Source organism: Ochotona curzoniae, unplaced genomic scaffold (assembly GCF_017591425.1).
Source record: "Ochotona curzoniae isolate NIBS_2020 unplaced genomic scaffold, NIBS_Ocur_1.0 scaffold_3890, whole genome shotgun sequence".
NCBI classification, from domain to species: Eukaryota; Metazoa; Chordata; class Mammalia; order Lagomorpha; family Ochotonidae; genus Ochotona; species Ochotona curzoniae.
In genome coordinates this window covers 36,396,920-36,541,098 of record NW_024467115.1, presented here as the reverse complement: position 1 = coordinate 36,541,098, position 144,179 = coordinate 36,396,920, and the positions used below count along the sequence as shown (strand labels likewise).

The 144,179-nt window shown below is 47.5% G+C and overlaps 1 protein-coding gene across 1 annotated transcript; it reads right to left on the bottom strand.

The window, feature by feature from the left end:
- Positions 1–42,304: 42,304 nt before the first annotated feature.
- FNDC1 (fibronectin type III domain containing 1) lies at positions 42,305–125,887 on the bottom strand. The gene is made up of 25 exons (XM_040965676.1): positions 125,779–125,887; positions 104,556–104,750; positions 102,440–102,526; positions 101,967–102,035; positions 90,860–91,066; positions 88,782–88,880; positions 86,953–87,064; positions 80,900–81,087; positions 80,114–80,221; positions 77,012–77,200; positions 75,990–76,014; positions 73,250–75,090; positions 71,600–71,700; positions 69,533–69,644; positions 68,313–68,640; positions 68,053–68,207; positions 62,509–62,577; positions 61,324–61,467; positions 59,244–59,474; positions 54,025–54,133; positions 48,603–48,682; positions 47,155–47,184; positions 45,764–45,925; positions 44,370–44,492; positions 42,305–43,062 (listed from the first exon to the last, which is right to left on the bottom strand). Exons 1-25 carry the CDS (start codon positions 125,885–125,887, stop codon positions 42,947–42,949), a joined length of 4,989 nt encoding a protein of 1,662 aa, XP_040821610.1. The 3' UTR covers positions 42,305–42,946.
- Positions 125,888–144,179: the final 18,292 nt, after the last annotated feature.

Below are 144,179 nucleotides of genomic sequence, written 5' to 3'. Positions count from 1 at the left end.
ATTTGGGCCAATTCTGGTTGGTTCCTTTCTGTGTGACTAGCAATTCCACCCAGTTCACCCAGAGCAGCTGTCCTACCTCATACCTGAAGTGGGGGCAGGACTGCATTCAGTGGGGTTTACCTAGACCTTAGACCCTCCCCCTGTAGGAAGAGCAAGCCCTGGTTTCATGCATCTTCTCTCTCTCTCTCTCCTGGTGGGAATACAACTGTTTTTTGACTTCCTAAGCAATGGGCCCTACACAGGCTAGGGAGGTGTCAGGTGTCAGACACTGGGGTCATCTCTGCAGAGATGCTAGGAAAGCAATTCCAGCCAGGGGAAGTAACCGCCAGGGAAGATGAGACATGCATAGGAGTTCCTGTGGATGGCTGTAGGGGGCAGGAGCACCATTACCAGGCGTCCCGGGTTGGGGTGCAAAGTTCTTTCAGTTCCAGTTGGTAGATTGCAAATTAGGTCCAACGGATGGCAAGGGTGACCAAGCGAGAGCCCTGTCAAAGGTGGTTTCAGTGTTGAAAAGCAAAAGCAATCACAGGGGAAGGGGAACTATTCTGAGGGCTCGTGTGTGCTTCTGTGTCACATGTGGACTTTCCCCCAGATTAACAATAAGGACGTGGAGATCCAGCAGGTCTGAGAGACCATGCTGTGGCCATGCTTCTCTTTCTCTTAGAATCAGCTCAGGAATGCCTCCATGGCTGACAGGAACAGAGGGACCCCAACCTGTGCTTCCGCCAAGGGTGGGAGTGGAATCAGGGGAGGGGTGAGGGTTTGGATAGGGCATCATTTAAGACTCAAAGAAACTGGGATGCCCACAAGGAGCCCTAAGTTCAGCTGCAGAGCCACAGGGCCACCATCTACAAAATTCACCCCTGTTCTTAACGTGCCACCCCAAGATGAAGAGCTGATGGGGTGGCAGGAGGCAGGGCCAAGGGACAGGGCAGAGACACCCCTATCCTAGCCACATGATCAACGTATGCCTTCACCAGTGCTGATGGGTTAATGAAAACACAATTCCTTGATCCGACAAGTTCAACTGTGTAGACAGTAGTCACACACAACAAAATGATGGATGTTGCAAATGGACAAAACATTAAGATCATTTACAGACTCTCACGATAAATTAGTTTTGGATGAGAGATTCCTTTCCAGGACTTGGAGGCCTATAAGATGAATCCAGAAAATTTATTGTGGTGGAAAAGGAAGATAGCTTACACTAAAATAGAGGTAGGGAGTGGGGAAGAGCTGACATCTTTCCTTTCTGGCTAATTGCTGGGAAAGTCCTTCAGGCAGCTGAGGGAGCTCCATAATTCTTTGGACATCATCAGGTGTGGGGTTTTGGACTATCACCATGAGGTGTATGAGTTCTGCCGCTCGGCTAGCGTTGATACGGCTATTGGGTCCCTCAGTCCGTATAACTATTCACTCCATTGGTGTTTATCCCTGTTGCACATCGTGCAAAGGGAGCCCTTCAGGGTGCTGAAGTACACATCTTACTCTAAGGTGGTATGTTTGGGGTTCACAGATTGTGCTTTAGATTTTCCCTAAATTGTGCTTTCCCATTGTTCATTACCACCCCATTCATCATGTGTCATGTCTCCATTCCCTTCCAGACCCAGCTTGCTGTCCAAGTGCCTATTCCTTTCTGTTCTTCTTTGAGCTTTTCCCAGAGCCGGAAATTGGAAGGGACTTTTACTCCCAAGCATATGGTGGCTGCCATCTTGTGTCGCTGGAGTTGCAGCAACGTCTTTCAAATTTGCTTGCATCTTCTTTTCAGCACCATCTACCCACATCTGGAAAATGGGATATGCAGGGTTTGCGGCCCAGGTGGTTTTATGGGCCCATTGCTGGCTAATGTTGGGGAGGCCCTGGTCCCAGGGACTGAGGAAGTTTCATCTTTATGGCACAGCTATGGCTTTGGAGATCAGTTAGCTGACTGGATAGAGTGCAAGAGAAAATGGCTCCTAGAAGCAAAGGGATTTATTTTTTCAGATTATTTTGACTGGTATTAATCTGATACAGAAGATAAAAGAGAAAGGGGAAAAAAAGAAAAGAAAAGAAATCCTAACGTACCACAGATAACAAAGAACTGTGTATTTTTCAGATTCTTACTAACTAGCTATGTTTCCAGACCATTACTGTTAGATAATGTCCACCGACCGACCGCCCGCTTGGTGAAATAATATCGGCAAGTTGTTCAGAGTTGAGATGGAAGCTTTATTGGAAAATCCGCTCCTGGGCCCTCTTCGCGCAGAGGGGAAGGAAGAGGGAAGCGAAAAGGGCCCAGGAGTGGATTTTCCAATAAAGCTTCCATCTCAACTCTGAACAACTTGCCGATATTATTTCACCAAGCGGGCGGTCGGTCGGTGGACATTATCTAACATTTGGTGCCCGAAACCCGGGAAGGGATGCGTGGGCTCCCTAAACTGGTTGAGCTCCCCCCTTCCTCTCTCCACCTCTAAGCCGCCAGCCCCAAGGCCTTTGCTGGCTGCGAAGCGACAGACGTGAGGTAAGCCCCTCCGCCCTGCTCCTCCTGTCCTGAAAAGTACTCCCCCAACCTCCTGCAGACCCCCCAAACCGTGTACACGTGGTCTGCCTGTCCTGAGCCCTCAGCGAGACGGGGGACGCCCTGGTCGTTGACCGGCTCCCACCTATCCAGGGCCCTCAGTGGGGTGGGAGACGTCCCCCCTACTGACTGGCCCTCCTTAACGGGGAACCAGGTTCCCCTCTAGTCTGAATTTCAAAGCGGGGACGCCTTCTTTGTGTTTAGATTAGCCGCGAGATACTTTATCGGGACAGGACGGGCAACAAAATGTCCTGAGCCCATGGCCCCCATACCCCCTTAAGCTGTTTATTGGCCAATTTCAAAACCATGGGTCTGGGCCTGGACTTACGCAGAAAATGCCTTGTCCATTTTTCAACCGTGGCCTGGCCACAGTACGTGTTGGAGAAGGCACCAAATGGCCAGCGGAAGGCACGTTTGATTTTCAGATCCTCACGGAATTGGGTAATTTCTGTCGTCGCGAGGGTAAATGGTCTTAAGTTCGTAATGTGGAAGCTTTTTGGAAACTCCGTTCCTGCCCTTCCCTATGTTCCTCCTGTTCCACGACTCAGATTCTCCTGGCCAAGGCTAAGCCCTCCCACTCTCCCAAGGATCTCTTAGACTTTTCACCTAACCATACCTTTTCTGAGCCGCCAGAACTTTTAGGACTCCACCCAGCCCCCACTTCTTCCCCACCTCCTTCTCTGCCAGCCTCTTTACCTGCACTTTCGCCTCTCTCGGAGCCTTTGGCCCATCCACCTTGTACGTTACTCCTCCAGTCCCTGTGCCATGTTCCCCAAGGTCACCTCCTCTTTGGTCACCTCTTCTACGCTCCCAGTCCTTCTGTCATGTTGCCAGACTCCTTCACTTACTGAATAGCCACTGGATTCCAGTGTCACTTTTGCTTCACCTTCTGTTTCTTTGCTATGTTCCCACCCCTCCCTTATTCTATCTACTCCCATATCTTGCCCCACCTAATTCCACCTAACCCCATCATTCTCTTTGTTCCTCCTTTTTCCCTCTGTGTGGACATCCTTGCTGCACAGAGGGTCCCTATCCTTGCCCAAGGACCTCTCTGACCTCTACCTCACATTTTCCCCAACTCGCCTTTCCCCAGTTCGTTCTCCCCCACTCAGAACCTTCTTCCTTCGGATCCTTCACTTCCTGCGCAGGTACCATGTTCCCAAGCCCCCCTCCACTTCCTGCTCTGACGCCATCTTCCCAGCTCCCCTCCCCCTCCTCCATGTGGCAGGATCCCATCCACCATCTTGCCTTTCTCCTCCACCTGATGGGACCCTGTCCACCATCTTGCCTTCCTTCATGTGGCAGGTCCCTATCTGCCATCTTGCCTTTCTCCATTCTCACCCTCAACCTAACCTGCTCTCCCTCTTTGATTCTTCTGACTTAACCCCAATAATGCCTGTTTGCCTGCTGCTGCTGCTGCAGCAACTGCTTTTAACTCTTTTTTTTCCTTTCGTCATCCCCACCCCCACCCCTTATCTAAGATGGGTGGGATAAAAGATAAGCTAATTAACATCTATCAAAAGAACAAAACTGTAATTTGCTAAGTTGTTCTGTAACTTAATTTAACATTTGTATATCAAAATAATCCAGTATAGAGTTGCTCTAATCCACTGCTAAGTTATTCCAAGCCATGAGGTAAACTCATGTGCTCTTACCAATTGTTTTATAGAGTATTTCCAGGTTAAAGCATGTCGTAGAAGGAATGGGAAGTCATGAAAGTTTTGAGAGGAATACATCTTGTATGGTTTATGTGCAATGTAATTTATCATTGTCCTTTAAATTGCCTATAGCATTTTTCTAAATATTTATCACGGATATTATTGCTTTTTCTAATGTGCAATTTAAGCTAATTGTAAAGCTGTGCTTGTTTCAAATTTGTAGCCGACATCAGACCTTTGGCAAATGCTTTCTAGAACTTCTATTTGAGAGTTTTTACTTGATGGTAATTAATCTGATGCTTCCAACTACTTTCTTCATCTCTCTCTCTCTCACTGAGGGACTCAGGCTGCACAGTTGGATTTCCAGACCCTTTAAAGGGATGGCTAACTTGTCAGACCAAGCAGCCTAATTATCTTCTCATAGGCATTACCCTAAAACTATCAGGACTATGCCTGTAACTACAGATTCCTAGATCAGCCCATTAAGGCATTCAGGGATAGAATTGAGCATCCCTTTGGCTGACATCCCGTGGTTGCCTCTGTGGCCCACTTTAACCAGGGCCCAGAGGAAGAGTAGTGAGCTAGGCATCAGGAGGCTCATTAATGTGGCTTTATACAGTAACCTGTTCTCTAGGAGACCCAGTAAGGCTAGTCTACCCTCAAGTAGCACCTGCTTGTGATATGGGAAGCCAGAATATTGGGCAGCCACCTGCAATGATAGAAGTGGCTTTCAAAGAGTCTTGTTAGCTCTGCCAAGAGCCAGGCCACTAGAAATGGGACTGCCCTGGGGGTCAAAGTATTCCTGGGTCAGAACCATGGTGGACCACAAGCTAGAAAGCCCTTCACTCTGCCCAGCTCCCAAAGCATCCGTCGCTATGGAGGGATGGCCTGGGGTCAGCAACATCACAGGTAAAGCTGTATATTCTGTCCAGAGACAACATCTGTTCTATACTAGCCTCTCTTTCAGGCCGGCTCACCTCTCTGTCCAGCCAGGTAATGGGAGTCAATGGGATGTCTCCACAGTTTCACACTTCCTTTATGATGTCTCTTCCAGTACTCTATGTGAAGAGAGGGGTGGTCCTGACCTTACCTGAAACTCCAGAGTTCGTGTATGTAAGACCTTAGAAACGGTTTTTACTAGCTAGCACTGTAACCTTGAAGGCCACTATCTACTGGAGCCCTGGCCTTACCATAGGCCCTGACTTAGCTCCTGCTAGCAGCCAGAGTCTCCATGAGCAGAGGGAGGGAAAGAATACAGGACTAGAAGCAGGCCAGACTATACATCCTGTCTTGTTTCTCAAGGTCTCACTAGATAATCTTAACCAGCTGTCATGCATGTTCCTGCCTAAGCTTCCCCACTAATTCCACACAACATAAAGCCGCGATATCGGGGCTGAGTAAAAGTGTTCCCAGTTCTCTGCCTAAGTCAAATGGACTCTCCATCCAAGAATGGCCAGAATGTGGAATCTGCACAGAAGGTCAACACCTGCCGTGATGATCCATGCATCACCATAGAGGCACCCCAAAGAAGCTCCTCAAGACCAACCCTCAGAGACTACATATTCCGGTGAGCTTCAGGAGGAAATCAAGCCATCATTTTGATAAGTAACCCCTCCCTCCATTCCTGTGTCATCCACTCAAATGTATAAATTTCTTCTAACCAAATCATTAACCAGTTCGTTTGCAGGGCGAGGAGCCTGCCATTCCTCCCCAATATGTAACAGAAAGGAAAAATGTGAGTGATTCCAACATCCCATCCTGGACCCTGGCACCGCTTCCTGCTTCCCCTTTCCCACAGCTTGCAGAATTTGTGCTGTTCCGGTTATGCACCAATGAGATGTAACTACGAGTCTTTCCTGAGAACCTCTCCCACCGTCCTCTCCCCTTAACACTTTCCTCAACTTCCAATCTCTCACTCTTGCCAGCCAGTCCTCGATTCTCACTTCTTACCTAGGGAAGGCTTGCTGTACCAGCCTCTACAGTCTCCTGACCTCACTCTTTAGTGGCTGGTAGCTCGGTTTCCAACCTGCATGGTTGCACCATGCAGCCTATGTGGTACTCATTCCTGAGTCCATCCTAGAGGCCAATTGCCTCCCCATTCTGCCATCTGGCAGGAGAGGGAATCCCTTACCACCAAAGGGATGCCCATCACCAATGCCTCACTCACTAACTCCTCCTGCCTAATGTTTTCCACTGTTTTTCCTCAAGGAGCCCTTAAGCTCAGGTTGCCTACTCACCAGCTGCAAGGACATTAACCAGATGAGAATTGGCAGATCGATTTCACCCATGTGTTCACCCACAAAAGCTTCTCTGAGACCACGCTGACTGCTATCTTCTAGACCCGGCTGCTACCACACCATCAGACCCCAATGCCTCTCTTCTCTAGCCTGGTGACCTGGTCCTCCTCAAGACCCTCTCCACCCACGCTCACTCCAACCTCAGTGTACCAGACCTCACTTCGTGACCCTGACCATGCCTGTGGCTGCCAAACTCCTTGATCACATTTCCTGGTATCATATTTCTCACCTCAAACATTTTAGTGCTTGTACCAAGGATAAATTGTCTGCCACTTCTTTGACCCACCAACTCTCCTGACTACCTCACTCCTCTCTTACTCTTCTGGACAACAGCTAACCCCTTCCTCTTCATTTCAGCTGGATTTGCCTCATTAGTGTATTGCAACCCATGCCACTGTCAAGGGCACATGTCTAGCCCACCTCTTAACAAATGTTATTATTCCAAACAGCTGTGTCGCACTGGGAAACCTCATATTTTGCAAGGTGTCTGGGATCTCCATTCTGCTGGCCAGCCCCTGCCCCATGTCTAAACATGGCTCAATGTAATTGTCTTGCTTCCAGCACCAATTCTTTCAATTCATTTTCTTCTATTTCAGTCAACTGTGATTTATTTTCTAACAGGTGCACCAACTAACACTGCTTTCTTGGTCAGAAGCTAAACAGGAAACTTCAAACCCCCACAGTCTTGAAAGAACCAAACGGGCAGTCTTCATTCCCGCTCTGGTAGGAATGTCGATTGCTACCTCCCTGCTGGCGGTAGGCCTCAGTGCAGGAGCCCTAGGTCACTCCATCGTCGAGGTCAACAAGCTCCAAGCAGACCTCAACCAGGCTATAGAAGACTCAGCCCGGTCCCTGGCATCCTTGCAGCGACAAATCACCTCGCTAGCTGAAGTGGCACTCCAGAATCGACGAGCCCTGGACCTGCTGACTGCAAGCAAAGGGGGAACCTGTGTCTTCCTACAGGAACAGTGTTGCTATTATATTAACGAATCTGGTATAGTAGAAACTGGGATAAAAAATCTCCAGTCAATAAGGGATCGACTCAATAGTTGGCCAAATCTGGGCAAGGATTCGGGCTTTAACATCTGGGAATCCCCCCTACTAACTTGGCTCATGCCTATACTAACCCCATTAATAGTTATAGGCCTTTTATTAACCATTGCTCCTTGTTTTCTAAGGTTTGCCAAAGAAAAAATCCAAGAAGCCTCATGGGTCACTCTCAACCAACTGCTGCTCCACCCCTACATCCCAGTGCCCACGGAGCCCTCTCCGGACCACAATTAGGGACTACGCCCCCCCCTTCAGCAGGAAGTAGCCAGAACGACTTCGTCGCCCCCTTTCCTATTACCAAGAGTCCGGAATGATGGCTCCCCAGGGCACTGGAGGCTAGGGGCGGGTCTGCCCCGCCCCCACAGGAGGAGGGGCCACAGGAGCCGGTTACGTCACCTACCTGGCGGGATTCCAGTTGACCAATGGCACACCTGAATGGACATTCCTTGCATAGTTGGGACACGAACAGCCCCTTTGCCCTCCCACGTGTGTAGATGGGTATAAAACTCCCAGACACGTATCTCAGATGCCCTTTTCGCTTCCCTCTTCCTTCCCCTCTGCGCGAATGGAGCCCAGGAGCGGATTTTCCAATAAAGCTTCCATCTCAACTCTGAACAACTTGCCGATATTATTTCACCAAGCAGGCGGTCGGTCGGTGGACATTATCTAACAATTACGTTTTTAGAAGTTTACATGTTCCGAATGTAGACAATGTCAGGTCCTGCCACGGGCACTGCCAGGTCAATGTTTTCATGTGTAGATTACTGGTATGAAATGGGCTGCCACTTATCTTAATGTTTTTTCAAATTCCAAACAGAGGTCTTAATTTCTCTGACTTCAGTCTGTCATTTTTCTGTATGAAAATGCATGTTGCAAAAAAAAAAAAAAAAACCCATTATCCAGAAGCCTAAGCATATGGATTTAAGAAGTTGCAGCACACTTTGGGGACCGTTTTACGATTCTTCCTTGATTGAAAACAAAAGGCCAGTATTTTCCATAGATTTCCCCAGGGTACTGTGGACAAAATCTTGCTAGCAGAAAACCATCCCAAACCAGAATGGCAGCGGGACCACCTGTCTGCCTTCAACTGTGTAGCGAGCCACCGGTTTGCCAACCACCTTGAAAGAGGCCTCAATCACGGCCTTAGTCAACCACTTTATTGGCACAGGGTCCTGACTGGACTCAAGCAGCTGGTGTCCATGGATTTCAAAGGTTCAGGATCAGACACATGGGGCAGTGGGGAGTACCATGGGGAAGGAGTCCTGGGGTAGAACTGTGTGCTTGGTGAACTTTTCTTATGCACTGTGTGACATGAGAGAGAAGACACTGCAGACGGCAGATGATGAAAACAGAAAGATCTGGAAGGAAAGGAGCTGAGAACACCATCCAAGGCCTGGTAGAGGGAGGAAGGGTGGTGAGCAGAAGACATGATGCCCATTTGTGATTGAGGCTGACCTCACTTGAGGCCTCCCTGTGGCAGAAGATGCGTGTGAGCCTTTTGGGTAGAGTTGGAAGGAACAGGAAATTGCTGAGTCCTGCCAGAGTGGGTACTGAGGGAAAAGGTGGTGTCCAACCACAGTCCAGGGCCCTGGACATTCCTTGGCCTGAGACAAGCTCCCCCCGGCTGCACAGAACTAGGACACTCCAGCTGTATAGGGCACTCTGCCCATGCTGCACCTACCAGGCCGGAGCTGCTGCACTCCCACAGACTGTGCCAGGAAGTGGGCATGTTGGCACATTAGAGTCTCCAGGACTCACAGACTGAGCACCCAAACCCAATCAGATCATCTTTGTGAGCTGTTTGGAAACCAGGAACCCACGGGACCAGGAGAGAGTGATAAGTCAGAGAGTGACTGTGGCAGAGACTTAGGGATCTAAGCAATGATGGCAGGGAAAGCAAAGCATGCTTCCTCCACCCACACTCAACACACACAGGTACTCTTTGGGGATGAGGGAAGGGCTCTTTAGGAGGTGGGACTATATGGACCAGGGAGCAAAAGGGTGGCCCCTGACCAGGGCTCAAGGCTTGGCCAAACTGGGCTGGACCTAGTGGGCAACCCTTACCTCTGGACACAAGTGGGCTCAGGGCTCTTTTCCTTGTCCCATTCCAGAGAGGGAGCCATGAGGCAGCCAGAGGCTGTGGAAGCTGGGCTGTGGAGGAGAGGGCGGCCAAAGCCGAATTTCCTCTTCTCACCACAGTTTTACTGCAAAGTTGTACATCAGCACTTGGGCACACCAGGCTGTACCCTGTAAAGGCCGAGGTGTGTCTAGTTTGAAGCTTTTCAGTTGCTGTTAGTGGTCTGATGGATGGCTGAGCCCAGTCCACCCCTGCAGCTCTCTCCCAGGCCAACAGAAGTGCTTGGGGTTTTGGCAGGGTTGCTGGCCACTTTGGCTATGATTTTGCATGGCTCTTAATTTGTTTTCTCTTGTGTCCTCAGATGCAGAACCTTTTGTTTGATCCTGGCATCTCATTACTGTTTTTTTTTTAAATGGTCTATTGGGTTACACTTCAATTCTGGCCATAGAAGCCCATGTCACTGTCCTTGCTAGCAAGCAAGTCCGTGCAAGGGGGGCAGATGAGCTGTGCACATTAAGACTGAGGTGAGAGAGTGTTGCTAGCAACCTGAAGCCCCAAGTACATGGGCAGAGGGTTCCAATGAATTCCAAGAGGTCCTTACAGGCTCTTATCCCATTCGGAATTTCTGTCTGGGTCCTTCGCTTCCCGTCATTCTCATGTGAACCCAGAGCTCTCAAGGGGGCAGATTGTCCACTCTGGCTTGACCCCAACCCATCCAAAATCAATGACACTCAATGTCTAGAACACACTTCAGAATCAACCCTGGGGTTCCCAAGGCTTCTAGAATGTTCTCATAGGAACCCAAAGAAAAAAACTCACCAGGCTCATTTTGATTTAGAGGTGTGGCTGACTTTAAGCAATTTGAGCTCTTTGAGGGCAAAATTGATGTGGAATTTCCTTTTTCAACTTCCCTGAAATGTGGCTTTTGTAACCAAACAAATCCTCAGCCCAAGGGCCCGAGAATCTTGAGGCTGCAGCACCCCATGGCCTGGCTGTGGCTCACACAGCTAACCCTGACTGTAGGATGCTGTCTAGCCCACAGTCCTCGGCGAGTACAACACCTCAGTTTCCAAGACTCCTTTTCAAAGAAGTCTTCTGAGGCTCTGGCATTCCCTGTACCCCTAACCCCAGGCTCAGCATGGTAGTCTCCACTGTCCTGCCCGTCAAAATCCCACTGCATCCCACAGGTTTTGATGTTACCACGCAAAAAACATGTTGTAACACTTAGGGATTTTTGTGAGGACTCCGTCTGGGACCAGAGTTCCTCATTCTACACAGTATTGGCACTAGGAGCCCAAATTGTCTTTGTAGTGGCAGCTGCCTTGTGTGTTGTAACAGGTTTCACAGCACCCCAACCTCCACCTGCTGGTTGCCTCTAGCAACCCCTTCCCTACAATGACCACCTGAACAGTGCTGCACATCCCTAGGTAGGCACACCTGCCTCCCTCCCCCGCACTGAGAGCCACTGTGCATGCTCTAAGGCCACAGAGAGGATGACAGTGTCACCTCTGTGAGTGCCTGACACACACATGATCCCCTGTAGTGCTGCAGTGGGCATTCAGCAAGTGCCTGTGGAACTATGAGAATCAAGGGAATGACTTTGTGTTAGTGCAGTATTAATACTCAGTCAATGTTAACTATCCTGTCACCATATACTGGCAACGTGGCTCCATATACAGATGGCAATGCCAGTACTGACTTCTGGACTGTTGTGAGCATTGAGTGTGCTGTGGGAGCCTCCCAGCTCTGAGCTGCAGAATGTGGTGACATATGTCAGGGATGGGTCATGGCCTTTGACACCCTGGTTGAAGCTCCTGATCCAATTCTGGTGGCTTGTCTGGCAGCCCTGGATTCTGGTCTCTTCTTAGTTACTGACTTTGGTTACTAGAACCTGCTTCTGACTTCCAGCTGCTGGCCTGGCTACTCACCTGCCCCAGCTTCCACAAGGACGAACCCCTTGTCTATCTTATCTCTCAGCTACCTCCTGTCCTCTCATCTGCTGAGGTAGTCTGTGGCCAAGAGCAGTATGTTTGGCTGGATTTTAGGGAAAGGAATTGAAATTAGATTATGTACAAGCTGCATAAAACTAGCAAAATTCATAGGTTCACTCTGCATGTTGGTATCACCTGAAGAGATGCATCTGAATGAATCTAGGTTTGTTTAATCAGCAAATTTGGGGCTCTGTTCCATAGAAAATCATCACCTGACTCATGATTTTATTGGCCACCTGTTTTGGTGTTGTGTGAACATGGAATTTAGAAAGCAATAAAATCCAATGTGGTCATTCCATGAGTCATTCACCCTCTTGTTAAAACTATAGTCAGTCCAGGATCTCCTCTGTAGCTGTGGTCCCCTCTGAGACACGGGGCACTGTGGGACACAGGGAATCTAGCTCTCAGCTTGGGCAGTGTCAGTCTTCTCATGACAGTGACAGCCCTTGCTGAGCTGGCCATGTGATCCATGAGCTCAGAGCAGCAGTAAGGGTCCCGCAGCAGCCAATGAGGAGAGCAGAATGATCACCCACAAGCTTATCTTGGACATTCTCCAAGCTCGGTGCTACTTTGCTCTTTTCCCAGGCCATTTACTCATCCGTCCACCTGTCTGCTCACACATTTATTTGCTAAGTCAGCAGACACCTGCTCAGTGCTGGGATGTGCTAGGTTCTGTGCCCAGTGGACCTGGCTCCTTACAGGGTTTTGGTCAAATGAGGAAAATAAAAGGTGACCAAAGAACTGTGTAAACAAGCACAGCATCGTCATAGCACCCTGTGATCCTGGGGAGTGGAGCTGAAGCCGAGCTTTGCAGGACACCCAGGAGTCCACCAGATAGGATGTCAGACTGGTCAAGGCAGCCTGGGACCCTGCTCACTCATAAGACCCCACTGCAGGCGTTCATCATCGGTAGGTTGGAAGGGGTCTGGGAACGCATGCTCCCAGCGCACTCCCTAAGGACTGCCTTCAGGTGCACAGGCCTTAAGGAGGCCAGGCCTGTGACCACCAGAGGTCTCAGTCCAGCACGGAGTGGGAGCAAGGTGCTGGAGATAATACCCAATTCACTGCAGAGACCAGCAATCAAACAGGGACACCAGGATCCTCTGGCTTCAAATCTTCTCTTCCCAAGCTAAGAGCCCAACATCTGCTGGTTCCCTTTCATGTTTCCTGTTTCAGTGGCAATACTTATATTTAAAAAGAGAGAGAGAAAGAAAGGAAGGAAGAAAGAAAGAAAGAAAGAAAGAAAGAAAGAAAGCAAGAAAGATAGATAGATAGATAGATAGATAGAAGAGAAAAGAAACAGAGAAAATGAAAAAGAAAATGAAAAAATATAGGGTCCACAGGTATGCCATAGCAAGCTATGACTGCAGGGCCAGAATCCCATGTCAGCACTGGCTTGAGTCCTGGCTGCTCCACTTCTGACCCAGCTTCCTGCTTATGGACTGGGAAAGCAGTGGAAGACAGATCAAGTCCTTGGACTCCTGCACCCATGTGGAAGGCCCAGAAGCTCACTCCAGCTGTGGAGCCATCTGGGGAGTGAACCAGTGGACGGAAAATCTTTCTCTCTCTCTCTCTGCCCTGCTTTCTCTCTGTAAATCTGCCTTTCCAATAAAAAAAAAACTTTTTAAAAAAGAAATTATAGAAATTCAAATGTGCAACAGCCCCAGCTCAGGGTGAAGTTGATGACACTGGTTTCCGGTGCTGTGGGAAGTTGGTCAGAGGTGGTCACTTTCACGGGCTTCCTGCTGCTGACCAGCTTCTGGTTGAGGTTCCGTTTTCCTCAGATCCTCCAGCTTACAAACCCATCGTGAAGGTTTACCACTGAAGGGATCCCGGAGTTCCAGGTAATGGATTCAGACAGGAGCCATCACCCAGCATAGCAGGAGCACGATATGCCCATTGGTGACCCTTTTCCCTAAATCCATACATGGCCCAGGTTTGAGAAAGCCTCTGGGCATGTCCCCACATGCCAAAGCCACACAGCTTCAGCTGCAGAGGGCCACAACAACGAAGTCAGCACAGGCCTGCTTGGCTGTGATGGGAGCTCAGGGATGTTACCTCTCATTTGTAAAACTTGTTTTACTCTCACTTAGATTGGATTTTAGCAGGTGTTCCAGCCAGATAAGGTACAAGCGTCTGAACTTGGTGGCCCAGTGAGTGGCCAGAGCGACCAAGTCCTTCTGATGGCACTGAAACCCTTGTTCCTTGGAAGGACTCATGGAGAGTGGTGACAGGAATAAAATGTCAAAATGCTAAAACAGACTCCAATTACAGCTCTGGCCTCCACACGCACTGGAAATGTACTCATTCCTCTCATTTACACATGTGGAGGTGATCTCATGCCATCACGTAGCAGGGAGAACAAAGCAAAATAAAGAAAACAGGCAGGCAGGCAGAGAGGCAGGCAGGCAGGCAGACAGGCAGACAGGCAAACAGGCATACAGGCAGGCTCACAGGCAGAGAGGCAGAGAGGCAGACAGGCAGACAGGCAGACAGGCAGGCAGGCAGGCAGGCAGGCAGACAGGCAGGCAGCAGACAGGCAGGCAAAGAGACAGGCAGACAGACAGGCAGACAGGCAGGCAGGCAGGCAGACAGGCAGGCAGGCAGGCAGACAGGCAAACAGGCAGGCAGGCACACAGGCAGGCAGGCAGACAGGCAGGCGGGGAGGCAGACAGGCAGACAGGCAGATAGGCAGACAAGCAAACAGGCAGGCACACAGGTAGACAGGCAGACAAGCAGGCAGGCAGGCAGACAGGCAGGCAAACAGGCAGGCACACAGGCAGACAGGCAGACAGGCAGGCAGGCACACAGGCAGACAGGCAGACAGGCAGGCAGGCGGGGAGGCATACAGGCAGGTAGGCAGGCACAGACAGGCAGACAGACATGCAGGCAGGCAGGCAGGCAGGCAGTCAGGCAGGCAGGCACACAGGCAGACAGGCAGGCAGACAGGCAGACAGCCAGACAAGCAGACAGGCAGACAGGCAGGCAGACAGGCAGACAGACATGCAGGCAGGCAGGCAGGCACACAGGCAGACAGGCAGGCAGGCAGGCAGGCAGGCAGACAAGCAGACAGGCAGACAGGCAGACAGACATGCAGGCAGGCAGACAGACAGGCAGACAAGCAGGCAGACAGGCACACAGGCACACAGGCAGACAGGCAGGCAGACAGCAGACAGGCAGACAGGCAGGCAGGCAGGCACACAGGTAGACAGGCAGACAAGCAGGTAGACAGGCAGACAAGCAGACAAGCAGACAAGCAGACAGGCAGACAGGCAGACAGGCAGACAGGCAGGCAGGCAGGCAGGCAGGCAGACAAACACACAGGCAGGCAGGCAGACAGGCAGGCAGCAGACAGCAGACAGGCAGACAGGCACACAGGCAGACAGGCAGGCAGGCAGGTTGGCAGACAGGCAGGCAGGCAGGCAGGCAGACATGCAGGCAGACAGGCACACAGGCACACAGGCAGACAGGCAGGTAGGCAGGTAGACAGGCAGGAAGGCAGACAGGCAGGCAGGCGGGGAGGCAGACAGGCAAACAGGCAGGCAGGCAGGCAGGCAGACAGGCAGACAGGCAGACAGGCAGGCAGGCAGGCACACAGGCAGACAGGCAGACAGGCAGGCAGGCAGGCACACAGGCAAACAGGCAGACAGGCAGACAGGCAGGCTGCATAGAGGCACCCAGCACGGGACCCAGTGTGCGAGCCAGTGATGGCTGGCCACACAGGGATAAAGGGCAGGAGCTTCTTCCTCTGCTGCAACTCCAGCTCCATGCCTTCCAGATTTTTTTTGCTTTTAATGCCCAGCAAGTCTGCGCTGAGTCAGTGGTGGCTGCTGTATGTTCGCTTACACCTGCTGAACTCCAAAACTGTTTTGTAGATTCCTTTCTCAAATTGCTAATGATCCTTGCAGACTCTCCGGGGATTCCATGAGACTGAGGTAGAAGCTGAAGAAGGGCTAATGAGTGTCAAGGCCAGGCTCTCAGCAGAGCCCACGCTTCACACACATGCCTTGAACGGTTCTTTTCCCCTGTTATTTATATTGGCATGCTGAGTCTAAATCATTCCGGAAAGGATACTTTAGAAGTGCTCCTCACTCTCCTCTCTCCTACCATGAAGTTCAACTTGAGAATGGGAAAGCATCATGGGCTTTCTTTCTCAAGGAACGGATTTCAAAGCTCTCTGGTGAATTTCCCAAATGTTTTTTTCCAATAGTGTGTAAGTTCATGAGTCAACTGAAAAAAATCCAGACAAGATTCATGCTGTTTGAATTTGTTCTTGACTAACAAACCCTGATAATTACCAAGCTACTTTATTTTCTCAAGGCCTGCAGGCAGAGACCCAAACAGAACTGTCCACGTTGGAATACCCCTGAGCATCTCTTAATTTACTTCCAGTGTGTGCAGCAGGTTCATTCATGTGCTGATACTGATGGGTTTGTGGTGAGTGGTGGAGGCAGACCCTTAGAAAAGATTAGCAACGTCTGCTCTGAACCCGGCCATGGGGAAAAGTGGTACAAAAGTGGTACGGCTGATTCACCTGTCAGCTCTGTCCTCTTCTAAGCACCGAGCCTTGGCTTACTAATTACCTAGAAATTGTCTTTTTTTTTTTTTCAGTTAGACTATTAGTTCTTGAATTTTGTGGGCCTGTCTGAAATGCCTAACCCATTGATCTTGATCAATATTGGTGTCAAAAAGTTTCACTGGATCAAATCAGTTGAAATAAAATTGAGTTCATTTAACCCCCACAGGAGCATCTAAAGAGAGTACTCATCTACTCAGAGGCCAAAAAGGTTTTTAAAACCCTATTCTAGATTTCATTTGAGACTTTCCTCCAACAAGTTAATTTACATGGGCATAGGCTTTCCATGAACATGCTTTGGCTATGGGGTATCAACTCATCCAGTCTAGGAACAAAATGAAATCCAACCATTTAAAAAAATATTTTGTTATTGTGCTGTTTTTGGATGCTGAGTTTCCAATAATCATGAAAAATGGGTATGTGAAGAACAGGGAAGGTGATTCTTTATTTCTAGAAGAATCATCAGAATTAGCAGAGAATTATGGAAAGGAACCAAACCCAGGGGATTTGCAGGCACACAGGGTTGGATGCTCTCCTGTCCAACGTTGTTTTTAGTCAATGAGCCTTGCCACAGAGCTCTACCCCAGACCCAAGGCCAGCATACTTTGCAGTGGGTGAGTCCTGGTGCTTGGACCCCTCATTTTGTTCATTCAACAAACTTGGGTTGATCACTGAGTGTGCCAGGCACTGGGTTGGGAATGGGGTCATGGCTCAGGCTTAAATTAGCTAAGCTACACAGTGAGCTGAGGGCAGGAATACAGCAGCCAGGGGCCTGCTGGGTGTAGCCTTCAGAGTGGACAGTGGCATCTGAAGCTTCCAGCCCCAGGATCTCTACCTGATGGGGGCTGTCTTGGGGAGCTGGGGGTACCATGAATGATGTGAAGAGATGCCTGCCCTGAGTTTTGCTCACATGACAAAGGTGTATTTTACCAGTTTTCCTGTTCAATGTTTTTCCTAAAAATCTCACAAGATGAAAATCTGTTGTACTTGGCATATTTTCTCGGATGGGAATGCAGATTTCTCAGAAGCACCTTTGGCTATTAAATTCTTCCCTTGCTCTAATAACAGTCTTGTTGGTGACACTGAAATGGGATAGGTATGGAGCTAGATTGAGGTCATGAGCTCGAAGCTGGAATTTCCTCACCCTGGACAATCCTGTCTGCCTACCTGTCAATCAAATGACCCCTTCCCCAGGATATCCCTCCTCTCACCTGGCGCCCAGGGCAGGGAGGGTGGGCATCATGTGACCACTCCCTTTTCCAGGCTCACAGGGAGCCTGATAATGGGGAGGGAGGATCTCTATCTCTTCCTGTGGACACTGCGGAAGAATGTAGAAACCTCCCTGTCTCTCTCCTATCTTGCCCGTCTCTGCCTGCTCTGTCCCTGAACTTGGCCCATGCATGTCAAAATGCTTTTTAAGTAAGACACAAGATCCTAGAAAGAAATACCAGGGTCCACCTAGCCCACAACAGCATCTTAAGGTCATCTGTAGCTTCTTGTTCATCCTGAAACAGACATGCCTGCTATCTGGCAGCTGTCTCCTCGCTCCCTGCCTGTCTCCAGCCTGGCTGTCATCCTTGGCCATCTTTTCTGCAGAGGTGGAATGAGTGATGCAGGTGTTCTTACATCTTCCTTTGGACATTTGAATTCTTCTCAGGTCTCCTGGGAGGCACAGGTGAAGAATTAGACCGGTGCTTTAGAAGGGATTTCCCAAGTCGTCATTGTTATCTGGTTCTATCCCTTTTCAACTTTGGACAATGAGCAGCCCCTCATCTTACCATTACAAATAATCAGACAGCAAGGATTTGAGATTGTCACCGTCTCAATTCCAGGGAACGCCTGAAACTCCTCCCATGGTCATCAACCCCACGCTGCCTCCAAGAACTGGCACCTCCTTGGCATGACCTATCATCTACTATAATACCATTAGAATAAAGTTGACATGGCTCGTGCTCCTCCCCATACCATGCACCTGACACCATGACACTCCTCAGACTTCCAGAAGATACACAGTCGTCTTGCCACCCTTTCCTGGGAAATTCCACCTATGGCTCCAACTCCTGTGGTTCCAGGTTGATGACAGGGATGACCCTGAACCTCAAAAGTTGCAACACACTCTCCCTGTCTCTGCCCTCCTCTTGACTGTGGACTTTGATTTTGCTAAAAAAAAAAAAAATTATTACTCTGCCAACCCAGCACCATTGCCATATTTCAAATAACATTTTTCTAGTTGGATCAACTGTTTGCTCCAACATAACCTCCTAAATGCTGGTGGTCCGTGTTCAGAACCTCAAAATCACATGACACACAAAAGTAGTCACAACTATACTGGCTTGGTGAACTGGCAAGTAACTTTTTACAAAAATGACTGTGTGCATAAATCATCATAATTCTATAAGGGAGTTCAAAACTTGGCTTCCAGAAATTTTTCCAAATTAATCAAGGTAACGAAAACAAGGGCCCTTTCTCCAGTACCGATTTCATTATGAAATGTAGCACTTAATGCTTGCTAAGAGGAGTTTCTGGATAGAACTAACTTATTTTCTTAATTTATTTAATTTAATCTTGGACATTTCTTTCTTAACAGTCCTCTATCATTTTTCTAAAAATATTAATACTGGACAGAAATGAAATTACTGCAAATGTTGGAGATTTTTCCAGCCAAAGCAAAAAATATAACCAGAGGAATTAAAATTGAGGGAACCCTGGGCGCATTAAGCATAAAGTTTGTGCTGAGACTCATAAGATGCAGCAGAAGCTGACGCCAAGCAGTGTCAGCTTCAGGGAGCTCAGCTGAAAATCTGTATATAGTTAGGCGCTGCCCTGAGGATGCTGAAGATCCAAACACAGTCTCAGGGTCCAGAAACGTTTTCTAAGAACTTCTCCCTATGTCTTTGCCCACTCACTCCTCAGCAGCTCTAATGAGATGTTCTTTCAGTCCCCAAAAGTGCTCCTAACCTTGCAGCTCCCCTCACCCTGCTATATTCCACGCGCCTCAGCATGTAACCTGCTCATCACCTCTCTGTCCCAGAGTTGTCTTGGGGTCTAAGTCTCTGAGGTCTCCCATCATTTATGTTCTTCCTAAGTATATTGTAATTCCTTCAGGTTCAGACTTTCGAAACAACTAGCCTATATACCCAGAAAAGTGATTGTATTATTTAACTGGGGCATTATAGATTATACCACTTTGGACATAAACGGATAGAAGAACTCAAGTCATGGGTCAGGAAATCCATTTAGTCTTTAGCTAGGGGATATATGGGATCACAGTAGCCAGGGTTGAGCCAGGGTTGAGCCAGGCCAAACTAGGAACCAGGAACTTCTCTTCTGGGTCTCCTACATAAGTACAAGGGCCCAATGACCTGGGCCATCTTCCACTGCTTTCCCAGGTGCATCAGCAGAGAGCTGGGCCAGAAGTGGAACAGCCAAGAGTTGAACAGGTTCCCATATGGGATGCTTGCATTGCAGGCAGAAGTTTAACCCCATTATACTACAAGGTCAGCCCCCCAAATTCTCATTTTAAAAACTCTTGAACTAGTCCTTCCACATTCTTGCTTGATGCACCGCCTATGCAGTGTCCCATGCACAATTCTAGCAGCTCAGTCTGTGTGTGTTTCAGTTTTGCACAAACACTCTTAAATAGGCATTATTGAGTAAACATAATTGCTTATCCAAGTGTTCAGGCTTAGTGATATGCTGTATTCACAGAGCTACACAAAGTCAGGCAGTGGCAGTCTCTCAGAAACGGTTCCTCCGCAAGATACTGTCCACTACCTTGATTTTTCCATAGAAGTAGACACATGTAAGTTTTCATAATTTCCTTGTATAAATAGGTATTTTTAAAAATATATATTTTTATTATTGGGAATATAGATTTACAGAGAAAAGGGGAAACAAAAGGTTCTTCTATGCACTGATTCACTCCCCAAATGGCTGCAACAGTCAGAGCTGAGCCAATCTGAAGCCAGGAGCTTCTTCTAAGTCTCCCACATGGGTGCAGGGTCCCAAGGCTTTCAGCCATCCTCTATTGCATTACCAGGTCATAAGCAAGGAGTTGGATGGGAAGTAGAGCAGCAGGGACACGAATCAGTGCAGTGAGATTGGCCAATTGAGCCATGACCCTGGACCTTTAATACGTAGATCTTATTTCCATAAGCAAATTGGAAGTACAGAAAATTATTTTAATGTAATCATAAAGCCTAGGGGTTTTTCTTGAAGGAGGTTCAATCAGTGATATTTGATAGGCATTTGGAAGCATCTTGGGGACCCTGGTGACTTCAGGGTGGGGCTCTGGATCTAGACCTGTGCCTTTGTGCTTTGCTTCTCGTGGCAGAAGCCAGGAGGAATGAACTTCAGCAGTGAGTCACAAGCCGAGGGCTCTTCCTATTGGTCTAAATCCACTGAACGCCAGAAAGGCCAGACTTCCCGACTGAATTAAGGTTTTTGTGGTTTTCCAAGTTGCAAAAACATGATTTTTTGCTTTTTTTTTTCCCCAAGGAAAAGATAGACTTCTGGGATTCAAATGGATTGAATTTTAGAGTGGGCATTAACATTAAGATGTGGCCAGAATTCAGCGTAGGGAAAGGGGTTGCCCAAATGCATTCTGGGTTTTAGCCAAACCCCAAGCACAAGAGCAATAGTTTCCTTTGATTAGCAATATCAGCCTCTCAGCCGCCAGAAGGTGGCAAAGGCACTGGAGACAGACAAGTGTTTGCCAATGTGTAACTGGCCTCTGGAGCTGAGAGCCAAGGGCTAGATTGAGCGTAGAGCCCAGTTGTGCAAACTTGCTGACTGCTCAACACTTGCCAGGCCCACTCCTGGGCACATGAACAGACTCTGTGTCTGCCCCGACCCTCCCTAATGGCTGTGTGAGTGATTACTGAGAGTTTATCACCTCCTACCACGTAACTTTGTCACTTGACATTTTTTAAAAAGGCAGGGTGACGGAGAAAGGGATAGAGATCTTCCATGTTTTGGTTCACTGTCACAGTGGTTGCAATGGCTGAGGTTGAGCCAGGCCGCTGTCTCCCATGACAATGACAAGGATTCAAGTGCTTGGGTTGCTGCTTTCCTAGGCTCATTGGCAGGTGGATGGCTGGCAAGCAGAATAGTGTGTGGGATGGGGGTGCTCCAAGCAGCCACTGAGCCCAGTGCACCACAGCACTGAACTGCTGCCTTTACAGCACCATTCTGGAGAAGTTCAGGGAAAGGGCCTAGGGTGGGGTCCGGAGCTCCTTCATGCCCCTGAGTGCTGGATGCTGCAGACCTGGGAATCCCAGCTTCCTGCTGCCCCAGACTTCCCAATCCCATGGGCCCGGCTGCAGGAGAAGTAACAACCAACAGAGCAAGTCTACCATGCTGTGGTTCACCAAACAGTCAGTGCCACAGGACACAGATGTGAGCAAGGCCCAGGGTGCCCAGAGTGCTGGTGCAGGGAGGGTGGGATGGGCCTCACTGAGAAGGGACATTGGGACAAGAACTGTGACATTTACCATTGGTCATCAACGAGAGTGGGCTAAGGGATAACTAGACACGTGGAGAAGCATTATTTGTGAGGGTTTTCAATGCGAACAGCTGAGGGATCTGGAGAGCATATATACAGAAGGTGGACTGGTCTCCGAGAGCTGGGATGTCTGAGAGCTGCTCTGGGTGTCTGAGCATCCAGGCATTCCGGCCTCTGACCTCCAGCCCCTGCACCAGCACCCCACCCCCCGCCCCCTGCCAGTGCTCAGGCTTCCAGCACCCAGCCGAGACTACACTATCTGCTTCCTTGATCCTGGATTTTCACACATACATTCATACACACACATGTTCAGAGAACGCAGGGAGTCATGGAAGTCTGGCACTTACAACCCTGAACATCTGCTCTATAATTGGGAATATGGCCCTTAAAAGATGACGTCAGGAGAAGGGGACCAGTGTGTGGGCTCCACCCACCTCGCCACAGAACCCACCTGCCACCAGACCCTGTAGATGCTGAGGTCAGGCCTCTAGATTTACCCCTTCCTCTCCTCTTCACCACTCAGCATCCTGCAGTCACTGATAGCTGCAGCTTCTAGAACCAAGGTGGGTGGGAACAAGGGAGAGAAGCCACGCATACTGCAGGAGTGCAACAGGTAGTGTCGGAGATCACAGCCACAAAGCAAGTGCCCCGAGCACACCCACTGTTACCAAAATTGACCCCACACTATAGTGTTCTTCATTTTAACGCATCGTGCATTAATGTGTGCCATGCATTCCTGTATTACAATCAAGAGGCACTGGTGTGGGCACCTGCCTTGCATGGGCATGGGATGGTTCATGAGGGCTGAGGGCATGGACTTGCAGGGGCTCTGGGGTATGGTGCTGGCTGGGGCAGGTGGGGATCTGGGGACTCATGCCCAGGCAGGCACAACGAGTCTAGGGATTTCCCCATGTGCTTGGTCCTGGGAAGGGTGAGGGGAACGGAAGGGAGGGGGAGAACCCTAGGTTAGCATGCTGGTGTTGTGTGATGGTGACCATGCTTGGGGAACTTTGAATAGGTCATGATCTTGGGTGGGTGGAGGGGATAGGGTCCCAGACCAGCACATGTGCCAGGAGCATGAGACCCTAGTGGGCAGGTAGAGCTCCAGGCCAGGTTTCAGGGGTTCTGACCAGAAGGGCCTTGAAAACACCAAGGGGATGAGGTGATGATGTTCTTTAGCAAGAACCACCAGAGACAGTCTGGTTGAGCATGTCTATTTATTATAAAGCAGGCACAAATTTAAGTAGCCCAAGAAAAGGGGAAGGCAGAAGGGCGTCTCCTGACAATCCTCCCACCCACCAGTGGCATTGTAATTGGCTAGAAGGCAGCTCTATTTCTCTGGGCCTTCCAATGCTGCTGCAGGTCTCATACTCCATGTATGGCTGGCAGGTAGTGTGGGACCACATTGCCTTCTCAGAGTTGCTTATCAAGGAAATTCCAGCATAGCTCATTCAAGGACAGAGAAGGAAAACTGCGGCACCGCCCACTGCTCTCACCTTATGAACAGTGATCAGGTCAGGTTGAGGTCTTGGTGTGCCAAGACCATTGCCAGGGGTCCCCTCAAGGACACGGTGTGCTGTGTCCTTATGACCTCCCACACAGACCAAGTAGACAGAGAACCAGGAGTGATCTCCCACAGCCAGCATGCCATCCTACCGGAAGATTGGACTTCAGAAAAGTGGTTTGGGGAATCCATGTGCTTCTGGGCCCAGAAACTGTGGATTGCTTAGGGAAAGGGTATGGGGACATGTGGGAGAAAAGACCACTAAGGGAGTATGTTTAAGTGAGGAATGACTTCTGAGGGACTTCCATTGACAAGGCCACTGCACTTGTGGATGAGCAAAGAGGATTGAGACTGAGCAGTTTTGAAGAGGGAGACTGGAGGACCTTTTTGGGTCATTCCAATGCACCTGTCCACATGAGATACCTGAGCTGGGCTAGTTAGCACTGACCACTGTCAACCACCACCCACTGGCACACACTAAAGTTAGGGCTGGGAGCCTACCTGGTAGGGCTAGTTCATAGTACCTGCAGTGAATGTCAGGACAGGGGTTTGGGAAATGCTGGCTGGGCCATGATACTAACCAGCATGTGAAACAACCTGTCTGGGGCAGATACTGTGAGGGATATGTGGGCTCACCCCTGTGCAACTGCAAACCTGCTGGTTTGCTCAAGAGTTGGGATTAGTGACAAGTTGAGCTAGACATGACTGTGGAATCTTCCAACACTTATAGTACTGGGGTTGGGAACAGGCTGGGCTGGTCCAGGCTGCAGAATCCACAGGCACACCCTAGATAGGATGTGGGGCAGGCTGGGCCACAAAATCCACGTGCTCATATAAAGGCTGAGACAGAAGGGGCAGACTGTGCCGGGTAAGGGCCTAGTACCCATTGGCACATGTGAGTTCTGGGTCTGGGAGTGGTCATGGTAGGAGAACTTGGGAAATTCCCCTGGTGAACTGTAGCTCCCTCTGGTGAGCATATGATTCAGGCCTGGATATTGGTTAGGCTGGACAAGGCAGCTCCACCTGTTGGTTCTGGAGGAATGTGTGTGGAGAGGCACATCAGGCAGGGCCAGGCTAAACCTTAGCACGCTGGCATTTGCAGGAGGAGGATGCAGTGTAGATAATGCTGAACTAAGCTATGACACCTACCTCTTTGCATGACAGCCAGGAATAGGGGCAGACTGGGCAGGGCTAGGCTATAGCACCCACCAGTGAGAGTTGGGACTGGGGGCAGGTGGGCCAGGTCAGACTGCAGCATCTAATAGTAAAGGCCAAGATTGGGGATGGGCTATGCTGGGCTGGGTTAGAGCAACCACTGGCATTCACAAGATCTGTGGCTGGGAACAGACCTGGTTGGGGAGCTAAGAGGCCACCTCGCCTGGGTTGTGGTTCCCACTGGCAAGTGCAAGAGTCAGAAAGCAGGTGGTAATTTGGGCTGTGCATGATTGTGGTGTCCCTTGGCATGGGTGTGCACTGGGTCTGGGGTGTGCCAGATTGGGCTAGGCTCAAGTACCCACTGATGCTCACAAGACCCAGGGCAGGTGTAGGACAGGCTGGGCTAGGTCTCAGCACCTACTGAACAACATGAACACTGGATCTGGGGTGGACCAGGGATGGCTGGGCTGAAGCACCCAACAGCAAAAACCAGAATGGGTGTGTAGATCAGTTTGGCAAGACCACCATTCCTGCCAGAACAGGAGGTGGACCAAGAATCTACAGGTTTGGACCAAGAATCCCTGGGTGGGTGTGAAATCTGCCACTGGGAGGTGACCTGATAGAGGAGCTTGTGAAACCCCTCCGTCAAGATGCAGTCCCTGCAGGTGAGTGCAAGAACCAAGGCTTGGAGCAGCCCAGAGCAGGCCAGGTTACAGTAGTTGCTGGCATATATTCAGCTCAGCTCTGGGGGTGGGCTAGGCTGGGCCAGTTCATACTCACTGGCAAATGTGAGAACCAGGAAAGGTATAGGACAGGCCAGGTTGGGCGATAACACCAGCCAGTTCACATTGGGGCCTGGGACTACAGGGTTGTTGATGGCATCTTTGGCTGTAGCACCCACCAGCATGAGCTGGAACTGAGGGCAGACAGGGCCAAGCCAGGCTACGGTACCTGCTGGCAGGTGCCGTGGTGAGGCAGGCCATGCCAGGGCTGGGAATGGACCTGGCTAGACAGGTAATAGGACCCATCAGCATATAAGTGCAGGCTGGATAGCGGGATCAGTTGGGCTGAGCTAGACTACAGCACCCACTGGTGTGTACAAAAGCCAAATGGGATGTGGGACAGATGGAACCAGTCTGCTATACATACTACCATGCAAATGAACCAGGGCTGGGGGTGAGCCTCGTGGGAATTATTGGGGGCTTCTCTGATTGGGTTAAAGTTCTCTCTGGTACATGAGGGATAAGTGTGCGGTTAGGGAACTGGAGACAGAACTGATGCAGCAACTGCAACTACCAGTGGGTATAGGTTGGTGTGGGTGACAGACTAGCTAAGTCTGTGGTCACCTCAGACAAGATTTCACCTTCTCCCCTCCCCTCAACTGAATCGATGGACTCAGAACTTCAAACATGGGAAAAAATGGCAAGATCTGTAGTCTGACTGGGGAGTGCATGTGTCTGAACTGAGCCTTCTTGGTTGCTAAGATGGAGCCATGGACAGCATGCCCAGATGCACAGGGAAGATATGACAGTCTACTGGAGCCTACAGAGGACATCTAATACCATAGCAGAGGATGGAGGGCAAAACAAATCGGGCAACTCTCCCAGCCAAGCCTTGACAGCAAATATCTGGGCAAATGGAGACTCTAAGGTGGACTATGTCAGTCAGTGGGCCTTGAAAGGATTTCCTTATCCTTGATTCATAGGATTGACAGCAGTTCAGAACTATCCAGCTTGGTGTGGTCCAGTCTGGTCTGGCCATTGTGGCTATTGACAGAATGAATCAGCATGTAGAAGTGCTCTCTCTCTCACACTCTATCTCTCTCTATATATACATGTACATATATATGTATATATTTAATAATAAACACTGCAGAAGAACACGTCATTCCTCTTCCTCAATTGTTCCAGTTCTAGAGCTTTGCAAAGGGGAAAATAAAGACGAGAAAGAACACAGAATATATTCACTGTGTTTTTGATAATAGTAACAGATTAGAACCAAACTGAAGTTCTATGACAGAAGAGTAAGTGAATAACATTGCATTTGTATATTATAGGACTATTGAGCATATGAGAAGACATTCAAAATGCACTGTTAAGGGCAGGAAGCTAAGTACTATCTCATTGCATTTTTTAAGGAAATTAGAGAGCTGTTACAGAGAACAAGTCTGAATTTTTATGGTAGACTCAGAAGCAATTTCTTTATTTTTCTGTTTTCTTTTGACATTTATTTGCTCAACCTGCTTTTCTCTCTTTGTTCCTTGATTAAAAGTAGTTTCAAACTTCATGACATCTCTGAGCCTGGAACTTGTGAAAGTTTAGATAGAAAAAGGAATCCTCAAGTTCTGTCTTCTACTTGATTTCTTCCACATTCTGTAGTTGTAAGGTGCATACAATGCACTGTAAATCCACTTTTAAAGAATATTTGGAGTTTGAACCAATTGCTTTTAAATAAACCACAATTCAAGCAGAAAATCAAAAGAAAAATGTTAAATGTTATAAAATAAAATGAAATACAACATGTCAAAATCTGGATGGTGCAGTTAAAATAGTATTGTTAAGAGGTAAACTTATAGTATTAAAATGTCTTAACTGGGACTGGCATTGTGGCATAGCAAGCTAAACTGATACTGCAATGCCAGTATCCTTTATAGGTACCTTGGCTGCAGCACTTTAATCTAGCTCCTGCTAATAAACCAGAGAAATCAGCAGAAGGTGGCCTCTGCCATTCATGCGGAAGACCTAGACGAAGCTGCTGACTCAGCCCTGGTAATAGCAACCGTTTGGGGAGTATGCTGGTGGATGGAACATTCTCTTTCTCTCTCTCTTGCTCTCTTTCTATTAAAGGGCCTGGTGCATTGGCCTAGTGCCTAAAAATCCTTGCCTTGCATTCTCTGGGATCCCATATGGGCACTGGTTCATGTCCTGGCTGCTCCACTTCCCATCCAGCTCCCTGCTTGTGGCCTGGAAAAGCAGTAGAGGATGGCCCAAGGCCTTTGTACCCTGCCCCCATATGCAGAACCTGGAAGAAGCTCCTGGCTCCTGGCTTCAGATTGGCTTCAGGATACCAGGGAAGTGAACCAGCAGATAGAGGATCTTTCTCTATCTCCTTATCTCTGTATATCTGCCTTTCCAATAAAAATAAATAAATCTTTAGGAAAACATTTATATTAAAAAGGAAATTTCTTAAGTCCATTATTTAAAGTTTTACCTTAAGATATCAGATAATAAAAATGAGACCCAAAGAAAGAAGCAAATAATTAAGACCAAAATTTATGGTGTTGAAAATATTAAAAAAAAAACACAGTATGCAGAATAAAAACAAAATATGTTACTTTGAAAGGGTCAGTTGAATTAGCAAACATCTGGGTGAACTGACCAAGGGGAGAGAGGGAGAGCGAGAGCAAAAATTTCTCCACTAGAAGTGAAAGAGGGAGGCATCACTACAGATCATGCAGTTATTAAAACATTAACAAGGGAATAATACGGAAACTTTTATGTTCACACTTAACAAATGAAATTGATAATACTTTTCAAAAAGCAAAAATGCAAAAAGTTTTGTATAAAGAACTAGGAAAACCTGGATACCCCTATATAAATTAAAGAAATTGAATATGTGGTTGACACCTTTTCACAAAGGAAACTTGAGGTCCAAATTGCTCCCTGGGAAATTTTATGAAACTCAGAAGGGACAAAGAGCACTTGTGAAAACATTCTCCAGGAGAATCTAACAGGGGGTGACACTTACCAACTCATAAGGCAGAGTTACTTTAACATCAGAAGAAAATTAGAGTGCATTGTCTCCAGTGACTATAGACACATAAGTGTTCAATAAAAATCTTAGCAGATTAAAATAATATGCTAAAATGACAGCAATGATATATCAGAGCCTAATAGGGTTTATCTCAGGTGTAGAAGAATGGTTTTGTGTGCTGAAAGAGAACAATACAATTCACCTGCCATCTTAACTATTTGGCTATCTCAGTAGATGCAGGAAAACTTTTGACAAAATTCAATATCCACTAGAGACAAAGATTCAAAATACTAGGACTAGAAAGGGACATCCCAAACCTAATGAAGGGAAGCTCTTCCACAAAGGTTGCAGCTAGCTTCCTGCTTAGCGCTCTGAGACTAGACACTTTGCACAGAAGCAAAAATGGCTTCCCATTTGACCTGGCATGGGAGGTGTTAGCCAGAGTGAAGGACAAGAAGAAATAAGATGCATACAGATGGACGAGAAAGTAATAAAGTTGTTTCTATTCACAGAAGAATGCTAGTTGAAACTCTCAAGCCATCAACAACATAAAAAAATGTTCCTAATAAGTGAAGTTAGAAGATGAGAAATGCCATTTTATATTCTAGAAACAAACCAAAATTTTGAGGCACCGTTTACAGTCATACCATAAAAAGGAAATATTTAGGCCCAAGTCCAACAGAATATGTCCAGAATTTATATAATGGAAACTAAAACATTGTTTAAAAATTCAAATAATATTTAGATAAATTAAAAGAGCAATATTGTACTTATAGATTGGGAGACTCTACTGTTAAAATATGAAATCTTTTTTTTAAAAATTTATTTGGTTTTATTATAAAGGTAGATTTACAGAGAGAAGGAGAAACAAAGAGAAAGATCTTCCATCCACTGGCTCACTGCCCAAATGACCGCAATGGCTGGAGCTGAGACAATCCAGAGCCAGGAGCTTCTTCCAGGTCTCTCGTAAAGAGCTAGTTGGGAAGTGGAGCAATGGGAATATGAACTGGGACCCATATGGATCCTGGCACTTGCAAAGGGAAGATTTGCCAATTGAGTCATCACGCCAGACCCAAAAACCTTTTTTTAAGATTTTATTTTTATTTGAAATGCAGAGTTACAAAGAGAGGGAAAGACATAAAGAGAGGTCTTCCTTCCTTCCACTGATTGACTCCCCAAATGGCCAGAATGGGCAGAGCTGAGCTGATCCAAAGCCAAGAGCCAGCAGTTTTTCCTGGGTCTTTCACAGGAGTGCAAGACTCCAAGTTCTTGGGCAATCCTCCACTGCTTTTCCACACCATAATCAGGAAGCTGGATGGGAAGTGGAGCAGCTGGGATGCTGCACCACAGGTGGAGGCTTACCCTATGTTGCCATGGCACCTGCCCAAACTACAAAATATTTACAAACTCATCTTTAGAGTCAATGCAGTGCCAATCAAAATTACATAAAAAAATGAATGGAGTTGTTCATTCGTTTGTTTGTTTCTTTGTAGAATTTGATAAGCAGGAACTTAGCGTGATGGTCTAGTGGCTAAATCTTTGCCTTGCACATGTCGGGATCCCATACAGGTGCCTTATCATGTCATGGCTGCTCTACTTCCCATATACCTCCATGTTTGTGGTCTGGGAAAGTAGCAGAGGACAGCCCAAAGCCTTGGAATTCATTTGGGAGAGCAGAAGGTCTTGGCTTCTTCAGATCAACTCAGCTCTAGCCATTGTGGCTACTTGGGGAATGACCCATTGGGTGGAAGATCTTTCTCATTGTCTCTTTCTCTGTGTAAATCTGCCTTTCTAAGATAATAAAATAGAGAATCAAGATGGCAGAATAGGCTAAGCACATGTTTAAACAGATGGAGAAATATTAGTCAGTGTGATGCAGAGAGGGCATATTCCAGGAAATAGGAGAGGACAGAACAACAGCAGAGGGGCATCTGGAGACTGAAAAACACAGGAAAGCAGCTGACATAATGGCGTGGTGTTGCAGTGACTGATATCCCAGTGGCCTTCAATAAACGGAGATCTGAACTCCACTGGTAGCCAGAATTACAGCAGCAACAAGGTGGGAAGAGATGTTCACCGGAAGCTCAGTAAGTGAACCCAGACAAAGAACTGCTCATTCTCTGGTCTGTTTCATTTGATTAGGAGCAGAGACAGAGCAGTAGGTCCCAGAAAAGCAGTGCAGGAACAGGATGGATTTCACAACCCAGTCTGCCTCCTAGAGCTGTATTGGGTGCCATTTTGTTTAAGGAGACAAGGGCTATGGGCAGGACTGCACATGCACTGAGCTGGGAATAAACTTCTTTCTAGCTCAGTGAATTGTAAAAACGGGGCATCCTACAGGTTCCACCCAAGACAGTCTGGGTAGCCCTCAGATCTGATGGCCAGCAGATCAAGAACTCTATAGTGACACATCAGGTGCCATTATGTATGGTGTGGCAAAGAATTTAAGATGCAGGAACAACAGTGAGCTGCACATGTGTTGAGCTCAGCGAGAACTCACTGAGTTCAGTGCATTACGCTGGTGCCACAGGAAAATAATACTGACTATGGCATTGTACAGGTCAAAATAGATCTGTGTGGCCCTCAGACCTAACAGCCAACAGGTTCCTGCAAGATCAGCACCACAAACCTAGCTTTATAGGGCACCTACTGTCTCCCTAATCCTGGGACCTGCTCCAACCAGAAGTGGGAGAAAGGTTGTAAGACAATGGTGCAGTCTCAGCATAGTATCAGAGGAAGTGGAAACTGGGAGCCAGGAGCTGAGGCTAAGGAGGCCAACATGGAAATCTAACATAAGAAGTCAGACCTGGAACTCTCTGGAAATTGTGGCACAAGTGATTGCAACCAAAGAGCCGTGTGCCAACTGCAATAAGTAAAATCGAACTGTAGATCTGTGAGTGACAGAGCTTAGAAACCTACCACAAGGAGAAGAATCTGATAACCAGAAGTACAATGACCAAGAGCAAAAGAAGAGGCAGAGGCACAATGAATATTACCGAAGACTCCCCTACAAAGGAGCAAAACCTTTTGCCAAGTTCAGTTAACTGAAGAATACATTGAGAAAATGGGACATACAGAATTCAAGGCACTTGTTATAAAATTTCTTATCAACAATGAGAAGCACACAAAGCAGGCATTCAAGGAATTCAAGCAATATGTCACACTGGAAATGAATCAAATGAAAGCTGAATGATCAGAAATGAAGAAAACAGTGGAGCAAATTAAAAGTACAGTGGAGAGTCTCCAAAAGGGTAGAAGAAAGAATCTCAGAATTGGAAGATATTTCCTATCACCAAGGGGAAACAAACAAAAAGCTGGAAGCAGAGCTGGATCAAGCTAAAAAAAAAAAAGTATTCAAGAATTGAAAGCCACTATTAAGAGGCCAAATATAAGAGTTATAGGAGTCGCAAAAGGTGCAGAAAGAGAAGGTGGGTTTACAAATATATTTAATGAAATAATAAGGGAAAATTTCCCTAATCTAGAGAAAGAATTGGCAAAAAAAAAAAAAAAAACCCATCCAGGAGGGGCACAGAACTCCCAACAGGCTTGACCAAAAGTAATCTTCACTACAACACGTGATAATCAAGCTCTCTTCAATTGAACATAAGGAAAAGATCCTTAGATGTGCATGGGAAAAAAAATCAATTGACATATAAAGGAATGCCAATTAAACTCACAGGAGACCTCTCACAGGAAACTCTACAGGCAAGAAGAGAATGGAGCGACATATTCCAGATTCTAAAAGCAAAAAATTGTTGGCCCAGGATAATGTACACAGCAAAGCTTTCTTTTGTCTTTGAAAATGAAATAAAATTCTTCTACAGCAAAGAAAAATTCAAAGAATATGCCTCTTCCAAACCTGCTCTACAAATGATACTTCAAGATGTTCTCTTGACAGAAAAAAGGCATAGCACCCACCAAAACCAAAGGAAAATATGAAGAACATCCCAGTAAAATAACAACAGAACACTAAATCAATGAACAATTCATTGCTAAAATGACAGGACCAAATTAGTACCCATTCACATTAACCCTGAATATAAATCACTTATACTCATCAATCAATCGTCATAGATTAGTAGACTGAGTTAAAAACAAAACCCATCTATTTGTTGCCTGCATGAGACATATCTCACCAACAAAGATCAGTGGAAAGTATATCTTATGGATTTTGATTTTTTTTGTTAGTTTCATCTCTTCGAAATACTTTCTTCTGATTAAATTCTTCACTGACTTCTAGATCATACAGTAGCATCATTTTCTTTAAGAAGGTTCTTGATTTTCATTTCTTCAGCGACACATTAGTCATTTAGTAGCATGTTATTTAATTTCATGGCATTGTACATTTCTATCTTTCTTCCTGTTGTTGATTTTGTTTTGTGGCTTTTCATTTAAGAGGATGTATAATAACTGTGTAATGGAGACTGTCATGTCCAGATGTGAGGATACAATGCAGTATGCATCTCTACTTGCAGACAAAGATGGACTCTCAATGAAACTGCTTACTATATCTTGACAATAGTTTGCTGGACTCTCTGCCATTGTCCATGTCCACAATGATGGATATATGACTGTATAAGAAGAACTATACTGTAGTAATGTTATAGGGGGACTCAGTGAGAGGGGAGGGAATTGGGGCTGGGATAAGAAAAATCCCAGGGCCTATGGAACTGTGTCATAAAATGATAGTAATATTAGGAAGTAAAGTTAAAAAAAAAAGAAAAAGAAAATAAATCTTAGGAAAAAAATAATTTGACAAGAAGTTTCCAAAATGTATTTGGAAAGGAAAAGGAACTTGAATGGCCACTTAAGTTTTACAAAAGATGGAAAAAGCTGGACAGTTTACAGCATTCGATTGCTAGACTCACTACAAAGCTAAATGAGCAAACAAGAGAGACAGTGTGGTATTGGCAAAGGGGTAGACCAATCATCCATGGGAACCAAGCAGAGTCCAGAGCAAACCACACTTGCATGGTCAATTGATTTCCAATGCAGGCTCTAAGGCAATTGGCTCAGGAAGGGATAGTCTGCACAGTGAACAGAACATCACCACGTTCACAGTGGAGGAAAAGCCACGACTTACACCTCGTGCTCTACCAGAAATCCAATAACTGAATTACAGGCATAAAGCTAAGAGCAAAAGTACATCCATTAGAGTAAAAGTGGATAAATTAGGCCTGGGCAAAATTAAAAGCCTTTGCCCTCTATAAGACAATCTTGAGAGAAATGAAGATAAACAAAATTTAACCACACACTGAAGAAAAATACCTTCTAATCAAATAGCTGACAAACAGCTTGCCTCTGTCCTACATAAACGCTTTCACAACTCAGTAACGAACCAACTTGGAGCAGGTGTTCTGCTGCTGTAGCTGTCAAGCTCTGTTTGAGATGCCGGTGCATCCAGGCTCCATGAGTGCAAATGTGCACCCTGAGACACAGCACGTGAGACCCTGAGGACTTGAGCCACTGGTGCCTGCATGGTAGACCCAGATGGAGCTGCAGATTCCTCAACTCAGCCTGGTCCCTTTTGTAAGCACTTGAGGAGTGAACCAGCAGATGGAAGACACCCCTAACCTCTTTCCCTTGCCCTCCTCCTATACCCACCTTAAGATAAATAAAAATAAGCAAAATTTTTAAAATATCGAAACAAGCTCAATTGAAAGACAGGGTCACACTGTTTTTAAGACAGTTCACCAAAGATGACCTCTGGCAGGTAAATAGACAAGTGAACAGACAAACGTTCAATATCAGTAGTCTCTGGGGAAGCACACATTACCCAACTGACAAGCTAAATGTTAGGCTCCAGTTGGGCAGTTTTTTTGCAAAGCTAAACATAAACACATTTGTTCATATTCACCGCCCCCCGCAAGACCAGCCAAGAGAAACAAAAGCTTTCATTTGTGTAAGATCCTGCCTGTGTTTGTATATAGTAGCTTTATTCACAGTTATTGCAAACTCCAGACCTTACCCAATGTCCTTCACCTGTTGAGTGGCTCATCAAGTGGTGCTGCGTTCACACCATGGAATTCTGCTCAGAAAATAAAAGGAAGGCCTTCCTGATGTGGTGACCACACTGGAGTCTCAAACACAGCCTGCCTAGGCTGAGTGGAGGCCCACTTGGGTGTCCCTGGGATTCCTTCCGTGTGATATTCTGGAAAAGGTGAGAATTTAGAGCCAAAAAAACAGATAGGTGGTAGAAGGGCTGGGGGTGGGAGAGGAGGGATTTGAGGGAAGAGATGGGTTGATTTCTATTTTAATCTTAACAGTTACATGAATCTAATGTTTGTGGAAAACTCACAGTAGGGTACACTAAAACATGTGTGTTTACTAAATTCCCAAAACTAAAAGTGATCAAGTCTGAAACGAGCATGGGCTGAGTCCTTGGTACTTACAAGCACTTATATAACTGCTCATGACTGACGGCTGCGTGGACACATTGACAGTATTTGCCTTTGTACACTAGAACATGAACCGTTTTCCAACCCTGTAATTACAAATCAGTTAACAATCCTTCTGACCCCAGATGGAGTCCTGAGTTGATACCCCCAAACCATGATTCACTGGTCCCCAAGTCATGGACCTCTTGGACGCCACCCCTCTTTGCTTCTCATTAATGAGAGCAGTGCCAATGGAAAAATAGTGTCTTCTAATTCAGGATCCAAACCAGAGAGGAGCCCTGGACTATTTCTTATACAGCCGGACAACCCAAGCGTCAGGGATTCACAGCGTCTTGGAGCAGCTGCATTCCACATGGACACAGAACAATCGAGATGACAGCACACACAGAAACCAACAGATAAGGAAAAGTACCCAGCATGGAGGCATGCGTTTGCCAGTCTTCTTTGTTTAGAAGTTCATCTTTCAAATACTGCTGTAATGTGAACTGCAAGAGTTATACCCCTCAGGGCCCCAGGTGGCCCAGCCCACAATGCACCATCAGTGTTTTTTGGTTAAAGAAAGGTGAGATAAATGCTAAAACAATGGCCTGGTCTTTCAAAACGATGCCACAGTGATGATACACATTTGTATCCCTTCTCCTCGTAGTGCCCTCTCTCTAAGATCCTTGTTCCAGAGTGAGGAGGTGATGTTGCACCTATGTGGGAGAGGGAGACCTGGATGAAAATCTAGGCTCCTGGTTTCAGCTCAGTCAAGCTCTGGCCATTGCAGCCATTTGGAGAGTGAACCAACAAATAAAAGCTTATGCCATCATTCACCCCACCCCATCCTGCCTTTCAAATAAAATAAATCATATATATAAAATAAATCATATATATATATACATATATATATTCTCTATATCTATATCTATCTGTATCTATATCTATATAGTTGTGTTGTTCTAAAGGAGGGCAAAATTTGTCAACCTCAACCTGAATCAAGACCTCACTGGGCAGAAAATCTGATTTAATTCCAAGTACCACTTCCTACCTGCTCTAAGAACATATTTTGGGTCTCTGAGAGTGGAATCAGGGCCAGGCGCGGTGGCACAGTGGTTAAGGTCCTCACCTTGCATGCCCGGGATCCCATATGGGCGCTGGTTCTAATCCCAGCAGCCCCGCTTCCCTTCCAGCTCCCTGCCTGTGGCCCGGGAAAGCAGTCGAGGACGGCCCAAAGCTTTGGGACCCTGCACCCGTGTGGGAGACCCGGAAGAGGCTCCTGGCTTCGGATTGGCATAATATTGGCCGTTGCGCTCACTTGGGGAGTGAATCATCGGACGGAAGATCTTCCTCTCTGTCTCTCCTCTCTGAATATCCGCCTTTCCAATAAAAAAATAATAAAAATAAATCTTAAAAATGTATGCAATAGTAATTAAAAAAAAAAAAAAGAATCAACAGAGTGTGGAGAAGACAAATGGACTTGGTCTTGTCAGCTAGTGCCATTCCTCTGGGAAAACTGCCCAGAGATCAGTATCGATTGGGACTATAGTCAAAAGCAGATACTGTGGGGAGATGCTCTCATGGGTTAGTAATATCTGTCGCAGGCCAGGGGAATGCGAGTGTGCCCTAGGTGCCTGCTGCTCCACCTTTACAGGTGGAAAGAGTGAGGCCTGAGGTTCCCCCAGCCCTATAACCGAACCTATGGTTTCTGCTGGTTTCTTCACCCTCCTGAGTATCAGCCTCCTTTACAAGAAATGCTTGTAAAGCTTCCATCCCCTCTGGGAAGAGAAGAGCATTTAAAGTCCCCTCTAAGAATCATCCTTAGCTTATTCTTTTCCCACAAGTGTGCCACAAGTAACTAATGAGCACGGAAAATGTAGAGTCAATTCCTGGGTGTGGTATGCTTTGTTTGTCTTCCCAGATCTGGAGTCTTCCTTTCTTCGCCCTGCTCAGAGCCACGGGGTCTGGCTTGTATCGCTTTCACTACTCTGCTTCCTTGACATGTGGCTTCCAGATGGGATTGGCTAATGGGGCACACTGGCAGGAAACAGGAGGGAAAAGGAAGGGAGAATGAAGGGACAGAGGCATCCCCCTGCAGGGCTGCTTCAGGACTGTCCCTTGGTCCTTGGGTGAGAGCACCATTTCTCTCGACTTCTATGGCTCCTTCTAGATCTCACTAGCCAGTTCTTCCTCCTGCTGTGGAGGTTCTGCAGGGCAGCAAAAGCTCCCCAGTACAGTGTTCCCATGTACCCACCCACTCCACATCAACATGTATCTGCAAAGCTTCCTTGAATTGTCCTGATTCCAACTGATACCTGTTTACTGTAGGGGATGCCAATCACCATCATGGCACATTTATACTAAGTCACTACATAGTAGGTGTTCACCAAACTAATGAAATGCATACCCATCCTTGTCTGTTTAGATGCTTGTAGCACCACTGTAGAGCTGGCAAGGCTGGGAAGCAAGGGTAGAAAAGACTTGTGGAGTAGAAACTACGGTTTCAGAAGAGAGCAGACATGAGAGGACCAAAGAAGGGTGGGAACGGATGGACCAGTCCAGCTCTCCAGGAGTCATTCCTACTCCCTAAACCTCTGTCTTGGTACCACTGTGGAGACAATGGTGGCTAGTACTAGACAGACAGGTGATAGATGAATGATGAACAATAGATGGTTGGATAGATAGAGGATAGACAGTAAATAATTACATAGACAATAGATAGATGAAATACAGTAGTGAGACAGCTAATACATCATATAGCTAGATGATAAATATACATGGATGATAGGCACAATAGAATGATAAATGGGTGATCAATACAGACAATCTAAATAAAGATCTCTCTTTACTCCTCCTCCTTTTCCTCTTCTGTGTCTCTCACCCCTCCCTCTCTTCCCATTTCATTTCTGAGATGCCCTAAAGGTCCCCCTGCAGCCACCTGCTACCTGCAGCATCCTTCTTATCCCATGAACCATGGGCAGTGTTGCCTCTTGGTTCTGCATGAAGCTGCTTTTCTAAGCGTAAGTTCCAGGCTCCTTTTAGAGTCCATGCCTATGCAGGATAAGCAGAGGGTGAAGATGACAGAAGCAGTCCAGAGGAGGAATAAGGAGGGAAGCTGGCAACGATGGAGGATCCACCTTTAGACCCTGCCCCAGCTGGAGGCACAGCTCCTAGACTTTCCCAGCACAGGCATTAGATGGGTGGAGAGCCACAGACTTCCCAGGACCACCGAAGCTCAGAACTCCCTCACATGGTTCTCTTCTCCTACAGGCTGCCTTGCTTCTCACCCCCCGCCTGCCCCTCCCCACCACAAGAGGGGAATGCAGCTCCCTAACTTTCATGCTCTGGGCTCCCCTTTCCAGAGGCATAAGAAGGTACCATGGTGTCAGGTCTTCCACTTCTATGTGAGAGACGCAAAAAGCAAAGAGCTCATGATGCTGAGGTTCAGTTGACCGTGGGAACAAGATAAGCTTCAAGCAAGTGCTTGGTTTCCTGAAAACAGCTCTGTTTTTGGTTGTTGGAGAGACCTCAGCTCATTTTGAGGTAGTTGCCCTTGGTTTTGTGGAAAGCCACACATGTGTGCTCTTTAGTCACACATCATAATTCAAATCCCAGACTGCATCCCGATTTGAGTCCTAGCTGCTCCACTTGTGATTCAGCTCCCTGCTAACACACCTAGGAAGCAACAGAGGATGGCGTAAGTACTAGGACCTCGGCCCATATGTGGAAGATTCAAATGGAGTGCCAGGTTCCTGGTTTTGGCCTGGCTCGACCTGACTGGCTATTGCTGCTATTTGGGGAGTGAATAATGGAGAGAAGATTCTATTTCTCTGTCCCTCCCTATCACTCTGCCTTTCAAGTTAAAAATAAGTCTAAGAGCCTGCAGAGCTTCTCCTTCAAGGTGTCTAAGTTATATCAAAACAATGGCCACATAGGCTAATCTCGGCCTTCCAAGTTCAGGAAATGAGCATTTCTCTCCAATGCTTTAAAGACTCAAGCCTGAAACCCTACGTGGAAATCCCCCAGTCTCAACCACACTGGGTGGTCCACTTCCATTCTCTGTACCCAGAGCAGTTGGGAGGACACAGCCCAGCTGCTCTGTCTGCTTGACCTTGGCACCTGTTAGTTCTGCATTAGCTGTCCCAGATGCTAGAATCCAGACCCAACGAACCAGACTGTGGCTTAGGTCAAGCTTGGGTCGGGTGTGTCTATCTTGGTCTAATCCTACTGCTGTCCCCCACACTGTAGGAACAGGAGTGTGGTCATCTCCAGGAAATGATGCTTAATCAGCTTCTCCTATCACTCAGCCAGCGTCAGCTGAACCCCAAATGTGCACTGTGCACACAGTGAAACCAGGGGCTATGAGATGAACAAAGTCCACCCCATCCTGCACTCATGAGAAATAGTCCTAGTGAGAAGACCCACAATGAGTAATTCAGCTGTGGGCTGTGTCATCCCAACTGCTCTGGGTACAGATGAGGCACTGGTAGCTGCTTGGGACACATGTGTCCAGAGAAAGCCAGACTATGGGGACGAGAGTGGAGCCATGCAGAGTGAGGGGATGGGAGCCCCATGGAACCGGGCCAAGGCTGTCCCTGGAGCCTCAGCAGCAGTCTCACTGGCAGTCATGTCAGGGCAGCCAAAGCTCTGATTCAGAACAAGCACGCTCCCTTGCCCATCTTCCATATGGCATGCTCCCCTGTACTGTATGCTTTCCCTGAACTCAGCACCAGTGTGAACTGGGGCGATAGTTCACTCCCCAAACTTGAAGTTTACTTCACTCTTCAAAATCAACTCGCATGCTTCTTCACTTTGCTTGCCAAATGGTTACATCTTATGGAGACAATGTTGGGATGGCCCAGGGTAGAGCCTCACAGAAACTTGGGCTGACCCCATCAGTGGAATATTCGTGTAATTACCCACTGCGGCAGTGACCTCTTTTCCATGCTGGCCATCTTCCTCCTCCCATTCCAAGCATCCCACCGTCCATGGCTGACCCCAATAAGGGGTTCAAGTAGGTCAAGGGGAAAACAAAAACAACCCCGATGAGAGCTGGAAATTACATGTTAGCCAAGTGGAACATAAATATAAACTTAAGATAACTTTCTGAGACTACAACACAAACCAGAGGTCAAGTGGGACACCCAGGGCGGGGGAGGGGGAACCCAGGACCGAATCGCTAAAGGCCAACTCCATAGTGTGCCCAAAGGAAGCTGATTGTCAGAAAACAGACGCAGATTAAGGGTGAGAAAGAGAAACAAACAGCTGTGAAACAACCTCGGCTCGTTTTTCAATTCAGACTTCACGTGAACCTTCTTAAAAGCCTCAACAAAACCATACCATGTCTACACTGACTGTTTCTAAAACAGACAAGAAACATGGCAAACCTGTGAATGGCATATGGCCCCTGCCCCACACTGCCTCCTGTCTGTTCAGTTAGGAGCCTTTCATTTGCAGAAACCATCCTGAACTCGCAGCCAGGGCTTCCGCAGCAGGTGTGGACGTGCTAGTTATGTCTTCAGGATGGACATCTGGCCATGTTCCAGAGATGTCTCTTACAGAATGGACTTTCCTACAATTCTCTGTGGAGTGTTCTTTCCACATAATCCCCACTGTGTCTGCTTCTGCTCTCCAGAACTGGCGTAGGCTCTGCCCCTTTAGGTGACCACTCCCTTCTGGAGCCTCTCCACCTGTCCTGGCGACCACCGTCCTCCATGGTGACTTCACCTGACCTGGTTTTCTGCCCGTTTGCAAACTTGAATGCTCCTTCTCATCTCTTCACTCCCCAACAGTCTTCCTACAGTGTGGTTTCTGGAAATAACTAATTAAAAAAAAAGATTTATTTATTCTTACTGGAAAGTCAGATTTACAGAGAGGAGAAACAAAGATCTTCCGCTGATTCAATCCTCACATGGCCACAACAGCCACAGCTGAGCTGATCCTAAGCCATGAGCTTCTTCCGCATCTCCCACACAGCTGCAGGATCCCAAGGCTTTGGGCCATCCTCTACTGCTTTCCCAGGCCACAAGCAGGGAACTGGATGAGGAGTGGAGCAGCCGAGACATGAACTGGCACCCATATGGGATTCTGGTGTATGTAAGGCGAGGACTTCAGGCACTAGGCTACTGTGCTAGGCCTCATAAGTTAGTATTCTAGAAACATGATGCCATTACCCAGGCTAGTTTGAGCAGAATGGTGACCATGTACCTGTGCTACTTAACTTGGCCAGCAGGTGAAGCATTAGTGCTGGGTGTGTCTTTGAGGGTGAGTACAGAGGAGGCATGTGGATTTGTGGACTGTGCAGGGTGAACCCTAACTCAGGGTGGACGGGATGGTCTCCATCTCCTGGAGCTGGGACATGCTCTATTCCAGCCTGGGACTTCAGAATTTCAGCTTTTCAAGCTTTTGGTCTACTGGCTTATACTCTCAGGACTTAGTCCTCAGACACAGAGTCACAGTCTTGGCGTCTCTGGGCCTGAAGGCTTTGGGCACAGATGGAGCCTTGGTATTCCAGAGTCTCCCACTGTCACATGACCAGTCAGGGACTCCTCGCCTCTGTCACCCTGTGAGGTGGCTCCCCTAACGAGTCACCTCTCATTTTTCTATCTACCATCTATCATCTATTACCCATCATATTTATCTATTATGTCATACCTATGTCTATATATCATGTACATATCTACCATGTACCATATTACCTATGCCTGTTCTATCTGCAGGTACCAGGGATTACGTTTACCCATCTATGTATCCGTCATCCGTCTGTGTATTCTATCAGTTCTTCCTAAAGAACCCTCACATGGTGCCTAGGCTTATATTCTTCTGTAACGTTTTTATTCTGGAAATTCTATCCTCTAGAGGTGTTGGACATTTCTCTAAAATTTCAAGCATTCAGTTTAGCCTAACTTCCAATTTCTGTAAGCAAATTCAGCCTGCAGCTTCCAGGCAGGGCGGAAAAGAAGTCTTTAATTATTTATATTTCTGCAGGGGAACTATGAAAAAGAAGATTTCTGTGCTGCTTGGAAAATCCTGACTGTTGGATGCATGGGCTTGGCATGGCGTGTGCAGCTCCCTTGCACATTGACCAGTGTGGGAGATTGGGGGTCTCCTTCCTTTTTCATGTGTAAGAGCATACTATGACATGGCTAATGCCTGATCTTTCTTCCTGAGGAATTCCAGCTCTTTCCCCTGCTGTCAGCATATTTGCCAAGTGCTACCGCTGGTTACCATGGAAGGGGCATGGTGAAATTTGAAGCACACGTCTGGCCTGGCCTCACTAGAGTTCCATACCTCAGTGCCGGGTATGGGCCACGTGCAGCTTCCACAGCCCGGGGGCACGCTGCAGTAACTGGCGGCAGCAGCAACCCCCATGAGCCGCAAAGCAGGGTTTGGCTCTGGTTCGTTTCCACGGGAGCAGAGAGTGGGAGAGGAAGGCAAGAGGAAAGGGAGTTTCAAAAGCAAGAGTTTGGGATCTGAGATCTCCATTTTTCTGGACTTGCCCACCAAGAGGCAACCCTGACATTCTCCACAGGGGAACGGAGAGGCTCCCGCAGCAGGAAGGCCTGGCCCTGCAGCTGGTGAAACATGATGCAGGCCTTTCACTGACGGCAGCTCGGCGCCCCTGCTTGCCAGGGCACAGCCCCTGCCCAAGGAGTGAGCACCCGCTCCTGGCTGCCTCATTGTGCATGGAGTGAGCACCCGCTCCTGGCTGCCTCATTGTGCATGGAGTGTGAGAGTTTCCTTGGACACTTGAATGACATGTCCACAGTGATGGTTTTATCAACAAAGTCCCATACACGCTTTTCTCGTGAACAAAGTACAAATATAGCCATTTTAATCAATAGTCTTGCAGACCAGGGTGCCTATGTATATGCATATATACATATAGACCACATTTGAGAACTGACAAACAACACGATAGATATTCTCTAGCAGTGGGCAAGTCCACAGAATAAACTTCAGGTAGGCTGTGGTTCTTTGGGCGGTGTTCTTAGTAACTTGGTTCTGCTGCATACATAGAGATCTGAAGCTTAAAATGGGCTGGCTTGGGAGTGTCCAAAACAAGCAACATAGAAAGCACATGGCACGGCTCTGCTGTTCCCTGGAGGTGTCCGAGTGCCCACACTCTGTGACCATAATTTAGTCTGTGAGTCATGGAAAGTGGTTACTTGGTGATGACTCTGGTTGTACCACTACAGACAGAAACCATGACACGCATAGTGAATGGCAAGGCCATGTCCTGCTCACAGTCAAGGTCAGTAAGTGGGACTGAGTTCCAGACTTAAGATGATGAAATCGTCCAGTGTTCATCCCATGGCCTCCCCGCCAGCCAGGAGCAGAGGGGTGGCGGAGTGTGTGACTGTCTTTCTCTTGCTCACAGTGCCTGGGATGAGTCGGCTGGCAGGCCAGGACTGGACGGTTGAACTTGCAGGACCATGGCTCCAGGGATTACCACTTTCCTGGGATGGCAACCCCACACTCATACCAGCCCACATAGTAGTAGGGGGTTCCAAAACCGATCTGGCCGAAGTTGACTGGTTCCTGGCGATACTGGCGGTAGTAGCCTGGTGGGGTTGAGGGAGACAGATGGGGAGGGAAGGAAAGCATCAGAGATGTGGGGACCAACAGTGGGAATGCTCACCTTCACATCCTCCTTCCAGACAAAGTTTTTTTATGACATGTGTGACTTACAGGCCGACACAGGGTCACAGGTGCCCACGGGGTTTGCCTTGAGTGTCCACACAGGCATGGCTTGGGTAGGGAGGAGGAAGCTCACTACTCACCCTGCTGCCTCTCTCTTCTAGACAAGGCCAGGGTTAGCTGAGGGCTACTGAGCACTCACTGAGGGGACAGCCCTGAGCTGAGTAAGCAGCCAGATCTCACAAATCTGGAGAGATCATTTATGCAGATTATAGGTAAGTAAGTTAGATAGATCATAGGATAAATAGGAAGTGGATGAATAGATGATATATATATTATATATATCCATTTTATACACATACAGTATATAAAGATATACTGATGTTTAGATACATGGTGGGTGGTTAGATACACCCTATTGATTCTGTTTGGATAAGATAACCTTGATGCACTTATTTTAATGTATTTTAATTCTTGGAGAATGGGCAAAGATGCTTTTTATTAAGGCGGTTTTTTTAGCTTTATTTTTTGGCATATCAGCATACCATACCTCATGTCTCCCAAACATTCAATTCACTAATGGTGGGGAACAGGTCTTCACTTGCCTGCTCAATAGAGTAGCAACTTGCCTGGCAACACCTCAGGGACTAACCTGGAGGTGGGCACACCCATCTTCCCCTTGTAATGCCACACCCAGACAGCTGGGATGCCACTGTCTCCAGCCACCCATGACAGTGGTCACACATACTTCTGGCTGCCTTTTACTCTCGCTCATGCCAGGCTCTGCTTGGAAGTGCCCTTGCTCCTTGCATGTCCAGCCTGTCTCTAAAGGTCAGCAGAGACCCTGCCTCCTCTGTAAACCTTTCCAAGTATCCTCACACGACTTGCCACCTTTGAAGTCAGTGGCCTTAATGATCACCCAAGAACAGGACAACTGTATGATGTCACTCTTGTCATTATCTATGCTGCAAGGTGCACTGTTTCACACCATCACCATTGTTTTACACTGCCAATTTCAGAGCACATTCCTTCCACCAGAGATGGAAGGAATATTCTATATTCCTTTGTATTCTGACCTGCTCAATAGGAATATTGTGCTAATTCATTACTTTTGATGATCTAAATCCATCTTCAGATGGTAAACCAGCGGCAGAGCTATCATGAATTTCCTTCTATATAAATCCCCCATTCTCAGTGTAATCCAAGTGTGTCAGGCCCTAGCTCGGATTACCTTGAATGGTGGGGAGGGCTTCCACGTAGGACTGAGGCCCCGTTCTCCCATCAAGGTGTGAATCCACAAACTGGCAGTGGTCTTCACCTCTTCCCCAGCTGTCTCCAATGCTGTAGAACGTGTCTGCACAAAGGAACAGAATAAGTCAGTTTCTACTCAAAGAGTGCCAGCTGGTACCACAAACTTGAGGCCATTTCAACTGGGCCCCTTGTTTACTCTGGGTGTGACACACTTTGCAGGTGTGAAACATGATGACAACGGCATCAACCTCATAAACACAATCAGATTTCTCTGAAAGCATGTATGCTAAATCCTGAAGGAACAATCAGGAAGTAGAAATTACAGGTGGTTACAGCTTGTAAATGATGGCCTGATTATGCTTTAGTTAAAAAAAGGAAAGTCAGAAAACTGATAGAGAATATTATGAAATGATTGTGAAAGGCAGGAAGGTCAACCTAAAAGAACAACTTATTTTCATGCATGACTAGACAAAGGGTGTGTCTGTGATACTGGACGCTGTCCGCGGTGCTGAACGACTAATTCAGCAAGTGCCAAGTGTCTCCCAAACCTGGGATTCCAGAGCTGCCTGTGCTAACCTCACCTAGCAATTCCGAAGCAGCAGAGGAAAGGGATGGTTCTGGAAGAGAGGGGAAGGGAAAAAGAGAAAACACGGGGACAGTGATGTACACAGAAACTGCCAGAGCGGAGTGTGGCAGTTAGTCTTGACACTATCTTTAATCACAGCTGGTGAGAAAGAAACATGAAGGTATTTATCAAAATTACCAATGGCAAAATACAGAGCAGCTGCAAGTTCATGAGATGCATTTTCTAAAAAACTGAAAATTGCACAAATTTCAAAATAAAAATTAAGCTTATGTAGATGAGTAGACCAAAGCCAGCTGGATAGAAATAGCATTTTTAAGTGTGATTAGTTTGGTGTTCTTATGCCAGTCTTCACTTTAATCCTCTGCTCAATAAAAAATTATGTGGTTTTCATTTGGACACAAAATGCGTAGTACTGTTGATCTGTGTTTCACCATGTAACTTTTCCTCCCTGAAAAGTTGTAGCAGTGATAGGGGCTTGGGGAAACTTTCCCTCAATTTCTTCAGTTCACAGTCATGTCTATTATTAGTGAATTAATTTCAAAGAAGACATATATTTAAATTTCTAGCATAATGTTGGACTTTATCCCCAAAACAGTGTACTAAAGACTATCTATTGCTGGGTGCCAATGTAAAAGCTAGTAACCTAAGCAAAGTCCATGAAACTGGTTTACATGTGAACCACAAGTCCAGGCCCCAAATATGCTCAGATGCACCTGCTTCATGAAGTCAGCATCTGATAAAACCACAAGTGCCCACGCCTCCACCACCTGTCGGCCACAATGACCTACCTTTCAGGTTGTCACTAAGGTAAATCTTATACCTCAGTGAATTACAAAGAACAACTCCTACAAACTTTTTGTACCACGTCCGCTTCACATATTGTCTCCCATGGCAGTCTGTGTAGCCGGGGTCATGCTTGAAAGCAAATGGTATCCAGATGGGCTCGCCACCTTGACAGCACAAAAGACGCCTGCTGAGTCAGGGCAGCCCACAGACAGCTGCATGCATTCATCACACCTGCCCCACTCCCAGGGATGTTCTGGGTGCCTTTTCCTGCCTCTCCAATGGACACCTCCCTCTCCGATGAACACCTCCCTCCTTTCTCCTTCTCTCTCTCTCTTTTTTTAACTACTGAAATACAATAAAGGAGTTTAGACAAAAATGTGAATATACTTTGCCTGTGTATATTTCAGTAAGGTCTTTATCCTTCAAGAAAACAAGCTAAATTGGCAGATCTGATTTTGGGGGTTACATGACCCCACCCCAAGCCCCTTAGCAGACTCCCCACCTTCCTTGCCACACATTAAGGCCTATCTTGAACTTCAGCAGCTGGGATTTCTCAGGTTGATTGAAAAGCAAAGTAAACCTTCATGGTGCACCATCTTTCCAGTCACTTAAAATGTGCGTAGGATTATGTAAATCTTTATGTCATAGATATTGGCTACTCCACTGTGGTTTTTCAGAGATACTGATTGTCTGGGCCCCATTAAACACTTCCCATTCCTGAGGCCGGTATGTGGCATTGCGATGAAGCCAGCACCGACACCCACATCCCATGTCAGAATGTTGTGTTCAAGCCCTGACTCCGTCCTGCTAACGGACATCCCAGGAGGCGGCGGGCGATGGCTCCAGTACATTGGTCCTTGTCACCCACGTGGGAGACCTGGACGGGATTCTCAGTTCCTAGCTTTGGTCTGGCCAGCACTGGCTACTGCAAGCATTTGGAGGGTGAACTAGTACATGTGATTTCTCTGCTTTTCAAAGCAAACTTTTTAAACATTGCCATTCATAGCTTCACCCCTGACTCTAGCTTCCCGACAATGTAGCCTTGGAAGGCAGCACTTGGATGGCTCAAGTGATTGGGTCCCTCCCACTCATGTGGGACACTTGGATTGAATTCCCAGTTTCCAACTTTGGCCCAGCACAGCCCCGGCCATTGCAGGTACTTGGGGAGGAACCAGGGAGGGAAAACAATTATTATCTCTCAAACAAATCAATAAGATATTTAAGTTCCCAGGCCATTCTTTTGCACAGATCTGGATGAATGGTTCAAAGCAACTGGGGTTGATGGAAAAATTATTGCAGAAGTGGTCCAGCTGGTTGTGAGCAGCCACAGCAAACTCCTGTGCAACATTCAGCCTCACTGCCAGTCTCAAGATGAGCAGGGAGAGGAACTCACCTGGGGGCCTCACGACGAGCAGAGGGTTATCTGTGGAATGAAAAAGAAACAGCTGACCTCACATTACCTCCCACTGAAATGCAAGCTGGGACGCTTACTGTAACTGAAAGAGCTAGCCAAACTGCAGCAAAGACAGACAGGCAGGCAGACTCAAGAGACACCAATGTTCTTCCTCCATTTTCACTTTCTAAGCATTTTCTTTTTTGGAAAAACTCTTACGTATAATCTGTAGAGTCCTGAAAACTATGTTTTACTACTGGGTACTACGAAATAATTCAGTATTCATTTAAATAGAAAAAAACCCTCTCCGTCTTTAGTGGACAGTTCGGGAGTTTCCAAGGAGCCTATACTCACTTTCGGATGCACTGATTGCCCTTTTGTTCATCCAAGCAAGTGGTAACACATATGTGCAGATATGTGCAAACATCTGCACATAAACACTTATAGCATCTTTGTGGTGCCAAGAAGTAGAACCAGCCAAGGTATCTATGGACAGGGAACAGGGCTGGACAGAAACGTTGTGGCATAGCCACACGATGAAATGTCGCTGCACAGCGTGAAGGCATGAGATCCACACAACAGTGTGGATCACCCATAAAGATGGTGCTGAAGGAGAGTGGCCAGTCGAAGTGCACACTCTGTGATCCCACGTAGAAGACAGAAAGCAGGCAGGAGGGAGAGGCATGTGAGCCACTTCTGAGGCCCTTCGTTTCAAGTACATTCTCGCAAAGCAGTTTATCTTGCCCACATATTTTGATTCAGCAGATTTTAAAATCATTCCACTTGAAAACACCTTCCTGTGACAAGTTTCCATCTAAAGAGATGGAAGCCAGAGCAGTGAGGGGCACTGCTGGCTCCACTGTGGGGACTTGCATGCTCATGTGACTTCCTCTGTGACCCAAGAAGGGTCACAGCGGGCCAGCCCTGTGGGCAGTGCCTCACGCAGAGGGCCATGCGATGTGGTAGGGAAGGGCCTAACTGCTCGTTTACCAGCACCCCAAAAACACAACGTGATGCTCGGGGGCAGTTCTCATATGACTGACCATCATTTTAACTGAGCTCTCCCCACGTCTCCTGACAAGCAGTCTGGCCAATCAAGCAGCAACACCCTCTTCATCCACACGCGGGACATGACCTCAGCCTCCTGCAGCAAAACCTTTTGGAAAACTCTTCCTGACTCTGGTACATGTAGATTCATACTTGTCTCTCCTCTGTGGCTAAATGCCAGATTCCCCCATTACTGGAACTGGGCCTTTCTGCTTGTTCCCAAGAGGGCCAAATTGCAAGGAAACACTTTTTTTAAAAGTAGAGAAACTCACCACTAACTCTTTAAAATACAAAAAGTAAGGGTTCTGTTGTTTTAATTTACTCATCACAGTCATTGTTACTCTGGAAAGTTTGTCTTATTTCTGAGAACAAAACAGACAAGATTGGAAGGACTTTCTTACCTGATTCTGTGACAAATGAGACCGATGGGCTGATGGGTCCATAGCCTTGTGGATTTTTGGCTTGAACTTTGAAATAATACCTGAAACCAGGAAGAAACACCATGTGAGAAGCTGACTGATTTGGTTTCTGCATAATAGGATAGGTTTCCAAAAACTTGAGCATCTACTCAGAGCAGTCTTCCAGTCCTAGCTTGGACAAATGCACACACCATGAGTTAATTCACGTTTAACTGGCAGTTTAACCACTAGACTAAATGACCATGCTTCTTTATTCCTTTTATTTTAAAATTGGCTTTACTTCAGAATGAGAGTGAGCAAGCAAGACAGAGAGCAGAAAGAGGGAGCGTGAGAGAGACTGAACCTTTCTGTGAATTGCGAAAGACCTCATGCTTAGACGGACTTTAGAATTGCACCAAAACAAAACTCTTTCATCCCATTTTCATAAACTTTTGATTATTATCCCATAGTATTATTCTATGAGTGTTTGTATATATTCACATAGTGGAGGCATATAGCTAGTGAGAAGACAAGAGCATTTGAGGCAAGAGGTTATTCAGGCAGCACGCGCTCCTCAGGGCATCAAGATGGCATGGGCTCCCCTGTGCCCACATCCTGAGCTGCTCCTTGTTGATGCTGCTTTCCTCTTAGCGTGAGCTCCCCAGCCCAAGCAGAGGAAGTCTGGGGAGCAGAACCCCAGACAACTTACTCTTTAACTGCATTCTGATCTCTGCAACCAAGGGAAAGAGCAGGAGTCTTGACTCAGTGGTGAGGCAATGCATGGTTGGCAAGGAGCAGGGGAAGCTGGCCGGAAGCTGGCCTCTTCAGAGAAACTAACCTGACAGGAATGTTGTGGGCACAGGAGGAGCCTTTGGCTCTGGGGCTGGGAATGGATGGCCCCACAAGTCAGTGAGGCAGGGGCTCCTGCACCTCCAGCGAAAAGAAGCAAGCCCAAGAGAAGAATGTGGAAGGTCCTGGAAAGACAGCCTTTGCTGTAGGGCTGCACACTGTCTTGGAACAGAGAACATGCCAGAAGCACACTAGGTTGGTTGGCTCTTTAGAGCAAACCTAGACCTCAAGTTCTCCTACTTTACATTCTTATGAGCTACCAGACAGAAAGCAGTGCTTGGAGAAACACTGGACAGAGGCCAACGCCATGACTGCATCACTTCTCTGTATTAACTGCATCAACCATTGTATCAATCCTCACCCTTTGTCTCCTCATCCTGCCTGGCATTTAGCTAACCACAGGAGAACAAGAGGTGACAGCATCCCAGGGCTGGTGCTTTGGGCCACCAGAAAAAGTTTACTTTTCAGGTCAGAAAAAAATATTACAAAATTCTGGGGTGAGCATTTGGCCTAACCACGAAGGCAGGTGTTGGTTAATAAGCACGTCCCACACGGGAATCCTTGAGTTTGACTCCCAGCTCTGGATCCTGACTCAGCCTCCTGCTAATACAAATGCCTAGAGATAGCAGTAATGGCTCAAGTGCTGGGGTGCTGTCATCCACATGAGAGGCCCACATCTTCCTCGCTCCTGGGTTTCTTGCAGGCATCTGGGGAGTGAACCAAGAGACGGAACTTTGTGTGCACGTATCTGTGTCTCATTTCTCAAATGAAAAAAAAAATAATAATGCTACAGCATTCTTTATTTGTAAGTCATATATTGAGTTGATGTGTAGTAATTAGAGGCACTAAATTTTAACAGAGTGCATTATGTACATTCAGAGAACGGAGGTAATGATACCTGCTGCACGGCCCTCCTGGCTCCAACCTGCAGGGCTGCTGAGATGGCCACGGCAGTTCCTGGCCTTACAGTACACAGGCTTATTTCAGTCGAGTTTAATTCAACAGAAAAATGAAAAATCTGCTTTACAAAATTAGCCTTCTTAAGTCGTTCACCTCTCATTTAAGAATATTCTTCTTTAAAATTTCTTTTAAAAAATATGTACAATTAAAAACACATGAGTTCCCTGACCTCAATTCACTCTGCGGTGGGTGTTTTCCCAATTTTACATATTTTAGTTCACTGGTTATGGAATTATTTAAAGCAAAACTATGCAGGCAGCTCAAGCAGTGGGTTTGGCATCCATCAGTGACCCTGGTCAAACTTTCCTTAAGGAATGGCACTTCTCTTTAGAGACCAACGGGCCCTTTTCGCTGCATGGTTCCTTGCATCATTGCCCCTCCCCTTTCATTCTAGCAGCACAGCCTCCCTCTTGGCAGGCAGCCGAGGCAGTGGCAGGAAGGTGGGCATCATGTCATGCCCCCTGCCCCAATGAACCTCGGTTGGCAGCAAGTTTGTTTTCACCACTGAAATCTACTTCCCTGTTGACCAGATTCCCGTGCACTAGAGTCAGCTCAAGACCTACAACAGCCTTTCCAGATGTTTGCGGGAAATGAAATTAAAAGATACATTAGTGCAAAACAGAACTCTGAAATCCATGCATACCAGAATCCCGCCAAAAGTTCATGAAAACGTGTTTTGTGAAAAAAAAAAACTATGCATGGATTTCAAAACTGTTTTGCATTAGCAGGATGTATCTTTTAATTCCATTTTCTATAAACTTTCTGACATTTCCTTGTATTTCCATTTGTCTAACTCACTGTTTCCAAGTGAACCTAAACATGCTGAGTAGAACAACAGCTGGAATTATAAGAAAAGTCAAATTCTCATTTTCAAAACCATATGAAACTTTTTCCTGTGGACTAAAATATGTGTTTCATATCTGAATAGCCACTGCCTCTTCCAAGTCACAAAACCAGCCCAGGCCTCGCCGTCTTACATAAGCTTCTGGCACCTTCTTTTGAATACCTTGAAAGTGACAAATCTCTGTACTTATGGATTTAAAGTGTGTAGGCTGCAAAGACACACTTGGGACTCAGTTTAGGGAATAAGGTCAGTAACACTCACTTAAAGCCAAAAGCGAGCTACAGTTATGAGTAAGCAGAGCTGTCTTGAATGCTTGCCCCCTCTGAGAGCGGCTGACCTTCTTTCTCTCCTGTACTGACTGAGGCTGGCTCTTCAGTGGGGCCCCGAGGACTGGGAAGAGGGAACCTCACAGAATGAGCCCCTCGGTGTCCTCATATTACACCTGCACTTTCCCAGTCACTGTTGAGTTTTGGGGAATTTAATGTAGTAGCCCACATGTCCTGTGCAGCCACTACCAAACAGGGAACCAAACCCACCTGCCCGCCCCCCACCGCACTGCCGGTCTTTGCTCATCCCCAATCCTCCGTAAGCCAGCCCCTTCACTTCCTTGGAACCTACCGTGCTCTGGACTGTGCTCTCTGACTGCAGTAGTCCTATCTCACCCCATACATGTTTTCTCCAGGGGAACTTCCTGTGTGTCAGGTCAGACCTGCATAAGCCAGCTGACCTGACTGCCTTCTCTACTCCCAGGCTCACAGAAGAAAAAGCCCAAAGTACAATGTCCCTGCAAGATAGAAGTCACATGCGTGCTATTTTAAAAACAAACCTGTGTCCTCTCACAGACTGCCAGTTCCAACAAAGTCATGCTTATTTCTCCCCAAATTCTACTCCTGATGCACAACTGGTATGGTGCCCACTCCAACTGAATGCTTGGTTAAGTACTCACTGACCAAGTCACGGGTAAGCCCTGGCTCCTGCTGAGTAAGCCGTCATTCCACATAACCACCTGCTGGCTTTATTTAAGAGCCTACATCAGCCTGGTGGCACAGGCTGCTACAAGGTCTTCTGACTGCAGGTGTTGGGGAGAGGGAGCAGTCAGGGATGGCAATTCAGTCGCAAGGAGCCACGTGGGAGAGCATCCGGAAGCCTTCTTCTCCCAGCTTCTCAATCCTGTGGCTGGGCCATAAAGGGAGCATCACTTCACACACAGTAAAAAAAAACGGATGTTAAGCCCTTTTGCTCTGATTTTGCTGCTTTTGTTTTCTCTGGTTTATCATTCTTCATTATTAATAGGGAAAAAGAAAATGCTTTCTCAGTTGCTACTTTACAGCTTTGTTTACTCGCCAGATCCTGACATTCCCAACAGATTGTGGACACTCGCTTCAAGGCAGCCCAGATGATGTGTTCAGATGTCCTGAGAAAGTTCCCAGCAGGCTTCTGCGTTACTGGGTGCCCCTGGCCTCTGCCCAGATTCTATCCCTCTGCGTGAGTATGCTTGCCCAGCGTGCTTGGTGCCAGCTTTCCCTGCATTCCTCTGCCTGCATGGAAGATGGCAGCCCTCAAGCCTACCCCATAGGCTCTTTACTGTGCAAAGGCCAAAGCAAGTTGGAGGGCCAATCGCTACCACCCAGGATTTCTGCAAGCCTACTGGGATTTTGAAATTGGCCATGGCAGAGGGATTTACAACACAGACATTGAAAGATGCCAAAAACCAGTCTTGTTTTGTTTTGTTTTCCCAGAGATGCTGTTTGGCTGCATGGTTTTGCTCGGTGATTTTGTGCTTGGTGCCTTGCTGGGAAGCTTTCTGGTGGTCCTTACCATTGGAAGCAGACAGTGTAAACCAGGAACACCCAGTCACTTCCCTGTGCACCTCCTCCTGAGAACCAGTTCTTCCCATTTCATACCGAGGGCTGCTAACTCTGGCCTCCAGAATAGGGCCCTGCCCAGTCACTGCCTGGGATGTGAAAACACACCTGTACCTTCATCAGTGTGTGATGAAGTGATGAAGTGTACCCCAACAGGTCTGAACTTCTACTCCACAGAGTTTGAATACCAGTCGACTCAACTGCTTAGCAATGGTTAGTCCACTGGGTCACACAGGAAGGTTGTGCTGCCTATATCATACTTCTGGGTGACTACAGGCAGATATATTTGTTTTCACACACAGAACCGCCCTTCATTCCTTAATGGCATGCAGTATTTATGAAAACAGGGGACCGGGCCCAGTTTAGTAGCCTAGCAGATAAAGTCCTCGCTTTGCATGCCCAGGATCCCATATGGGCACCAACTCTAATCCTGGAGGTCCCACTTCCCATCCAGCTCCCTGCTTGTGGGCTGGGAAAGCAGTCGAGAATGGCCCAAAGCCTTGGAACCCTGCACCCATGTGGGAGACCCGGAAGAGGCTCTGGGTTCCTAATTGGCTCAGCTCCGGCCATTGTGGACACTTGGGGAGTGAATTGTCAGACATAAGATCTTCCTTTCTGTCTTTCCTCCTCTCTGTATATCTGACTTTCCAATAAGAATAAAAATAAATCTTAAGAAAAAATGGAGCCAATCATACACACTACAACCTAAAAATGATAATACTCACAATCACATTACCTAAGGATATTATGTAACACACTCAGTCAGCATTCATTGACATTTGGTTAGAATTAAAGAGAATTCACATTATAAGACGTTTTCCTGAATCCTTTCATTTTCAGCCCTAGGTGTCTGTGACCATGTGCATGGTTCTCATGTTTTATCTCTGAATGACTGACAACATCGCACCTTGTGTTTGGCTTCAGGTTCTCAATGGGCAAATGAGTCACAGAAGAGGCTTGTGTGGACCACTTGTTTCTGATGAAGTCCTCATAGGATGCACTGTACACCAAATACCCTGAAATGGAACAGAACAGAGTGAGTGAGGCCAGTATTGCGGTAGAGTAGGTAAAGCCATCACTTGCATCTCATATGGGCACTGGTTCAAATCCTAGCTGTTCTGCTTTCAATTCAGTTCCCTGGTAATGGCCTGGGAAAGCAGCAAAGGATGGTCTAAGTGCTTGACCCCTGTCACCCACATAGGAGACCTGAATGAAACTCCTGGTTTGGCCTGGCACAGCCCCAACTGCTGAGGCCATCTGGGGAGCGAACCAGTGGATGGAGCTGCCTCAGCTCTCTTTCTCTTTGTCTCTCTTTGAACGTATATATACAATGATTACATACACATAGCGACCAAGTCACGCACATGGAGGAGCCCTGTGGAAAAGAGAAGGCTGAGGTCACCCCGTGCGTGCAGCTCCGGGGCGGACTCCAAAGGGGGGCAAGTGGCAGGACAACACACAGCCCTGGCACCCTTTGCGTATCAGAGACAGACAGGAGAGTAAGATGCTTCCTGATGATTTGCTGACTCCCTGCTGCATCCTTCTTACTCCCTGGCCTTCCCCATCACAGCCATCATGCTTGCACAGAGAAAAAAGCAGAAAAGCAATGACTTCCCCAAATCTTGGGGATTTCCTAGTGGGGACATAGACAGTTGTTCTTGATAGGAAAGGAAGGGTGGTGATAGCAAACACTGTGTGTGAAAGAGAGAGCTCGGAACACCCCTTCACTCACAGAGACCCTCGCCCGTCCCCATCCACTGAAGGTTCTCTGATGTATGCGTGTTGAACATCCTCCTTGCCTTCACCTCACTATCTGCTGAAGTCCAACTGCTCTGTCTTCCCTGCTCCTCACAGCCCTCCCTGGATGGGCCCTCAGCTCTGACACCTGCCCGGCCTCAAGACTGGCCCAGGAGGCAAAGTGAAGCTCACACGACAGCTCTGTGTAGCCCTCACACCCAGTCCTTTATGTGCATGAAAGAAAGAACACATATTTCAAGCACTTCCTATCATGCTAAATAAGCTGAGTGTTTTATATGAGCTGATTGGCACGACCCTTGTATGTAGGTGTTACATCCCTATTTTGACAAATGAGGAAGTACCTATAGAGACAAATTAAATCTCTAAACTCATATCAACGAATATAATCAATTTCCAGTGAGTGTTTACTGCATGACTACTGCTTGTCAGTCACTGTACTGAGAACTCAAGTGGTTGGATCCTCAGATCCAGCAGTCCACGGCCAAGACCAGTGTTTCATATGTGGGGAGCTACCTTTCGCGGGGGGCATGAAGAGCTTCCCTGAGCTCACGAGGTGTGGCTGAAGCCTGAAGGGTGAGAAGCAGTCAAGGCGAGTGGCAGGAATAGGGAGGACGTCAGGTGGAGGGAGCTCCTGGGAGGCAGCATGAGTGGAACTCAGTGTCAGGAACCGGGCATGGAACAAAATGCCCATGAAGCAGCAGAAAGTAGAAAAGCCACACAATGCCCTTTTGCTTTTCATCTTAGCAAGAGAGGGAGGGGAATTCAGGAAAGCGATGTATTTAATCCCTCTCCTGGCAGAGTGGATAGGGCGTGGTGTTGATGGCACTGGGCCAGTGAAGGGGTCCATACAGTAGCCAGGAGAGAGAGACAGCAAGGCTGAAGGGCAGGGCAGTCGGTTAGAAGAGAGAAATGATGGTCTCAGGACAAAGCAAAGGTGAAAGTCAGGGGGACTCCATGATGAACTGAAGATGGTGTGACAGAAAGACTTTAGGGTCACTCCACAGATCCCGGTTTGAACAAATGGATAGACTGAAGCCAGAGTGCCAAGCTAGGGACCAGAGCACAGGCTGTCCAGTGTCACTTCTGTGGAGTCTGAGTGCTTTTCCATGTGGCAGCTGAAGTCACTGAGGAAGCTCAGAGAAGAGGAGGAGGTGGCTTTGAAGCATAAATCAATGACTCTCCTCCAAGATGGTTGAAAATCATGTACTTCAATGAGACTATGGGGAAAGAGGACAGAACAAGAAACAAGGACACAGGCAAGACCCCACCTTGAGAAATTCCAAAATTCTACCATGTAGTGCTCAGGCAGAAGAGCAAGAGCCTATGAGGAGACTGACAGGGTAGAGAACTGGGCCCAGAAAGTAACGATGGAGGAGACGGTCAACACGGTCAACACTTAAAATGCATATAAGAGCTAGGCTTTGCTTGACGGCCTGGGGCCAGTGACAAGTGCCTTGCAGGCAGAGGGACACACTGGGGCCGGAAGCCAGGTGAGCTGGGCTCCGGGACACTTTCCACACCACTCCCTGGAGGATAGCTCTTCTTTTCCTTCCACAGATGTTTTATGTGAACCTTGACAAGCTGCTGTCCTTGCACAGAACTACCTCCTCCATTGACAACCACTCCCAGAAATCATAAAGATGCAAATATCTCACAATATTGTTCACCACAGGGAATTGATGTCTATTAGAACCTGACAAAAACAAAAGAACAGCAAAAAGAAAGTGTGTAAACAAAGTGTGAGATGAATGTCAAGCAAGGACCTCCCAATCATCTAGGCTCTGTAGTCACACACATGACCCACTGCTGACAGGGTGTCGAGTGTAACAGCAGCCCACTTTGGATGGGAAGTCAATGGTGCTTGCATGCTGAACTCTGGCTGCATCAGAACCTGGTGGCGATCAGGTCTCTCTGATGATCTTGGTACCAGAGTTGTGAGGCTGTTTCGAGGTTGCACTTGCTGAGCTCAGGCCACCTCCTGATGTTTTGACTTTTCTTCCACAAAGACTGCCTGCTGATCTTGTCCTAAGGAGCCATCCCCTTGGCAGTTTCCATGACATCACATCCATGGTGGTGAGTGCATCATTGCTTGGCAGTGACCAGGAGAGTGGTCAGCTATAGGCACAAGTGCCCCTAGAAGTGTTCTGTGTTTTGGGCCCCACTGTGTTAATACAGCGTCTTGACAGGCAGAGGAAGCAGCAAGCTGCCCCTGCCACATCAACATCAGAACTCTACAGTGGATCCTGGGATATTCTGCAGGTCAAAGAGCCTGTGCTCCCCTTGCCAAATGACTCTCAGCCCCCTGTCTCCCCTGGAACCTTCTGGGGTCTATGGTTCTTCCTTCACACTGCAGTACTATCTGCACTGAAGGGGTCCATTGAAGTCAGCCTAGTCCTGGGAAGGGCTTCATGGTGGGACAGCCCAGCTCCTCATGCCTGCCTCATTCATATCCTTTATGCTGGGGCCATGAATACTCAGCAACAGGATACTGAGGCTTCCTTTGGGGTAAGTGGGGGTGGAGGGGAAAGCACAGGGAGGGGTGTGAGGATGGCCTGCAGTACATGTCTAATGGCTGACTTAACTGAGATTAAGGTATCTGCAGGAAAACTTAGTAGTCATGACTGACTTCAGCCCCCGACATTTATGGGGCATTTGCTGAAGGCTGTCTCTTGGCTCCCTGAGCCCTTGAGGCACAGACAGCGTGGCTAGTGCTCTTATCCTGCAGCCAGTGTTTCTTTGCAATCCTTGGCTCGGATTGCAGTAGTGTACTGACAGTATATTGTGTAATATCTGCCATGCAAGAAAGGGTCAAATGCTACAGAGCAAAAAGATTTTCAATGATTTTCCCCCATGTGCTTACTTGCTTCTTTTAAAATTTCCATTCATAAAACCATATTCAATTAATAAAAGCATTTCTGGCTGTTCCAGTTACAAGCTTTCTTCCTCCTCCTTCCAGTGATTTATTTGCTTTATACAAGGAACATGCTGCACTTTGTGGAAACTGGTCCCAGCAGCCCATGCAGCATACGCCCTGGAGTGAGCGACGCTTTTATTTTCACACCAAAGACGGAAACCCCTCCACCCTGCCCCTGGCACTCTCAGCTTCCAGCCACCCCAGTCACACCTGCCCAGCATACAGGGGCCCTTTCAAGCTGTTTTGTGAACTCCACAAGAGAAGCCATTGTTTGGGTAAGATACGGCACTGGGGGCAGAAAGCAAAAGCACTAGGAAGCTAGTCAGGGTTCTTATGACCACTGGACCCTTGAAAGCAGCTCTCCAGCAGACCAAGACACCCCTCCCTCACACAGAGACCCCCATGACACATGTGACTTTCTTTGATTCAGAAGGTGTCATTTCCAAAGAAGCTTCTCAGAGCAAAATATCACTTTTCTTTCCATAAGAACTACTTTCAGCGTGATCACATGAACCCTCTGAGTCCACAAGGTCAGAGTTTGGTGGTACAAGATCTTTGGGTCCTTTTCCTCACTTTGACTCCTGCATAAGGGACTGGGAACCACCAGGCTGGCTGGGAAACATCCAGCAGTCATGCAGAGAGGGGATATATGGAGTCCCAATCCCAGGGTGGACTCATAGGGCAACGTGCAGCAGGTGGCTCTTAGTCACTCTTCGGCATCACAGGCAGCTACCTCTATCCCTGCTTGCCTGCAGGATTCCATACAGACTGATGGAGAGTCAGTGACGTTCTGCATCCAGGAGACAAAGGCCCACGGAAATAGGGCAGCTCAATGTCAGATAAGCCAAGTCTCACGGAGCCAGTCTTAGGAATTCCCACATCCACCTAGTTCTCTGAACACTACCCCAACAGGCTTCTACTGTTGCCCACATTTTCTCATGCTGACATAAAACATCTACAAATTCCATCTGACCTGCTCATTTGTGTATGCATCCTCTCATTCACCCATCCACTGAATCCATTCATTCATGCACACACCCAGGCATCTATCCACACACACTTCCACCCAGCCTATTCAGGTACACACCCATCCATCCATCCATCCATCCACCCATCCATCCACCCATCCATCCACCCATCCATCCATCCATCCATCCACCCATCCACTCATCCATTTACACATCCATTCATTCATCTACCCATTCATCCACTCATCCATGTACATATCCATCATCCATCCATCCATCCATCCATCCATATTACCACTTACCCAACCATGTATATAGCTGCCCCTTCATCCATCTTTGTATACATCCATCTACCCATCCATCCATCTTTATTCAGCCATCCATTCATCCATCTATGTGTACATCTGTCTACCCACCATTCCTCCTTAGTGTCTATAACCCCCACCTAGAGAACCATGGATACTCTGAGCATCAGCTGGAACACACCTGTTACCACGTCTCCAGGGCTGGCTTTGTCCCAGTCCACAATGACAAATGAGTGACAGCCTTCCATGGCAACCACAGTGATGTTTCTGGGGACATGCTGAGGGGGCAGGTCATTCTTCCTCAGGTCATTTGGGATGATTTCATCCAGGCTTTCCACTTGGAAGTGATCCAGAGCATCCGTCAGAGAGCATGGAGCTGCTGAGTCTTTACTTAGGTACGTCACATAAGGAGCTGGGAAACAACAGAGACACTGGGTTGTTTGACTGTTTCTTGGAAGCAGAAACACAGCACCTACTGCATGAAGTCAGGACTCTTTCGGAAGTTTTGTCTCTTCCGGCCAGCCAGTGGCTCCAGCCCACGGCCTTATGACAAACCCCAAAGCTCTCACCTGGCTCTCCTTAGTGAATCCCTGGGAGTGGCAAAAGATCCCATGATTCCACCAGCATGGATGACTATTTTCAGAGGGATTTGGCAAGATATCTAGCCTATAACCAGCACAACACAAGCCTGAAGCATGCTGTCATTTCTACACCCAAATATTTGGAGAAGTGTGATTTGGGTCCACTCTACAGTTAACTAGAACATTCTCAACCCAGACCATTGTCTTGATTATCTCAGGACCAGAACGACAGCCTCTAGCTTCTGTCCTGAGTGGGCTCCCCTAGGGCTTCCCAAAGGTTCACAAGTTGGAGACACGTCTGTGTGTGAGGCCAGCTCTGGACAGGATAGCCTTCTATTCCCAGCAGAGTCACCTTGCAGATCATGAACCTGTGAGTGACACAACCATCACTGTGCAGCCTAATCTCAGCTAATCCTTCTGCTGGGTAGGTGGAAGCTTTTCTGAACTCCTCATGTCAGTGCAGGCAAAGGACCTGGGTACAGGAGGGATGAAGACATATGTTCCCCAGTTATGGCCCAGCCTGCTGGCCCCAAGAGTGCATGCCATGGAAGCATCCAGCAGAACCCTCTCTGTTTCCAACACTCCATCTTTTTCCCCTTACATCCCACTCTGGGACTGCATCTGTGCAAGACTTTCATGAAACAGTGTCCAGAAATTTCTAAAGAGTCCACAGCATCTTTTAGCATCACATCCTAATTCTCAGAACACAGCATTAACTCTTCAGTTTTCTCAATTTGTATAAAATTAGGGCTTTTGGGGGCATTCCCTGCATCTCACTAAGAAATCTTGGGAGGTGTTCTATGCGTTGTAGAGTGATGGACAGTTGAGAAGGGACAGGCAGTAAGCCTTTCTTCTCGTCTCTGAAGAGCTTCTTGGAACATCTAAGAACAGCGCTGTATGCATTTCAAATTGGTTATGGGGCTGTGGAGAGAAAAGTTGGAGCAGCCTGGGTCAGTGTGAGCACCCACTGCAGGAATGCTACCTCACGTTACCATGCTTGCTCTTCCAGTTTGAGGGGTGTAGATGCTACATCTTTGGCTGGCAAGAGCTGTTCCCTGCCTATGGCAGAGCATTTGTTTTGGAAACAGAAATGTGTGATATTAGCTTTAGCTGTTGCTTGTCTCCACTGTTTTTAAATCTAGCTGACTCATTAGGCAAGTTCAACAGGGGCATGGGAAAGGAGGGCTTACAGGCAGGACCAAGCACAGGATGGGGATACAGAATGGCCCAGGAAAACTGTCTTTCTTACTGAGATGGAAGCATACAATCAAGTCCAAGTCCTGAGGTTAATGAAAATCATGGGAAATAGTGGAATAAAACTAGCCCTGTAATAACTCCAAATGTTGGTGGCATTCACCGTTCAGTGACCTGCTTACCTTGTGGAAAGAACCAAAGGCACCAGTACAGACTGGGCTACGGTGAACTCTTGTCTCAGGGTTAGCAGCTGCACTGGCAGTCCCAACCTGTCCGTTCTCCCAGGTCCTCCCCTCAGCTGACTTTTATGGAAAGCATGTCCATATGTACCCGGGCAATGCTGACTGGCCATGTGATCCACGGTGGAACCGCAGTCTAGGAAAATAACTTCTCAGAATGTGCTGCCCTGGCCTGGCCAAGAGGACCTTCTCTGCACTGCTGCAGAGCCTGCTTCTCTGATGAGGGGAGTCACACGTGGGTATTTACCGACAAATCGCTTCTTTCCAGCCAGATCGAACTCCTCTTTAGGAAACGATAGGATGGTGCCTTGCTCTGGGACGACCTTCGGGGTGGCAGCTGTGGTTGTGGGTTTTGTGGGGGTTGGTGACGTTGAGGTCTCCAGCTGGTAATCTGGAAGAGGATGAAGGCTTGGGAATCCGGCACTGCTGGGAAGGGAGCACTGTCTGCCATTCAAAGATGGCTTCTCATGACATGGGTGTAGACACACACACACACACACACACAGCCTAAAATAAGCACTATCCCAGTAAGTGATTCCCTCAACTAAAATACCACTTCTCCCCACTTTAGGACCTTCTGGGAAAAAAATGAAACAAAACCAAAAATAAAATAGCTATAGATTCAAAGACAGAGAGAAACACGGGTGGCCAGAAAAGCAATGTTTTAGGATCAAAGCCAGAACACCCTAAAATCACCCAGCATCACATGCACCTCTCACCCTTCCAAGACTTTCTGCCTCCGTTAACTTTCTCTTAGGATTATGAGAAATCATATTGTAAAATAAACATGAATTTTAAAAAATCTGTACTGTGGGGTTTTTTTTCCCCTCAAAAGGCTGGTGCTACTAAGAGAACTAATCCTTCAACATTGAAAAGAAAATTCAAAGGCTGATGTGGGAAAGCAGCCTAAGCCACCGTGTGCAGCACCAGCTATGTGGGCCACGGTTCAAACCATGGCTGCTCCACATCTGATCCAGCTGCCTGCTAATGCTCCTGGGAAACAACACAAGAAGACCAAGTATACACCCACACGGGAGACCCAGATGCAGTTCTAGGTTTCTGGCTTTGACCTGGCACAGCCCTAACTGCAACAACCACTTGGGAGGAGTGAAAGGTGAAGCCGAGGTGTGGGGTGAACCAGGAACTCCCATGGGGCATGGGAGGGGGGAGGTCCTCATCGCAGCAGTCTCAGGTGGTCCTCCCGGGAAGGTGAGTGGGGATGAAGAGAGTGGGCAGAAGCCGCACTCACACTTTGAACATGCCCCTTTTCCTCAGGGCATGAGGGGATGGTGAGGAAGAACGGGGTACAAGCACCCACCATGGCTAGCCCTCTCTTGGCCACAGTCCTGAAGATCACCCTCTCAATGGAAGGAAAGCTGGGTCCCTGATGGGGGGCAAAGGGTCCGAATAACGACTGAGAACCAGCACACACCTTCATCGTATACCACGTAGTCTTCCTCTGTGGGAACAGCCGTGTCCGTGTCCAAGCCCGAGAAGTCATCTGTTGGGGGAAGGCGGGAGGTACCAGCTGCCTGCATTTCCTCTAAGAGGAAACCTCAGAGCCCAGGGTGAGAGCTGAGCAAAGGGAAGCCAGTGCACCCTAGTGCCTCAGAACACGGAGGGGGAACACAGCCGTTCTCTCCTCCGGGGCTCAGAGGGACAATCCCACACCTTGCTCTGGGCATTGTGGACTGGGAGCTGGCCATCAGGCCGCTGGCCATCAGGCCGCAGGCCCACATACAGAAAGTGGGAAAAGGTGGGTAGCTGGTGGTGAGGATGGCAACAAAAATCCCTTGACCAGTATGCACTTGTCTGTACTCTGTCCCCTCAACTTTGCTTTGGGGAATATTCTGGAAGCCTGAGGTGTCTTGCTTCTCTCAGTCTAACTTGAGTAGCTCCCTGTGCCTCACCAATTACATGCATTACCTAACTTGCACTCAGAGTTTAGAAACAACAGATTGCTCTTTGCAGCCAGCTTGGGTCAGGTGTGACTACGGAACTATACTTCACAGCTTCACAGCTTCGGGAATTTCAGATGTGATTTTATTTTATGTTTATCTATCTATCATGGTTTCCAGGAAACCCTAACAACAAGAACTGTTATTAACATTCCTAGAGAGAACAGTGTGGCTGTGTGTGTGACAAGAGCAGCCCGTGGGCGTAAAACATGATGGATCGCTCTGGGTAGTTGTCACAGGTGAGACTTTAAACAGGTGTGATCAATGCTATACTATCATGCTGCTTGGAGGATACAAATGCAGCTGTGAGAAGCACAGCCTACCATGGCTGATGAAATCTTGAGGCAAAAGATTTCATAACTCAAAAAACCTCAGAAGAATTTCTCCGCCCTCCCCCACCCCGCAATCTCGCAGTGGCATCAGGCACTGGTAGGCGTAATGCTGTCAGAGTTCATCTTCAACTCAAGCCTTTGGAGCGGTGTTGGGCTTACCTACCACGTCTCAGGCGAGGACTCTGAGGCTCCATAATAGGCCTGGCTGGAGTCACACAGTTTCTAAGTGACAGAACTTGAACTCCAAGCCCTCTAACCACCGAGGCTGTGTGTTTTACACTACGTAAAACTGCCTTCACTTTCAGAGGCTGTGCTAACCTATCTAGCTATTGTAGCCTTGTGCACTACTGTAACTGCCATTCCATGGTTTGACGATGGGGAATTGAATCAGGAGGTACATCAGTTTCCTTCAGAATTCACACCCTTTAGAATTAACACGTTCCAACTATTAAGATAGCATTAATAGAAAATCACTGATCATACCCCAGGTCTTTCTGAGCTGGGCTGAAGTGTCACGGCTGCTATGGCACACAAGCAAACCACAGCCATGGAGGGCAATGGGTGCCTGGAGTTGTCTGCCCAGCCCCACTGTGGGGGATGGTGAGAAAGCATGACCACCATTCAGAGGTCCCTGCGATACCCCAGCTCCTGCCTCACAGCGGAGACAATCACTCCAGATTTCACTTTTAGCAACATAGTCTACTCTTCCTCATCATTAATCTGGTTGCCTTTCCCTTCATTATCATTTTTAATTAGGTCAAAACTGAGTGGGGTTTTTTTTTGTTTGTTTGTTTGCATTCCAAGGTGAACAAGAGAAGGGGAGCATATCTCATCTGCTTTGTGGATGTCATTTTGAACCACTGGGAACCATACAGAAGTGGACGCCGTGTGCATCAACCTGACGTGAGTCAGAAGCCTGAAGTCTTCACCTAGATGCAGCTGCCAGCCATGGGCCACAGTGGGGCAGTCCCCCGTCAAATGTTTATCCAAAGGGCCTTGAAATAAGACGTGCAGAATGCTCACAGGACCATTCAAAAGTATTAAGAGAAAAACTCTCAGCAAAGGATCAGCGGCAGCCTGACACTTGGTGCTAGCCTGAAGTCACAGGGCTGGTCCAGTTCCAGCCGGTGTCACTGATTCCCTTTGCAAGTTCGGTCTCCAGAGTGAGCTGTAGACAGGCAGCTTTCCATCACAGATCTTTCTGCAACATGCAACAAGCTCAGGGTAAAGTTCTCCAGGACCCTCGGCGGGCTCTGGTACTTCCACATTCCTGCAGTCTCATCAGATCCACTATAGAAACGGAACCTGAAAAACACAGATCACAAATATTTGCTCCTCATCTAGGAGACGAAGAAACCCTGCATCTTAAGGTGCTGCACAGACATCAAAAGTGCACAGTTAGGTATCAGGAGTAACTGTAGATGAAGCTGAAGCTGCTGCTGTGGCTAGGGGGAAGCCAGATCAAGCAAAAGCCAATATGCCTGTGAGTGTATGCGCATGAGAGCATGTACACAAGGCAGGGGGATTAACAGTAACACACAGGACACAAGCATACATCGTGTACACTATGCCCACAGGGAAGTGCCGCTTCACTAACAAGAATGCACACAGGAATAGTGCTTGAGTTGCTGCCACGACTGACATGGTTCCTAGGGTCTATTAGAAAGCACAGTTTTGAATGGAAAGATGGGAGCGGGTGTTCTGTGCAGTGGGTCAAGCCCCCGCAAGGAATGGCTGTGTCCCACATTGCACTGTGCTTCCAGTCCTGGCTTCTCTACTTGCTGCTAATGCATCTGGGAGGCAACAGACGATGGCTCAAATGCTTGGGCTCCTGCCACCCATGTGAGAGACCTGAATGGAATTCTTGGCTCCTTGCTTCAACTCTGTCCAGCCCTATTTGGGGAGTGAATCAGTAAATGGAAAATATTTGTGCCAATCCCCTGTCCCCAACCTGCCATCTTAAAGGCAAGGAAGGAGGCATGACTTAATCTCCTTTTAGAGGAGCTAAGACTTTTGAGATTGAAAGATGATTTTTAAAAGGAAACACCATAAAAAGTTTTAGAACTTCTCCAGTGAAACAGGGAGAACAGCCAGCTGCTTGGGGGTGTGCAAGGGGCACTAGTAAGGAGGGGCATTCACTGGTTGGTCTCTAAGGCAACTGCAAGTCACCAACCCCACAATAATGAGTGTTCAAGCTCCTTGCTGGAAAGCACCATGCCCAGGATGCTGAGTGCTGAATAAGGGCTGTCTGCATAGAGAGCCCTGTGGATTTGTGCCATGGGCTGACAATAAAAGGGAAGACACCAGAGAGAAAGATGGGGAGAGGTGGGGCTCGCAGCGGGGAGGCCTGGCTCAGGAGCCTGTGAGGGAAGGCCCCGCACTGACCATTAAGCCCCTGAGTAGAGAGGGGCTCAAACTCTCTACTTCTAGTGTCCTTAGGGCCAACTTCCCTGCAAGGTGTTGAACCAGAAAGCAGCACATGGTCATCTTTCACTGCCTTCTAGAGGAGTCTGTGTAATTTTCAAACCTCAGGCTCTCTTTAGAACATAGTTCCTGCTAAGCTGTGTCGTGTCCATCCTCTGACTCCTCTCTGGTCAGTGTCACATAGTGTGGCATCCAGCCACAGATGAGGTGGTGCCAAGCCTGGACCTCCAAGGCAAGTCCCTGGTCCACAGTCAGATTCATCAGTGTGTGGGAAGCAGGTGCATGAAGACTGGTGTCAGAGGCATAGTAAGGAATGACAAGGCCAGAGTTGGGCCAGTAGAGCATTAGAGAGATGAAGAGATGATAACACTAAGAAACCAAGGGAGGAGGAAGTAAGGAGAATTGATGACCAAGGAGACAGAAAGAAGATCAAATGCAATCAAAGGAGATAGGCACTAAGGCACGCAGATCCCTGAATGGGGAGATCGCTTGCTTTGCTTTTAATGTTTGTATTTGACAGAAAGACAGAGCTCCCATCTGCTGGCTGACTCCACAAGTGCTGAACGAACTACAGCCAGTAGCCAGAAATTCAGTCTAGGCTTCTGGCGCAAGTGAGTGACAGGCACTACTTGAGCCATCACCTGCCACCTCTTAGGATGCCCATTAGCAGGAATTTGGAATTGAGTGGATCCAGGAATCAAACCCAGACACTCTGACATAAGAATGTGGCTATCCTAAGCAGAGTCCTCACTGCACTATGAAACACTCAGGGCCGTGTACTTAGGGTCAAAGTGTTGCCTACATGCAAAAGCTCTTGTTTGCCTTGGACCAAGGAACCAGAAAAATGGACATGAGTGAAGTACAAAGAATGCATACATGTATCATAATGTGCAAGGAAGAGGAAATGCCAAAAAATGCTGACTTTCATGGGCAAGAAAGTTTGAAGTATTAATGCTGGAAAACTAAACACTGTGTAATATAATGCTAAATGAAAGCAAGAAAAATAAAATGCAGAATAACAACAGGAATTAAAACCAAATCCAAAATGGCTTACACCTACTTACCAGGTAATACATTTTCATCATATTGTAGCTTTACAGAGTAAACCCATTAATGCATGCATAAGAAAGAATTCAAGGAAAGAAATGCAATATTCAAGGGTTGCCCTGGTACTCACCAGGCCCAGCAGGGTGGGACTCATCATTTGCATCTCTGCATATGCTTTCTTGCTCTTTGGTTTGTATATTTTAGGCACATCCATTGTTCCTATTTGGAACTTTTCCATGAAAAGACTAACTCTCCTTTGGGAGAGCGTATCGAAGTTCTCGGCGTATTGGGAAGAGTGTATTGAGGGTGACGTTTGGCAGAGTGGATGGCGCTGGGGAGGCATTCCAGGCCTGCATCCGGGTCCTAAACCCAAGGTTCTTCACTCTGTGTGTGCTGGAACCATGGAAGCACTACCACGGTCGCTCGGGCTCATTCCAGCAGAGGACTCTGTCTTCCCAGGCTGCTGCACATCCAGGGTGATGCTGTCCCATGTGCTTCGCCCCGGGGACTGATCAGCAAAGATGGCCACACGCTGGGCTCACTGTGACCCACACAGGATCTTTCCAGCTCCCTTTACCTTCCCAGACACTGCCCGGGGTGGGAGCGGAGCCCAGATCCACTGTCACAGAGCAGGGCAAACGATGCTGCCATCTGTAGTCGGCCAGAGTCCACACTCGGAAAAGCCTCTCCCCACATTAGTATTTTCCAACAAGAGGGCTGATCCAAAAGGCACAGGCAGCAGACCGGCCTGGCCAAGTGCACTTCCTGGACATCCACAAGACGGTGCAATGATCTCAACAGCTCCCCAGTAAGAAACGTCTCGGGCCTTGTTTAAATCACATGATTAATCACAGAAACTTTCAAAGTATTTGACAACTGCTATTTGACTGACATCCTATAGAACCCACTTTGGGAAATACTAGTTAATTATATCACGAGCTCTGACCACATTTTTTTTACTTCAGTTGTGAGAGAGTTACCAGATAAAATGTAAGATACACTGTTAAAGCCAGATTGCAAACAAATAATAAATAACCTTTTCCCATCCATATGCTCCCTGCAGTGCTCTTTATCTGCTGAATGTGCAAAACCTGTGAGACCCAGAAAGCTGTCTGACCGCACCAGCTCTCCATCTCCTGCCCCTGCAGGCTTTGTAACATGCCCCGTGCGATGGGATGCTAATTACCAGGTTACCATAGAGATAAACCAAGTTACCTTCTTCAGGGTAGCATTCCGGGATCCCATTTGAACCTATTATCAAGTTGCCTTCATCATCGTGCTGTTCCAGGGTGCCAGGGGGACAGGTGGGGGCTGAGGTGGTGGGTTCAGGGGTGGTGGTGGTGGTGGTGGTGGTGGTGGTGGTAGTGGTCCGCCTTGTGGTTCGGATCATGGTCATCGGGTGTATAGTGGTGGTCTTCAGACGCCTGGTGGTAGTCTTTGGGCGCCTGGTGGTGGTTGGGCGGCGAGTGGTGGTGGTAGTTGGGCGGCGGGTGGTGGTGGTCCGGCGAGTGGTGGTGGTGGTGGGGCGGCGAGTGGTGGTGGTGGTGGTGGTAGGGCGGCGGGTAGTAGTGGTGGTGGTCATTGGCTGTGGGATGGTGGTGGGCAGAGGGGTGGTAGTTGTGGTTGGGGGCAACATTGTGGTGGGGGGAAGGGTGGTTGTTCTGATGACTTCCAAGCCCACTAGAGGTTTCCCTCCAAGACTCAAAATGGGCTTCTCCTGGGCGCTGGCCAGTGGCTTGCCATGTCGTCCCTGTCCAAACAGAGGAAGGCCGTCGGGGCTCACCACAGGCGTCCCACCAAGATCTGAAATGAAAGCGGCCAGTGCCATTGAACCAGTGGTGGGAGGGTCCAGAGGAGAGGCAGAACCAGCAGCAAGTGTCCCTTCGGGGCTTAGAAAAGGCAAAGGAATGATGAAAACCAGGGACACTGGAGAGCAGTGTCCACAGCTGTGCAAGTACTTCTCGGCTCAGTATGCTGCCCAGCCAGCACTTAGCATCAGGCATACAAACACACCATTAACTGCCCCATGCTCCGTGCCACCCCTCACCCACACGCATGTACTGCGTAAGGGTGCCCTTTATCCCAAGACGACCTCCATCAAGGGGCAATTCTGTTCTATTCCTCAGTCTTCCTCCGAAGGAGAAAAGAGGACCTCCCCTTGATCCCAGCCAGAGGTTCTGAAGACAAGGGGTGGCAACTTTGCCCATAAAGGGCCAGACAGTACAGATTTGAAGCTTCCGGGGCCTGAGGAGCTTTGGTGCGATGATTCAGCTCTGGCTTCTAGGGAAAAATAGACAGCAGACACACAGCCAGTGAGGTAGATGAGTGGGAGATAAATGATGGACAGAGACAGGTAGATGATAGATGGTCGGACAGACAGGTAGATGAGGACTTCCTCAGTCCAACAAAGCTGGTGTATCAACACTGAATCCTTTTTCCTGTCATGATTCACATCACAAGCCACAATTGTTTGCAATCATTAAAAAGCAATTGCTCTGAGCTTCCAATCGGAACCTCTGCCCTGAACGGTTCCATCCCAAGAGTGAAGCCAGGGTCACGCTCTGCAGAGAAGACGAGGAAGAAGCTCGTACCCTCCTCCTCTCTTGGCAACATTAAAGAGCAGAGGAGGAAGATGGGGTTTGTTTGCTGCAGCCGATGGAGGGCACTTCTGTGCCATCCACAGCAGCTCACTTACCCACAATGGTTCGACCGTCTCCTCCCAGTTTGACCCGCAGGGGATTCCCTTGGGAATCTTGGAGGTGTCTTCCTTCTGCATTCAACACTAACCCACGGTCAAGGTCCACAACCTAAACCCAGGACACAGGGTAAAGAACAGAGTGGGCATGCCAGGCTTTCACACTTGACCAAGGACACAGATATATGCAGACACCTCCTGGACAAGTTACAGGGTCATGTGCATCCATACTTAGAATATCCATAAGGCCTAGAGACAGAAATATGCATAGTTATGTTTCATATTACAATGGCTTACCTATGTAATGTGCAATGCTTTTCAAGTTTCTGAAACAGACATAAGGTGATCAACACGTTTTTACCGTGGAGCATACTGTGACTGAAGGGGAGAACAGGCCGAGTGTCTGTCAGGAGAGGAAGTGACTCAGGCCCAGTCACGGTGAACTCCATGTGGCCAACCACAGGGACACAAGAACTCCACCTGTGCTCACCTCTCCCAACATAACACAGGCCACAGGACTTGTTATTTAGCCAAAATGAAAATATATTCACTTGTCTATGCAATCTTGAAACAGAAACAAATGCTGAACTGCTAAAGGTACAGACTTTGAGAAGAGCTCTGGGGTGTGAGCAACTCTTTTTCATACATTTCTGAATAGTTTAAACTTCTTGCTATGAACACGCATTATTAGGGCATTAGACATCTAAGACCATCTTTGAATGTTAAAAATCAAAGTTGTTATAACAAAATGCTTGTGATAAAGCTGCCCAATATAATGCACAAGGAAGTACAGAATTTGAGGAGCGATTATCTCCATAAACGAGGAAGGGCACTGGTGGTTCTTAAAATGCTTGATATGAGTGGTTTTCAAATCATTGTCTAGGACCATCAACCACAGCACCACCTGGCAAGTTTTCAGCTATGCAAATCACTGCCTGGCCCAGGCCTGTACTTCCCTCAAGTGGGCCATTGTGTTGAATGCTGTTTCAGTAATTAAAACACAATGCTATGAAATACTACTCAGCCATGAAAAGGAATGAAATTCTACCATTTGCAACAAAATGGTCCCAACTCGAGACCATTATGCTCAATGAAATAAGCATATATATGGAGAGAGAGAGACGGAGAGAAAAGAGACAAACTCTCATCTCTCACCTGCTGGGTCACTTCCCAGGTGCATTCAACAGCCACGACTAGGCAGGGCTAAGGTTGGGAACTGGGAACTCAACCCACATCTCCCATGGAGGGCAGAAACCCAATTACTTGAGCCCCCACCACTGCCTGCGGGATTCTGCATCAGTGGGCGGCTGGAGTCAGGGACCAGAACCAGACAGCAAACCCAAGGACCACTGTGGGATGCAGGCTTCTCCATAGCAGGGCTGAATGCCCACTCCTCAACAAGGATTTTAAAGACCACTGCAAAGTATTCTATTGCCCCGGTATTGATCTTAATCACCAGCATACTTTACTTCAGAAATACATAAAGTGGTAACAGCTCATGTTAGTCAAACAATTGCTGGAAGATCCAAAGCGTGATGTGATGAAAGCTGCTGGCAGGATTCAGGGCTTTTGCCTGTTTACCTGCTTCTTTTTACAAAGGATCTGGGACAATCACGGAACAGACATGTCAACTTCACCAGAGGCTGGACAAAAATGAAAGGCAAAGATAGGAGGACGCGGGACACAGGTTCATTGGCAATGCCAGTCATCAGATCCCTGAGGGTTGCTACGGGTGGACCAGAGGCTTATTTTTCCCTCTTCACCAGCAAACACAGGAGGAGCGGCTGTGTCCCTTTATTAGTTATGGAAACACATGCCCACGTTCCAGGAAACACCATTACCAAGCACAGAGCAGCTGTGCACAGCTTCCACACTGAGTGTATCAACTGGAGCAGCAAGAGGCAAAGAGGAAGAGGATGGGGAAGATGGAGGAGAAGGAAGGGAAGAGGAAGACAACCAGAAGGGGAAAGGAAAGAGCAGGGATGAGCACTTATTTATTGGCACGTTTGTGCACACTTTCTTTTCCCAAGAGCAGGAAAACTGGGGTGTGGAAGAAGTTGACCCTACCCACTTTGTTCCTTGAGGGCCATTGATAATTCTCTGTCCGTTGGGTTTTCCATTACTACCGGGCAGTTCTTTCAGGTCCACATTTGGTCTGCCATTGTAACCTGCATGGTGTGAACCAGGAAAAAACAAAAACATAGTAAGTTCTGTATTCACAGCAACCTGTGACTCATCACTCCCAATAGAGTGTATGGTGCTAAGCCCCACAATGGACTGCAGCTGACTCAGGCCTGAGACTCCCCTGTGGCCATGTGTAGGAGCTCAGAGCCTACCGGGCTCAGCAAGCCTCTGCCAAGTGGAGGCAGAAGGGGTGGCTGCTGCCCTGTTGTCTGTCTCTGCCTCATACCCTTACCCAGCACACCTGGTCTAAGCGAGGCCACAGCTACACGCCCCCTTTCAATCCTGGCCTATGTGGAGAACACTCCGGCTTTCTGACTGTGGTTTTCAGATCAGGGACTTGCGTCTTGAGCTCCTTCATTCAATAAATACCTGCGGAACTGGCACGGTGGCAATGCATGCTAAACCTCTGCCTTCGGTACTGGCATCCCATAGGAGCCCCAGGTTCAAGTCCCAGATTCTTGCTCCACTTCTAATCCTGCTCCCCATTTGTGGCCTGGGAAAGCAGCATGCGCCATATGGGCCCCTGCCACACACTTGGGAGACATACAGGGAGCTCCTGGCTTCAAGCTTCAGACTGATCCAAACTCTGACCATTGAAGCCTTTGGGGAAGTAAGCCAATGGATAGAAGATTCTCTTTACTTCTCTCTCTATACTTTCCAATAAAATAAACCAATCTTAAAAAAAAACAAAAACAAAAAGAGAACTACCCATTGGACATTTATTGAGTTTCCACTACATACTAGAATGTTGAGTTTCACCTCAATTTCTGGGGTTTTAGACTTACTTTAAAACAGCCAGCCTCCATAGAAAGTTGATCTTGGCATGGGGCACTGTGTTGTGTCTAGACTGTCCTAAAATAATGCATGGTGCAGATTAACCAACATCAATATACTTGTTCATGAAGGTTCTATCAAGGCCTGGTTACATGCAAGCAGAGGTCAAGGCTTGCTGAATGCAAATTTATAGCAAATACTTTGGTGTCTGCCCTGGACTCCACGTGGTTTCCAGCTCATGGCCACCTGCGTTGCAACCTTTGTCATGGACACATAGGTGCATGGGCCCTGCAACTCCTCCATGTGATGGATGCCCTTTGCCAACACGGTCAGGAGGTCCTGGCCGACCCTCACTGCTCCTGATGTCTGTAAAGTCTGTTTTCAAGACCTTGGGGTCTGTCCCAGGGTGCACATGGCTGAGAGTTGTGTAGGCGGGAGATGACAGTAAGAGGAGCCGACTGGGCTTGCAGTCACTGCTGATTAGGCCACAGCGAGCAATTCCCAGAGGCAGAACGACAGAGAACCGGGAGGCCAGGGTCTGCCCTGGGCCTGCAGCTCAGCCCCGGAGTTGGCCACTTGGAGCCCTGAGCCACGGCTTCCAACGGCGTCCGTGAGTGGCCTGGTAAACCCCAGGACACAGTTATCTGCGCAAAGGTGTTAGCACAGCCGAGGTGCAAACAGCGATCTCTCGGTGACAGCTGTCATTGAGCATCTTCAGTGGGCGCAAGGGGCCAAGAGCTGGGTTTGAAACCACCTTACCTTGTGCATGCGGGGTTCTGGGCGGCTGGCGGGAGAGCGGCGTGCGGAACCTGCGCTGCATCCGCTGGCGCAGCGAGAGCATGGGCGTGGTGGAGGAGAAGCTTGGTGGCGCATGTGTGGGCTGCCTCGGCCAGGACGGGGCGCTGGTCGCAGGGCTGTGAGAGGGCTGGGGTGTTCTGGGGGCGCCTACAGGCATAGACTTGTCCTTGGCGTACTTGCTGGCCCTGGTGCCAGGAGCAGAGGGCCACTTAGAAATGGAGGGAGGCAGAGGGCCTTCCTTTCCCCCTTTTAGGTACTCCACATCCTCCCCTTCCTCTTCCTCCTCTTCCTCTTCCGCTGACACGGACTGCTGAGACTTGGACGGTAGGGGCCTCTTGGAAGGCGCCTCCTTCTTCCCTGGAGCAGCCTGGACCCCTGACCTGCTGGGAACCAGCAGTCGGGGTTGGGACTGGGGGCTGCCGGCCCAGCCAGGCCTCAGGAAGGAGCCCGCACGTGCACGCTGGGCTCCGTCGTCAGGCCGACCAGCCTGGGCTCTGTTGTCCTCGTGGTCAGGCTGTGGCTGGGCAGGAGGCAGCTGGTGGCTGGCAGAGCCAGGCCGTGCCTTGGGAGAATTGGCCTCCTCTGCACCTGTGCTTTGCTCAGCCTCCTGTGTCTTGTGGGTCAGGACGGCGGACTTCTCCCTAGAAGGATCCACTGCCCCAGCTGATTTGGGACTCTCTGGAATGGCCTCTTTGTGGTAAGGGCTGGTCCCTCTCTGGGGGCCTCTCCTTAGGGGGTCCCAGCCCCGAGGGGCTGGCTGCCTGGAGGAGGAAGACCCATGGTCATGGACCACAGTGGCAGGGAGTGGTTTCTCATCCTCCCCTTCTGAGCCAGCCAAGGCTAGCTGTGGCTGAACTCTGGGATGCTCTGTGGAGGCAGTGGTGGCTTGGGGAGGGGCACGGGAGGGCTGCAGCCGCAGTCCTCGGCCATTGCCCAGTCGGTTGGGAAACCTGCCGTGGGCAGTAAAGGGCCTATTTCGGAGCAAAGTGAGGTGTCCAGAGGCTGGCCGGGTCCGCAGGGTGGGGTCCTGCCTCCTGCTGTTGTCATCATCAGGAGCGCCCCCACCCCTAGACAGCTGGATCCTGGAGGGCAAAGGTGTAGAGACTGGGGAAGGTGCAGTGGATTGCAGGGGCACACCCCTATGAGGTAGGGCAGGTCTTGAGGCAGGCCTCGTCTCTTCCTCCACAGCCACTGGGTGGGGCACCCTGCGTGCTGGCAAAGCCGGTTTCATACCCTGGTGGGGTACGTTGGCAGTGGATTGGCGTCCGGGGGCTGGGGCCTGGCTCTTGGGAGGCAGCTGCTGGGAGGAGATGACTTTGGGGTCCTCATCCTCATCCGAGTCCACTGCGTCATTGTTGGCAGAGTTGGCTATGGGCCCTGCTGTAGGGCGCTGAGGGGCACCCCGGCCAGGGTGGGCGGCCAGTGCCGAGCCCCGCCTGTCCACAGCTTCCTGTCGGGGTGGCAGCGGCACTCTGGCCCTAGCTGGAGTCCTGCCAGGAGCCAGGACCGAGGGGCCTGGTCTAATTGCTGGCCTCAAAGGTTGCCTCTGGTCTTGTGATGCCCGGGGGTTCTCTAGTGAATCCAGCTCCTCCTCCTCCTGGGTGACTTCTGTTGACTGAGGGTCCGGCTCTTGGATCTTCTTGGGGCGGAGCAGGGGCTTTCTGGGCAGCCCCCCATTAGCCAGTATTTTGTTCTTCAAGTCCAGAAGCAGGTCCTTGGCATTGCTGTGCCCTGAGGAGGCTGGGGACTGGGGTGGAGAGGAGGGAGGCTGGGGGCTTTCAGGCTTCCAGTTTTCAGCTGTGCTCTGTAGGGCATCCTTCTCGCGGACACCAGCTGCAACAGATTGCAGAGTTGGCCATCAAAGAAATGCAAAAGCTGGGCGTAAACACAGAACATCCAGGACAGTGGGGTGCAGGTGTTGCCGGTCAGCGACTGTAGCTGATGGGGCTTCTAGCAGACCTCCCTTTGTTTTTGGAAGCTCTGGTGTGCTTGGCAAGCACAAGCTGGCCAAGCACATACCTGGATGGGGTTACCTCGCGGCTGGTCATCTGCAGGAATTCTGAAAGGGAGCAATGTCAGGAGCAGTCACCACCCTCCCCCACCTTGACTCTGGGCATGCAGGGCAGGGAGGCTCTGCACCCACGGATCCAACTGACTGTGGAGAGAAAATCTGTGGGAGAACCATGTCTATACTGGACACACAGTGACTTGCTCCCTGCATAGCCTGGGAACCGCTGACACAGTGTTCACTTCGTATCAGGTGCCACACGTGTTCTACAGAGGGCGGGATGTGCAGGTGGGTCTGCATTGCTGATGTGGGAGAATCACAAAGTTTGTATTCTCAAGGGGTCTTAGGACCCATCCCCCAGGGATATCGAGAGACAACTGGGGTTCACTGACTTTGGAAATGTGAAAATCTTACATAGGTTTCATTTCATGAAACATACAATATCAGTATTACTACAAATGCATCGTGGACCTACAAAAATATATATGCATCTGGTGCAAAACGCTCAATGACTTGTATTCAAAAGTGATGGGAGCTCAGGAGTGCAGCCAGCAACTGACCGGGACCAGCAACACATCTGTAATTTTTGTTACAAAGCATTGTGGGACTTCTTTCTTCCTTCATACTTAAAATTACATTAATAATGAAGACATTTGTAATTCCAAAGTAAGGTTTAAAACTAAGAAAAAAAGCTTCTGGGAGACATCAGCGCCTTCTACTGAGCAAAACCACAGCTCACCTTGCTGCAGGTGGACCCAGACAAGGAGCGCATACCAGGGGCATCATGTGGCAAGGGAATGAGGGACCCGGAGGCAGCGAACCTCATCTGCCTCAGAGTTACTTTCAAGGAAAGCTTCCCACTGCAGAATTGTGCAGCCCTGGGCCTCTGAGGGAGGAGAGAACCACCCACGCTGGACCTGGCTGTAGAGAAGCAGGGGAAAGCAGCAGCCCACAGATACCTGCTCCACCCCGGGGCTCTATGTGCTTGCTGGGTTTGATGCTCATCAGACAAGCACACAGCCACAATTCTCAAAAATGACAGAACAAGGATCTGGCACATAGGCTGCAGCTACGATGTCAGTTAAGACCCACATGTCCCACGCTGGGAGTTTGACACCCAACTCTGGGTCCTGATTTTGGCTTCCTACTAAAGCCAACGGTGGGAGGCAGAGGTGACGGCTCAAGTAATGGGGTTCCTGCCACCCCCAGTGGGGAGCCGTCAGACAATGTCTGCTACTGGCCTCGAATGAGTAAACCCACTGACATGAGGCCTTTCTCATCCCCTCTTTGCTTCTCAAATACATAGTGACATTTTTAAGAAACAGAATGCAAACTGAAACTTAAATGCATTATAGAAATTAAGGAGGGAAAACTAACAATAAAAATGTCACTTTACATGTTACAGATGTCCTTCCGGGGTCACCATAAGTTCCAAATGAAACAATGATGTATGACTAATCATAAAATTGAAACACTGATAATGTTGTAATACTTATTAATGTCATCAGCAATCCATAACATTTTATTTCTTTAGACAGACTACTTGTAATGGGGTTACAAACCTATTTTACACATCAGTATGCAAGCTCAGCTATTCTCCCTCCCTCCCTCCCCGCCATATCATTAGACAAGCACTAGGAATACAAGAGCATGGTTCAAGAGTGACACAGAGCTAGATGCAGGAATGAAGAGACACAGGAACGCATGTCACTTACCTGTTGGCATGGCCACAACGAAAGCTTTGGAATAAGGCCCAGGGCCTCTTCTGTTGGCCGCCCGGACTTTGAACAGGTAGCGTTCCCCAGGCTGCAGGCCATCCACCAGGGCAGAAGTGGTGTCCCCGGGATAGATGAGGGACTTAGCTCCGAAGGGCTTGAGAGCCGGGGCGTAGGAAAGGATGTATTCTGAAATGGTGGGGAGACGGTTGGGAGGGAAAAGAGAATGGACAGCATGAGCTAGAATGTGCGAGACTCATCAGGGCCCTAGTCCTTCATGCCAGGTCAGCACCCGGCAGACACAGCAGGAGGTGGACTCCTTCTCAGCCATGGGACCAGCACACGGGACCATGTCCTCAGCTGGCAACTGGACAGGAAGATTTCCCTCTGCAGCCCAGGAAGCCAGTTTGCACACAGTTCCCAGAAAACACTCCCACCACGTAGGAGTGTGTTTCCATTGTATTTCTTTACATGTGATGGAGTTCACCTGTCCTGGACCAAGAAATTAGCAAAAGGAAGCACCAGCAGCTAGAGATACATTCTGAACAGCTTCTGAACATCTTCAAGATTTTTAGTATCCTCTTAAGCTTTTTTTCTTTTCTTTTTTTTTTTTAACATTTGTCTACTTCTATTGGAAAGGCAGATCAGTTTATGGAGAGAAGAAAAGACAGAGAGAAAAGAATCTCCATCTGTTGGTTCACTTCCCAAATGACCATGATGGTTGGAGCTGAGACAATCCAAGGCCGGGAGCCAGGAGCTTCTTCCAGGTCTCCCACGTGGGTGCAGGGTCCCACAGCTTTGCACCATCCTCTAGGTTTTCCCAGGCTGTAAGCAGGAGCTGGATGGAAGTAGAGCACCAGGACATGAACTGGTGTCCAAATGGGATCCCAGCACTTGCAAGTTGAGCATTCCACCACTAAGCCATCCCTCCAGGCCCAAGCTGAGTTATTTTTATTAGCCAGAAAAATTCCTTACTCTGAGTATAATTTCTCTATTTTGGGAAACCTAAAAGTTGGCCCTCGATATATGCTGATAGAGGTTATTGGGCAATATTTCAAACGCTGAAGAAAAGTTGCTAAGCACAGATTTTTGTAGGATACCACATGATTCTAACTTTAGTAGGTTGTCTCATCAAGGCCCTGGGACTTTTAAAATCATGGCAAAGTCATCCAAGAAACGAAATCATCTCTACGCTTACACAGAAATAAAGTAATATAAGAAGCCATACTTCATAGCTTAAGTCTAACCTTCAACCAAAACCTAGCAGGCCCATTTTCCTCTCAAAGAATTCAAGATTTATAAAGCTTGTCAATCAGTAGGAGTGAATACTAAGAAAAATAATGTGGACAGAAAAAAAAAAATCCAGCAGTTGTCAAGAATATTGAAACTGTCTCTTTCCTACGAGCTCTAATCATGAAAATACTTCTTTCAAAATCTTTCAACCAAAAATGACTGTTCAGCATTTTTCTGGAAAGAAAAAATAATACATGACATTTTTTCCTCACTGAAAATAAACTGGTCATTTGTGGTAATCAAAGTAAAAATTAAGAGGATTCACTGTGCATAAAATTGTGTAATGCCAGTTTTTCTTTTGGATTCAATTCACTGGAAAGAATGCTGTTTCAAAGTGTATTCTCTGCTTATCTTTCATGGAGAAAAGACCCCAATGTAATCATGAATTTCAACTCCTACCATACCTTATGATAATCATCTAAGCTGGAGGGTAGAAACATGAGCCCTGCCAAATGCAAAGACCCACGGACAAAGATTCTTTTTCTAGAACTATTTAACTCACAACCAGGGACCGTCTGTCATCAAAGAGCTGTAAATATCAACTAAGACGCAGAATGGGGGACAGGGAACAAGTAGCTTCATGATTAATTCACCTGAGGACCAGTAACTGACTTTTTGAAAACTGTAAAAATCGTCAGTCCGCCAAAAACATCTTTGTGTCTTTTGCAGAGATATGTTCAGCCTCACAGCATCACGTAACACAGAAGGAACCGTGTTTGATTCATCATTAAAACATGAGGTCAAGGGCCAACTAAATATGTATCCCCATCATTGGTTGCTCAGCTATTCCAGCAGAAAAAAATGAAGCAAGAAGAATGGTATAATCTATTCTCAAAACACTGGAATGTGAGACTTAAGTACAGAAACTACAATTACACAATCATCCATCTTGCTGACCTTCTGTTGCTCCGTGAAAAGACATCCTGCACAAAAGATAACTTACAGCTGAATACAAAACAAATTACTCAATATTTCCAGTTGAGAGTTTCTCAAAAGAGATCAGTGGTAACTTTCTGGATTTCTTTACAATAACTTTTTTGTAGTTTCTGGACATAATAGACTAAATTTGTCTCCCCAAATCTAGTAGTAATAAAAAATACTTCTTTCCTAAGTATAAGCCCTATTCCTTCCTACCCTTGGGGTTCGCTGCTGTAGGTGATGCCAAGAAAAATCTCACTGGGACTCTACAAAGTCTCCAAGCAGACTTCTGCATGGTCCTTAAGTTGCTTTTACAATATTGAGAAACAATTTACGCGCATGTTAATATTCTCAACAGACTCCTTTTAAATACCACTCATTGTGACTATTTTATTCTGTTTTGCAATCTTCTAAACCGATAGTATTTTTTCTGTTTTCATGTTATGCTTTCCTCCACACTGATGAAGATGGACAAATATGAAATAAATCTATTTTTAGGGTCCCATTAAAGGTAGTTAGGGTTTCCTGGAGTTCCTGCCAACTCCCCCACGTGGGATTCAATCCTTCAGGCCCCAAGGAGTGACTCCTGGCTTGAGGACAAAGGTGCTACCTGGATGCTGAGGACAAGGGATGCTGAGGACAAGGGATGCTGAGGACAAGGGATGCTGAGGTGTGTGATGTCACACCCTTCCTGAAAGCAACACGAAAGGCAAGAAGGGCAATTGCCTTGCAGACGACCTGTGTTAGCCAATGAAAGCTCTGCAGGGCTTCCCCTGGTCGCTTGTGTTATACACAGGTTGCTCCCTGATACGGTTTTTCATCACGAGACCATGAGCGGAGGCACAGTTCATCAGTCAGTGCATCTGACAGTCTGAGCAGTGAGACTCCTACCTTTCACTTTCCCCTCCGTCTCGGGCAGCGCATCCCAGGAGGCGGTGACCACGGTCGGCTTGCCACTCACTGGCCAGACGTGTAAGTTTTCAGGAGCTGTGGTAGGAGCTACAATGCAACAGGGAAGCAAGCAGTGTGAAGTGCTCTACTGGAGATCCCAAAAGTAAATGCATGGGACCTGCAGGCATGCTTTTTCTTTTTAAATTGGCAAGCTACTGTGCTCGCGTTTATTGCATATCCAAGGAAACACTACACGGCTCTCTGAGTACAACAGGGCTTCTATCGTGCGGCCCGACCCATGTGAATTCAGCTGCGTCTAGGTAAATGTTGTTAGGAATTCAGAATTTCCTGCACAACTAAATACTGAAATAATCAAAGCAGATTAAAACCCAGTTGCAACTTCTCATAAAACAACTGAAGATGCAACCCAAAAGAAACAAGGGTAAGTAATCCTGCATGTGGAACAAATTCCTTCCCAGGCCTAAAAATACCCCTGAGGCTGAGGGAAGAGGAGTGTGTCTTTCCACAGCAGCCCTGTGTCACCCAGGAGCGTGGCATACACACACGTGGACACGTGCCAGAGCCACAAGCTGGTGAGAGAGGCTAGGGGAGGCTGAAAGGTGGAGTCAAAGGGCCAATCTTTCCCCTTCTCTGCATTTATAAATATAAATGTGGCCAAGGCTTAGGGTAAACGAGATGGTTTTAAAAGCAGCCTGAGCCACTGTCAGCTTCTCTCACTACAGAGGTCATTTACAAGGTGAAGATGCAAGGAGATCGGACACAGACCAGATTCCGGTGTTCTCTGGAAGACAGACGTGCTCCACCTGCCATCTCTCTCCCCTTGGGAGATCCGGACTGCAAACTCATACACGGTGTCTGGAATCAGGTTCTCCACTAAGGCACGCCTGTTGGCGACCTGTTTGTAGTCCCACCTGGCAGACTCGCCCTTTTCTCGGTAGCGCACGGTGTACTGTCTGTAAGGAAACAGAACAGAGCAGCGTGTGCAGGTGGTGACACACTTTGCCACTCACCATGTGAGCCCTTGCTGTTTGTCCTTCTCCGTAGATGATGATGTTGGGAGGAAATCAAGGAAGAGAAAAACCTGTAAGCTGCTGTCTATGTGGTTGGCGCCAATGGGCAACAGTCCAGACACGGATGCTAAAGTCAACCAGGAAAAATGGAACTTGTGAGTTAAGACGCGTTTAAACAAAAAAAACAAAAGAGAACTCATAACTTTTCAAGACCAAATGTCTTACTTATGACTCACAGACCAAGCAGAGGTTACCCAGGGAAGGAATAGAGGGAGACAGAAGACACGACCTTGTTAGGTGTGAGTATATGCCTCTGTGTGTCTGTGTGTGTGTGTGTTTATGTGCATGGGCATCTCTGTGTCTATGTGGATATATGCATATCCTGTGTGTTTAGGTTTATTGTGTGTCCCTGTGTCTGTATGTGTGTGTTTGTGCATTTGAGTGCATGTAAGTGTGTGTCTGTGTGTGTCTGATGAGTATATGTGTGTATGCACGTGTCTTTCTCTGGATGTCTGTGTGTGCATGGGTGTCTGTGTGTCTTTCTCTGGATGTCTGTGTATGCATGGGTGTCTGTGTGTCTTTCTCTGGATGTCTGTGTATGCATGGGTGTCTGTGTGTCTTTCTCTGAATGTCTTTGTATGCATGGGTGTCTGTGTGTCTTTCTCTGGATGTCTGTGTATGCATGGGTGTCTGTGTGTGTCTTTCTCTGGATGTCTGTGTATGCATGGGTGTTTGTGTGTCTTTCTCTGGATGTCTGTGTGTGCATGGGTGTCTGTGTGTCTTTCTCTGGATGTCTGTGTATGCATGGGTGTCTGTGTGTGTCTTTCTCTGAATGTCTTTGTATGCATGGGTGTCTGTGTGTCTTTCTCTGGATGTCTGTGTGTGCATGGGTGTCTGTGTGTCTTTCTCTGGATGTCTGTGTATGCATGGGTGTCTGTGTGTGTCTTTCTCTGGATGTGTCTGGGTGGATGCCTGTGCATGTTAGTGTGTGACAGTGATGTTAGTGGGGAAACTGCTTAAGACCAGAACAAGCCGTAGGTACCCCAACTCTCTAGAAGACAAGAAAAAAAAACATATTTCATGCCATGTCTGGCATGTTTGCTATAGATATAGAAGAAAATGGAACATGTGGTATTGAAGAAACTTATGACCATCAAATGAGGCAAAAATGTGTAACAAATAGACCAGCGAGAGGCACTCAGGAAAGGAACTCTGGTGTGTGGCTGTCCAGGAGACACAGGAGATGTGATCGAACACAGTGTTACCTTGAAACCTAAGAGCCTCAGGCAGTGTGTTGTATTCCTGCTCAATGACATGTTCCTGCTGTCTGCTAGCAATAGGAACTGCTTGATGTGGGGCTGACATGGTGGTGCATGTGTGAAGCTGCTGCTTGTAACACTGGCATCCCCTGGGGGTGCTGGTTCATATCACGACTCCTTCAGTACTGAGCTAGCTCCCTGCTAAGTGCCTGGGAAAGCTATGGAAGATGGCCCAAGTGCTTGAGTCCCTGGCACTAAAATGGGAGACCCAGAAAAATCTCTTATTTAGGCAATGAACCAGCAGAAAGATGGTGTCTCTCTTTTCCTTCTCTGTAAATTGGCCTTTCAAATAACTAAATCTTTAAAGAAAGTATTTAGTACCTGAAAAAAAGGTACTGTTGGCAATATTTAATAAATTGCAAGACTTCAGTTGAAAACATGGCACAACAATGAACACAAGATGTTGGAGAGAATCAAGATGGCGGTATAGGGTAAGGACACATTTAAACGGACAGAGAAATATTTAATCAGGATGAAGCAGAGAGAACACATTCCAGGAAATAGGAGAAGACAGAACAACAGCAGAAGGGTACATGGAGACTGACAGACACAGGAAAGTAGCAAAAACAACGGTGTGGTGTTGCAGTGACTGATACTCCACTGGCATTCAGCTAATGGTGATCTGAACTCCACCAGCAACTGAAACTCCAACCAGCAACCAGGTGGGAGGGACTTTCATTGGGAGCTTGGGAGGTGAACCCAGACAAAGAACTGTCCGTCCTGCAGGTCTGTTTGATTTAACCAGAAGCAGAGACAGAGCAGCAGGTCACAGACAGACAGTGCGAGAACAGGGTGGACTCCACAGCACAGTCAGCCCCCAAGAGCTGAATTGGGTGCCATTTTGATTAAGGAGGCAAAGGCAAGGTAAAGGACTGAGCATATGCAGAGCTGGGAATGAACTCAATTCTGACTCAGTGAATTGCATCAACGTGGCATTCTGTAGGTTCCACCCAAGACAGGTATGGGTAGCCCTCAGACCTGATGGCCAGCAGATCAAGAACACTAGTAGTGGTACGTCAGGTGCCATTTTGTACACTGTTGCAAAACCTTTAAGATTGAAGGGGACAACGGTGAACTGCACCATGTGCTGAGCTGGGAGAGAACTCACTGAGTTCCGGGGATTGCACTAGTCCCAAGGGAAAAATAATACGGACTGTGGCATCGTACCGGTCAAAACAGGTCCGTGTGGCACCCAGACCTAACATCCAACAAGTTCCGACAAGATCAGCGCCACCAACAACCTAACTAGATAGTACACCTGGTGTCTCTTTAATCGTGGAACCCACTCCAACCAGAAGAGGGAGAAAGGTTGCAGAGACAACAGTGCAGCCTCAGCACGGTATCACAGGAGGTGGAGAGTGGTGATCCAAGAGCTGGGGCTACAGAGTTCTTTGTGGAAATCTGATATAAGAACCCAGACCTGGAACTTGCTGGAGGGAGTGGCACAACCGGCTGCAAGCAAAGAGTTGTGCACCAATGGCAATAATTAAAATCAAACTGTACATCTGTGGGTGACACAGCTTAGAAACCTGCCCCAAGGAGAAGACTTTGCTAACCAGAGGTACAATGACCAAGAGCAAAAGAAGAGACAAAGCCAAAATATTACTGAAGACTCCCCTGCAAAGAAGCAAAACCCTTTGCCAACCTCAGAGTTAACTGAAGAAGACATCGAGCAAATGGGGGACACAGATTTCAGAAAACCCATTTTAAAGCTTCTGATCTTCAATGAGAAGCACATACAAGAGTTCAAAGAATTTAAGGAGTGTTTTACACAAGCAATAGCAGCAATAAAGCAAATCAAGGCTGATATATATCAGAAATTAAGAACACAGTAGAGCAAATTACAAGTACAGTGGAGAGTCTCCAAAATAGAATGAAGGAGGCAGAAGAAAGGATCTCAGAATTGGAAGATATTTCCTGTCTCCAGGGGTAAACAAATAAAAAGCTGAAAGCAGAGCTGGATCAGGCCAAAGAAAGTATTCAAGAATTGAAAGCCACTATTAAGAGGCCTAATACATAAGAGTTATGGGAGTCCCAGAAGGTGCAGAAAGAGAAGCTGTTTTACAAATATATTTAATGAAATAATAAGGGAAATTTTCCCTATTCTAGAGAAAGAATTGGGACACAAAACTCCCAACAGGCCTGATCAAAAGTGATCTTCACCAAGACACATGATCATCAAGCTCTCTTCAATTGAACACAAGGAAAAGGCTCTTAAATATGCACATGAAAAAAAATCAACTGACATATAAAGGAATGCCAATTAAACTCACAGGAGACCTCTCATAGGAAACTACATGCAAGAAGAGAATGGAGTGACATATTCAAGATTCTAAAAGCAAAAAAAATTGTCGGCCTAGGATAACATACCCCGCAAAGCTTTCTTTTGTCTTTGAAAATGAGATGAATTTCTTCCACAGTAAAGAAAAGCTAAAAGAATTTGCCTCTTTCAAACCTGCCCTACAAATGATACTTCAAGATGTTCTCTTGACAGAGAAGAGGAGTAACACCCACCAAACCCAAAGGCAAATGTGAAGAACATCCCAGTAAAATGATAACAGAAGACTAAGTCAATGAACAATCCATTGCTAAAATGACAGGACCAAAGTACCACCCATACACATTAAGCCTGAATGCAAATTGCTTAAGCTCAATCAAACGTCATAGATTAGTAGACTGGATTAAAAAACAAAACCCATCTATTTGTTGCCTGCATGAGACATATCTCACCAACAAAGATCAGTGGAAAGTATATCTTATGGATTTTGATTTTTTTTTGTTAGTTTCATCTCTTCGAAATACTTTCTTCTGATTAAATTCTTCACTGACTTCTAGATCATACGGTAACATCATTTTCTTCAAGAAGGTTCTTGATTTTCATTTCTTCAGCGACACATTAGTCATTTAGTAGCATGTTATTTAACTTCATGGTGTTATTAATTTCTTTTTTCTTCCTGATGTTGATTTTGCTTTTTGGCTTTTCATTTTAGCAGATGTATAGTAACTGTGTAATGGAGACTATCATCCCTAGCAGCATGTAATTTGAATTCATGACATTGTACATTTCTATCTTTCTTCCTGTTGTTGATTTTGTGTTATGACTTTTCATTTGAGGGATGTACAATAGCTGTGAAATGGAGACTAACATATCCATATGTGAAGATACAATGTAGTATGTATTTCTACTTCCAGACAAAGATGGACTTTTATGAAACTGTTTATTACATCTTGACAATAGTTTGCTGGACTCTCTTCCATTGTCCATGCGCACAATGATGGACATAGGACTGTGTATGAAAACCTATACTTGAGTAAATAATACAGAGGAACTAGGTGTGGGGGGTGAGAATTGGGGCTGGGATAAGGGAAATACCAGGAGCCTATGGAACTGTGTCATAAAATGATAAGAATAATAATAAAATTTTGAAAAAGAAAAAATAAACAAGCTGTTGGAAATCAAAGTTCAACAGTAATCAGGAGTTGGTCATGGGGAAGGCCAGCTGGATGTGGGAAGAATGCCTCTGAATCTTTCAAGGTCTTTTGGAAGACACAGATGTTCTTTCCTTACTAGCAGAGGGTAAACGAAACCATGGAGCTGTAAACAGCTCAGCATTCCATTTTGTTCATTCTAAGTGCATTCCCCCTTTCCAGTGGTGGATGGGTTCAAAGATTAGGGTACTTCAATTTTTAAAAGGAAGTTAAAAGATACATGATTAGGATTAGAAAAAGAAGAACTTTTTCTTCCATGAACTTTTTGGGAAGACCTCTTGTATTGATACACAACAAGGCCACCAAATCATCCTTTTGGCCAAATGAATATTCAGTCATTTAACGTATAAAACTTGATGGCTGTATTCATTTACTACTAATCAGAAATTGGGATCACAGTAGCCTTGTAACTGAAAATTATATTAACCCCACAATTGGTTTTCATTCTGTTGCTATCACAAATGAATATAAGATCTTGGCTAGTAGAATGTCATTTTCTAAGAGAAAATAAGGTGCACTGTATTTCACAGAAATGAGCTAAATTTGAAACAACTTGGGATTCAGCAGACGTCTCGTGAAGAGTTACGGTACCTAAAAATCCAACCTATGACTCCCCTGGGTGGCAGGAGTAGCTCAGCCTCCTCCAGGACAGGTACTACGCACGAATAGCATGTTAATGAGACAAAGTGAAGCATGAGTGGGCAGGAGAGCTGGAATCCAGGAAGTTTCAGACACAATACCAAATTCTCTGAGCCAGTAAGATGGTGAGAGGAGAGGTCCCAATGAGTCTCTCTTTCTCTCTCTCTCTCTCTCTCACACACACACACACACCTAGTAGCATCTGGTTTGTAACAATTGTCACAAAGCATCCTACAATTCAACTATAAAAGAAGCCAGAATTCACAGAATTCAGAAGATAAAAATCATCCAACACATTTCTTTGCAGTGCTGGAAAAAGCACATCTCACACCCAAGGAAAGACACAAGGTAAAGAAAGTACCTTGATGCTTTCTTCTGTTTTTCCAAAGCAGGATCCACCCAGGCCACGAGCACAGACTGGGATGACATCACTCGGACACTGATGTCTTTAGGGACGTCCAATTCATCCTCTTCTGAAATGGCAACAGGAGGCTCAGGTTGTCACTAGCCAAAGACTGTCTTACTCACCCTACATAACGTCTAAATCCCTATGGTTAATGTGGCTCAAATGAAATGAATGTGGAGCTAGTCGATTACGTGAACATAGAAGAACATGAATCTGCACTCTTGCTCTTTCACACACAGCCTATGAATTGGGCAGTTCACCTGCAAAGCCCCTCAACCCAAAAGACACAGCAAGGCACAGAGAGGGTGCTCTGTCTTGGTCGAAGACATGTCATAGTATCCCGAGTTCTCTCAGTGTTTGCTGTAAGTTCCAGGGAAGTAATAAAATTTTAAAAACTCTTATCCATTCAAGAGAGAAAGAGAATGTGAGAGCTCCCATCACTCCCCTGCAACAGCCAGCTGGGTCCAGGCAGAAGCCAGGAGCCTGGAAATCCATCCAGATTTCCAATGTGGGTGGCAGTGACTGCAGACTTGAGCTATCACCACCGCTTCCTAGCAGGTATATGATCAGGAACTGGACCTGAAGCCAGAGTGTGAAGTGCACACAAGTGCTCCGAGTGAGACGTGGGTGAGCCAACCCTCATCTCAACTGGGAGGTCAAACACCTGCACAATAATGAAATTCTTACGGGAAGAAAAAGCTCAGTATGCGTTTGCTTGAGCATCACAGCAAGACAAGAAAATGCTGGTTCCAATAGCTGTTAAGAAAAGCATGGGGATCGATGCTCTCACATTTTACAACGGATGACTTCCAGGTAGACTGGAACTTTCATTCAAGTATAAAACAGAATTCAGTCTGCCAATTTCTTACAGAGAAGTATTCCTGTGGATAATAGGCTACAGCATCATCACAGAGTTTATAGTCTTAGTTAAATCCCTAACAATGCCTCACAAAATGGATTTGAGTTCCTTGTTTTAGCTTTGGGTTCTGTTTTTCTTTTTACTTCTCTGGGACTGTGTTTCAAAAAAATGTGAATTTTTGCCATGAGTAGGACAAGGTAGAAATATTCAGCACCTGTTAGACAAGTGACATCGAGTCTTTCTCTGGGCCAATGGTCAATGAGTAGTAACAGGGAAACATCATGTGATGGAACTTATTTTACACAATGCAAAAAGTAAAAAAAAAAGCATATAAAAGCCCATTTTATAGGGTGGAATAATGATAATGATCACATTGTAGGCTGCCTCCTTAAGGCACATGGGTCTAGAAGAGGGCCAATAATTTGTTTTATATGAGTCCTATCTGTGAGCAGTTGTTGGGGGGATGTCCCCCAGCAGGAGGACTGTGAGAAGACTGCCAGCAAGCCATTCACTTGTTCTCACTCTTCCTTACACTGTTCAATACCAACATGACTGGCATGACATCTGTGTGCACGTGCTGCATCCCACCCTTCCACACAACTCTTCCAGCTCCTGCTTGGGCCAGGGCATTGCCAAAGGCAGTTCTTGGCAGGCCAGTTCAAAGGCAGTGCCTTTGCCTGGAACGAGACTTGGCTGCTTTTGCCATGGCAAACTCAGTGCATGATGAAGATGTCCCAAGCAGTGCAATACAGCTCGACCCAGGATGGCTCCAGATCCTGCCTGTGCGAGACAAATTCCCAGCCACACTCTGACCTGTCTGCCCTGCTACTCCCTTTGGCCTCCATGAAATTCACATAACGCATCGCCAGGCAAGTGTCTGTACCATGCACAGATGGTCTGAGCCCATGCACCCTCAGAAACGCACCTGAGATCTTCCTTTTGGTGAGGGCAGCCCTGTAGACTGGCTGGCTCTGCCCCTGGGAGTTCATGGACTGCAGAGAGACCACGTACACCGACTCTGAGGCTGTGGGGAAAAGGGCAAGGATGAGACTGCGGCTGCACCATGTCCTGGTCACTGGCAATTCCCGCCTCTCTGCTCGCCTGCCCACTTCCGCAGGACAGCTAGGGATGAACCTAAGGATTGCAGGGAACTAAACTCTGAAAGAACACTCAATGTGAGAGACTGAGAAATTAAATTGTAACCAGCTATCCTGGAAAATGGGTCTTGGTCTCAAAAAGAAATAGGCAATATTTGATTTTTTAAAAATTTCCAAAATAAAAGGAGGGCATCACTTGGCTGTTATCGGCATCATGAAAAAGGGGAGAGGCAGAGATGCCCAGAAAGGGTTCCTGTTCTTTAGGAACTCTGTGACTTCTTAAACTGAAGTTCCCAGGGCAAGGACTCTAAAGATCTGCTGAGAGCAGGTGGAATTGCTCAAAGGTGTCCTTTACTTCTGGAATGTTCCTCCAGTTAACCCCCACCCTTGCCCTATCATTATACATCAGACTCACCACCACCCATCTTCCTCTAAACTTGACATTTTATTTAGAAAATAACTTGAAACAATTGGCTAAAACTAATATTTTGAGGCCATTAGAATCACAGAGCCTGAGACCCAAGTGAGACCTTGGGAGCTATGAGACCTTATTTTACCAATCAGGACATAAAACCACAGCAACCAAAGGACTTGCCCAAGGCCACAGCCCTCAGGACTCACAATCTCACCCAGGTCCAAAGCCACCAGTGCCTAACTCCAGGCTGCAGGGACAAAGTCCCCTGTTGCAGCTCTCATCAGCACTATTTCTAGTGCATGTCATTATATTATTAGAAGATACCTCAGTAAGTTCAGAGGGGACTCTAAGATCTTAAAGGGAGATCTAAAGTACAAGATCCCTTCACAACATGGTGTGCTACACAGAGAGGCAGATCTAGGCTCAGGAGCTCCAAAATTCAAAATTAGCATCCTAATGTGTAAGCTAATCATACTGTATGGCCCACAAATGACATAACTATCCACATGGTCCTTGGCAGAGATGGGTGCCTCAGGTCTGTTGTAGGGAGAGCTGCTGGAGAACTGCCAGAGACGGCTCTACCACCAGCTCTGCCCCATGTGTCAACCCGTGTAGCGACCGGAATGGTCATGCATATGCAGGCCCTTGTTCTTTATTCTACCACAGAAGTTAGAAATGTCCATTTCTCAGGTGTCTAATGGAGCAGAGGCACAGTGTCCCAGCATGCAGAGGTCTGTGGCCACTTCCCCAAGAACTCCAAACACACGTGTTCCTGCCCCCATGCCGCTGCTCCCTCCCCCAGGGGCCCGGATATGTCATCTCTCTCCTGTGACTCCCATGGTCAAGGCTGCTGGATGTTCTTCTGGCATGGCCCTCTGTGGGCTGCTCTGACCGCCAGGGCAACACTGTGCTGTCCAGTGTTACTCCCCAGTAAGACATGGTAAATAAGTGTTTGGGGAGGGGCTCTGCCAACAGGACCCTGGGCCCAATCTCCTGCGGGGTCCTGGACATTGGGAGAACACCCAGCAGTGCCATGTATTCAGGGGCAATGAGAGGCTCATGCAGGATGAAGTAAGATAACAGCCCCAGCAGGCCCAGCCCAGCTCCATGGAGAATTCCCTTCAGCCTGTCCTGCACCCCCAGACTGGGCTAAGCTTCTGGTTGGACCTCTTCTGCCTCCTCGCCGTAACCTCTGAGATCATTTATAGTATAAATCCAATGTGCAAACACATTGTACCAGGAGGAACCAAAAGGTCCAGCCTCTCCATTCAGACCAGGGTTAGAGCCCACTCCGAACTTCAGGTCCAATATTTGCTCAAATTCATGATGGAATCCAGGACAGAGAATACAGAAGACAATTTTAAATAACTACAATGTCAGGGGAGTGAACATCACGGCTCAAACCAAATGTTCTATCGTGAAGGAACTTCTAGAAGTCGACACGATTGCCAAGGCCATCCGGACACAGAGTATGACTGCTACCCAACTCACCGAGCTTTTTGATTTCATGACTCCGCTCATCTCTCGTCAGGGGCACATAGTTCATCTTTCGGCCACTCTCCCCATAGCCCAGAAGAAAGCCACGTGATCTGCGTGGACTTTTGGCTCCAGACAGGCGTGGGGCCTTCCATGCCACAGACAGCTTGTCATTTGAGGACCGGACACGCACACGCAACGGCTTGTTGGGCACTTCCTTCTCTTAAAGAGGACACAACACAAGAAAGCATTATACAGTGAAACACTCCAAGCTGACCCCTGACATCTAGAAATGCTGGCAATCTCAGAGCCAGGACAAGGAGCTGCTGAGCTCACAAGGGCCATTTCTGAGGTCCAAGCCGTGAAGAAAAGCCTTGCCTTCCCAGAGTTAATACCAACAACCTAATATAGAAACACACCATATCATTGAGTCTGCCAGCCAGAACACTTGCATGTTTTACAGCATCCCTTCTCATCTATTCTCTTTTTGCTCCTTCAGGCCAGGACTATATATTCTCTGGCAAGTTGCAAAAGGTCAGTGCAAAAATACAGCAGACACACATTGTGTGCTATTCTTTAGTGTCCCTTACAAGGATTTCTTGGTATAATGTTGAAAAGATAGGCTTTCCTTACCCTTACAATGAACCCCTAGAAGCTAAATGCCAGCTGGTTTCTCTACAGGGTCTTGATCTTTCTGCCCTAAGTCTTGCCCTTTCAGATAAGCCCTGGTCATGGCATACCCTCCCTGCTGCCTTCTGCCTGCTGTTTCCTCCTTGCATAATGAGTCAGTTTTAAGAAATCCTCTTGTCCAACTGACTGACCTCAGCATTGACTCTCACTGTAAACTTTCCCAGTGCAGTATGTCATGCTGCCCAATAAACGTTCATGATTTGCTTTGACATCAAGTAGAGAGGCTGTTGTATCTTAGGATGAGAGTCTCCCCCATGTAAGGACCACATTGCCCATTCCTGAACAGTGCATACATTCTAGTTCTGAGGACTCAGTTGGGCCAAAGGTGTCTCTCTAACGATGTCAGCCAGTTGCTTCCCAAGCATTCTGCCGCCACAGTGCACATCAACACCATCACCATTGTGACTAATCCTATCTGACTAGAACACTTCCACTTAAGCTAAAATCCCAACATTAAGACATAGAAGCAAAACCAAATATCACAAGTTAGGGTAAATTTCAATGATGGTAAATAAATAGCGACTGGAGATGGTTATTCTGAAACATCAGATGTCTGCTTCTAATGTCTAAATCTAAACAAGAGGAACTCCCTTCTGTAGATCAGCTGTAGTTCCCAAATTAGCCACTAGGCACTCCAGCCCTAAGTGTTCCTGAGACAGTGCCATGCAACACTAAACAAATGTTTCCCCCCAATGTACACAGTAGGAATGACATAAAGGCTGTATTGTTAATCTAGCAGTAAAGCCGACAAAAGGAAATCCACACATGAGTCTCACATGGAATGGATAAAAATCAATCGCTGAACAGAAAGTGCTCTTGACACTCAAGACACTCAGGTCTGCTCCAGCCAGACAAATTGGAGGGAAACAGTGTCCTGGGGCCGCCCTTGCTTAAGGTATCAGCCCAAGCACAGACAGAATATGACTCAGCAACTCCTGACACTCAGCAGTCAAATACAAAAACAAAACACAACAGAGGTAAAGCAAAAGACTGTTGGGATTTCCTAAAGAGACGGAGTGCCTGAGGAGGAAACATTGAGGCTCCGAGGACAGGTGAACATGTTTACCACTTCAGATACTTGGCCATGGCTCTGTGCAGACCCATACCAGGCCCACCCAGTGTTGGCCAACCAGCCCTGGGGCAGGGAAGCAGCTGCCCACTCAGACTGTGCAGTGTCCCACAACCCCAGGTTCCAGCCTGCCACCTAACCACACCACACAGGGACTCCGGACGGGCCAGGCCTAGCAGGCAGCTACCTGGAAGGAGACCCTGCCACCAGTTCATGGGAAAATGGCATTAAAGGGAACACACATCTTCCATGAACCTTCTGGGATTCCTTACACTCCAGATAGAATTTTACATGTTTTTTTTTTTTTTTTCATTTTATTTGAAAGACAGAGAGATAGGAACAGAGAACTTCATTCACGGGTTCATTCCCCAAAGGCCTACCAACAGACAGGGCCAAGCCAGGCCAAAGCCAATGGCGTAAAACTCAATCTAGGACTCCCAGCAGGCAGCAAGGACTCAGGTACCTTGGCTGCCGTATGCTACCTCCAGAGTATGTATTAACAGGAAACTGGAATGGAAGACTAGGCAGTATGCCAACCTAGGCACCCCTACATGGGATGCAGGTTCCCAAGCAAAATGTCTGCCTCTAAAGAGAACTTGGCAGTTTGCAACAAGCTCTCAAGGCATTTGTTCTGGTTGACCTTGCAACAGCTGCAGGGTAAGTAAGAAAGACAGCATCATCACCATGAGAAAAGTGAAGTTCACGGAGAGTTGCAGCTACTTAAGGCCCAGGACCATTGAGGGCCAAGCAAGGATCCAAATCCAACCATTCTGACTCTATACTCCAGTCTCTTTAAACTTGGCCCCTTTCATTTAAGCTTATCCCTCAGCTGACGCGCCAGCTCACCAGCCATCAAAGTGAAATAAGAGTTTGGGGCTAGTCTTGCTCCCTTGGCGTGGGAACATACAGCTTTGTCCAGGAGTCATTCAGGTAGCAAACGGACAAGTGAAGGCATCTTGCAGATGCCATGACTGCCTGGCACTCACTGTCTCACCGAAAGCCACAGAATGATGTCAGAACAGCATCCCTTCAAAGGTAGCAGTCTCTCTCACATCCTTGGGTTTAGAAAAGCCAACCACATCTTTTTTTTTCAAGTGTCTGAAAGTTTCCCATCTTTAGTATCCTGGTATCTACAGATACCCTGTGTGTCTATTATAGATCATCTGGTAATCCTTTTGTAAGCTGATGCACACAGCAATAAAGTTAGCCAGATAATTCCACTTCGATCCCATTCAATCAGCTAAGTACTTTCTCTGGGCCTGCATGTGATAGTGTCACCCAAGTCTTCTGAAAGTTCCTAATAAAAATCTGGAGGTCTTTTACCTGAAAAACGGAAAGTCCCTGCCTCCAGGGGCAATCACACGTCACATCCACCTCATTGAATGGGTTTCAGACTCAGCAGGACACCTTCCCCTGGCCTGTCACTCATCTCAGGCCAAGAACAGGTCAAGCAGAGATGCTTGATGACAAAAGACCCACAACAAGTCATCACACCTATGCCAGTGGCCAAACCATTCCTACCCAGGTTGGAGCAGACACTGCAAGGCCAGGCAAGATGAGCAGGCTGCCCTTGACTTGTATCACCAGCCTTGCAAAACTCTGTTTATGTAGAAATGGCTCGGACTCAAAGTCTGCTAATATTCCCAATTCTGCCTGATGCTCCATCCCCTTACAACTGCATGCTAGTTAAACATGGTGGCTTTGAACTGGGACTCTACAGGCTCTGAACATTCAGGGCTCCACCTGCCCCTCTGTTTCCCCTCTGTGCAGTAGAAGACAGGCACAGCATAGAGGGTGTTTGTAAGTGAAACCAACTTTTGGTCCTGTAGCTGTGTGAGAGGCCATGACAAAAATGAAGTGCCTCGACTCAGATTCGCAACCCGAGTGGGCAAGCCCTTTCAGAATGTGAGCTGTGAGACCCCGCCTTGAGGCCTCATGCACAGACACCACATGAGCTAACAAGAGGATTTTCTCTTCAACTATGAAGCGGTCTGTATCTGAAGGGCTTTACTCCGCTGTGAGCAGAAAGCTTTGCTTGTCATCCTCTTCGCCAGCCACCAACAAGCATTCATCACTCCAAGTCCCTGGTGTGCTGAACACTTGATCGCTGCTCTTTGTTCGCCACTCTCTCCTGGCCCAGGTCTTGCCAGCCAGGGCATCTTGTCTTCTTGCAGGCTGTGCAGTGTCACTCATCCACAACTCCTCTGCCATGTGTGGTTCCCACTACAAAGATGGCCTTGGCCCTATCCCTGTGGCCTGAAAGAGCCAGCTTTTGGGCTCATGGGCCTGCCAGGACCCATCCATGGACACTGCCCCGCAGGTGTGATGGTGTACACCACCTGGGCTAAGTGGTGATGCTCAAAGCTTTGGGTGCATCAAGGGCGATTTCAGGCTTTCTGTGTGCACTTCCGATGAAATCAGCTTAAGGAAGAGGAGAGCAAGCACAAGAGGAAGAAAGAGGGTGGGAGTGAGCAGGGAGCATGTGCTGGAGACACAGAAGGCTAACTGAGGATGCCAGAGGTGGGGCAGGATGCCTGCTTTGCTGCCTACAGTCTGAGATCGAAGTCCCTGATCCAAAGGAGGCCTGGGCCCTGCAATGAGTGATCTGCCCCAGGGCATGTCAGACTCACCAGCCTGTACCTACCACGGGCTCTTGCTTCCTGGGCGAGCTAGAACACACAGTCTTCAAGAAACAGTTGTGAATGGATTTATAAAACTCTTCTCTATGCCCAGTGTCGCAACACCAGCTCTCAAGCCTTTGATGTTATGTTTTCTTCTCCAGTAAATCCCCTAAAAATGTGGCCTCTTTACTAAAAGACCTGTGGGATGACCGGATAGCCCAGCTATTTAACAATAGCCAGGAGAAAGGAAATCCAATTCCTTTATTTGAGAACAGCACCTGTCTGAGAACGACCAACTATTATAACTTACTGGACATCAATTCTGCACAAAATATCTGCCGTTTGTCCTCACAATAACCCAATGCCTACACAAACAAAGTGAGGTCCTAGGCCTCAGTGCAGTAGCCTAGTGGCTAAAGTTTTTGCCTTGCACACTCTGGGATCCCATATGGGCACTGGTTCATGTCCTGGTGGCCCTGCTTCCCATCCAGCTCCCTATTTGTGGCCTGGGAAAGCAGTTGAGAACAGTCCAAAGCTTTGGGACCCTGCACCCACGTGGGAGACCCGGAAGAGGCTCCTGGCTTCGGATCGGCAAAGCTCTGGCCGTTGCAGCCACTTGGGGAGTGAATCAACAGACGGAAGATCTTTCTCTCTGTATATATGACTTTCCAATAAAAATAAAACAAAATCTTAAAAAAAAAAAAAGACAGGGAGACCCCAGGATGAGGGTAGCATAGAGAGCAAGCAACAGCAGCAAGCTTGGACCTGGAATTGGAAGCTGTCAGTCCATGGGCTCTGCAGCCCACTTCTCCCTGCCCCAGCCTCTGGGTTGAGAAGCTCATGACGATAACAAGGTTGATGTCACTAGCAACCACCTTACAGCATAAGCATGATGCTTTCTCTGGATGTAGGTCCGCTGGCCTATATCTAGTGACTGTATCTAGTGAGGGACCTGATGGGCTGTACTGGCGACCCTGTGCAAGCTGTTCACAAGCAACCTCCTGCACACATGTCAGCAAGATTTTAAACCTGGTTACCCCAGGGGCAGTCAGCACCACCTGTGCCTTCAGCATCTATTCCTTGTGTGATTTCCTGACATGTCCAAGGGCACTTGCTGTGGTAAGTCCATGTGTTAAGAAGCCTAGTCCTTATCAGTCCCACCAAAGCTCCGGCCACATGACTTGTCCTGGAGGCAGTCAGCATGATGTGTGCAGACTTGGAATAACCCACACATAGCCTCCCACCCACGGAAAGCATCCCACTGACAACACCTGGAGCAGGGTGGGAAGTGACTGGGTGGGCTTTGACTGTGCTTTCAGCACAGTAGATCTTGTGTGTCTGGGGGCAACGGTGATGAAGCGCTGAGACCAAAACACCCTGTGTGATTCACATGTGGCCTTAAGCCATGTGGTCCTTTTGGCCAGAGTGGCACAGACACTGAGCAGCCTAAATAAATGAACATATCTGACTCCACTGGCTCCTTCAGCAAAATTCCTGCCAGTGCAAACAGAGAAAGGAAGGGCGGTCGGCACAAAGGGGTCACTGGGACAGGTGCATCCCAAGGTGTCACTGGAGACAGTTTTTTATTCTGTGCACATTGTGTGTATTTGGGTGCCTACCCAATCCACAGAAATTACAATTCATGGCTTCTTCCTTCACTAATAAAATTTCTAAATATGTTGTGCTAAAATATTCAAAGTGGGATAGAGAATAAGAAAATGGGCACTGTTCACTAGCACAAATGAGTCCCAGTTCACAGAGCTTAGCATCATTGGGGTACACTTAGTGTAATAGCTTCATGAAATTTCCAAGCTGAAACTTAGAAAAATTCAAGAATAACTTTACATCCTCAATTGTTGGGAAGCAATCTTATGGAATACTGCTTCCTTATAGATGCGAAATCTGAGAGGTAGTAAGAAGACAGTGCTTGCTAGCAATAGAGTTGCTGTGGTTGAGGCCAGGGCCTGGAGCCTGAAACAGATGCCCAGCGGTGAACAATATGGAGACTTGTGCTTATCAGTCAACAGATTTGGGAATGAGACATTGGTGACTCAGGGTGTGAGAAAAGCAAAGAGCACTTGAGTTTTAGACAACAATGAAAATGGTTAAAAACAAAGATGAGTATGTACAGAGCTGAAATCAGCCAGAATCTGGCGTTGGCTCCCAGGTGGAGGCTGGTAGAGGCTGGTGGAAGCAGAATAGCTGGCCCCGCTGAGTCCCATGTCTGGCCCGGAGCACGGCTGGGGTGTGTCCCTGTCCTGACCCTGAGGACCTCAGGGTCCTCTGCCCAGGCAGGAAAAAAGCCAAAACAACTCATTGAAGAGTCCACAGAGAGGCTTGACAGCCATATCCTGCTTGACAATGTGGCGCTGGATTTCCCACCACTGCCAATGCCTACAATGGCATGACACACTGAAAAAGTAGAATGTTGGACTTGTCACTGTTGCTGATGGACTATGCAATTGTGATAATATGGGGAAAATAGTAGGGTTGGGAGGAATGGGGAAGGGGGAGGTACAAAGAGGGATCTCTATAGCTACAAAACGGTATCATGGAAAATAATAATAACAATTTTTTAAAAATGAAAAATCTGCATGGCCTGCGCCCCTTCATCCCCAGGGAGAGATCGGCAGGACAAACGCTTGCCTCACAGAGAGATGGAGTCAGCTCTCCATGAAGAGACAACTCAGAGAGACGGGGCGAGCTACACGCAGGGAAGCCAAATGCCTACTTCGGAGTTGCATTTTAAACGCAAGATTTAAATTAACTGATTTGATAGGCAAACTTAGAGAGAAGTCTTCCTACATGCGGGTTCACTCCCCAAATGGGCGCAACAGCCAGGGCTGTGCCAGGTAGGAAGCCGGAAGACAGGAACTCCTTCCAGGTCTCCCACATGGATTCAGGGGCCCAAGCACTTGGACCATCTTCTGCTGCTTTCCCAGGCACATTATCAGGAAGATGGATTGGAAGTAGGGCAGCCAAGGCTGGAACCAGCACCTCTGCGGGACTTTACAGCAGGCAGAGACTTTACCCATTCTGCCCCCGGAGTTGCATTTTTGTTTAGTCCTATCACTTCCTGAGCCTTTAGTTTCTGTACTGGGACAAACATCCCATCTTAGACCCACGTAAGTCCAGTCTGACTTTCAGGACTCATTGTTGGCATGTGCCTCCCCAGCCTTCACCCTTGTCAGCTCTGCTTGGTCTCAACTCAGTGCCATCCCCTTGCCACTAGGCTACAGAAACCCCAGCTCTCTCTCCCATCTGCTTACTCTATATAATTGGGCTGCTTGTTTTTCAAGGAATCAGTGTTTAGGCTTCATCGTGTCTGCCCTGAAGATCCATATGTGAAAACCCTAACTTCCCGCCTCAGAATGTGCCTATGTCTGAAAAGGGAGTTCAAGAAGTGATGATGTTTGAATGGGGCTGCAAGGGGTGCTCTACTGCAAGTTGACTGCTGTCCTTACGTTCAAAGACCCCACAGATACACACAGAGAGAGGAAAGGCCTCACGAAGGTTATCAAGAAGGCACCACCAGCCAGCCAGGCAGAAAGGACTGAAGGCAAACCAGCCCTGCTAACACCTTGATTTAGAGCTTTCGGAACCACAAGAACTATATTTGTGCTATTTTAGGCACCAAGCAGCCTGTAGTTAGGGCCACTCCAACAAGCTAATAGAGTCTGTGCATTTTTGCAGATGCTTTATGCTTTTATTTAAATGTGAAAGTCAGAAAAACAGAGAGATCTTCCATCCACTGGCTCACTCCCTAATTGGCCACAAAAGTCAGGACTGGGCCAGGCCAAAGCCAAGAGCCTGGAACGCCATCCTGTCTCCCATGTGGATGCAGAGGCCCAAGCACTTGGGCCATCTCCACCAGCTTTCCCCAGGCGCGTTAGCAGGGAGTTGGATTGGAAGTGGAGGAGCCACAGCCCAAACTGGAACATATGTGATGTCAGCATTGGAGTGGCGTAACCTGACACACCACAATGCCGGCCCCTGTGCATTTTTTGCTCCCTTGATTATTGTTTTTTCCACATCGAAATGCGAGCTTGGATAAGATGAGTCTCTGTTCATCATTGTAAGTCTGAGACCTGTCACTGGGAAACCCAAAGTATTTAATTAAACGACTAAAGTTCTATCATTAGATAGAGCCCAGACAGGTCTGAGGATGGATTTTCCTCTGGTTCTAAATAAAATCCCAAAAGCACATGCGATGAAATCAAAGCCCTCAAGCAGACCCTCTAGAGCTCCCCACAAGGTGCCCATACTCCACTGCCTGTATGAGGGACATGCTCCTTCAAATAAAAATACGTGGGATTCTAAAGACTCCACTTGCTTGACAAAATTATCATGTGTTAAACCACTTCTTACAACAACTGCACAGAATGCAAGAGTACTTGAGAGCTTACAGGAAATGAATGCTACAAAAACACTATCCAGGGATTTCAACTTTTTTTTTTTTTTTGCTCCAAAATAAACCCATCTTTCATCCAATTTTCCATGAACTACAGTACATTTGTAATACATTTCTCACTCAATAACATATTTTCTCATAAATGATTCCCATCACTTTCACTGACAATGAAATGTGATTTTGTTTTTTCTTGGAGGTTTTAACCAAGTCTATGTAATTGGAGTTTTCATGAGGCTTGGTGTGTTTCAGTTTTGCTTCACAGCATACAAGTGATATCTGCCAAAAACTTCTGCAGCGTCTTTGTTGTTAACAACACATGACAAATGGAGTGTGAGGTGCTACAGTTGAGCAGTTGGACTGCCGGACATACAGGGGCTCCGGTAGAGTGAGGCTCCATAATTTCAACATCACACAGTAACAGGTGCAGCTTTGGCTGAGGGACCCCACACCCAGGGTGTCTGTAATACCTGGCTCCTGAAAAAGGCTTCTCACACACATTTCTGATAAAGAAAACATAAGAAAAGTACTAACTTGTTTTAAAACTAAGGTTGCCTAGGAAACTATCAGGATGATTATGAAATAAAATGAACATTTAAAATATAGCATACAAGAGTTACCATATCCTACATGCATAAGTAGAAGGCTCATGCATGTTTGCTTATATTCATGTTTTCAAACAGCCCTTGAATAAACATCCTTTCTTATTTTAAGCATTTCCTAAGAGTACAGTAGCCCCTATTACCCAATTACCCTTGCTGAGTATTCACTGCTGACAATCAACAACAATCAAAAAATATTAAATGGAAAGCTACAGAAACAAGCAATTGGTAAGTTTTACATTGTTGCCTATTCTGAATACTGTGATGAAATCTCACATTGCCCTGCTCAGTCACACCCATATGACTCTGTTTGTTCCTCATAACCATGGCATATTGCACTACCCACTAGTTCATTACTTAGGAACCATTTCCACAAACATTGATTGACTGCCACACTGTCCCTGTGCCTTGGTCCAAGCACCTCCACTGCATCTCAACAGGTAGGCACTGAATCGTGAACAGGCAGAGTGAATGCAACTCACCCAGCTCTTCTGAGACACGGAGAAAAACCACCAGCACAGAACTTCCACAGTACTTTGTTCTAGCTGTTCCCTTGTTGTTAATCTCTTACCATGCCTAATTTACAGACATTATCCCACATATGTAAACACAGAAAAAACACTACACATACATATACGTATACGTGTGTATATACCCACACAATCTGTACTAGCTTCATGCACTCCATGGCAGACAAGGCAGGGGTGTTTGCACGTCAATGCTTTCCAAGGTTTGACCCTCACCTACCACTCTCACTTGACAGCATGACTGCTAAATCTATGCGCAGCTCTTACTTCCTTCTTCCAACTTCCATTCCTCATTTCCACCCACCTACAAACATGCCCACTCTAATTCCCCATGGTTACCTCAAGTCCAGTGTACTTCAACAAGAACTTATCACCGCTTCCAGAAATTCAGTATTCTTTATTCGTGGTTTTGTTCTACACCCTTATCAAGTGAAAAGAAAACCATCTCCACCCATCCCAATTTGTCTTGGAAGCAGACGATGGTCCTTGGTTTCAACATACTCACCTTCCTCTCTGTAAGAACACCAGGTTGACATGGTTAAGCACAAGAAAACAAAACAGCTCCTGGCCCTCTCACTTGAGGCATATTACCCAACTACGCTCTGAAATAGTTGCATTCATTTTGCATTATTGCTTCCACCATTAGTTAAACATATTCAAGAAATACACAAGAACTGTCAATGCTTCTCTCAATGAAAAGAACAATATGACCAGACAACGTCAACATCCAAATGGTAAAACACACATATACACAAATATGGATCAGAGATGGAAGCCAGGTTGTCTAACATATCACAAAATATCCCAAAGTTGTAAGAAAACAGAGCAGCACTTGGTACAACCTATCAGCCAATAGACTTCCCTGTTTTGTGGGTCCCATTCATTTATGCCATTCACAGTGAAAGAGCTATACACACCCTCCTCAGGCCATTACTGCCATCTCTACCACCATATTTGCCTGTGAACAGGGCAGCGGTGTCCCCGGCTATAGACACATGAGAGCACAAAAGGACAACAAGCAACAATGAGCAGCACCACACAGTGTGGCTCATCAGGTGCGGAACACACTGACCAAGCCTGGGTGGCAGCGTGTGGGTTAGTCGAGCCATGGGGACAGACTGAAGGTTGTGAGCAGATGTGGGTGACAGAAGCACACCCGCTGGCAAGGTGCTGCTTCAGTGGCAACACGAATGCGCACGTGGTACCTGTGACGGTCTCATTAAATGGTCCTGGACCCTTAATGGGAAAAGCATCAATCTTGATCCATTCACCTCCTAAATGAGGGAAAGGCAACTTGGTCGTTAGAAATGAGCACGTTCAGATTTTCTATGTTTCAACGCATCCCCAACACACGCTTGGATGACCTCTTCAATAGCCTGCACGAGGATCCATGGGGTCACATTTGTGACTCCACAGCTAAGCTTTACTAGGGACAATATGTATTTTTGGCCTTTTGGACGTGGTTTACTTCAAAATATACTCAGGCAAAAAGCTAACAGCAACATTAAAACAACTTAAAAAGTAGGGACAAGTTTCTCCTAGTTATCAGTCATTCGGCTTGCTGCAGATGACTATAAAGTTTCGTGTTCAAGAACCCTTTAGCGATTCACAGTCTAGATTGACTGGATGAAGGGAGGAGGGGAGCGCTTCTCCTAACGCAATGCTAGGTCAGACTTACCAGGCGCGCTCTCAGCTCTGTAAACAGGACGGCTCACTCCACTGGGGTTTTCTGCAGTAACCAGCACAAAGTATACTACCCCCGGCTCTGAAACACACGGGTCGTATCAAACCACTGTCGCACATCTCCAAGAACGACACAGTGTGATTCACTAAGCATCTCCCTTACACTATGAAAATCAGATATTAAAATTGTACTTCTCACACAGGTGAATCACAACTGACTCAAGACACAACCTTTATTTAGGACAATGCTTGTGGCATGTGTGATAAACCTGGGCTCCTAAAGAAGAACGCAAAAGAGTTTTTCAGACTCTTCAGAATGTCTTGGCCACAAAATATTTGAATATACAATAATTCCCCACTGATGCTCCAAAAAGAATGTTCCAATAAATTAAGAAGCATCAGTGTTAACTCATAAAGTTTTGCAAATGGAAAGTCTTCATGGCAAGGCATGGAGCTTCAGGAAACTTTCTTTTTCACAATAAAAAGTTTCCTTCCTTGTGTCTGCTCATTGCTTTTGAACATTTCAATGCAAAGTCAGAAAGAATAACTATATGGATATGTTCACGTTGACATTTCGGTTTCATTTTTTAACCGCTAGATGCAATCAAGGTAAATTGGCAGAGAAATCCTTAAGTTCTTGATTTTTTTTTTTTTTGCTAGACTATAAAAGGAAAACTAAATTGCAGTGTACAACCCTGAACTTGCAGTTCAAGGAGCAGAATTTTAGGAGCACCTGTTTCCTCACAACGAATTATGATGTGACAGATCAGTGAGGGTGCCTGTTCCTGAAACAGACACAAGTCTGTGGGCATTCAGGGGAGGAAGGGTTGCGGAGGTCACTGTCAGCTCTGTCAAAGGCAGTCTTGGTGACTACATTCCTCAGGAAGGATTATGCCTTTAACACGACTTCATCTAGGAACAGAGCCTCAGCTAGGACATGCTCTGCTCCAGCCCTGGGTTACCTGACCGGCTCTGGCCTAAGGACAGTGGGGTTTACCCAGAGCTCTGGGCCAGGTGGGAAATGCTCTCTGTTCATCCAGCACCAACAGAAGGCAGAAACTGGGCTTCTCCGGGCACCTGCCCCCTTCACACTGAGCTGCTTTGTATTTCAAAGAAATTGAGTCGTATGTCTGACTTCCACATGGCTAATTCATCAGAAAGCTGCTGGGAAGACACCGTTTGTTTTCCAGTGAGCTCTGTGTGACCCTTGTTTCACATGCTTTTCTTGCCTGTAGCAATGACCACAACCCAAGGTTTGAGCAAACAAACGTGACCTGCTCATTCCTTCTTTCTGACGTTGATATGGAAGACATCCAGGGAAACAGACGTGTGGCTGAAGCCAGGGGAAGGGAATCTGTCCTCGTTAATCTTTCTTTTATATACTTTCTACTCCATCACCCAGAAGGCATAAACTAAAATGCAGGCACTGGGGAGGGGCATTATGGGTCTCCATGGCCAGGAGACCCTCCTGAGGAGCCCTGAGTCAAGATGATCTGCTCTCCCACGTGCTAACTTTTGCTACTTCCTCAGGGTCCAGCTTAAGGTTGGACATGATGTGATGGGAGAACTAGTGGAGTTAGAGGTTACTGAAGTCCAACAGTGGACTCCAGAGGAAAACACCTAAGATCAAGCTCGCCGCCATTGGCCCTTACAGGGCAAGCATATGGAGGCAAGACTAGAAATCTTCTAGAATAAAACTAAAGTAGAATTTAAATGGGAAAATGTGGCATCTTCAACAGGTGTGGCTAAATATGATCTACAACACACTCCTTTGCAGGAACATATTATTGACTAATTTTCCTAAATAGAAAGCGGTTCATAAATGAAAAATGTCTAGGTGGAGCCACCAAACTGTCCAGTGGTCACCTTTCTGTGAGACAAAAGGGGTCAGTTTCTGAAAGCATACTCGGAAAACTAAAATGTTTGAGGAACACTCAAGCTCTAGGGCACCAGTGGGGAAGCCCAGGGGTCAAGATGAAGCCAAGAGGCAAGAGGCTGATAGAGGCTCCGGAGTGGGTTCCCTGTTCCCAGAGGACCTCAGGTACCCGGAGCCCCACCGCATCATCAACAGTCACCCTAAGAGTGCGAGAGCCACTGTGCAGGTCACTTACCCACATCCTCAATAAGGAAGGAGGATGTCTCCGCATTCACCTTGATGTACTTAAGAGTTTTCAGTGACTTCCCATAGGCAATGTTGTAATGCTCCACGGGTCTACTGGCAGCATCTTTGGGTGGGTCCCACATGACTTTCAGGCCCATCTTAGTGGACTGCAGTTTCACGTGCCTTGGCTTCAGTGGGTGATCAACTATACAAACAGGGCAACTATCAACTCAACAGCAACGGCACACTGGGAAAATGAACTATTTAAATGTTCTTGGATAGTATTAGCAAAGAAACAAAAAAGCAAGTGACATTTCATTTCCATGAGCCTAAAGAGCTTGAGTACAGTCAGGTTTGCGCTTAGACACAGTGTGATGGCAAAACAAACAGACCAAACCCACAAGCTTGTATGTGCTTTGGACAACTGTGGGTGGTAAATTTAAACCCAAAGTGAAGCAAATCAAAATAAACTCAAGGCTTTCGATGGATGCCTTGATTATGTGGTCTTGCCGGAGTAAGAATAACAAATTAGTAATTTGACATGGTCTCCAGAGGCATTCTTGTATGAAATAGGTTGCTAGCATTGGGCATTATAAAACTGAGCAATCTTTAGAACATCTCTGGAACAGTAACATGAAACTCCAGGATTATGAAGAACATGCTTTGTGTTTAAATGGAGATGACCCAAGCATATATTGCCACACAGAAGACAAACCAAGACCATCATCACCTTAAAAAGGAAGTAAGGCTTGGGTTTGTCTGTATGTATCTTATTTAAATGCTTCCATGTTCTATCCCAGAAGAAAAACATGTTAAGACACACCATTACATTTTCATCTTGTTAAAATGTTCTAGAAATGTATATTCTTGATTTTTAAAATTATCCCCAAAACATTTCATCAAACAAAACCCATCAGTTCACTATTTGAATGGTATCATAATACAATATAATAAAAATATGGTAAATATCCATACAACAGTCAAACAAAATCTGGTCAACCTTGGATCTGAAGCTACTATTCAACAAGGCAAGGCCTCTTCACACAGAAAACAATCTATAAGTGAATAAACAAACACAAACTCTTTAAACATACTAACATTAAGAAACATGCAAACATGCATGTGGAACCCCAGTCTCAAAAAAAAATAATGTTTCCTGGTTACATATCCATTGATTAGTATGCAATTTTAATGCTGAGTGGAAATCCATATCAAATAAGCAGACGATTCTATCCTATCTCATTCATTCCTTCCAAACTTCCTATAGCCTCTGGAGTACAGCAATTAGCAAGGGCGAGACTCCAGAGAGAAAGTCAAGGGATAAAGCAAGAGTGGAGTGGGGGAGTTCCACAGCATGGGCGGACACCTCTCTGGGCCAAGACGCAAAAGCATCCTCCACCAAAACCCAGAGGTGCAGAAGTCACAGCTTGGCCACTTGTAGTAGCTCTCTGGGAAGTGACCCAGTTTGGCTTGTATTGGCTAGAGAAATAACCTCCAGTTCCTCTCTGGGCACACAAAACAAGAGCAATATTGACATTCTTCTGTAACTTTCATGTATCTGCCCTTATGTACAGGAAATCTCAGCAGGAAACAAACCCTGGAATCCAAGATCCCACACTGACCAAAGATAGTGTAGAAGCAAAGCAAACTACCTGAAACCCCAAAGTGGTGGAGCCCTCCCAAGCAACAGATGATGTGTGAATAACAAAGGCTGTTCTTACAGTTCAGTCCCAAACTCCCTCAAGAAAAGCCCACTCTGAAATGCAAGACTCGTGAGGCAGAGTCACATTTCCCAATCAGCACACAGGAAGGGGAGTGAAGGAGGACAGGCTGTGGGGCACACCGAGCTTCCCTGCCATGCCTTGCATGTAGGCTTGAACCTCACACCCATGAGAATCCACAAGCAAAAGGATGCACCTGCTCAGATTAAGGGGAGCCACTTAGCCACTGCGGGAGCCCCAGGACAATGAACAAAGCTGAGAAGAGCCAGGCAAACCTACCTGGGGTTCCCAATTTCTTAGGTGTGCCCCTACAGTCAGTGTTCCCAAGGGTGCCCATGCATGAGTTTGCCTGTTCCACTCTTAGCACTGACCAAGGCAGCATTAGTTGCGTCTCACCTCTATCACTGCTTGTGTCAACATGTGTATGTGAAGGGGAAAAGGGACATGGTGGACAGCTACTGTAGGACATCATAAAGTGGAAGAGTGAGCTGGGTGGGTTCTATTACAGTGCCTCTGTTTGAGGCACTAAAAATTACATTGCAAGTGATTCTTAACATGTATCCTGGCAACTAGCACTTCCTCCCAACTACTGATGGGCGAAACAAGGCCTGGAACAAAGAGCCTAGAGCAACTTGCCCAGAGTCACAGACCTGCATCAGGAATGACACTAAATGCCAATATGGTCCTGCCTGACACCAAACCTGGAGCCACATGGACTTGGAACCTGTCCCTTCACAAGTGCCCAAGCCATCTCTACTTTGTGAATTTAGGGATCCATGATTGTCCTCGAACAAGCTGTGAGGTTTACCTCGCTGTGCTCCCCTTTCCTGCACTCCCTGCCTGCATTCACCCACCAGCTTCCTCTTGGGGTGAGGGGGTACTCTTATTTCAATCACTCTGTGCTGAGTCTGCCCTCCACCCCTGCCACCACTATGCACGTGGCTGGGAAACACTGACATTCCTACAACAAAACCAAGGATGGAGCTTCTGGTAGAAGCATTTTAGGTCTTAGAGAACCATCTTACCTTACAGCTACTTTTGAACATAAGGGTCTTTTGGAGACCCAGAAGTCAGATCCTAAGACCATATGACATATCTTACAAGATCAGTCCTGAATTTAGTTTTCTCACAGTGCCGTGGGCCAATGCTCCCTTCATGCCAAGTCCCAACACACGCTATCTAGACAGGTGAAACAAATTTTCCACCTAATCAGAAGATATTTGCACTTCCTGGATTTGCACTGTCCTTGATGCTGAACCTTGACCTCATTTTGGGTACTTCCAGGAAAGCACTGACTAACTCATGGAGATTAACTCATGGTTAACTCATGGCTAACTCATGAGAACTGGACACAAGAGAAGTAGAGGTTGATAAAAAAAACATTTGAAGAATTAACCAGAAAATGGAGTTTTTGCTCTTCTGTCTCTCTCTCTCGCATAAACATATTTTCCCAAGAAGGCATCTCATGAGCCAACCGAGCCTCATCCTGATCCTACCCCTCAGCTGTCACTGAGGACATGAGCCAACATGAAGCACTCGTCCAGGCAGCCATAAGCCAATACACGGGGACTTGGGTTCCTTGACAGAGAACTTCTTCCTGGACCTAGAAGGTCTTACAACTAGAATGTAACTGTGGTCTCAGGGCCTGTAGGGTGCTTCTGAGGAATTAGCTTTATAGAGTTTTTTTTTATAGAAATAGCTTTCTGGAAATACAAAGACAAAATAGCACAAAGTACCCCCCCTTTTATTATTCATATTAGAAGCAGAGAGTCAGACACATAAGCAAAGAATCAGCCCCCACTCATGGGTTCACTCTCCAAACACACCCTGTGGTCAGGGAGCTCAACCCAGCCATCCCATGTTGATGGCAAGGGCCAGCTACTTGTCACCACCATCACCTTCCAAGGGCACACATGAGCAGGAAGCTGCAGTCGGGAGCCAGAACTCAAAGCCAGGTGTTCGAGAAGCCAGGTGCTCGCATCTACCCCAGGGCTTAGTGATTCTGACATGTTCTTAGAACTGCTAACTGCTGCTCATCCCCTCAGCAGCAGTTTCAGCGTTCTCGACTAATGTGATGATACTGGGCATGTCCCTCAGAGCCATCCAACCCATAGACTGTGTCTCCAAAGAAAAAGGGGTAAATTCAAACATCAGCATACCTGGAAATGTGTTGTCTCACAAAAAGGTCAAGGGGAGGTGGCTTCACAGAACAGGCATGACAGGTAGGGCCCTAACAGGTTGGTGTTTCTGTCTCCCCAGGATGTGCAATGAGATGAGCTAAAGCTGCAGCCTAAGGAACCAGGGGTTCAGCAAAAGTTCCCTGTTGATGTCCCACAAATGCCATTTCTCCCATAAGAGATCTGCTGGCTGATTTGGAAATGGAAAATAACAGCATAGTGAGCCGTTGGACACCTTACTTTGATCTGGTCCCAAACTCCAGGTTTTATGCCAGAAGGCCCAGAGAACCCAATGTGACTCAAGGACCAGCATGTGAAATCAGACCTCTCAAAGACGGGCATCAAGATACCAGAGAGGGGGCACAGGACACTAATCGGCAACACTGACAACAGAGTCCCAAGTGAAGCTCAGATTTGAGAATGTTCAGAATGAACACTAACTGCTCAGATCTTGGTTCAGCCCTCACACCCCTCCTAGGCAGGTGGGATGCTCAGGGCCTCCCGAAGTACACAGGCAGATTTACAACAGACAACAACAAGTTTCCTTCACTAGGGACCTTAACGAGGGCTGTTCCACAGAACAAAGGGAAAGCAAGTTCAGGATGTTAATTATTGCCACAGCCCATAAGGAACAGTCCTTACTATTCTTGCATTAGTGCCATACGAAACACACGCTGGCATTTATTCCTATGTGAAGATGCTGGACATCCCTTTTCACCACCCTAGAGTCACACTGATACCTTTGTTACTTGTTCATCGACTTCATACGGATGAAGGTTCACTATTTTTTCCGTTTTTCACCCCATGGTGGACTGTACTCAAGGGAATGTATAATGGAAGTGTAGCAGAAATGAATATGTTCAACAGAGAGAAATGACTATGTATGAACAGAGAGAAGCATGTCCTTGGGCATGTGCCACAAGGATGGATTCATAGAAAAATGGGTGATAATCTCCTACATTATTGGGAGACACCTCAGTGGCAGCATGAAGAACTTGTGAAAATTCACAAAATTGTAAGACTGGAGGGGAGAGCAGTGGGCGGGGGGTAGAATTAGAAAGGAAGACCCCAGTTTCTATTATATGGTGTCATAAAACAATTTTTAAAAAATGAACCAATGGTACAAATAATACAATAACAAGAGGTGGCAGAGAAATCATGATTAGAAAAATGTGATTCAAAATAATGGAATCTCCCTGGATGCTAAATGTAACTTTGCTGGCTTTTGTTCCAATTTTTTGAAGACTGGTTTATTTATTGAAAGGTAGGCTTATAGAGAGAGTGGGGGGGAGACACAAACAGAAAGAGATCATTCATCTTTCACTCCCCAAATGGCTACAAAGACCAGGGCTGGGCCAGTCCAAAGCCTGAGCAAATTCCCCTGACTTTAATGGATAGGGCACAAAAGAGCTTCCTGCAAGGATCTGAGTTCAATACCAAATTGAGAAAACAGATAAAGCTGTCAAAATAAAAATATAAGATTCATTCCTGGGAGAGTTGAATAGGAGAGTATGGCTGTAACGTGTGACCATCATGATACTCCTGCTTCCCATCTCTGCTCTCCAGTTGTGGCCCATGGGATGGACCCAGGGGGAGTACTGTGGCCGCCACTTGCCAAGGGAGGCGTGGGAGCAAAACAGTAACAGACTGGGCCCCAACCAGTGAGTTACCACTGGAAAACCAGAATGGAGCCAAGTGCAGCTTCCCAGGGAAGGGAGGAGACACACTCTTGTGGCTTCCTATCCATTAACATCACCAGATAGAGTGTAGGCCAACGGGCCTGGCCTGTTCCCATGTACCCAAGGAGTGGAGGAGGCATAGAACAGAAGAGAAGCCAGAAGTGTCACCGAGAAGTGGCTCCTGGACAAAAATGCCACAAAAATGAACATCCTTTGACATCCCAGGCTGGTCGTCCCTGCCCCATCCCCATCGGACACAGCGATCAACCTACGACCAGGCTCACCTTCAGGAGACACCATGCCCTCAGCATGCTAGCTCACATTGTCCTAAAATGTCTGCCAGAAGCTTATCAAGCAGTAAAACAACAGCCTGAAAATATCTTGACAATAAACATAACAGCAACATAAACACGCCCAAGTTTCTATATAAATCGTTCTCATCACCAAGCACAAAGAACAGCTGAGGTCCGACAGCAAAGCTGCTTCTTGTTACAGCTTCAAGTCAAGAGAAATGAAAGCCCTGCTCTCTGTCCCCTCTTGCTGCTCGGTCTAGCTAGCCTCACACAAAGAGAGGAGGGATTCACAATGCCCAGCTGGGGGGGGGGGGGCAGGTCTCCCTTAGCAACTGCAGCCTGAGCAGTGGGCACCCATGCTTCAGGATTTGCTAAAGGAAGAAAACATCAATCCAAGGTCTTCCATTTATCTACAGTCTTAGAGTTTCAGGATCCTAAAATTCCTGTAAGAAAGAATACAAATGTGGTGTACACTGGACATACTTAACTTTTTTAAAGATTTATTTATTTAGAAGGCAAGTTACAGAGAGGGACACACACACACACACACACACACACACACACACGAGAGAGAGAGATTCCTCTCACCTATCTGCTAGTTTATTTCCTGAATAGCTGCAATAGCCAGGTTTGGCCTGAGCCAGGCCAAAGCCAGGAATCTGGAACTCCATCTGGGTCTCCCATGGGAGTGACACAAGCCCAGGCACTTGGACCATCTTCCACTGCTTTCCCAGATTATTAGCCAGGGAGCTGGATCTGAAGTGGAACAGCCAGGTGCTTCAATATGGGATGCCAGTATTGCAGTTAGAAGCTCAATTTGCAATGCTGTAACACCAACCCTGACACTTACTATTTCTTCCCATCTTACTAAACCTCCCCCAGTTCTCCTGGCAGAGGAATATGACATGGAATGTTAGACTGCCCAGCAGACACTAGACTTGTTCTACCTGGAGCTGGCCTGAAGAGGCCATCTTGGATCTCTGTTAGGAGGCTGTAAAGGAGGCTGTTAGGAGGCTGTAAAGTTCTCAAGAGAGCGGCTGTTACAAAGCAAGGCCCCTCCACATGTGTGGCTGGTTTTCTGACACATGACCGTTTCCCCTTGGGTTCTTCTGCTGAGCTACAATACAGCCAAGGGCTCCTCCCCAGGGAGCTCCTCTTGAATATTTAGCCTTCGAAATCATGAGCAAGCTAAACCTCTTTGCAAGATAAAGCCCCCAGACTTCAGGTACTGTGTTACAGCAACAGAAAGCAGGCACCAAGCATCCTTGGTCCAACTCAACCCTCCCTTTCACGGGGGACAGCTCCAAAAGCCATGCGGATGTAGCCAGAGCACTCAAAGTCAGGGCCAGCTTGTTTGTGGTGACCACCCTGTATCTATGCATTCGCTGCATCCCACCCTGTTATTAAGCACCCGTGGAGGGGCAGGCGAGGGCTTTTGAGCGAGACTAAATACCCCAACATCTGCTTTTGAGCACAAGAAAACCTCCATGTTGCTGTGAGTCTTCCTGGCTTGTCTGTGCTTGACATTCACGCACTGCTTTCCACTGGGAACTGCCAAATGCTTCCCAGAGAGAAGCAAAGAAAACACGGATCTCTATGGCCATGTGCCTTTGACCAAAATGTCCAGAAGATAAGTCGGAAAAGGTGAGGCAGTCCTAAGCTCACAGTGCAGCTTGGGACTCAGAGGGAAGCTGAGAAACCCAGCTGTTGTGCAGGTGACAGCAGACAGCACAAGACCACTCAGTGACGCAGAAACATCCAAGGGCTGGCAGCATGTCGACAGCACAGAAATGACCACCTGTGTTTCTGAATCACCTTTCAAATGGGGAGGTGGAATTGCAGTAGCCAAATAATTGTGATCCTTGCCTGGGAGGCTGGTGCTCAGCAGGCTCAGCCTGAATGCTAAAGTAACAGCTTGGCTCCTCTTCTATTTACAGTGTGCAAGGGCTCCATTTAAAAAACAAAAAAGTGTTTCCTGCGGCTGAACTTGATCTTTTAGGGATAGTGGAGTAAGAAATGACATCCAACTCGGGAACTCTAAAGTCTGGTCTTACAAGGAGCTTTGGATCCAAAGCTCTGAGTATACCATGGAAGTCACATGGTGCTGCTACCTTCAAGTCAGAGAGAAACATCACCTGGAGATCATGTCAGCCAAGGAAACCGAGCCCAGTCCTGCCGTCCTTATCCATGAGTCCTAGTCCTCTAAATCCATCAGTTTCCCCACAGAGCACTAACCTATTAGATTCTACTTCTCGGCCCAAAAGTCCCCGACTGTAGTCACCTCGTAAGGGTGACAGGTGTAACTGAGGAGGCAGGCGTCAGGTTGTTCCAGGCAGGGAGCCGCCATCAGCGCTCAGTGCTGAACACAGGTACCAGCTCACATCCCTCTCTGCTGGCCTCAGCAAAGCCTCAGTTTCCTGCATTTGTGTCTGGCCTCTCTACCATTTCCCAGTCTTACCATATAACAAAGCAACATTTTGTTGGGCCTGAAAGACCCAATTTGCAAGCATATTGGCACATGCCAATGTACTCCTAAGGGCACTTGCTGGTCACTGAATACAATTGTGAATCACATTTTTCTTTCATCAGCTGAAACTAGTCAAGTGGAGGCGTCTAAAATCTCCAGATGAGGGCCATTTGCCAATCTTCAGGCAAAGCTGACAAGAGCCTGGACTATCAGCACCACCAGCTCTTTCACCCAGCTGTGCAAGGACTGTCCAACGCAGCGGGCTTTCAGGGACCACATGTCAGGCAAAGAGGTGACACTTGCACACAGACTACAGTGAACTACAGTTGAAATCTTGTGTTACCTGCTTCCCTGGGCACTACGTAAAAACAGCTACACACAAGGCTACCAGGCCCTGTTCCTAGCACATGAGACTTCCCAAGGCAAGAGCTTCATGTTCCTTTGTCCTAAGGAGCAGGCCCTGAGCCTCCCCCAAAACCACCTGCACAATCCACAATGCTGACAAAGCCTTTCACTCAGATGTACCCTGTTCCTTCGGGCTTAATGGCGCCTTATGGACAGTTTGCCTAGAATGTTTTAAATTGCTCTAGGGTCATTTATTTGTATTTGAGGGAAATTAGAGAAATAATACAGGTTCCCCCCAAACTATCCCCTTTTATTATTTCCCTACTTCACTTCCTGTCTCCCTGCTCTCCTCTAACCTGGGGAAGATCTACAAAAACCAGAAAAAATGCAAAAATGGAACAATAAAAGAAATCATACAAGAATTTTGTTCCAAACTAAATATCAATAGGCAAAACTGAAAAATTCTTAAGACAACAGGAACCTTTGTAGTTTTCCCAGAGACATTCTTAAAACAAACCTCTCCCTCAAGACAATTTTAGAGCTGTGCTAAGTTGAATTTGTATTAATCTCATTTAGGTCTAGTTTCCCAACTAACTTCTATCAGTTTAGCTGCTTGCACAGAACCTAGCCATTGCAATTGTAGCCACTGTGCCTGAGCCAGCCTGAGGCCATCCCAGCTTCTCCTCTGTCACCCTCCACTGTGGATGCAGGATTCTGAAACATTCAGCCATGACTGCCCTGCTTCCCTTGCAGCTAGATTGCCAAGTGGATCCATTCTAATCAGGGACATTTGTGAGGAAGTGCCTGATCTCACTTCCAGGAAAGCACTTTAAAGGGGTCAACATCAGTTGTAATATCCTCGCCCTCTCCCCTTCCCAGGATGTTAACCTAGAAATGCCAAGTAATCCGAAAACATAAAGCAACAACTCTAAGAATGATGATATGGCCGGACATCGCAGAGTGGAAACACGGTGTGATACTGAGCCAGGTTTGGTCTCTCTGCCCCCAAGTTCCTTGAGGAGTGTGATAAACAATTCCCTGATTTATTTAGCTGTCCCTAAACAATGATGATATTATGTCATCATTGTCTAATCCATGGCTCCTTCACATTGTTGCTTTTGATCTCTAGATCAAGTCACGTCTTTTAGTTTCTAAATGAAGCTTATGCTTTAATTTTAATTTCTTTCTGTTTGTTGTTCGAGATCCACTCTGGGAATGTAATGGTTTATTTGTCAATGTGCCATGGGCTTGAGCAAGCCCATCTGTTCCATAAGTGATGCAAGCAGAAATCAGAGTGGACTTAACCAGCAGAGCTGGCAGAGTCTGATCATCAGGATTGAGGTTTTAAAGCTCTTGGCCATTTTATTCAGCAACTCATGTAAGCAAAAGCTACTGTTTAGGGGGAAAAAATAAAACCCATCTAAACCACCAGCATGAATAATGGCTTCAAAAAGTAGAATTGGAATGATCCTTGTAGACCTAATTATTTGTAACAATAAAAATGGAATCTTAAGAGTAAATGCCTGTGGTTGAGAAGGGAACACAGGACCTACGCAGGCCATTGTTGGAATCAGAGACCCAGGCTTCTAATTGATTTTTGTGAATCCAGGTTTTTGCGGGATTTTTTGAACATTCCCCAAATTCAATTCACATTCAAGAAATGGTTTCTAAAAGAATGGCCATTGTGTGCTGGTCCAGTTTAACTTCAGCCTAGTTTCATTGCCCAACCTCCTAGCCAAAGAAATAAATGTTAAAAAAGTAAAACTCTGAAAAATCCATTCCTTTTCCCAAGGTGCAAAAGTCATCGTCTAACTATGTTGGGCACTTGGGCATCAGTGCCTCCAAATCTCCATTCATCTACTCGGAAGGCTTCCTAAAAATATCCTTAGAAGAGAGGCCAAACCACTGTGTGGACAGGCAGGTATGCAGTCTGTTAAATGACCCAGACATGACCCAGTGGCTGCCAGAACATGGACCAGGCACAACTCAGGGTGCTAATGAACTTTTTTTGAGAAGAGAGAGAGAAGGAAGGAAATGAACATTTTGTTATAGACCTACAGAGTGCTGGCCTTTTCATTCATTCATCAACATTTAGTGAGTACAATCTATATGTTAGAGTCTCAACTGGGTCCCCTATACCCAGATAGAGAAGTGAGTGAGAAGAATTCTAGGAGGAATGTTCGACCAGCAGTGAAGATGTTGATTAGTGTGTGCTCACTCTCAGGAGGCCTGGGTGCAACCTCAGCTCCAGCTCCTGAGTTCTCTCTCCTGCCAGCGTAAATTCTGGGAGGCAGGCTGTGGTGATGGTTCAAGCACCCGGGTCTCTGCCACCCAAGTGGGAGACCTGGTTTGCGTACCCGGAGCCCAGCTTCAGCCAGTCTCAATCTAGTCCTTACAACTATTTTGGAATGAACTCAACAGACACGAGCTCTCTCTTTCTCTTTGTCCCTCAAACACAGAATTAGTAATAACAGATAATAAGTGTTATACATCATCATTACTATTTTCTCTTAAACTCACATCACAACTAAGCTTTTATATCCTCCAAACTGAGCCGAGTTGCTAAGGGACATGCCCAAAGGCACATGAGAAATTATGAATAATGGCTAGAACCAAACCCTAGCTGAACCCATAGACCAAGCTCCTCCTCCTATGCTGCAAAAGCAATAAAAGCCCCAAGGGAACCCAGAAATAAATATACAACCAGACACCACCAGTGGCAGTCAACTTGAAAGCAACTCACGTATCTGGTGCTAAGAGGCTGTTTGAACCTCAGGAAGATCCCACATGGCCCAGCCTTCTACCCTGAAGCAGCACAGCCAGCCCTAGCGCCGTCCAGGTCAACCACAGACTCACAGCTCCTGAAGCCCCAGTGTGTCCAACAGCCTCTCAGCAACCCCTCAGTGGGGCCCAGGGCGTCCAGGGATCAGTTGGGGAGGAAGACACGTATCAAACATGACACGTATCAAACATGACACGTTTCACATAAAGAAGAGACAAGGATTTCAATTGCACCACGGGAGCCAGGAGAGGATGAGTCTCCCAGATCAGGCATCACCGTTAGAGTCGAGTCCAGAAGAGAGGAGCCCACGGTCTTTGTCTTGTAAAGATGTCGTCCACCCTCCACTCAAGGCACCGAGACAAAGCAAGCATGCCTCTGCTTTCTCTACAAACTCTACCTTGTTAGCTCCTTTCTACAAGTAGAGCAACCAGCTCTACCTTGTTTTACCTGCCTGCCTTGTTTTACCAAAATATGAAACCAAATCGTAAGACAGCAAACAAATGAGAGTGAATATCGGCCTCCCCAGGAAGCAGACAAGAGCAGCTATTTTCTCCAGTCAAAACCCACTACAGAGGCCAGCATCATGGTGCAGCCAGCATGCATGTGGGCCCCGGTTCCTGTCCCATCTGCCCCACCTCTGATCCAGCTCCCTGCTCACAGCCTGAAGAAGGCAGCAGAAAATGGCCCAAATCCTTGGGTCCCTGAACCCATGTGGGAGACCCAGATGGAGTTCCCAGCCCCAAATGTAACAGCCATCCGGAGAGTGAACCAACAGGTAGATGATCTTTCTCTTTCTCTCTCTCTCTTTCCCTCTCTCTCTCGGCCTCTCTCTGTCACTCTGCCTATCAGACTATGACCAACAAAATCTTACTCCAATCACCATGAAAGGAGAGAAGGAAGCAAGGAAGGGAGGGAGGGAAGGAGATAGGTTATAGCAAATATCACATTTTACCAAATAGGTAAAATTAGTAAATCTCAGTAATCTGGTTCCCAGTGACCTTCCTGTAGAATATCTGAGTTAATGATTTACCCCTTCAAAGCCTCACTGGGCTTTGGGCTGAAAGCTCGCTCTCTCTCGCTCTCTCTCTCTCACACACACACAATATCACTTGGTGACTCTTGACTTCTCAATAACGACCACTGTTGGGAGCTGAATGAATCCTTTGGTCTGCTCAAAAGGGACCATGCTGCCAGCCCATCCTGTCACCATGCATTGTGGGTTGAATCTGTAGCCCCCAGTGCTGACGCCTTAACTCACAATACCTGTGATTGCAACTTAATTTGGAGATAGGACCTTTGCAGAAGTAACCAAGAGGTCTTGTGGCATGAGGTCCAACTCTGATAAGAAAGATCCCCATAAGAACTAGGTCAGACTGAGGGAGAACAGATGGAAATGCAAATGTCCACAAGCCAAGGAAATTATTAGAACCTAGAAAGAGGTCGAGAAAGACCCTGCCCTGGAGCCTTTAGCGAGAGCAAGACTGACTGTGCCCTAAGGAGCTCAGGTTCCCAAGCTGCAAGGAGAGATGTTTCTGCAGTGGCGAGCCACCTGGTTTATGGCCCATCTGCACATCAGCCCCAGGCACTAGTATACTGCTCCTCCTTCCAGGCTGAAACTCCACTGTTAATCCAAGTGCTGACCTGACTTGGTCCTGGCGAGAAGGATGGGACGACTGTGTCACACCTTAACTCCTATGCCACCCACCCACATATCCTGCTGGTCAACATGAGTAAGTACGCCCATGTGTACCAAGCAGAATTAACAACATCAAAGGTACATGAAGCCATGCAGTGTCATGGTGCATCTACTAGAGGACTCAGCAGTGGACAAGCCCAGCAAGTTCTCTCACACTAGTGGGGCGCAGGTTCCAGCAGAGGGAGATGGTCAGCTGTCAAGCAAATCAGTAATACAACGAAATATTGAGAGTAAGAAGGACATGGAGAAAAATAAGTCAGGGACAAGGAAGTGCTGGGGACTGGGATGGTGCTATGCCGGCAGAACGGGGACAGGGAAGGCCTTAGAAGAGGGTCATGTAGATAAAGAACCTGAAGAAGGTGCAGGCTCAGTCCATAGGTGTTTGCGGAAAGTCACCCAAAGGAGGAGCAAGTGCAAAGGCCCAGGGGCTAGCAGGAGGTCAGAAATAGAAGCTGACACCAGGGGAGGTCCTGTGGTCGACCATGATCATGCACAGACTTGAGACCTGTTAAGATTTGGGGTTGTATACGCAGGAGATGTGGAGCCGAGGGGGAGAGGAGGCAGCAGGGAGACCAGAGAGGAGGTTATTACAGCTGGCTCAGGGCAGCTGGCTTGGAGCGGAGTGGTAGCAGCGTCCCTGAGACGCCCGGTTCCCTACCCTGACAGTTAACACTGGAATCTTGTAAGCTCACTGTGGTGGTCACCAGCCAAATGGGCAAACTAAACATGACAATAAAGGCTGCACAGATGACAAGTCTACCTCCATGACATTCTTGAAGTGACAAAATCATAGAGTGGAGGGACAAGGATTGGGTGGAGAGGAGTGAGGGTGCCTGCAAGTGCAAGAGGACAGTGTGGGGGCCTCTCATGGAGCAGCTCTGGATCTTGAACACACAGTAAAATATCACACACACACACACATGAACACACAAGACCATATGCTTGCATATGCACACATGCATGTGCATACATATATGTCTATGTGCATATACTGCACATATGCCCAACCCTACATATGAACACAGGCATATGCATGTGCCACTTTACATATGTGTAAATGTGGGCACATGTGTGCACACCCATGTCAGATGTCAACACACCTGTAGGCACATATGCCCCGCATATGCATGCATGCACATACCCCTATGTACATGGCAATATGAACACATGCACATGCAGTGTACATAGGTACACATGTACATGTGCACACCTCAAGCACACTTACTCCTACAGACACACACGCATGCAGAGATATCAGCGTGAGAAGCAGGTGAAGTCTGGGCAGGGTGAGTGTTAGCTCCCTGGCTAGGAGGTCTCACCGCAGCTACACTGGACATGGCTTGGGGACATGCGGGTAACAGGTGCACAGGACCTGTGTGTAGCTTCCCATGATTGCAGGGGGAGCCATAGCTATCCCAAAACGAAACCACAGGGAAGCTCAGAACCATGCCTGTCTTGCCTGGATGTGGGCGGCTCCCAACAAGTGACCACCTTGGGAGAATGAGCCTTTGTAAATCACCACCAAGGTGACCAAGTGTGCAGACACCACGGGGGCCTGCAGGCTGCGGCTGGAGTTGGGTGCTTCATTCTCAACCAGAAGGGTGCGTGAGGTCAACACGTTTGTCCAGAGGTGGGGCTTCTCTGACCATCACCCACAGGACTGGGTGAGGTGCAACAGACAGCAGGTGTGCCAGGCTAGACCCCGGGAGCACTGAGTTCCAGCACCCCATTCCGGCCCCCAGCAAGGCAAGGCAAGACAGGCTAGTCCAGGGGGCAGCAAGGCCTGGCAGCGTTGGACTTTGTGCACATGCTTCTGGCAGACACAAACCCTTGCTAGTTGGCTGCCTGAATGAGTGGATGAATGAACACATCCTACTGATGTGCGTGCTCTGTTTCCCCGTATCCGGACCTTCCTCTCATTTTGCAGATGAAAGCAGCCATAACCTGCCCTGGGTCAGAGGCACAAACTGGATTAGGTCTTCCTGAACTGGATGAAGAGATGCAACACTAGAAATGACCCCTAACAAACACAGCCAGCATTTCTGTGGCTTGTGTCCCCTGGGAAATTCCAAACACCTGAATGCAGCTCTGCCTAGGCTCACAGTCCCTGAGAGACAATGGCAGGTGTCTCTTCACAACCTAGCATCCTGGTGCGTGGTGGACTCATGCCTCAATAGTCAGCAGCAAGATGAGGACAAGTAGACATGCTCATATAGGCACTCGCACCACCAGGTAGGAGAGAAGCAGTCAGTGAGAGGTAGCATAGAGTGCGGGCAGGGAGGGTGGATGGTTGGCAAGGTGGGGGAGATTGGGCTTCCAATCCTGGGACTACTGTGTTTTCAATCATGGCCTTGACAAACCAGGTAACCTGGGGCCAACACAGTGGCATAACAGGCTAACCATCCATTTCAAAGTACTGGTAGCCCATATGAGTTCAAGTTCTAGTCCCGGCTGTACCACTTCCCATTCAGTTCCCTGCTCATAGGAAAGTAGCAGAGGATGGCTCAAGTTCTTGAACCTCTGCACTCAATTGGAGGCCTGGAAGAAGCTCCTGGCTTCAGATCAGGTCAGCTCTGGCATCGCAGCCATTTGGGGAGTCAACCAACAGATCAGAAGTTCTCTCTGTGTGTCTGTCCTTCTCTCTGTAGATTTGCCTTTCCAATAAAAATGAGTAGAACTCTAAAATAATAATAATAAAAAGAAACAAGAAACCTATGTGAACACAGCAGTGTGAGGATTTACCCACCCACTCTACAAGGGGACTGTGAAAATGGCACAAAATGGCATCCTTCGAAGCCTATACTGCATGGCCCCTTACGCTGCCAAGCAGTGTGAAAGCAAGTCAAGTCCGGAAGGTGAGAACACTCATGCAGCCCACACCTTCTAGGTGAGGCCGACCAGGTGGAGGAGGCCTGCTCCTATCCCATCAGCACTGGCAGTCTCCCAGGGCTGCACGGTCACAGCTGGCCGCCGCGGCACACCTGACTCAGCGTGCACAGCCCAAACACTGTATCCTTCCTCAACATGAGGGCAACATCAAGGGGCAGGCATCGCGGCCCAGTGGGTGCAGTGGCCACCTGAGCACCAGTTCAAGTCCTGACTACTCCACTTCCAATCCAGCTCTCTGTTAGTGCTCCTGAGAAGGTAGGGGAAGGTGGCCCAAGTGCTTGAAGACCCAGATGAGGCTCCTAGTTCCTGGGCTTTGGTCTGGCCCAGCCCGGGTTTTTGTGGCCATTTGGGGAGTGAACCAGCAGATGGAGGACCTCTCTCACTCTCTCTCTCTCCCTTCCCTTTCTGTAACTCTGCTTTTCCCAAAAACTATTTTTTAAAGCATAGCATGGAGGGTGGAGAGACACGGAGAGTCACCTCGCCAGGGTGAAGGAGGCAACTCCTGACTCATTACTCATTGTGCTTTCACCTGCTGCCCCTGCAGCTTTGGCTGAACCTTGCAGCACAGGAAGGGGTAGGTACCCCCCAAAATCTATGGGCTGCTACCCAGGCTTAGGTTAAGGCCTCCGATTCCTTCCTGACCAGCGCTCTGCTGAGCATGTCTAACCTTCATGAACAAGGTGCAGAAGGCAAGCACCACAGAGAAAGCCAAGGCGCCAGAGGCCTCTTTCTGCACCCTCGTGCTCTCTGTGCCCTAACAGCACAGCTACTGCAGAATGCTCCGTGGCCTGTGGGAGGCGGAAGGCCAGGAGCGCCCTCTAAGGCCCGCAGCGCGCAAGCACTGTGACTTCAAGCCACAGGACTTGGCAAAGCAAGGATTACTTTCAGGCATAACCAATGCCCCCTGCCTCCGGAATCCCCAGCCTACTTCTGTTAAAGTCAGCCAGAGGGGCAGGGTGTTGATGGCTCAATGATTAAATCCTCACTTTGCAAAAACCAGGATCCCACAGGGGCTCCGGTTTATGTTCCGGCTGCTCCATTTCCCTTTCAGCTCCCTGGCAAAGCAGGAAGGCCCAAAGTCTTGGAACCCTGCATCTACATGGGGGACCGGGGAGAAGCTCTGGCCCCTGACTTTGGATCAGCTCAGCTCTAGTCACTGTGACCACTGGGGGAGTGAACCAGTGGACGAAAGATCTTTGTGCACTCTCTGTAAATCTCATCTGTCTTTCCAAAAAGAGTAAGTAAACCTTATATTTTAAAAAAGTTGACCAAGACATGGGTGCCACTGCCGCTGCCAGCCCCACCAACCTCCCCAAAGACTCCACTCCGTTCCTTCTAGCAGGCGATGCCGGCAACAGGCTGTGGCAGTGGAGTTGGTGTCCAGTTAATGGCTATAGCAGGTGCTTTGTGTGCAGGCCTCACAGCAGGAAGTCCCTGCAAATGTGGACAAAGGGTGTGCCAGAGCAGGGCTCCATGGGCTCGTAGGGGTTTGGGGAGTCTCCTTCCTGTCAGACTGAGCAGCCAAGGCCACCAGTGGGCACATGACCATGTTGATGCCCAACCCAGGAACCCTGGCTGCTAAAGGCCTCTCTTCCCTCCACCCTGCTGGTTCCCCAACGTCCTGGACTTGGCTTTCCCCTCTCCTCTTCAACCAATGAGAAGCCCACACAGGTCACGTTTATGAGTGTTGCACTAGAAATTAAAATAAACATGTAATAAATGCATTAATTCATCTTAAAATTTAATAATATGCCATGGCATGAGGATAGAAAAAGATTTCACTTAAAAAAAATAACTGTTTTCCAAAACAAAGAAAAAATAGCAAGAAGGGCCGCATTATTTTTATATTTTGGCAAAGCAGATCAGGAGAAGATAGCTGGGCTTTCCCTCTGCTTATCTTTTCCATTTGTCGCCGCATGTTGTTCTGATTGAAGAAAACTTGGCCTCACACGGTTTGTGGTTGAAAAGAATACTTCAGTAGCCTTGTGAGATAATTTTGGTTACTCTTTAACATACAGCGCTTCGTATGTGTTATCTGCGTGGCAGAATCTGAAACTCCGAGCATTTTCCACGTTTGATTGCATTAAAACCACCCAGCTAGCTTGCACTTCGAGTGGGTTTGCAATCCTATACACTGGCCAGTTGGCCTGATGAATTCACTTGCTAATACAGGTTCCCCAGATGTGGACGAAAGCCCCCGTTCATATGCCTCAACGCCAACCTCACTAGAAAGCTTTTTCCAAATTGGGACAGTCTCAAGTTTATGTTGATGGTGATAGCTTGGTTTGCATTTTCACCTGAAACCTCAGATTTTGAGTTGGGTGATCCCTGCAGTTAGTTCACTGGAGGAAGCAGGTACCTTCCACGCATCCTCAGGAAAATGATGGCCCAGGACCCAAGCCTGAATAGCTACAGGTCATCTATAGCTGTTCTTTTTTGTTAAACATCATTGTCTGTTTAAAAAGAAGGGGAAAAAAAACAACTCAACTCGCTCAACTTGCAACTAGATTGCTCCCTCTGTGGCTCCCATGGAACTTGGGCAGCCAGCAAAAGTCAGCCACAGGCCCTTCTCATTTGTTTACATAGGAAATCAGGAAGAATGAATTCCAGAATAGAGATTCAGGAAAATCAACTCTTTTTACTGCGGCATCAAGGACACTAACTGAACATAACAGGTCTTACTGCAAAGCTCTGACACAGTCCCACGACTGCTAGTGCCTTGCCACGCCCCTGCCTCCATCCCGGGCCAGGTGCCAGCACTTCCACCTGCCAAGCTTTTGCACCTTCCATGCAAATGTCAACGTGGAAAAAAAAAAAAGCAAAACAGCATCTCAGCATTACCTTCAAATCGAGTCTCACCGTGCAGCCTTTTCTGACAGAGTCTTTATTCTGCACAGAGATCTAAGCCTCTCAGAGCCACCACAGAATCCACTGTGGATAGACATGTGTACATGGGCAACCATGTGCTTCAAAAAATGCATCCTCCCAGACCATTTTAACATAGCCACGGCCACCCAAACAAGGAGGGATGTGAGGATGGCACTGCGTGGCCCTCTTGATACGAAGTGGAAGGGCCTTACTGAGCCTTGCAAGTCACTTCTGTCTTTTGTTTGTTTTTGGTTTTGCTTCTATTTTTAAAGGCAGGGTCAGCATCGTGGCATAGCGACCTAACCTTCTGTCTGTGGCACCAGAATTCCATGCCTCAGCTGCTCCACTTTCCATCTAGCCCCCTGCTTATAGCCTGGGAAATCAGTAGAGGCCCAAAGCCTTGAGAGCCCGCATCTGTATGGGAGACCTGGAAGAAGCTCCTGGCTCCTAACTTCAGAGCTGCTCAACTCTGGCCTTTGGGCCATTGGGGGCCCATTGGGGGCCACCTGGGGACTGAAACCACAGACAGAAGATTTTTCTGTCTCTTCTCTCTTTGTAACTCTGCCTTTCCAATAAAAAAATAAATGAATCTTTAATAATAAGAATACTAATAATAAGTGCTTGTGGCACCATGGTGGTCTGCCACACAGAAGTTCTGCTGTGGGGTTGGGGCCATGCCGGGCAGAAGTGGCCTACTCGGTGCAAGCAGCGATTTCTACCCAAGGAGGAGAGAGCAGTTCACCCATGACTTTGCCTCCAGACCCCAGCATCCAACTCTGGAGCAGTGCCGGGCTGTGCAAAGCCAGGCAGCCTCCGGCATGAGCCCAGGGAGCAAGTTTGTGGCCACAGCACAGGAGCAAGCCACAAGCAGCCACAGCTGTTCATCTCCTTTATCGGTGGAAAGAAGGTGGACGTTCCAGGGGAAATGTGCTAGCCCTCCTGTGTCCGTTCCCAGTCTGGCCATCATCTCCCTGCAGAGCCCACGTCAGCACAGCAGAGCCCAGCGCCAGCAGCCTTCCAGCTCCCACATTCCACAGCCCGGGTGATTCACCCAGCAGGAGGCAGAGGAAGCAGCCGCCAGGCCAGGCTGGGGCAGGCTGAACCCCGGGGCGCTGGCTCCAAAACCACCCGTGCTGCAGACACCCTCACCGCCAGCCTGGGGCAGGTGGCTAGAGGAGCCGGAAGGCACGGAACGGGGCCAAGTCTAGTAAGGTTGTGGATCACTTGCTGAAGCAAAAATTCTTTCAGCACTCATAAGAAATAAAATAAAACAACTAAGAAAAACAAAGCCACCGACTGCGAGTGGAGGAGTGTAGACTCTAAAATAGTTTATTCCACTCAGAATCTGCAGGAATCCTTAGAGTGGGCTTTTCCTAGAGATCACCCACCGGCCACAGAGAAGGACCCGGTAGCAGTAGCTGGTACTGCCTTTTATCACCCAGTGGCATCCACCGCTGAGCCTAAAGCTGCACCAAGCCCTGGGCCAAGCCAGACGGTTGTGAGCCCCACTCCCCTCCCCGCCCTAGGCTCTCCTAGGAGGAGCAAGACAAGACGCCCCATCGCGCCCTCATTGTCCTCACTCCCAGTCTAGACCACACCTCTGTGGCCAGGAATGAGAACCACTCCTCCTTGGACCTGCAAACTCCCGGCGCGAGGCTCTGGGCGCAGCGGGCGGCACTGGGAGCTGGCCAAGGGCCCCCACACACTTCTCTCGCGCGCTGCCCGAGAAGTGCGAGAGAGCGCGCCAGCATTTTCTCTGAGGGTCGCTCCTCAGCATGCAATTCTAGCACCGGGCAAGCTTCAGGGGAGGGTGGCTTCCCTGCGCCCCAACTTCTCACCCGCTCTCTCCTGCACCCTGTCAGGCCTGACGCCTTTCTTCATGCCACCTTAAAGTGTCCCCCACGCCGGTGCGCTCTGAAGAGCGCTGCTGCTCCCCACCCCCAACTCAGCGCGTCAGGGTCCCCCAGACAACCCCGCAACGGCTCCCGGCCTTCCCCGGAGCGGACCTCCAACAGCCTCCGGCCGGTCTCCCGGGGGCATCCCTCGGTGGGGACAGGTGAGCACCGCGCACCCCCTCCCGAGCACGGGACACGTCGGGTACATAAAGCAAAGGCACCCCGTGCCACGTCCAGGGTCTCTGTCCCTGTCCTGCTTTTTGTGCCCGAATCTCCCCGGGACCCCGGCGCCGGCGGCTTGCCCGTGCCAGCGCTCCAGGAGGCGACGCGCCAACTTAAGGAGCGACACAGAGCCAGCAGGGCGCGGGCGTCTCGGCGCCGCCCAGCGCAGCGACAGGCGGCTTGGAGCGCGCGAGAGTACCTGGGGCCCCCGCCGAGGCAGCGACGGGGGGCAGCGCGGCCAGGAGCAGCAGCGCAGCCCAGGGCAGCAGGCGCGGGACGCGCGAGGGCGCCCCGGCCTCGGGGGCCATCGGGAGCCCGGGGTGCACGGGGGGCTGGGCGGCTGGCTGGAGTCCAGGGAAGCGGAGGCTCCTCGGTAGGGGAAGGGGTCCCCGCCGCCGTCCGTCTGCTCCGTGCGCGGTGCCCGCGCGCCCCGGCCCCCGCAGCGGCAGCTCCCCAGCCGCGCACCGGCTGCCGCGCTCCGCCACTGAGGCCGCGGGCCGCCCGGGGACGCCTTTTAGCCGCGCTCGGGCGCCCTCTGCCGACCGCGGGGACTCCGGGGTCAGAAGCGGGGCCCGGCCCCCGGCGGGCGGGGCGCCCCAGGACTCAGCTGGGCGTCTCTGGAAATCCGGTGGTCCCGTGCGGGGCCAGGCGGCCGGGGCGCTTCCTCCCCTGGTCCCCCCTCTCGCCCCTTGTCTGGCTAGGGAAATCCGGGGCGCGTCCAATCGCTGGTTGCCGAGCCCACTTTCTTGGGGGCGCTGATGCCAGACCCCTCACCTCTCTGCGCACGGCGCATGGGTACCCGCGGCGCGCCGTGGGGTCGGCTCACGCCTTCTTGGAGACGCCGTCTCCATACGCGCCCTTAGCCACGGGCCACTAGCTGCGCTAATCTGGCTTCCTCCCATTTGTTGCGTCCTAACGTGGCCTTCGGGTCTCCGCAGCCGGGATTCCAACCTGGCGGGATTCCCACCTGGCCCTGGTCAGCGCCCGCCTTGGGGCGGGCTCCCGGCACGCCTGGCGGCGCTGGGGCGGCGTGGACTCCTGCGCCTCCCCCAGGGAGACCGCCTGAGCCCAGGCCAGACGCGTGCCGGTGTGCGAGGGCGAAACGTTGATGAAATGAATCCGGGAATTCGGAGAAACCTGAAAGGGACTCTGGTCGGAAAGGAACTGCGCGGCCGGGGAGCCCTGGCCCCACCGGAGCCTAGGCTCTCCTTCGGGACACCTTTCCCCAGTGCCCCGGAAGGTTCCTGCCAGCCCCAGGAGCCCCCCAGAGCCTGTGGCCCGCCAACAAGTGAGCCTTTTTTTTTTTTTAAGATTTATTTATTTTTATTGCAAAGTCAGATATACAGAGAGAAAGATCTTCCTTCCACTGATTCACTCCCCAAGTGACCCCAACGGCCGGTGCTGCGCTGATCCGAAGCCAGGATCTAGGAACTTCTTCCAGGTCTCCCACACAAGTGCAGGGTCCCAAGACATTGGGCCGTCCTCGACTGCTTTCCCAGGCCACAAGCAGGGAGCTGGATGGGAAGCAGAGCTGCTGGGATTAGAACCGGTGCCCATATGGGATCCCGGAGAGTTCAAGGAGAGGACTTTAGTCGCTAGGCCATCGTGCTGGGCCCACAAGTGAGCCTTTAAGCGCAGGTTTCCAGCACCTCTCCAACCTGCCCTGCCCCTTGGGAGCAGCAGCCACTCTGTATCCTCCCCAAGCAGTAGGGCTGTGCCCAGTCCCCTCCCCCTCCCTCTCCCCAGGCCCTCCTCACTACCCACCTCCCCTCATGGTCCACGGGGTTTCAGCAGGGTCTGGAAGGGAGGAGAATCTTGTCCTTTCAGGGGTGGTGACTTCCTCCAAAGACAGGCGTGCAGCCTTGCACCCTGGAACCCGAATGGTCCTTATCAAGGGGGCAATCACCCTGGTGCACCGGAAATGCAACCGTGTGTGTCTGGGTAAGTAGGAGGAGAAGGCTTTGCCACACAGAAACGGTCAAGATAACAGTGGAGGCCAAAACACGCTGGAAGAAAGGCATGGGTGAGGAGTTCTCCCTGGTGCTTGGGCAGGACAGCCCCGCCCACACCCCCCATTCCAGGCCAGTGGGACTCCTCCCAGACACCTGACTTCCAGAAGGTTTTGTGTTCAAACCCTTCCTTGGCGTTGTTTCCTCAGCCACAGTAAGCTGATATGGCAGCCAAGGCACCTCGTGGGATGCCAAGGGACACCAACCCCAAAGGGACATGAAACACCCTGGCAAGCTACCAGGCAGAAAGAGGAGTCCAGGCGTCCAGCCGCAGCCCCGCACCTCCTGCTTCTCACCGGTAAGTGCGAAAGGGCTTTCTGTCTCATGTAGCCAGTGCATTGTCCCGGTACATTGTCCAAGAGGTCTGTGAGCTTGTAAGAACCAGTATACTTCGTTATTTTGTATCTGCTGCCCAAATGAGGGCATAAGCAAACAGGAACTCCCAGGAAGTGTTTATGGGCTAAGTATTTCATTCATCCAATCATTCATTGATTTAACCAGTACTTGTGCATCAGCTGTGTACCTAACAGAGCTGTGGGCCCTGGAGGGGTCACCAGACACTAAAGACAGAAGAGGAACAGAAGGCAAGTGAGAGAGGCAGGAAGTGGGTGGTGGTGAGGACCATGCCTTGGGTGCTCTGAGCAGGGTGTGACATAGCCTTGGGAGGCGGGATCACAGAGACCAGAGCAGCTGTGGGATCCAGTGAGGCAGCTAGGTGGGCCCTGGGATCGGGTGAAGCAGGTGGGGCAGGCACCTTGGCTCCAGGTGGGGCAGATGGTGGCTGCTAGGATCAGGTGAAAGCAAGTCGAGGTGGGTCCTGGGATCAGGTGAGAGCAAGTGCAGGCTGCCCCGGCATCAGGAGAGGCAGGGGGGGGGGGCGGGCGGCTGGGATCCAGGTCAGAACAGGTAGTGTTTGGCCCAGAAGAACTGCAGGGTGACAGACATGGTCACAACTGAGAGCTGCTGAGGGGCACATCTTCCAGGTGCAGCTGGGTTGCCTTGCTGTTTGTTTATTTATGGGAAGAAGGAGAATCATCACTACAGAAAGTAAAAAAAAAAAAGAAAGAAAAGTCACCTGTTGTTCCCCAAGTCACTGAGTCTCCTTCAAGACTGTTACACTTTCAAGATTTCCATTTTCAGTTGTGTTTTCCTAACTTCATCCCATGAGCTGATATGTGGAAGTAAGCAGGTGAAACTCATGCAAGCCTGAACCCCTTCCTTCCTGGGGTGCAGGGGTGTGCCCAGACCCCTTCCTTCCTGGGGTGCAGGGGTGTCCCCAGACCCCTTCCTTCCTGGGGTGCAGGGGTGTCCCCAGACTCCTTCCTTCCTGGGGTGCAGCAGTGTCCCCAGCGCCCTCCCTTCCTGGGGTGCAGGGGTGTCCCCAGTGCCCTCCCTTCCTGGGGTGCAGGGGTGTCCCCAGACCCCTTCCTTCCTGGGGTGCAGCAGTGTACCCAGACCCCTTCCTTCCTGGGGTGCAGCAGTGTACCCAGCACCCTCCCAGGAATGTTCTTCTTGAGAGTACCTCTCTCACGTGGACATGTCGAAGTGAGGCACAGTGCTGAACTGCCGCCCTGGTTAGCAGGATCAGAACAGGATCAGAACAACTGACCAGAGGTTGTTAGAATCGAACGAGATTACTGATGTCTGCACATCCTGATCAGGACTGGAAAGTGCGTTTTTCATGAATAAAGCCCTTAAAGAGACTTCTAAGGTATTGCTACTTTTTTTGTTTTAATGACAAAAACAAAAGAAGCCTGCACCAGACTCACAGCCATGTGTCCTGCTGCAGTTGTCCCCACAATGGAAGCACCCTGATACTTCTTCTTCTAGTCGATGCTGGGTCCTCTCTGCCGTGATTAGCATCCTTGTAGGTTTAGCTAGTTCACGTGATTGGTCAATTGTTGGTTGCTGCTTCTATTTTGTTCATCAAAACAGAGAGGGTACCACTTTAAAGCTAAGTGTCACCTGTTGAAATATGATTTTTTTCTCTCTGCTTTCAGCTTGGTTCATGGTTCCATTGTTAGCTTAAAAAATCAGTCCACATTACAGTCAGCATTTTAATGTGGGCTAAAGCCTGCCGCACCAGCATTCCATATGGATGCCAGTTCAAGTCCTTGCTGCTCCCCTTCTAATCTGGAAAAGCAATGTAGAATGGCCCAAGTGCTTGGATCCTTGCAGCCACATGGGAGACCCAGGTGGAGCTTCTGGCTTCAACATCATCGGATGGAAGATCTTCCTCTTTGTCTCTTCTCTTCTCTGTATATCTGACTTTCCAATAAATAAATAAAATCTTTTTAAAAAATAGCCAAGTCAGTTCACATTCACATGTGCTTTCTCTGGTTCTAGTTATCTTTTGAATAGCCAGGTTCGATACTCTCCATACATGTTGTCATAGCATTCTTAGGTGGCAGGGTAGAGTAAAATGCTGTTTTCATGTTTCCAGTGGACAAACAGGAATTAGCTTCCAATGACCTTCCAGTACAGACTCTGAATTTGGGAAGTGCGAGTTTCGTAGAATTCACATGATGTCTCTTGTCCAGTCTTGAAGTTGGCTCACGTGGCAGATGCCCGCATAGGCACTGCATGTGAATGCATCCACAGGTAGTGAAGCCGCAATTCAGCCCACAACATCTGCTGAATGAGAGTGGTGTGCACACCACGTTTAAGAAGTGTGAGCAGGTAGAAGGAAGGGGAGCAAGTGCTGGTAGCACTGGGGAGTGAGAGGGGATGGAGCATGTTCAGACACAGTGGACCTGCAGGATAATGCCCATCTCAAGGGGATCTGTAAACCTGAACGAGAGAGTTCTAGAGTAGGCAAGCAGACCCCAGCTCCCCCATTGCACTTGGACATTGGATAGAAAATGAGAGAAATTGTTCCTGATTAGGAATAAAATTGTGCTTTGGAGAGCACTCCTCAAGCAGTGTCCATCTTATTCTGAGTCTTACTGCAACCTTAGAGATAGCCTTACAGATAAACTCTGAAAGAGGAAAACCCAAGCCTCCGCACACCTTCCCTCCCAGCAAGGGGTACCTCCTCTCTCAGACTTCAAATAAAGTCCTTCTTTATCATCCAAGTTGTAGCCCGTCCTTCTTGGCAACCAGTCCCCCAAACCTCAATCATGTTGAGGTTCTTCATCTCAGAGTTGGAAATGTGCAAGAAAAAAAAAATGGCACTCTTTAAAAAAGACTCCTGTAATTCCCTTGGTAAGTGGATGGGTCAGCTGCCAACCTCCAGGGCAGTCCTCTTCTGTGTAAATACATTGAGGGTTAGCAACAAGAGAGAGCTGAGACGTCAGACGCTCAGACTCATCTACGAGGGAATCTTCAAACAGATTGTAGAAAAGTGCAAAGTATGAAAAAAAAAAAAAACGATGCATGGACTTCAAGTTTTTGCACCCAAACATAGTTCTGAATTCTATAAACTTTTTAAAGCATCCATATATGCTTTCTGGAGGGTTCTAAACAAAAGTGGTTCAGTTGGCAGGATGGAAGAGCCCCAGACCTGGGTTCCTGTTTCTATTCAAGGGCCCAGATCAGTAAGACACTTGAAAGTACTGTATCGTTGTCACTGAGAAAGCACGCTACACTTTGGTTTCATTTTTCCGTGAACTTTTCAATCACCCCAAATGAGAAGCGAATCTCCAGTCTTGTCAACCGCCAGTTGGCCTGGCCTGGATCAAGAGAAATCATTCATTCATCTCTTCCTCTGTATGATCTTTTGTCAAGCACTTGTTTTTGTTAAAGGTGATGTGTTAGGACCTGAAGATACATAGATAATCCTTGCTTCAGGGTGCTCATGACCCAGTGTGCTGGATAAGCACCCAGCCAGCCTTCCCCCCACTGCAGCCCAGTGTGATGGCTGCGTACAGCTTAAAGAAAATCATAATCAGCATTACCAATCTCTTTCTTTATTTACTTTTCTCTCAGGAGGAGTGTATCCTTTCCCATGCTTGCCACAGGCAGACATAGTGGCACAGTCCCTTTAATCCAGAGAATTCAAAAAGAACCCAGCTTGGGGAGGAGCCCTGAGGAAATCTGGGTGGAACAAGAACTCCAAATGTACCGTCTTTGAGTTGCAGTCAGCGGTTTGCAGAGCTGGCCCAGGCAGCAGGCTAGGAAAACACATGTCTGGCTGCCTTCCCAGGCTGTGTTTGTCTCCCTCCTGGCCCCTTGTTGGGAACAGAACCAGCCACTCGTCAACTATGGCGCAGCACTGTCCACCTCCGGCCTCATCCTGCTGTGCCCTCAGAGTCTGTGCTGTGGGATGTCTCAGAAGCCCCTGCTGTGTTCCTGGCCCACTGGGGAGCCTCATGGTTGACACCTGGTCCTGCTGATGTGAGTGCAAGCCTTGTCATCAGCAGCCCAAAGACCCTCTGCCCCAGCAGACACATCCTACCCTCAAAGTGTGCTGTCCAGAGCAAGTGCCTGGACCACAACCTGCCCCTTTCTGCCTAGGTGTCACCCAGCCTTTCCAGTCCCCCTCTCACCATAGGGTCTGAGCTGATCCTCCACCTGAGCTGGAAGTGCCTGATAACGCATCTTGGATATATGTCTTAAGTACCTGCTGCTTGGCCATTCTCCAAGCATGGCTTGAGCTTGAGCCATTCTGGGAGAGACACGCATTATGATGCCCTTGTTACAGAAGTGGAAACTGGGGTTTTGTACCCAGCCCATTTGTTAACAGATGGCAAACCCTCCTGCTCCGTGTGCGGGTAGGATACGCTGCACCAGCAGTCAAAGGAACAGTTCCACAGACAAGGAGGTGGGATTGGGAGACCCTGCCAGCGAGGTGCAGGTGGGCGAGAGGGACTCTCAGGACCCCGCACAGGCACCCCAGCCCTGCCGGACCCCCGCCCCTGGGGCTCAGAAACCCGACACCCACTTCAAAGGCATGCCAAGAGACTTGGGCCAGGCAACCCAAGCCCCATTGGATCCCCCACCCCTGGAGTTCGTAAACCCAGCATCTGCCTCATAGGTGGGTCCCAGGACACAGGCCTGGCTCATATACGTAACATTTTAAGAATATAATACTATCTCTCATCCCATGTTCCTTCCTTTCCACCCTCCCTCCTCCTTTCTTTCCTATTTTTTTTTTTTTTTGCAATGACATGCTTGGAATTTGATTTATAATCACAAGCTTACAGCCTCCACTAAAAAAACACCTCAACAAGCAATTATTAGAAAAAAACACTGTTTCTCAACAGTATAGACAGGGCTATAAACTTATAAACTACTATCAAATCTTTTTTCCCTGAACTGTACATTTTATTTTTTTATCTTTTATCTTTTATTATTATTTTCATCATTATCATTTCATGGTACAGTTCCATAGGCTCCTGGGATTTCCACTATCCCCACCCCAATTTCCCTCCCCCCCACTGAGTTCACCTATATCATTACTAAAGTATAGTTCTTCTTACACAGTCATATGTCCATCATTGTTGGCATTGACAATGGCAGAGAGTCCAGCAAACTATTGTCAAGATATAGTAAACAGTTTCATTGAGAGTCCATCTTTAGTCTGGAAGCAGAGATGCATACTGCATTGTATCCTCACATCTGGACATGACAGTCTCCATTACACAGTTACTGTACATCCCCTTAAATGAAAAGCCACAACAGAAAATCAACAACAGGAAGAAAATAGCAATTTACAATACCATGAAGTTAAATAACATGTTACTGAATGACTAATGTGTCACTAAAGAAATTAAAAAGAAAATCAGGAACCTTCTTGAAGAAAATGATGCTACTCTATGATCTACAAGTCACTGAAGAATTTAATGAGAAGAAAGGGTATTGAAGAGATGAAACTAACAACAACAACAACAAAAATCCATGAGATAAAGTTTCCGCCGATCTTTGTTGGTGAAACGTGTCTCCTGTAGGCAACAAATAGATGGGTTTTGTTTTTTAATCCAGTCTACTAATCTGATGTTTGATTGATGTGTTTAAACCATTTACATTCAGGTTTAATATGTATGGGTGGTACTTTGGTCCTGTCATTTTAGGAACGGGTTGTTCATTGATTTAGTCTTCTGTTATTTTACTGGGATGTTCTTTACATTTGCCTTTGGTTTTGGTGGGTGCTATTCCTCTTTTCTGTCAAGAGAACATCTTCCAGTATCATTTGTAGGGCAGGTTTGGAGGAGGCAAATTCTTTTAACTTTTGTTTACTGTGGAAGAAATTCATCTCATTTTCAAAGACAAAAGAAAGCTTTGCTGGGTACATTATCTTGGGCTGACAATTTTTTTTCTTTTTTTAACATGCACATTTAAGAACCTTTTCCTTATGTTTGATTGAAGAGAGCTTCATTATCACGAGTCTTGGTGAAGACTGCTTTTGATCAACCCTGTTGGGAGTTCTGTGCCCCTCCTGGAAGTTGTTTCCCAATTCTTTCTCTAGTTTAGGGAAATTGTCCCTTATTATTTCATTAAATACATTTGTGAACCCAGTTTCTCTTTCTGCTCTTTCTGGGACTCCCATAACTCTTAAATTTGGCTTCTTAATAGTATCTTTCAATTCCTGAATACTTTTTTTTTTTTTTTTGGCCTGATCCAGCTCTGCTTTCAGCTTTTTGTTTGCTTCCCTCTGATGACAGAAAATATCTTCCAATTCTGAGATCCTTTCTTCTGCCTCCTTCATTCTATTTTGGAGACTCTCCACCGTACTTTTAATTTGCTCTACTGTAGTCTTCATTTCTGATACATCAGCTTTCATTTGATTCATTTCCAGTGTGACATATTCCTTAAAATCCTTGAATGCCTGCTTTACATGCTTCTCATTGTTGTTAAAAAGTTTTATAACAAGTGTTTTGAATTCTTTATCCCCCATTTTCTCGATGTCTTCCTCAGTAAACTCTGAAGTTGGCAAAGGGTTTTGCTCCTTTGCAGGGGAGTCTTCAGCAATATTCATTTTGGCTCTGTCCCTTCTTTTGTTCTTGGTAATTGTACTTCTGGTTAGCAGGTTCTTCTCCATAGGGCAGATTTCTAAGCTCTGTCACTCACAGGTCTACAGTTCGATTTTACTTATTGCAGTTGGTATACTTTGTTTGCAGCCAATTGTGCCACTCCCTGCAGCAACTTTCAAGTCTGGGTTCTTACGTTAGATTTTCACCATGGTCTCCACAGCCCCAGCTCCTGGCTCAGCACTCTCCTCCTCCTGTGATACCGTGCTGAGGTTGCACCATTGTCTATACAACCTTTCTCCCACTTCCGGTTGGAATAGTTCCCAGGATTAAAAAGACACCAGGAGTCTTATATGGCTAGGTTGTTGGTGGTGGTAATCTTCCCAGAACCTGTTGGCTGTTAGGTCTTAGGGCCACACAGACCTACTTTGGCCTGTACAATGCCATAGTCGGTATTATTTTCCTGTGGGATCAGTGCAATGCACTGAGCTCAGTGAGTTCTCTCCCAGCTCAGCACATGCGCAGTTCACTGTTGTCCCTGCAATCCTAAAGGTTTTGCCACAGTGTACAAAATGGCGCATGATGTGCCACTGCTAGAGTTCTTGATCTGCTGGCCATCAGGTCTGAGGGCTACCCATACCCGTCTTGGTTGGAACCTGTAGGATGCCATGCTGTTGCAGTTCACTGAGCCATATATGAGTTCATTTCCAGCTCCATGCATGCACAGTCATTCCCTTGCTTTGCCTCCTTAAACAAAATGGCACCCAGTTCGTCTCTAGGGAAACAGACTGGACTGTGAAATCTATCCTGTTCTTGCACTGTCCATCTGGGACCTGCCACTCTTTCTTTGCTCCTGGTCAAATCAAACAGACCAGCAGGATGTGCAGTTCTTTGTCTGGGTTCACCTCCCAAGCTCCCAGTGAAAGTCCCTTCCTACCTGGTTACTGGTGGAGTTCTGGCTGCTAGTGGAGTTCAGATCACCGTTTGCTGAATGCCAGTGGAGTATCAGTCACTGCAACACCACACCGTTGTTTTTGCTGCTTTCCGGTGTCTGTCAGTTTCCAGGTGCCCCTCTGCTGTTGTTCTGTCCTCTCCTATTTCCTGGAATGTGTCCTCTCTGCTTCACACTGGCTAATGTTTCTCCGTCTGTTTAAACGTGTCCTTACCCTATACCACCATCTTGACTCTAAACTACTATCAAATCTTAAAATGTCCATTTTACCCATATAAATTACATTTTTGTACTCTGCATGTTAGTTACCACAAATCAGGGGAAATGTGCTATTTGTCATTCTTGTGGACTAGCTTATTTCACTAAGCATAACGGTCTCCAATTGCATTCATTTTGTTGCAAAGGACAGGATTTCATTCTTTTTCTTGGCTGAGTAGTATTCTGTCATGTATATGTACCACAATATCTTTATCCAGTCATCTTTGATGGGGAACTGGGTTGGAATTCCGTATCTTAGCTATAGACACAGGGGCACAGATATCTCTCACATACTGATTTCATTTCCTTTGGGTGAATTCCCAGGAGTGGAATAGATGTGCCATATTTCAGACTTCTGAGGAATCTTCATGCTGTCTTGCACAATGGCTGTGCCACCATGGTACATTACAATGCCTTTCCCCTACTCCTTCATCAGAATTTGTGACTTTTTGATTTTTAGATGGCAGCCATGCTAATTGGGGTAAGATGATTTCTCATTGTGGATAGTATTTACATGTTCCTTATGTCTAGTGGTCCTGAGCATCTTTTCATGTGTTTGTTGGAAGTTTGTGTTTAATCCTTTAAAAAGTCCATTCCTGCCCTTTGCCTGTTTCTTAACTGGACTGTTACGTTGTTGTTGAGTTTCTTGAGATCCTTATATATATAATCTTTGTCAGATTGACAGCTTGTAAATGCTGTCTCCTTGTTGAGTGATTGTTGACTGTTTCTACACTTGGTGCGATGCTATTTCTCTATTTTTGCATTTATTGCCCGTGCTTCTGGAGTCTTCATGTATATCCATGTCTTGCTGTGTTTTGTATGTTTTCCCCCAGTGATTTGATGGTTTCAGGTCTTAGATTTAGATTCCGGATCCACTGTGGATTTTGTGTAGAGTGTAAGGTCGGACTGTTGCTTCACACTGCTGCATGTAAACACTCAACTTGCCCAATACCATTTAGTGAAGACTTTGTCCTCTCTCCAGGAAATGATTTTAGCTTTTTAGCCAAAAGTTTGTTGTCAATGTAAGGGTTAATTTCTGGGACTTCTAACTTTTTCCATTCATCTGCATGTCCATTCTTGTAACAATACCCCATTGTTTGCATTATAATTATCCTGTATCTTGTCTTGAATATGGTATTGTGGTACCTTCCAGCTTTATTTTTATGGATCAGCATTCTTTAGCTATTCAGGGTGATTCCATGTAAACTTTAGGATCATTTTTTTCTCAATCTAAGAAGAATGTCTTTGGTCTTTTGGTTGGGAATCACATTATATCTATAAATTCCTTAGGTAATATAGACATTTTAATGATATTAATTATTCCGGTCCATGCACATGGGATATTTTTCCAGCTTTGCGTGTGTGTGTTTCTGTTTATTTCCTTAATATTTTATGATTTTTGTTGCAGAGATTTTTTTACTTAGTTCAATATAGCCTGTGGTATTAAAATTGTTTTTTAGATACTATGACTGAGACTGCTAAGTTCCTCCTCAGCCATAGCATTGTTGTCTATACAAATGTTGTTGATATGTTCCATACAAAATCCGAAATAGTCAGCATCTGAAAGAATGTGAAGGAAGAAACTCTAGTAGAACAAAGGAAATAATGGGAAAATGGCAGGACTACATCATTATTTATCAAGAACAGCCTTGAATGTAAATGGCCTAGATTCTAATTTAAAAATATAGACTGGATGAATGGATTAAAAAGACCCAAGTATTTGCTGCCCACGAGAAATACATCTCACCAACAGAGACACACAGCTTGAAATGACAGGATAGGAAAAAAAGATATTCTACGTTAAAAGAAAGAAGAAACAAGGAGAAATGGCCATGTTTATATCAGACAAAGTATATCTAAAGCAAAAAACTGCTAAAAGAGGCACAAAGAGGGTGTTGTTGAATGAATTAGTCAATACAATAAGAAGCTGTGACTGTAGGGCCCGGCGTGGCAGCTTAGTGACTGGGGTCTTCGCCTTGCAGAGGATCCTATATGGCACTGATTCTAATCTGGGCAGCCCCACTTCCCATCCAGCTCCCTGCTTGTGACCTGGGAAAAGAGGTCAAGGACGGCCCAAAGCCTTGGGACCCTGTACCCACGTGGGAGACCCAGAATAGACTCCTGGCTCCTGGCTTCAGATTGGTACAGCTCTGGCCATTGCAGCCAGTTGGGGAGTGAATCAGTGGGCAGAAGATCTTCCTCTTTGTCTCTTCTTCTCTCTGTATATCTGACTTTTAAATAATAATAAATAAATCTGAAAAAAAAAAAAAGAAGCTGGGCCCTCACAGAAGCCTAGCAGCTGATGTCCTTGCCTTGAACACTCCAGGATCCCATATGGACGCCAGTTCTAATCCCGGTGGCCCCACTTCCCATCCAGCTCCCTGCTTGTGGCCTGAGAAAGCAATCAAGGTTGGCCCAAGACCTTGGTACCCTTCATCCACATGGGATACCCAGAGGAGGTTCCAGGTTCCTGACTTCAGACTGGCTCAGCTCCAGCCATTGTGGCCCCTTGGGGAGTGAATCAATGGATGGAAGCTCTTCCTCTCTGTCTCTCCTCCTCTCTGTAAAATCTGCCCTTCCAATAAAAATAAATAAATCTTAAAAAAAAAAAAGAAGAAGAAGCTGTGACTGTAGTAAATGTACATGCACCTAATACTAAAACATCTGTCTACTTAAAATAAATGTTTATGGATCTAAAGGGAGACATAAGCCCCAATGTAATAATAATGGTGGATAAACATTCCGTTTTCATCAGTCAACGGATCAACTAGACAAAAGACAAAACCAAAAGGGCCATCGCAGTGGCATAGCACATTAATTCTCCACCCGCAGCACTGGCATCCCACACGGGCACTGGTCTGTATCGCAGCTGCTCTGTGTCGGATACAGCTCCATGCTTATAACTATGAAATAGCAGAGGGCTCCTGCACACATGGGATAGACCTGGACAAAGCTCCTGGCTTCTGGCTTTGAATTGGCTCAGCTCCAGCCCCTGCGGCCGTCTGGAGCATAAATCAATGAATGAAAGACCTCTGCCTCTCCTTCTCTCTGCAACTCTGCCTTTCAAATAAAATTAAATAAATAAATAAATAGTTTTTAAGTAAAAAAAAAAAAAAGAAGAAGAACAGAGTTAATCTGTACTATTGGCCAAAAGGATCTAGCTGATGTCTATATAACATTTCACCCCACAGCAAAAGAACAAACATTTTCATCAGTGTATGGAATGGACCCTATGGTTTGGCCATGAAACAAGTCTCAAGAAATTAAAAAATTGGAAATCATACTATCCAACTTTTCTAATGACAATGGAATAAAGCTGTAATTTAACAACTTTAGAAACTCCAAAAGATAACAGAATCCAGCAACACATCAAAAATATCACTCACCTGAACCAAACTGAATTAATCCCTAGTATACAGCCGCAGTTCAGCACACACAAATCAATAAGCATGATACATCACATTAACAATTGAAGAATAAAACCATATGGCTTCCTCAAGAGATGAAGAGAAATAATTTAATAAAATGCAATATCTTTTCATGATAAAAAAAAAACTTAAGAAAATTGCATATAGAAAGAACATACCTCAATACAAGGCAATATGACAAAGCCACAGCCAGCATCATACTGAATGGGAAAAAGAAAATCTAGGAACATTCCCACTAAGATCCGGTGCCAAAGATGTCTACTTTGACCATTGCTATTCAAAATACAGTTCTGAAAATTTTAACCAGAGCCACTAGATAAGAAAAAGAAAGCAAAGGGATGCAAGTGAGAAAGGAGGAAGTCAGATTACGAGAACTCATAACAGAGTTGGGCAAAGTTGCATACGTTGCAATTAACACTTCTTCTCAGTCATTGCCCACACCTTGCCGCTTCCTTCCTTCCTTCAGTCGGTGTTTTGCTAATGAATGTCTTGAGATCTGTGGCAGTGCTGACTTCTCTGGTACATTGTGCATCAGGATGGTACCTCGGTGTGTTCGTTTCCAGAAAGCGTGTGCCCTGGCTACTCCAACACTTTGTGGCTTAAAGCAAAAATCATATACCATCCTTCATTGCTTCTGTGGGTCAGGCATTCCAAGCAGCTTGCTTGGGCATATGTGACTTGGAGGGTCCTCACAAGTTATGGTCATGTCAGCTTGGGCTGCAGTTTCTGAAGGTTAGACTGTGACAGGTGGATCCTCTTCCAATAGACCCCACCCATGGGCTCATCTGGGCTCAACACCAGGCTGTCAGAACACACTCAGATCATGGCAGTTGATTTTTTTTCCAGAGCAGTGTCCAGAATCCGAGACAGAAGTGGCAGTGTCTTTTATGGCCAGCAGAAGCTATGACTGGCATGTTCTACAGGTGACTAACGCCCGCTCTGCCTTGCGATGGGAGAGGATGCTGTTAACAGCAGGAGGCAGGTCACACTAGAGACGCACACTCATGGTTGACACTGTAACAGGGTACCTATAGTTTTGCGAAGCTCCAGGCTCATGGACCGGACCAGTGATTGTTTCCTTGATGCTACTCCAAGTTCACACCCCTTTGTCCTGTCTGAGGCCCCACTGCTAGGAAGGCATACACCTACACAGTACCAACACTGGCTCCAGGAAAGCCACAGGTGTGACACCGTGCTCCTTCATCTGTCATCATCTTGTGGATGTGCCGCCTCTGGGTGACCCTCTGTCCTGTGTTCCGATTCGTTTGTCTGGGAAGCTTCCTATCTGTATGTTCGCAGAGTAGCTGCACATCCTATGCAGTGGCTTCCTTGCATGCCACAGGGCCCTGGGCAGTGCTGGGCAGTACTGGGCAGTGCTGGGCAGTGCTGGGCAGTGCTGGCAGATGGAAAAGATGCGGAATGCTCTCCTTGGGGTTCTGAGTGACGGCCCGTCCTCTGTTCCCCCTCCTACCATTCCCCCCAGACACCCATTTTCCTTTTGCCTGAGAAGTCTGCTCAAACAAATGTGATTTTCTTTTTAACTGAGTCGCATTTTATGCCTGCTTCTTCTGGAAGTCATCTTAATCTGCCTTCCAAAACCTCCTTCCTCCCTATGTGTGTAGGGCCAGCATTCAACGCTTCAGAATCCTGTGTTCCTGTTCCTGACAGGGTTGCACAGACCCGTGCTGCTTGGGTATCCCTCAGAACTAACCTAAATTGTGGGAAACATACCGGGCCTTACAATGTCAATTCTAAGTAACTTCACTGAATTCCTAACAAATGTTCCTGAAATGCCTGCTATGGGCCAAACACAATGAGAATCACCAAGAGTGTGTTTCCACAGTGTCTGGAATCGTTTTTCAGATGAATGCTAGTTTGGCATCAACAAAACACGAGATCCAATCATGTTCCATTCAGCTTAATGAATGACTTGTCTTCACGGATTGGAAACTTCAGTCAAATCGAGGTTGAAACCTAGCAACATGTCCACTTTGCATATTGCAACAGTTAACAAACTTCTAAACAATGCAAATTAATCCAGCTGGGTACTCTTTTAATACAGTTGTTGGCTTGGTTTCTGGAGCCAGGCATGTCACTGGGGTGCATTTTTTGAAAGCAAGAGGTCTTGTGTAACTGTTGGCAAGAAAGGAAATATGAACAGATTGATTATCCCAAGAAAGCAAAACTGCTGAGCCACCCAACAGGGTGACATTTATATGTTCTCTAAGAATAGAAATTCTCCAGGATTTCCAAGGTGGAGAGCAGGAATCCTTGGCAAGTAATATCCTTCCCTAAGAGGGACCTGAGCCCCTCACTGGTGGTGTCTGCCTCCTGCCTGTTTCTGACACTCTCAATACCATTGCTGCCACACAGGCTGGGCTCCAAGACTGTTCTCTGGCTTGTGTTTGTTTCCGTCTTCTCCATGTGGCGGACAATCAGCAGGGTCTTTTTTTTTAACTCTCCAGCTCTTCAGAAACCAGTACCCTGAAAGCATCCCTGGGTGTGTCCTCTTCATCCCTAAACCTGAGTCTGTGCACCTGCTAAATGAGCCCTAGCAGAATCACACCGTTACAGCCACTACAGTCCTCTCAGGGACACCTCCACTCACCATTGCACTCTCCTCAAACCACTTAGCACCCCACCAGCCCATTGCACCTTTATGTTGACAAAAGGGGAGGGCAGGAGGAAGCAAAGACAAGGCAGAAACTGCACTCACAGGTAGTTTGAGAATAGCAGGTAGGCAGAAACAAGGAACTTAAACTCTAGGGCAAAACACTTCATCCACGAGAAGAGGCTAAGGGTGTGTGTGTGTACATGCATCCATACATAGGCACACACACTGATGCATGCCAGGTCCGGCTGTGGTGGCAGATGAAAGGTGTTCTACAAGAGCATCTGTGCCAAATGCCAAAGGAGACAGAATTCCAGAGAAACACAGTCAATAGACTTCCCCATGGAGGGTCGAAGGCAAGGAAGAAAAACAGACTTGAAAAGAGTAGGTTGGCTGTAGTGGCAGGAAAGGAATGAGCAGATGCTCTGTATTTTGTATCAATTTCACTCTTGGAAAGGCAAAGAGAGAGAGAGATCTTCTGTGTGCTGGTTCATCCCTCCAAAGCACAGGTCCACCTTACAGACACTAGAGAGATGCTAAGAGCACAGAAGGCAGACAGAGGGTGGAAAACAGCCGGAATGAGAAGACACCTGCCAAAGAACTGAAATGAAACAGCAACCATTGAAGGGGATGAATCAGAAGGTGGAAGATAGCGCGCTTCCTCTCTGTAACTCTGTCATTCAAACTAATAAATTGGCTTTCTGGGTCTGCCATGACGGCTCAGTAACTAAATCTCACCTTGCTAGCACCTGGATCCCATATGGGCTCTGATTCGTGTCCTGGATTCTCCACCTCCCATCCTGCTTGTGGCCTAGGAAAGTAGCAGATAATGGCCCAAAGTCTTGGGACATTGTACCTGTGTGGGAGACCCGGAAGAAGCTCCTGGCCCCTGGTTTCAGATTGGCTCAACTCCGGCCATTGTGACCACTTGAGGAGTGAACCAGCCTTCTCTCCATAAATCTGATCCGTCTTTTCAACAAAAATAAATAAATCTTTTTAAAAATAAGCCTTTTAAAATATACATATAGCCTTAAAATTCATAGATGAGTAAAAATATGTAGCCTTAATTTTTGTAAGAAAATGACAGGATTGAAAGTAAGCAATTCAGAAGTTTTAAAGATACCCTCCAAGGGCCCAGAAGCATGGCCTAGCATCTCATATGGGCACCAGTTCTAATCCTGCAGCACCACTTCCCATCCAGTTCCCTGCTTGTGGCCTGGGAAAGCAGTCGAGGACGGCCCAAAGCCTTGGGACCCTGCACCCATGGGAGACGTGGAAGAAGTTCCTGGCTTCTGACTTTAGATCATCACAGGTACGACCTTTGTGGTCACTTGGGGAGTGAATCATCAGATGGAAGGTCTTCCTCTCTGTCCTTCCTCCTTTTTATATATATCTGACTTTGCAATAAAAATAAATAAAGATACCGCCAAAATAAATTTTTAAAGCAAAATAAAGGAAACAAAGATGGCAGACATGAGCGAAAAGGCACATAAAGAGAACACAGAGCATGTGCTGGGCCAAAAGCGAGTTCTTAGAAAAGGATGATTTCACAGCCAAATGCTGAGTGAAATGAATCAAGGAAAAGAGGATCAAAGGCATAAATAAAGAGCAATAAAACTTGAAAAAGAAGCAGACCTACACAAACGGGAGATATCTAAACCGAACAGTTAGCGATTAAGATAGTGGCTTTGTCTACTTAGCATTACTTTGTGGGTTGACCAAGGCTGTTTAATACACGGGAAGACTTATGCAGAGCAAACCAATTCTGGGAAAACCGTGACTGACTAAGTTTGACTCAAGACAAAAGGGAATGCATGGATGATCCTATAATCATTAAAGAAAAACAATCGGCAGTTAAAACTCTTCCCATCAGAACAGCAGGCCCAGCCAACTTTATGGGCAAGTTTCTAAAAGCATTTCAAACAATTGTTTCCATCATCTAGAAGGTGGAGATGAAGGGTTCCCCGAGGAGAACGCTGGTGAAGTTGATGTAGCTTTACTGCCAAGACAACTCAAAGATGAGGAAAGAAAATTCCAGATGATTAACAGATAACCATGGACGCAACTACCCCCAGTCACAAGAGCAAACGCAGACCGGCCAAGCGCAAGAACAGAAGACAGATCTTATCCAAATGTGTTCCACCCCAGGACCTCAGGGGAGGCTCGAAGTTAAAATCAATGTCATGTACCACAGTTCACAGATTAAAGGAGAAAGCCCATATGGTCTCCTCATTGCATTCAGAAAATGCAGTTGCTAAAATGTAAGGAAACGAGGCTTAGGCACTCAGCATACGAAAGAAGTGCCATAAGTGGGTGACCAGGATCAAATGACCACCACGGCCAGCCAGCCAGCCCTGTTCTGGCAGCCTGAGCGAGTGGGGTACCCACCACTGCTAGCACCCCATCACCGACAGCCTTGGCATGCAGCCGTCAT

What these genes read in the sequence shown, in the direction of transcription:
- FNDC1 (XM_040965676.1), bottom strand. Translation starts at nt 125,887, where the DNA reads ATGGCCCCCGAGGCCGGGGCGCCCTCGCGCGTCCCGCGCCTGCTGCCC. An exon ending in AAACAGAAGAAAGCATCAAG is followed by an intron (nt 81,088 to 86,952) that starts GTACTTTCTTTA and finishes GTTTCCTTACAG; the next exon opens with ACAGTACACCGTGCGCTACC. An exon ending in AGCCCTCCCCACCATTCAAG is followed by an intron (nt 43,063 to 44,369) that starts GTAATCCGAGCT and finishes CAACCCCACCAG; the next exon opens with GCTACTACCGCCAGTATCGC.